At 34.7% G+C, this 144,179-nt stretch overlaps 3 protein-coding genes across 11 annotated transcripts in view; 2 read left to right on the forward strand and 1 right to left on the reverse strand.

Moving 5' to 3' along the window:
- Positions 1-22,114: 22,114 nt before the first annotated feature.
- Positions 22,115-36,699, reverse strand: LOC149791031 (uncharacterized). Of its 7 annotated transcripts, XM_089972934.1 has the most exons (5): positions 36,659-36,689; positions 35,914-35,993; positions 34,285-34,654; positions 23,891-24,045; positions 22,115-22,928 (listed from the first exon to the last, which is right to left on the reverse strand). In XM_089972934.1, exons 4-5 carry the CDS (start codon positions 24,021-24,023, stop codon positions 22,159-22,161), a joined length of 903 nt encoding a protein of 300 aa, XP_089829060.1. In that variant the 5' UTR covers positions 24,024-24,045; positions 34,285-34,654; positions 35,914-35,993; positions 36,659-36,689; the 3' UTR covers positions 22,115-22,158. The 7 variants fall into 7 exon arrangements, with proteins under 7 accessions (XP_089829060.1, XP_089829055.1, XP_089829056.1 ...); XM_089972929.1 differs by lacking the exon at positions 34,285-34,654 and having other exon boundaries at positions 36,659-36,699; XM_089972930.1 differs by lacking the exon at positions 34,285-34,654 and having other exon boundaries at positions 36,655-36,686.
- A 206-nt stretch (positions 36,700-36,905) lies between these two features.
- Positions 36,906-118,236, forward strand: LOC149791032 (glycerol-3-phosphate dehydrogenase, mitochondrial-like). 3 transcript variants are annotated; one of them, XM_089972924.1, is made up of 18 exons: positions 36,906-36,989; positions 38,638-38,716; positions 42,584-42,732; positions 46,064-46,229; positions 47,896-48,020; positions 52,088-52,185; positions 59,935-60,098; positions 60,785-60,946; positions 62,769-62,913; positions 70,148-70,233; positions 76,153-76,260; positions 81,286-81,420; positions 85,694-85,872; positions 89,627-89,758; positions 95,532-95,690; positions 98,388-98,573; positions 103,628-103,726; positions 107,435-118,236. In XM_089972924.1, exons 3-18 carry the CDS (start codon positions 42,622-42,624, stop codon positions 107,549-107,551), a joined length of 2,172 nt encoding a protein of 723 aa, XP_089829050.1. In that variant the 5' UTR covers positions 36,906-36,989; positions 38,638-38,716; positions 42,584-42,621; the 3' UTR covers positions 107,552-118,236. The 3 variants fall into 3 exon arrangements, with proteins under 3 accessions (XP_089829050.1, XP_089829051.1, XP_089829052.1); XM_089972925.1 differs by lacking the exon at positions 38,638-38,716; XM_089972926.1 differs by lacking the exons at positions 36,906-36,989; positions 38,638-38,716 and adding an exon at positions 41,462-41,535.
- An 11,550-nt stretch (positions 118,237-129,786) lies between these two features.
- LOC149791033 (uncharacterized) overlaps positions 129,787-144,179 on the forward strand; it is a 16,982-nt gene continuing 2,589 nt past the window's right edge. The window contains exon 1 of the mRNA XM_089972935.1: positions 129,787-129,996. The gene's annotated coding sequence lies outside the window, so the exon portion shown is untranslated. The remainder of the gene's footprint in view (positions 129,997-144,179) is intronic.

Raw genomic sequence — 144,179 nt, forward strand, 5'->3', positions numbered from 1 at the left:
CTGGATGCTCACAGTTATAAAATCTATGTTACAAATCCACCACACATGGAACATTATACTCGTGTAACTGACCAATTAGAACCCTCTGTGCATAAGTCATAGTGTAACAGAATTGTAACCGAGTGGGTTCTGGACTAAATCAATAACGCAAACACAATGTTATGGACGATGGAAATTTATAAAATGAATTAATAAAAATGTATATATTATAAATACAATGATTATCGCGCTCTCAACATAGGATTGAACCCATCACTCTACATAAACATTCACAAATAAAAACCGAAAATTTGATTCATGTAACCTTACGTATGAAAAGTGGGATTCAAATAACCTCATGACTGCAAATGTTTCAAATAATATTATGCAATGTAAGATTCACATAATCTCATATGGAATACGATTAAGATTCAAACAACCTCATGGAATTCAAATATGTTTCAAATAATATTATGCGCTGTACGTGAGATTCACATAATTTCCTGTAATATGCAATACGAGTGAGATTTCACTTAATCTCCTATATTACAAATAAGACTCACAAATAATCTCATGCAATTGAAAATATACTCAGCTGAAACATCAATTGGACCACACATGCTTCTAGACCCTTGTTCAGTCGTATGATTCATAATCTGATGAACCATACAGTTTCACAGAGTCCTTGGGATGGCCCACACATTTACCGGCCGCTCACACCCTTCACTGATCCACCACATGTACAGACATACGTATACACATACGTACAGACAGCTTACAGCACCCATGTATTGGCTAAGCTTACGTTCGTGGGTCCACCACGTGTACAGACACGTATTCACATACATATACAGCACGCATCACAGCTACCGTCAGCCCTAGACTGCCATGAACTTCAGACAGCTCCACACAGCCCTGAACAGCCCCGAACAGCTACAATAAAACCAAAATGATCATACTAATGTGTACTGAAAAATATTTAGATATGCTAAAAATTAAACTAATAGCAAAATTCAAAGTTCACAACGTTTCAGATCTGCGTATTAGTAAATGCATCATTGCACGATATGACATCAAAACCTGAATAAGCTTCATATATCAAATAATATGAATTTAATACTTACCCCTATGTCTGGAGAACACAATGAAGAACGTTCACTCCTTAATAAAAAAAAAACAACCAGTGTCGCTTAGAAATGGAGTCTACCTTAAATCCATTGGAGAGTGAGTAATAGTCAAAGTAGAATACCCGTGCATATCGTGCTTTTAATGTCTCTCGTCGCGAGTAATTTTCGACGAGATACATGCTAGTACAGTCGCTTAACGGGAAAATCAATTATTCACCCTAGTTAACGTTGTAAGCATGTACAACGAAAATTGGTTAAATCGTTTTAAGGTAAAACCAAGTTTTTTCTTGCCTTATTCTGCGACACATAGTTCCACTGTTACTATCTACAGCCGTCTGCCTCTTTGATATCACTCTGTGTTAAGACCTGACAGTAATCGCTTGTATATATTAAGGTTATTGATAGTTAGAACACGGCGTCTCATCATATGTTTTAACGCAATAACTAACACACACACACACACACACACACACACACGCGCGCGCGCGCGCGCGCGCGTTGTTGTAAAAGCTACAAAACGGGGACATATGATTTTTACCATCAAAACAGGGACATTTTTATTTTAACAAATTAAGAGCGATACAAATTTATTTTAATATGCATTTGATACATACTTGTCCTTTCTAATGATCTGTAGTTGATTTGCAAGAAACAATGTATGAGAATCTTTACCATCAGAACGGGGACACACACACACATATACACAGTACTGGAAATTATACAGTCAAATAGAGGACATTCAATACGTATGTATTTTGATTCAAAATAGAAATCAATTCAATCGAAATACTGCAGTAATCTCACTTGATACACTTTGTTCCCATCCATATTAATAAAATAAATTAAAATTATCATGTCGAATCTTTATATGATGTTTGTTGGATATATAAGTAAAAATGGTGTCCAGAAGTTTGAAGAAGTTGAATTGTCAGAATTGTGTGAAAATACAAAGAATGTGTCCCTTTTTCTAAAATGAAATAATCAAAGATCTGCATGACAATCTTCAGTTAAAATAATTGTATTGGCAAGACTACGGTTTAGAATTTAAAATGTCACACACAATAACACATTTTTAACTTTGTTGTGCAAGCAATTGCCATTTTAGTGAATGATCGAGAAGGGACTGTCCCGTTATCTGAAGACGCCATTTATTCTTACTATGATGGTAAGTATGGTGTAGAGTTACAGGTGAAATGAGGCTTAAAATCATGAATTGACTGACTTAAGGTAGCGTAGGAAAAAAGTTCCCGGTATTTGCTGTTTGAGTTGTGATTTGCATTTAATGGTAGTTAATGCAAAATAAACGATAATGAGACTTAAACTTTCATCGTGTTACTCTAATTTTTATTTTTACTTATCAAATGTAAAGTTCAGGATTGAATTTTAAAAATTACCAGAACGCGCAGCATCTGTTTTTGTTTGTATGAAAATAATGTAAGAAATATGTAGCGCACAGTGAATGAGATCAATGTATCATTTTGCTCTGTGTCATAAATAATTGTTTTAAATATGATCAATTCCCATAAGGTTTACAGATTTTGTAAAGAATTTAAGAAGTAAAAATGTAGTGCAACATATATTAGGTGTATCATGCCAGTCTTTGTCATTAAAAGCACTAATAGGTTTTGTAAATAAAATAAAGTAAAACAAAAATAACATAAATGAAAAATTTATGTTGAGCACTGTGATTCAAACTTTTTAAGCGTACCGCTTTTTGTCATATGCAAAGATTTCATATATTCAGTAAAGAATTTCGTAAATATAAATGTAGCGCCTTCGGTTCTGACTTATTCAGTGTACCTCTCTTTAGCATATTAAAGATTATAAAAGAGCTTTTAAAGAATGTCAGAAATATTAATGACTTATTAAGAGTAAAAAAGTGAAAAGTGGTTTACTTGCAATTTCTGTTTTAATTTTCTAGAATACTTAAGTCATTATCTGCCATGAGAGAGAGAGACAGAGTCCTGCGAAACTTGCATACTGCATCAAGTTATCGTAAATGTTACAGACACGAACAGTAATCGGTTTTCTGTGTGTTTTTCAAAATCAATTATTTGTTTAAATTTCTCCTATTTCTTGCATGGCATGTATTAAGAGAGGGAAATGTCTTTCCCTTGGCGATTCCCGATAAGGGAAAAAACTACACTGATCTTACTCGATAATTATTTTACTAATTTTGTTGACGAAACTAAAACTGATTACTGGTTATTTTTGTTTAGCTTTTATACTATTTTTTTGTATACATGTATTCTAGCAAGCTGAGCGTGTTTTCTGACAGTCTTGTGGTGTTTTGGGGGTAATCTTGGGGTCATTAGACTGACCGGTTAAAGCATATCGTTTTAACAAATGAGTTGTACGGAACATTCATTAAAATAGTTCACTTTCCTTTGCCTGTTCGACAACTCCGGTGGCCTAGCGGTTAGAATGTCCGTCTCGGATACGGGAGGTCGCGGGTTCGAACTCCGGCCGAGTCGTACCAAAGACTTGGAAAAATAGTACTAACAGCTGCCTCGTTAGGCGCTCAGCATTAAGAGGTTAGTGTTATGACTGGTCGGCCTGGTGTCAGGACAATGTGACTGCGTGGAACATAATGCTATATGTCTGCGGCATGATGCCCCAGTGCTAGACATCACTATAAACTGTCACACTGCAGACATGTTAACGATATGACTGAAAAACTGTTAAAGCTACGTTAAAAATCCAAATCACACACACACACTCACACACATTGCCTGTTCAACCTTCTGAGGACAACCTTGTCATCATCTGGCATAATTCAATGTTTTGCATTGTACTTACGACTTAATTGTGAGGCAAATTAAATGAAGTTAAATGCAAATACATCTGGGTCACTACCCGCTTGTATATCCGTGTAGCGACCATATCTGGACATAAAAAACGATGAGAAGACAGGTCAAACTTCAACCAATTATTTAATATTCTACCTCCAACACCACGAAACTTCACGGAAGTGACGTTTGTTAAATTAAATTAACTTTTTATATTCTTTTTTTTTTGCTGCAGCTCATCGTCATTTTGGGTTACTCAGAGAATACTGGATCTATCTGAGATCTCTGTGTCGGGCGGTCGGAGACCAAACTTTCAGGCATTTTAAATTCATTAAGTCTGTAACATAATGTTAAAGAATGAATTCTGAAGTGTGCATAGAGAAACTACGCCGTTACAGCAACTTTAATATGCCTCTGTATACATTTTGAATTATGTTTATATATATATATATATATATATATATATATATATATATATATATATATATATATATATATATATATATATATATATATATATATATATGCCATCTTTATTGGAAGTCACTAAAAGTGGCCTGCATCAGCAAACATGATCACCATCACCTTTCATATTTGCTCAATTAATAACATGGCTACCATTAATAAAAACAGAACAGTTATAATTTATCTCTAAAACAGCTGGATATTTGAAGAAAGTTGTTATTAAGTTTTACCACAAACAACTTTCATATTTGTGTCATTGATGCAAAGCTGCTGTAAAATATGGCCTCAGTTTCTAACAATAGGACAAAGAATTTCTCGAAACCTGTTAGACAACAAGTTTTGGCAACAGTACTTGGATATACAGCCTTTCGTTTTGTATGTGTGCTTCTGTTCTGTCATTAAATAAGGCGAAAGTTGAAAACAAAATCATGTCAAATACTGCTAAAAAGAAGTTGATAAAGTTTGGCAAAATGTATACTTGCATAAAAGACTCTGAACTTTGTATAAATGATACCATTTGACCAGAAAACATGGCTTTCAATACTAAAAGAAGAAAGAACAAAGTGACTTTTCAAAACCACTGGTCAAATTTAAGAGAAAGCATCCCAGTATAATGACCTTTTCATTTTTACGTCAACTATTTTGATATATATTATAATGTGATCACCACTGCTAAAAACAGAAGCACAATTCATATGGCTTCTCACAACCAGCACAAAGAATTTTACAAAATACAGAGCAATCCGGAATAAAAACCTTGCAAATTTGTAAAAGTGATGCTTATTTGCCAACAAATATGGCCATGCTTAGTAAAACTAAAAACAATCTTTATAGCAACTTAAAAAAGAGTGCAAACTGAATATGACCAAATCTGACAGCAATCACAATTGTGGGACTGCCTTTAAGATTGTACAAAGGACGCTGAACTGTCATATGACTGACGTTACTTAAGACAGAAAATCTTTCAATGTAAGCTAACATAACTGAAACCCAGATTTCTAAACAAACATGCCTCACACTTGGCTTTTAGATATCATCCTACAATGATGACTTTCCCACTTGCAGGCCTATTATGGACAAAATAACATGCATAATGCACTTTCCTTTTCATACTTTTCACAAATAAGTTTTCAATGCTTCATGAGAGTAAAATGAATATATATATATATATATATATATATATATATATATATATATATATATATATATATATATATATATATATATATTCATGATGTGAATATGAGTAAGTATACCATCAATGTAAAAACTTTCAAATTAAATTCAATGCATCTAATACAATTTAGCCAAACGTTTTGTTCATTTAATGGATGAAATAATATGTAGAATGCACTTTCCTTTGGAGTAAGAATAATTCATACCTTTCACAAATAAGTTTCCAGTACTTCATGAGGATAAAATGAAAAATGCATATATATATATATATATATATATATATATATATATATATATATTGATTATCGTTACCTAATTTAGTCAGATATTAGTTTACATTTTCATGAGACACCAAAAGAACTTTATGAGACTGATGCAAAGTACTTTATTACATTATGCAACTATAAGTTAAACATACAATAAATGTATAACCTTCAAATCAATCCAATGCATCAAATACAATTTTAGCAAAATATTTTGTTCATCCACTTGTAAATTTAGTTAAAGATAATATAACAACCATATTATCTTAATCAGATGTTAATAACTACAACGGGGCCCCGAGTGGCCAAGTGGTCTAAAGCGCTCTTCGTTACGGATCACTGCCATCTCACCTCTGTCTGCGGCGGTTCGAGTCTCAGATTCAGCCAATGTGAGTATGTGAGAAAGCTTGCCAGTAGCTTCTCGAGGGTCGGTGGTTCTTTCCGGGGTTTTCCCGGGTTCTTCCTCCACCATTAATACTCGCCGCCATGTATAGCCTATCGTGTGCTGAAAAATGGCGTTAAACCCCACAACAACAACAACAACAACAATAACTACAACAGTAAGGTTAGTTCCAACCTATATAAATTACAGATTTTGTTTTTAATATTTGAAACAAAGCTGTAATTGATCCAGCTATAACAGGAGTGTTATGGTAGGACAATATATGGTGCTGATGGTGATGAAGGTGACATCCAAACAGACGAAGTGTTAAATGAAATGACATATTTCCAGGCACAAGAATTTATGAAAGAGATCTGATGAAGATCTTCAGTTGTTTCAGTTCAAGGTGGCAGGTGTGGATGTGGCATGTTCTAATGTACATTACTGTAAATATGGTAAACATGACCACTATTACCTTACAATTAACATGTTGAAGCCACATTGGCTCAGTGGTTAAGGTGTTTGACTCCTGAATAGATGGGTGCAAGTTTGATTCCCGCCATTAAATCAACTAAGAACAGCTAATATGGTGTGTCCTTACGCACTATGTTTGCCTCAGTACACAATAACCTTAACAGCGGTGTAGTGCTGTTAAACAACAAAGCAGACCAACAGAGAGAAAAAAAGATATAGTGCAGAAAACGAAATTAAATAGGTATTGATTACTGTAAGTGTACTGTGATATCCCTGATGGACAAGTTGTTTTTACTTGTGGAGAATGAAAGTTTGAGTCATATAGTTTGTCAGATAATCTGCTTATTATATGTTCTAATTATGTTCATTCACAATGACGATGATGAAAAAATGCATATGTTCAAATAAATATGCTTTCTTTGTGGCATATTAAACAGCAGTCATAATTCCTTCTTTGATGCATGTGAACTTAGCTTGCTATACTGATGATGCCATGTTAAAAGTATTATGCAGGACTGTAAAATCTTTGTTTCCAGTCACTTGTCCAGGACATATGACTCGTCTTGACAAATGTTTACTTGTCCCATTTGTAAAGTTCATATTTATTTTATCATCCACTGCCCATTGTCTATAAGCATAAGTGCAGCATATATAATTATGTGGTATTATTGCTTTTTAGGTCCGCGAGTATCTACTTCCAACTAGATGTCGTATACGTGTTGATGAGCTCTTTTGTGTGTACGTGTGTGTGTGTGTGTGTGTTTGTGTGTGTACACACACGTTAACTGTTCATTTTACTGGTTAATGGTTTGTGAGAATAATAGCTAGTTTGTATTGTTCAAATTATTAAACATAAAATCTGAGTTTCTAAACTTTACTGCCAGTCACGTCAAAAATGGCTATTGGCAAGCAGAAAGAAAATATTGTTATAGTAACTAACAGGCAGTAACTTTAGGTTCAGCATAGTCTAAACTACATTAATTTACATCATTATTTGTTGTAAACATAATACGACTCTAGAATGTAGAAGAGACAAAAATAACAAATATAGTATTTCTGCATGCCAGCGTTATCAACATAATCAATGAACATGGATCTGAGCAGCAGAGAGGGTGAACAGACCTTTTGCTGAAACGTCATTTATGAAAACTAAAACCTCATACGAAACCAATGAAAAAATATAAGGTCACTAACGCTAAACCAAAGAAACTAACTTTACCGAGAGTTTCCCTATTTGGGTTTGTTTATTTCGTTACTTTATCTTTGTCGTTCGTGTTTTACAAAATTTGTATGTGCGTTTTCGTTTACCCACTGAACGTTTCATTGAGGTCGCACCCTCTCTGCTGCTATAATCAGATCATTATTTATATATCAATAATGACACCGGGTACATAATCTTATACAGCTAGATAAGATAGAGAAAGATAGAAAGCAATCAAAACGTTTTTGCCTGTTCGTGATTCTCTTAGACAAAAATTTCAAGAACGTCAAGAATCTCAGGTAGAAATTGCCGAAGATAAAAAACAGGTATTTAAACATATTATGGAAGCAACTGAAAAAGTTGCAGCAGTTACTGAAAGTCTTCGTCCAACGTTAGAACAGACTGCTTAATATATTAAGAAAACAAAAACAAAAAAATCTTTTTAAAAAAACTTTCAACTGAAATAGCTGCTGCTCAACCTCCCCCCGTAGATGGAGAAATACTTGAAGGTATTGGTGGAATAAAAATAAATCGTACACCAAAGCCAAAACTAAAAGAAGAGGATCCAGAACAACAACAGGTTAAGATGCTTGAAATATTTAATGATATGGTAATTAAGGCAATATAAAAAAGGAGATTTACTTAAACTTGCTGGTTTGCGGTTTCAAGTTTTAGTTATAGAGAAAGAGCATAAAATAAACCTGTAAGTAAAGATACCTGGTATAAATGGATACATCGCATACAATTTAAAAAAGATCGAATCTCAAATGATAATATTATATATCAAGCGTATATAAATGAAATAAATAAATATAATTTAGGTGCTAATTTTCTCGACGACAACTTTCCTAACCTCAACCTGAATCACAACCTCCCCAGCAAGAACCTTCTTTTCGATTTCCTCCACCGCAGCAACAAATAGAACAACAACAAAAACAACCACAATCTCCTGGGTCACAAATTCCTCGGTCACAACAAAAAACACAATCTCCTAAACAAAAACCTAAAGACATTTTAACTGACAAAGCTCTTGAGTACTTCGCTGAAAATCAGGATAAATTACTTGACATTGCTGCAAATGAATATGATTATATAAAAAAATATTTAAACTCTGAATATATGGCAAACGTATCACCTTAATATTGGATTTCTGAGTAGATTTTGCTGCAAAAGATTCAGATATTAAATTAAAAGATCCAGAATATATTAAGTTTAAACAGAGTGTAGAAAAGAAACGAGAAGAAGAGGAATTTTATAGCCAAAAACGTTCCACCGGCACTACTGGAAGTGGTTTTTACTCAACTACGCCAGGAGGAAGCGGTCTTATTGCTTGTCCTAACAATATTCTTTCTGACGTAGATAGATTAGAAATTCTGATTGTAGGGAAACGTGTTGGAAATAATTCGCCGGAAATCATGAATGAAATATCTGATATTTGTCGAAGACTATTTACTGGCGGTATTATGGTTATCAATGTTTATCATTCTCTCATTGATGAAATTGCTGATGATTATGACAGTGATTAAATAAATAAGTAATAAATAAAATGATTGTACATCATGTTCAACGTGGACCAGTCATGGTCAGAGTAGTAAATTCGCGAATACCAACCTATAAAGTAACTTACGGAGATGGACTCGGTGATGTTGTTCAGTGTCTTTTTAGAAGGATAGTCCCAAAAGAAATAACAATTGCAAAACAACTAGGAATGAAGGCTATTGAGGGTGGTCGTGAAAACGTTCCTAGCGCAGTTGGTAATCTTGCCCTTAAAGCATTCTCTACAATCAAGGATAGACTAGCACGGTTAATTAGACGAAAACTGCAGCAAGTAAAATTACCCAGCACTGAAGTTATGCCTGCAAATGTCAGCAAAATAATAAATCAAGCCGCAAATCAAAATCTATCAGAGTTGGCTGGTATACCACTGTTAGAAAAAGAAAAAGAAAAAATATAACGGCAAGTTTAATAGCAGGAAGTGGTCTTGGTGTTAGACGATAACAATTATAATAAAATGTTTAAACGTATCTCCTATCCAGCGTTCGATATGGATACACCAATTCTTAAAGATGAATGTGTACGCGATTATCAGTTGTATTCTTACGACGCAAGACAACCAGATCAGCGTGGAAGAATCAAATTCCAAATTCCAGATACAAGTAGATATTTCTTACCCGCCGAAGCATTTAATGAAGTAGAAGGTAGAATTTTGCAAGATGATGGTACATGAGTTGCAGTTGGTTGTATAGTTGGTTTTGTTAACAACAATGGTATTATGGCGTTGTTTGACAGCTCCACATATATGATTGATGGAAGAAATATTTAAACAATTAAAAAAGACGTTGATATTGCTACAACAATACATGGTCTGGCAAGATATTCAGATGATCATACAAGATCAACCGTTCCATCAATGATGTTTGCTAAAGGTACATCTGATCATCCTGAACATGTCAAGGAAGTTGAGGGTAATGTACGAGCCGCTGGAGGAGCACATGTTGTGTCAGCAATTGTATCAATCAATGCCAATTACAACTTAGGTTTTGCTCCACGCAGAACAATGTTAAACGGTCAAGAAGCTTTTTCGTGCACAATTCAACCATCTCATACCTTTGAATTTTGTAGAAATGTTAGAAAAGTTATTTTTGGAGCTAAATATACAGTTGTACTTGTACGAAAAGCCAATGACAATGATGCAATCTGAAAAAATTGCAATCAAAACATGCAAGTAAATGGAGAACAAAAATATCACTGAAAATGATCAAATTTCTAGTGGTGGTCCAAACAAATTATCATAAACGAAGACTCAACTTAAAAACTTTAATAAGGTTTTAGAATCAAAAACCTGAGTTCAACTTCATCTTTCTCCGAGTTCCATTAAAGACTCAATTAAAACAGGTGGTATATTTCCACTTCTTGCAGCTATACCAGCGTTTGTAGCCGCTGCAGCTCCAGCTGTAGCAAAAGCAGCTGCAATGGGTGCTACTGGAACTGCTGCTGGAATGGCATTAAAGAAAGCAACAGGAAACGGATATAAAAATGGGAAGGGGTCTAATATTACCAGGAACCCGTTATCGGTACGGAAAAGGTCTGAGACTTCCAGGAACATTTCGTTAATCCGTCCAATGTCTAACTTTGATTTACTTGATGCGTCTAAACAAATAAATATCGAACATTTTAGATGTTTTATGCGTGATCAGATATCTTTCAAACCAAACAATGTTGAAACAGGCATTATTAATCTCGATAATAGTTCTGGTCCAGGAACTCATTGGGTGGTATACGCAATTCATCCACGTGGAATTGTTTATTTCGATTCGCATGGGTTGGCTCCACCAAAAGAATTTATAAATTATGTGAACACAGTAAAAACTCCAGTCTGGTATTCAACATTACCAGCACAAACACTAAATGATCCGCTAATATGTGGTCGTGAAGTAATTAATGTACTCAATACTATATCTTCATCAACATTACCACCTCATAAAGTAGTTTTAAACAGATCTTAAAGTATAATGGTTGATACTTACGGAACATCTTCTTCTATCAAAGACAAGAAAAAGGATGATATTGATTTGTCAAATTACGCGACTAACGATGAACTTGCCAATATTATAAACCTCTCTTGAGTTGACCGAGATGACGTTGTTATTTTTCAGGATAAATAAGGTGTTTTAAAACGAGTAATATCAAATGGAATGACATAGTTAGTAGAGTTCTCGGTGCTACTACGGAAAATATTCCGGTATTTAGGATGGCGGTAGAATCAGAGACTCAAATACATCATTCGCGACTATTAGAAACGAAATTGCAAAGTGTTGCTAATCGTTTGCGGACCACCGGCGATACAATGACAGGTAAAGTCAGCATAAACGGGAACAAAATAGTTATTTTAAGAGATCCAATATCTGATGAAGATGCTGCAACAAAAAAAAAACAGGTGGATAATAACTATAATACAGTAGATACTAAAATTCGCTACAAGCTGATTATGACGCTCACGTAAGTATGTTTGTAAATTTTCGTAGAAATTTTCAAAAACTCAATAAAATCTCAGATGATTTCTTTGGAAGTCCGTTGACTGTTGACGTAAAACTAGTTGATATTAAAACAAAACTCGGCGATATTAAAACAGCTATATCAGACATTGAAACGATTAGAAAAAAACTAGAATATGTTATAAGTGGAATTCCTGATATCGTAAAAAAAATTGAATATGTTTAAAATTCCCAACAAACAGATTACCAACATATTATACACAGTCTCATCAGGATTATCAGCATGGTCACAGCAAAATAGCACTATAAATCATACCGCAGAAGTCACTGGCGTGTATAGGCTGTCCGTGTTTAGCGCTGCGAAATTTAAGATATTTACTACGTTACCCTGGCGTCATTCAACCGATAATTTTTCTGGAGTTGTGTCTATTATATTAAATAAAGCGAACGAAGAAATATTTATTTTGGAAGCATCTGATCAAAAAAAGTAACCGCAGCGTCTCTTACTTGTGGTGCCTGGAATTTGTGGCTGAAACACCTCAATTATTTACTAAATAAAATATAATGAGCCTTCCGATCAACATTCGACGGTTAATATACAATCAAGCACGTGAGTGCAAACAAAATTAAAAAATATCGTTAACGAGTATATAGTAAGAGTAAAGAAATATCGCAGACGCATAGTTATTGTTGATATAATTGTTTACTCAGCGTCTGCTGTTATTGCTGGAACCAGTGTATTATTATCCACAATAACAATGACATCACCAGCAGTTGTAACAATTTGTGTTTCAGCTGCATCAACAATAGCCGTTATTCTTAATATTATCGCCAAAAAATTATGTACGTGCATAAATGCATAATTGCATGATTATATAATAAAATTACACACAGCGACGTTAGCATACTCCAAATTATTATCAAAAAGTCTTAGTGATGGGAAAATATCAGATGTTGAGTTCACGGAGATGATTAAAATCTATAAAGAAACAATGAGTGTGATTGATTTAGAAAATATGATTTAAATAATAATGTCAACTCCTAACGAGCAGCTTCAACAAATCGTAACGAACACGACTCCGTCAAACACTATGATGATATCGGTAAGCTCAACTAATCCAGAATTTAGTGTTAACTTTCCAAGTGCAATTCCAGTGAAAGAAATCGCAATAGCACAATTACGAGTATGTTACAGTTGGCCAAATATCAGATCAAAATCATTTGGTGGATTACAGGCGAATAATTCGCTTGTATCTGCAAATAAACACAAACCAGATGGAACCACTCACTGGTTAGTTGTCGCTATTCAAACAGGCAGTTCTCAGATTGAACAAATCAGTGATGAATTCCAGCGCAGAATAAGATCTATAACCGAAAGAGAATCAAAAATAGCTATAACAGTTTACGAACCAACATTATCAGCTGCAATAGAGATAAATTCGCAATATTACATTGTAGATATTTATCAATCGTCAATCAGATCTGTTTTAGGTTGGTCTGGAATTCCGCCAGAGTATGAAGGACCACCAGAACCAAAATGAGATGATTTTTCCACTAACGAAATTTTTTTTTTATAACGGAGAAAGAGCATAAAAATGAGCATCGTGGACTATTACCCGTCACATCGTTATATTCATCATATAAATAGATCACAAAAATTATACATATTATATTAATGAAGATATGATTAGATTAATAGCTAATCAAATTAAAGTGAACATCAATCTGTATCCGCAACTCTACGTCAGTTATTCAAAAAATATATTCAAGAGTATCATACTGACGACCTAAGAAAACAAATCATTGAAACAATACAACAATTAAATAAAGCTGTATCAGAACTTGAGATTATAAATCGAGATACTGTTTTTATGGCAAATTAAGGTAGAGCTAGGATTGACGAAAAAATAACTATTTTTAAGCAAATATTTGCTAATTATTATAAAATAGCTGAAAAGATATATTAAACTTTGTAATACCAAACTTTAAAACCGACGAACTAATACTATCACTTAACGATCTTATCAATGAAAACTTTTCTAAAATCATCGAGTCATGGAGAAAATTAAGTCCTACTCCAGGCATTCTTAAACATAATAATAAACTGTATCGTTAAGGTCGTCATATTTCACCAGGAATTGTAAATATAACCTCAACGATTGCAGTCAATCTTGTATCTGACGTAATTGATGGCGGCTTTCAAATAGATCTTGAAAAATCAAAACAAGTTCAGCAAGGATATATTTTATATACATTTCACCGCAAGTACCTCCTGGATATTTGATTGTACCAGAACCTAATAATCATGTTTATCTACGATGTCATACTAATTTATTAACAAGAATAAATTTCAAACTTACTGACCAGTCCGGACACTTAAAATGACTTGCGTGGAGAATTTTTAAATATAAATTTATACGTAAGATCTTAACGAGATATTTTTGCAGAGTTTTTTTTTTACAATTAATTATTTAATCAAGAGGAATATTATATATTGTACCAACATGTGAGAGTTTTCATACACGACAAGGAGGAGGTACTTCAAAACGCCATCAAAACAATAATGAAACAGTCTCCATTCAACACAGAACAATTTGGTGTTAATATAGTTATTGATGAACACGGCAACGAAGACATTTTGTTCACGCAGGAACAATTAGATGAACTGCGGCGAGGACATATTATTATGATCACGTGTGATAGAGATCAAATTATGAATTATGTACATTCCTGCATTAAAATTGATCGGCTTAAAAAATACTAATTCTGAATAAAAGAAAATTGGATTTCATTAAATTGATTTTTAACTGAAAAATAGACTAAAATCGGTGAATAAACGATGATTTTTGACTAAATTTCACCAAAATCTCGGAAAATCACAATCACTAGTCACGACATAACTTTCATTTTCATCACTACCTTCACTTGTACTCTCACTGTCATAAGTGACAGCGTTTTCGTTTTCATGATCTGATATAATCTTTCTCAGTTGTCTTACGCGTGTATTGATAATCTTTTTTCTGTCGTATTCTTCAGATAATTTTGATCTAATGTTTTCAATCACGATTGAACGCGGGACGAATTTCTCCACTTCTGTATCTTTCACTGTTGACAGATTGTAACATAATTTGCTGGATGGATTTAATCAATCAATATTCTGCTGATAATGTATATCCACCTTCAAATTTACGATTTTGTAATGGTTCAAAAAAGCAAATAATTTTTCAGGTTGAAGTTTAATTTTTATGCCGTCATGTTTTAATTTTTTAATTGCAGAAATAATAGCATTAATATTTTCAAAATTTATTTTATTGTATATATAGTATAAAAATATATTTAAATTGTATTCCTCAATCAAGACGATATAATACAATTGTGTAATATAGCGCAAATACAACCTTTAGATTACTAAACAAATGTTTCACTTACCATCGTTTACCAAATGCACTTTCAGTCTGACTGGAGATCCAAAGTATTCTAGAATGACGGGTTTTCCAGACGGGTTTTCCAGAATAACTCAATCACGTGATTCCCTAGAATGTTCTAGAATGATGGGTTTTCCAAGACGGGTTTTCCAGAATAACTCAATCACGTTATTCCCTAGAATATTCTAGAATGATGGGTATTCCCAGACGGGTTTTCCAGAATAACTCAATCACATGATTCTCTAGAATGTTCTAGAATGATGGGGTCCCCAAAATGATTGACTACAAAAGGAAGCCATAATTTCTCTATCCCCAGCCAGACTGGAACTGAATTCGGATAGTGAACAGATGTAAGTGAAATATTTTATTAAATACGTTATATTAATCATCACACAGATGGTAAATTAATTAATTACGATGACAAAATGAATTACGATCTACGGAGAAAGATCTATTACAGAGTTATCTTTCTTCTTTCAGGTCATTGACATCAAAAGGGAGGTAACTACTAAATTACTATGTCAAGGAGACAAGAGTTATCTCTCTTTAATAATACTAAAATTTGATTGAGCTATCAAAAAATAAATCATCATTCTATCTCGCATTTTGCTATTTGCCTGTGTGACAATTCTTAAATTACTCAAATGATTATTTTTTGCATTTTAATCAATATGATGGATCACAAGACCGATCTTCGATTAATCCAATGAAGCATTCAAATATGAACCTATGACAAAGATACGTTTTATTTTTCCTTGTATTGAATATTGTTGTTGTTGTTGTTGTAGGGTTTAACGCCATTTTTCAGCACAGGACAGGCTATACATGGCAGCCAGTATTAATGGTGGAGGAAGAATCCGGAAAAACCCCGGAAAGAGCCACCGACCCACGAGAAGCTACTGGCAAGCTTAGTGACATAACCACATTAGCCGAATCCGAGACTTGAACCGACGCAGACAGAGGTGAGATGGCAGTGATCCGTAACGGTGAGCGCTTTAGACCACTCGGCCACTCGGAACCCCCTGTATTGAATATGAAATAATGAAATAACCAGTATGAATAACATTTCCGACTATCTTTTAGACGACAGTGCTTAATTACACCATCACGAGATGCTTCGTAATTCGTTATAAATGGATGTTTGACAAAGACTTTTTCCATTTTGTATAATACCATTATTTGTTTAATTGATTTTTTGTCTAAATCATTAATTTGAAAATCTTGCTAGATAATCTTCTGCACGTTTTATGATTTTTGTCATTATTGTCGTTATTTTTTTATTATATCTTTTCAGTTCTCTGTATTTTTTACCACTATATGGCACACACAACCGCGTTTCTCCTCTAACTCCAACACCGCATTTCAAACACGGTTTTAATCTTAGATTTCCATTACAAGCACTTTGTAAATGGCATCTGCATAACTTGTTTACGCAGGCTTTGTTACAAGTTGTCGTAGAACCTATCATTAGCCACTTGCATTTGTTCTTTGTCTGAATCATTATATATATATATATATATATATATATATATATATATATATATATATATATATATATATATAGTATTTCAATTTAAATATTTGTCTTAATTATAATATGAACGAATTTGAGAGATTATCTAAGATTAAGCCTTCTAATGATAAATTAAGTCTTGACAGAATCTACCCTGACTTACCAATAAAAGCTCTGGTTGATCCGACGAATAAAACATTGATTAATAAAATTCACAAAACCAAGAAAGAATTTAGCAAAGATGGTGCATCTCATGTGTGGTCAACTTTCAAAATCACATGCAACTCCAAAGGTGTCGATGCTACGATAAACGACAAACGAGCAGCAACGATCATTACTTATCTCGACAATCAAAAGTATCTTTTTAAAGTAGAATTTGTTGCATCAGCAAAAACAAGACAATAATACCTGGATTATCTATGACAAACATGATCTTGTCCTTCATAATGAAAAAATTGCCATACTGAGTAAAACTTTCAAACCAGGAATGTTGACTGGTATTGACAAACTGTATTATGAATGAGCGTATCCTGTAACCATGGTTATATACGTATTATATCCGATAAATGATAAGCCCAGCATTAATAATTTAAGACCAATAAAATTGTCAAGGCTAAATTGCATAACCGAATGAGTAACGGAACATTTTACCTTTTTTGACTCGTGGAAATGGTCTAACGGATACAAGACGTAAAGTAATAAATGAGTGGAGTGAAATAGTTAAGAATACCGGAGCATCTGTCAAAGATGTTGCTGAGCAAGGAAAGAAACTAAAATTTCCAATAGCATTAAAAACAATAACCGGAGAGATTTTGTACGAATCAAAATATAAATCAAAAGGAGCTTCAAATGAAATTATTGATCATAATGTGCATGTGTGGACTAATGCAGTAACAATATTTCCATGAAATCGAACTGTTAAATTTTACCAAAGAGATATATTCATATATTCTATTTTATTAACGAAATAAGTAAAAATGATCCTGTATCCATGTGGCTGTTTCAAAGCTCAGATAATGGAAACTATGATCAGTTTGTACGACCTAATGTCGTTATCACATGGAATCTCCACATTAACAAATGAAAAATCTTGCGTTAAAATATATCGATGTTGCTGAACAATTATTCAGTAATTGTTTTATGATTCCATCAATCATGGCTCATTTTGCTAGAGAGAAAAATTCATAGAAACAAGCTCGGTTTGATTGTCTCAATGATACAATATCAAATTGTGTCGAATATGGACACGGTGGATTGTGGAATTACAAATTGATATCCAAATAACCGCTCAGCAAGTGTTCAATTAAATCATTCAACAATTGCCTGATCACAACGAATTGCAGTATGTCCTCGTCTGATTTTGACATTATGTTTTTTCATCAGAGAATTTTTTTGCCAGGATCAACCTGTAATAGTTGTGGCCATCGAAAGGCTCCTCGTTGATAAATTCATTCAAAAACAGAAGAAACTTTTGTTGCTGTTTTAGTTGATAATAGTTCTGCTTCCTTCTATCTACCTGCAACATCAACGACAGTTAATGCATATTTGTCTGCCAATTTACGTCTTCCAACTTTAATAGTATCATGTGGTAAAAATAAAATATCTGCTTGATGAACTTCATTAGGAATGCTGACATCAACATGTGCATAGTGAATTCGTTTAGGTGGTGGCAGATAAATCTGCCATACTGCCTGTCGTGCTAACCATTTTGCAGCAACATGACATGTAACATTTGCTGCATCAGTGAGTTTACTAATTGCTGCTCTACCTTTCCAATATCCCCTTGGGCTATAATAAATCGATTCCATTATTTCAACAACTGGTTGATTAATTACTGGTTCAGAATAATAATTTACCTTTCATCGCAGATCTTACCAACCAATTAGCTAATGATTCTTTGTAAGATTTATTTTTATTGAATTTAGTGAGTGAATTAATTTTACGTCTGCAATATGTCGTCGTTGCAGATCTTTACTTTTATAAGCTACATCATGACCGTGACATGCTCTTTCAATATTATTTAAAGGATGCTCTCCAGGTCTTGGTTGATCTTGTTTATCAAGTTGAATATCAAGTCTGCATCCAGAACTGCAATAATTATACCCTGTAAGGTGTTTTTCTCCTGGGAACTTAGCCTATGGAGTTCCTGGTAATTTTCCTAATGAAGCAGCGATATCACCACAAATTTTACTGGTAGAAATAAATTTTATATTTTTTTATGCCACATTTTAAGCATTTACCTGAAAGTGCAGATCTTTTATTTTTTGTTATTATTGTTGTCAACATACTTGTAGGAGTATGTGCTCTGCATCGAACGCAATATAAATTCATATTATTTATTATATTTCTACAACATGGATGTCACTGATTTCTCAGTGACACAAAAACAAGAGCCACTAAAACATATTTCAGCATTACCGAGTTCCATCAGAATGATAATAATTGGTCCATCTGGGTCTGGTAAAACGCAATTATTACTTAATTTGATGATGGGATGGTCAAAGTGGGACAAGTTATATTTAGTTGCAGCATCAGTTGATGATTAGAGATGATACAATGTACTTAAAGATTTTAATGAAAATGCAAATTTGTTAAATGAAGATGGTGATGACATTATTAATTTTATAACTTATATTGATGAAGCACTCTCTGTAGATGAATTAGATGGATTTATTAATAATCTTGTAGTATATGACAATGTAATGCTAGACAAACAAATCCAGCTCGGATATTTTCTAGAGGTAGGCATAAAAATACAGATGTGATTTATGTTACTCAATGATACACACAAATACCTAAAGTGATCAGAGATAATTGTAATATTTTAGTTGTGTTTAATGGAGTTGATACACATACTTTGAGAAACATTCATCAAACTTGTGTAGTGGGGATATGGATACGATTAGATTTAAAAACATTGTCTTAAAAACCCAATCTGCTCCACACGGATTTATAACAATAAATTTACATGATCCCAGAACAAGATATCGTATAGGACTTGATAAAATACTTGGTTGATATAATAGTGATCTAATTATAGCAGCAGAGAGGGTGCGACCTCAATGAAATGTCCGGTGGGTCAACGAAAACACACAAATTTTGAAAAATACAAAAAACAAAGATAAAGTTACAAAATAAACTAATCCAATTAAAGACACTCTTGGTAAAGTTAGAGGCTTTGGTTTAGCATAAGTGACCTTATATTTTTTCATTGGTTTTGTATGAGGTTTTAGTTTACATAAATGACATTTCAGCAAAAGGTCTGTTCATCCTCTCTGCTGCTGAGAATTATTCCAGTACATTCTTGAATGATGTCAATATTTTTTATAATGTTATTTTCTGCTAGATTACATGATGCCACTTCTGCATTTTCTTTGTCTGCCACATTTGAAAATATATGTTCCATATTTTAATATTGCCTCAACTCTAGTCTTTGTAAGCACACTATCATGATTTGTAAAGGTTTATGTCACCTTAATTCCTAAAAAATTCAAAATCAGGTATAAGAATTTAACTGAGAATGATTGTGAATATGTTGCAAATAAGAAAATAAAGAAATTAGTGGAGTCTATGCATCAAGAACTTTGGGATTGCATTTCCTGTTAAATGTATTATTCTTACTACTGGTATCTACGACTTGAACCAGACTGTCGCCAAGGGGATTCCAGTACTGTACACTTGTTAGCAATTCAGAGCAAATGGAGGTTTTCAATGTATAAAAGCATAAAGACTGCTCACTGTCTTTTTCTGGTTTCCAGAACAGACCACTGGAGTCCAAACTGGGTTGTCTGCATCCAATATATGCAATCTCATGTTTTAATCTTTGAAAAAAAAACAAAGACTGACTATATAAAAAGAAGAAATTCTTGTGCATATTAAATAAATTATTGAAATTACATGAAAACAAAGACTCGCCATAGCAACCATATTATGAAAGAAATTGCCATATGATTCAAAACATCAACAAGCTGTGTTTGGTGCACCCTGGTGGCAATCAGAATAGAAATTATAAGTTGATGAATTACATGGTTACGTTTATTGCATATCTATTTCATCAACGCTTTTTGCTTTTAAATTTGGTATAGAGTAGGGTACTAAACAAAAGTGTATGCATGCACAGAGGATGGGTAGAAAAAAAGTACACCATGCAACAAGAGTTTTGCAACATATTAAAAAGATGACACATAACACCAGCAATAATGGGTATTTTGTAAGTACCAATTTAAACAAACTTGTAAGCCATTCATGCTAAAATGCTTTTTTGCTAAAGTTGGTCAAATTTTGTCAAGTGCTTTCGCCAAGATGTCATTTAAGATTTTCTTATTTATAATAAAGGCAGTCATTTATGGCAAAGAATTGTAAACGTTTGAACAGATTTGAGAAACTTTCATGCCAGGATGCTCTTACAGAAGTTAAGTCAAATTTTGTTGAGGAGTACTTTAAAAGTCTTTTAAAAGGTTTTCTAATTTTAGTTTTGTTGGCCATTTTGATGGCACATCTGCATCATTTGAACAAGCTTGAAACAGCTTCATGCATGTTATATTTGTCCAAATTCTGCTGAATATTTCTTGAAAAGTCATTTGAAGGTTTTCTATTTTAGTAATGTGACCATATCTGAAGGTAGATCACCTTGATTTCATGACGAGACTTTTTGTTAAATTTGGTCAAATTCTATTAGCTGGCTTCGAGAATTTGTATTCCACAACTGTGATGGATGAAGGACAAAAAAATATGCACACTTAACCTTATGGCCAGCTGACCCAAAATTATGGTAGTAACGATACTTTGCTTTTTTATTCATTCACAAAGGTGACAAAATTATTCCATAAAATTTGACATGCTGAAAACCCAATTCCATACCTTCTTGTACAATGCTGACGGACCCACATACATGTATGTATGAAAATGACTCAGGCTAACCAGGTTCAATTTTGTAATGCTACATATATATTGCTTACCCTAATCACAGATGTTTAGATCAATAATCCTCAAGCATATATTTTTCCATTATCTTACATTGTTCAAGTTTTCAATTCTTTCAACTGCCACATACAAACAGGTTTTACTCTATTTACCAATTATCTTATCGTTTTACTTTTTAAATGCAGATTATCTTTCTAAACCATGAATTAAAATCTGAGTGGTCAGGTTTGCATCAAAGAGACTAATAAACATCTATACAGCTAAGGTTCTTTTTCAAGCACTTTGATACATTGAAATGGGAATAAATAAATTAATGAGAATCGATAACATCATTGATACATGTGTATAAATTAATGGTGTTGAGGAAGACAGAGGCTTGAAAAACTGAGATAAAAACATGGGGAAAATATTTCCTTCGTCTCTTTATTGGTATGAGTTTATTATTATTAAGAGAAATCTAAGGCCAGAAATCTATGCATTTCCTTTGGAAGAGGTAATTTTTCAATTTTTTTTCTCATATGTATCTTCATAGGAGATAAAGAAACGGACTGTCTAATGACAACTCTACACAATCGCTGTAAACTCTGTGCCCGTTTGAATTGTATTTCAAGGAATTCCAACATATCCCTTTCACTTTCTGTTACATCCTTTGGATTTGCCATTAATTTACTCTTCATCAAATTTATCCAACTATCACTGTAGAAGTTGAATCCAGCATAGACCATTTTCTTTACAAAATTTCTACACTCATCTCCAAATCCCAGTAAAAGGAAATTCAATGATTTTTCCACTGGATGTGGAACAACTCCTGCAAGAAGTAACTTTTCTGCTAGGTTAAAGTCATTCTTTGCAAATAACACGTAAGTCAAGAGTGAAATCTCAATCATGAATGAATTGGGTCTAGTGATATTGACATCAGCCCCAGCGTCAATCAAAACATTGGCAGTATCCATGTGATTGTTCTCAACTGCTGTTAATAAAGGGAGATAACCATGTGCAGTCTTGATATTTATGTTGGCCCCTGAATCTATTAGATAAAGTACAAGTTGCAAGTGACCATGTGAAGCAGCCAAATAAACTGGAGAGCAATTGTTTTTGTCACAAAGATTTAAACTGGCTCCACTGTTAAGAAGGATGACAGCAATATCCTTCCACCCAGCCCGACATGCTTCACACAGTGGTGTAGTTCCCTTACTGATGTGGTTTGGATCAGCACCTGTGGAAAATATATACAGTGCAATCATTAAACTTACAAACATTGTAAAATTGGCTCACACCATTGCTTATTATTTGTTTTTAGCAACTATTGGTTGGTTATTGCCTATCTGAAATGTTAAAGGCTAACATAATGATTTACCTTAATTGCTGCTTCTCAGCATCTGTAATGTTCTGCTACTTTTATCAGATAATTATTGAAATAGAATATATATTTTCTTGCTTATATTGTTTAATTATTGCCTAAAAAAATATGTGTGACCATGTGATACAAATGTCAGACACATCACACAAACGTATCATGTAGATTGTATAGAAAAGGGACATACTGTATATATTTGCTTTTAGGTCAAATCCAACTGCAAACTGTGCCAGCAGATCTACCATGCATAATGTGCCAGCAGATCTGGGTCTATTAAGTTTCTTGCAAATAATCAATAGAAATAGCACATAACCTGATCTACCTTCACTTAATGTGCCTGTAGGGTCTGTACTGTCTGCAGTTAGGCTTGACTTACATGTGAGCATACAGTATATAAATATAACTTGCCTATTTCTTCAAGTGTTGCCACATACTGTGTTCTGAATATTCCAAAAATTAATTAGCATCAAATTTTAAGTCTATGTTTGAAAAAATGACATAAACTATCAGTCAGTAAATGAAATCAGGTAACAGTTGTCATATGAGAAACTGTCTTGATCTGCTATCTCCCTTTGATAAATGGTGTGAGAGACACAGGTAATAAGTGTCATTTAAGAAACTGACTGAAGAAATTATGTCTTCATCTACTATAAATGGTGTGAGAGACAAATCATGGGTATAAAATGTGAGAGACACCAGCGGGACATGCAAATCATGGGTATAAAATGTCAGATGCAAAGTGCCTAATATTTCTCTTATTTTTAACTATTTTGTTTTTTCCAACAGTCTTGACTGAAACAGAAGAGAAGAAATCAACAAACCATGCTCTAAAAGCTCCTGAACTTCATTAAACAGCTCAAAAATGTCATCATTCACACCGTTTCTGCTTCTGGATCCTTTCTTGTACTTCTGACTGAGGCAGTTGACAAGGCGCTTATTCATTGCAGAGGTCATCTCATTATTTCATCTGCTGTCTCTGAAAAATATTGATAAACAGTCACTGAATTTTGCCCAGATATGAAACTCAAACATCTGTAATCAGGTAAAAAAATTCTTATTAGTCATTGGTCTTTGTCAGAAATGCGTGATGTATAACATTTTATTATTATTTTCAGGGTGGCAGTTTTCATTATCATGAGGTCAAATGTACAGCAAACAAGCACTGTGCAAATAAGTCCATCTGATTAAACTCCATACCAAAATATAAGTGTATAATTTGATCACAGTTTTGCTTGAAAAAAATGAAGGTGGTCTGGTTTTCCAGCATCAAACAATAAACTGTTGCCATGTTTTACAATATTTATATCGAACAGTGCCACACTGACTTTTTAAATCCCAGGAAATTGGACAAAATTCTAATGCATCATTTACCATTTGTTGGGACTTAATATGAAATATAGTGTGCCAAAAAATATGAACATAAACAAGGCTAAAAACAAACGATACTTATATTAAAGTTAAGACATCTAAGCTGTAAGTCACTAATGCTGTCTATAGTCCTAGTATATCTATAAAGGGAAACTATAAGCATGAGTAGATGTATTGCTATATTGATTGCCTCCCCTTATACAGAGCCTCTTAAACTCAGCCATCTGTCAGTCATTACATATTCTCACTTACATACTATATGCTTATTTCTTAAAATGAAATTATATTTCAATTTCATTCATACATTAAGTAAAGAGAGCTGTCATGTTACCATGATGCTTAATCTTTTACTGGTGGTATTCATGAAAGAAAATACTGGTAGGTCTTGTTTGTATTTCTACGGGTTAAATTGTTGTGGAGAGTGTGGTGTAACAGGAATAACATTCATATAATGGTGCTAAGTTTCATCAGCTTTTAAAAGACAGTTTTACTCATCACTGGGAATGACCATATGTGGACCATAGCTTAGATGACAATTTTACTCATCACTGGGGATGACCATATGTGGACCATAGATTAGATGACAATTTTACTCATCACTGGGGATGACCATATGTGGACCATAGCTTAAATGACAATGTCACTCATGACTGGGGATAGCCATATGTGGACCACAGCTTAGAAGACAATTTTACTCATCACTGGGGATGACCATATGTGGACCATAGCTTAGATGACAATGTCACTCATCACTGGGGATGACCATATGTGGACCATAGCTTAGATGACAATTTTACTCATCACTGGGGATGACCATATGTGGACCATAGCTTAGATGACAATTTCATAACAAAGAAATAGTTTACATTTTATACAAAAAATACATGAATTACTCTAAATTCAGTATTGTGTGCTCTTTGTACTGGTTTTTTTAAAATGAATAATAGGATTTTATGGTGAGAGCAAGCTAAAAATGTGTAATATTAGATAAGGCAGGATTACTTGAATTAACATAATAACCATGTACTATTATCAAGTTTCATGTTATCAACAAGTGTGGAGGAGGAAATTAAAAACATCATGGACAGTTAAAAAGATAAGGTTTGTGGAATTAAGGAAATCAGTGACAATCTTGGAAAAGTGGTCACATTCCGTTTAAATCCTGGGTCAGCATTTAATTACTAGGATGGGACCACTCTGGTGGCAAAAGTGGTTAGAGCATCTGCCTCCAATGCAGGAGATTGCAGGTTCAAAACCTGGATGAATCATACCAAGATTTACAGAAATGTTACTAGCAGCTGCCTCGCTTGGCTCTCAGCATTAAGTGGTAAGTGCTAAAACTGGTTGGCCTTGTTTCAGGATAATGAGCGGATGGGACATGATGCTATATGTCTGCGGCATGATACTCCAGTGCCAGACATCACTATAATCTGCCACAATTGAGACATCATAGTGATATGGCTAATATTGTTAAAACAGCATTAAAAATCCAAATCACACACATTTCTAGGGTTGGTTTATTGAGCTTGCTCTCAAAGAAAAAGGTTAACCAATCATATTCTGTATGTAAGTGAAGTGGGTGTCAGAATGGGTTTTGGTATATTGTCATGATTAATAATAATAATAATAATAATAATAACAATAGTACTTTAATTTCAGATGGCACAACTAATTTAGCTTATCTCACACGAGGCACTCTTGGGCATACTATACTTACAAAAATAAAAAATTATAGGTTAATGACCCAAAACTAATTCATTTAAACCTTGTATAACATACATTCATCCACATCAGTGTAACATGTTGAAACCTGTTAATACATAAACACATTGTAAAAAACAGGATATTTGGTACGGGATAGCATATGCTTATGTAATTAAAAATCCCACTCTAAACACCAAGGTTGTCAGGCTGCTTTAGTTCAGCGGTACCTGGGTCCAGTCCTAAGATCCTTTATGTGTAAATGATGAGGATATGAAATTATTTTGACAAAAGGATGCCTGTTAAGAGATTTAAATGTGAGTAGATGCTATTTTTGTATTGACAAATCTAGCTGCATGCATCTTACTGAGAGAAAAGGTACTTCTTATGGGTCAAAGAAAATAAAATAGCAATTGATGAATTTTCATAAAATGTGATTTGGAAGGATGAGATTTGGTAAAAGTGATGAATAAAGCAAAGATATTTGGGAATATAAGCATTGTGTAAGTACTGGTCTGTTAGTTTTATTTTGATACCGGTTGCCCCATAAACTCTAAACTGAATTACTGAAGTTTTTATTTGTTTATTTTATTTCATGTTGGAAAAAGCTGAAAATATGTGCATGCAAAATAATAACATAAATACAATCATAGCAGTTTATAGTTTATAATAGGTTCTTGACATAGCAAAGGAACAAGAGCTGGTCACTGCTGTGTGCAATATGACGATCTTACCAATTTTGTCAAAACAATTTTTTTAGGTCTGTAAGTGTTGGAACACTGAAAAAGCTAAAAAATTTAAATGCACACAAATCTTACAGTCATTATGGACAGTTTGATTATATGGTTAATATTAATTTGTGTGTATGAACCAGCAGTAGTCCATAATGGGCCTTGTGTACTGTTGAATACAATAATTGACTTGCAGGTATTGGAAGATATTTCTTCAGTCTTGCTGTAGTGTTAGTTCAGAATCTGGAACTGTACATACAAGTTCATGACCTGTGTGATGATTCCAAGTTACTTATCATCAACATATGCTCCCAGGAGTTTACATAATTATGCTCCTAGTTGTTTAGGTCATTCCACATTATATATATATATATATATATATATATATATATATATATATATATATATATATATATATATATATGCACACATACACACATCATCAGCAATCAAAATGAGCTTTCTGTTCCTCATCTAACTGCAGTGAAATCTGTGGTGTACATTCCATTTACTGTTAAGATCCAGCTGCAGATAGATATCAAGGATTGTGTTGCTGTCTTGTGTAAATATTGCACCATCTGCATGCATATCAGATTCAGTGTTCCTGTATACAATGGCAGGTCAATAAATGCAAACTAGCTTGAGCCCCGAGGAAGACCATATTTATTCGACCAGGACTTGATAGTTATGTTTAGCTTGACTTGCTGTCTTCTGTCTTGCTGGCTTCTGTCACAATGATCATGTATCAAGGAAATAGGTTTTTTTTTTTATATTAACCAAATCTTGGAAACTACAGTATCAGCAGTGTATTAATATTGGGTGGTCTACAGGTAAGTCTTTCCATATGCAATTTTTATACAAACAGTAATCATCTACTATGAATTAGTTACCCATTTGTTTATCAGTAAGTTTTGACAAAATTTACAATTTGTCTAGCTCTCAATTTTACTGGAAAATGTAATGATTTTGTTATAAAAAAGAAACCATGATTAACCTGGTATTTTTTAAATGTGATTACATTATTACAGTTATTGGCAATCAAAACACTGCCTGATTGCAACTAATTGTGATTAAGCAGTAATCATTTAAAAATAATTTTAGCTGATTGTGATTCATTATTAATTAATTACAGAAGATTACAATAAATTCTGATGAATTAGTAAGTACAGTAGAATATATTACCTGGTAATTAATTTGCAATTAATTTTTTAATATTGCTATTACTTGAGATTAATTAATATTCATTTACAGAAGAATATAATAACTTTTGATTAATAAGTAATCAATTACTGATAATAATTAGATTTAGTCATGATTGCTACAGCTAATGTGAGGTAGATTTGATTGCAATGAAGTGTATTTAGGTAAATCATCTTAACCTTAAATAATGCATAGTAAGCAGTTTTATGACACTGTGGAGAAGGACATCCAAGAAAATCCTATTTCTTAAAATCAAATTTCAGTGTAATAAAAAAACTTTTTACAGACCTAGAAATGTGTAGTTTTACCAGTAAAATGAATATTTAATGCAAAGGTACCACAGAATGAATGCAAATAGACTGATATGCACAATGAATGCATATGGAATGATATGCATAATGAATCCATATGGAATGATATGCACAATGAATGCATATGGATGATATGCAAAATGAATGCATATGGAATGATACGCAAATTAATCTGAATGGAATGATATGCACAATGAATGCATATGGAATGATATACAAAATAAATGCAAATTGAATGATATGCAAATTAATCTGAATGGAATGATATGCACAATGAATGCATACGGAATGATATACAAAATGAATGCAAATTGAATGATATGCAAATTAATCTGAATGGAATGATATGCACAATGAATGCATATGGAATGATATACAAAATGAATGCAAATTGAATGATATGCAAAATGAATGCATATGGAATGATATGCAAAATGAATGCATATAGAATGATATGCAAAATGAATGCATATGGAATGATATGCAAAATGAATGCATATGGAATGAGATGCACAATGAATCTGAATGGAATGATATGCAAAATGAATGCATATGGAATGATATGCAAAATGAATGCAAACGGACTAATATGCAGAATGAATGCTAATGGAATCAGGGATCGTCCTGGGCTTCGCCATTGTCGCAAATTGCGATTTTCTTTCCTTATTGGCAACAAAATATGCCATTTGGAGATTTTTTGGGTGACAGCCATTTGGACTGTTTAATTTGTACATACAATCATGGATTTGGATTGCAGGATTGAACTGAAGTTTCCCACCCAATCCCATCCTGGGTCTACAGTTCTGATATCAGGTGTAAATTATCCATGGAAGATTCTACTTTCTGTTGCTTCCACAATCAGAATCATTATCAGTCACCACCACAGGACTCATCATTGTTAGTGATTCCTATAGATAATGCCATCTCAGGGCTCAACTCTATTTCCATTGCTGTACAGAGAGGGAAAGACGTAAGCTAACAGCCAAGTACCCTCTTGTACAGTAAATGTATGGACCGGTTATGTTGATCAAGAGTTTTCTATTAAACACTAGACTCTTGCATGCACATAAAAATAATAATTATAGCCTGAACTTAATGTGAAGTCACACAGGCTACCAGTGCAAGTACCTAAATGTGTGACACTGACAAAGTGTTAGAAAGTCGTGAAAACAGAACTTTGCTGTCATTGGAAGAAAGTTTGAAAAATAGATGGAGTATATTTTTCTTAGAAGTGAAACAAAGCTCTGACTTGTAATGGTATATCTTCCAAGTAGATCTAGGCAAGATGTATTTTGCTTCTTGGCATGAGATGAAGTAAATGAGTTATTCTTCTTGTAGGGCTGGATTGCATGGTAGTAGTAGTCCTCCTAAGGTAGCTGCATTATGATTGAGTAATGTATTTAAAGAAAAAAATGTGTTATGAAGTATGCCTGTAACTTCTAGTTCTCTTTTCTTTACTGCCATCATTTTATTCAATTTCATTCATGTAGCTTTTAAGAATAAAACTCTCCCAAATTAAGGCATGCTAAATTAAGTTCGTCGCTAATGAACAGATACAATTTCTCTCAAAAGATTTAAAAACTGAAGAGTCAGCTGACCCTTGACCCCAACATCTCAAGAGTCAAAACGAAAATCTCAGGAGTCAAACCTGAAATCTCGAGAGTCCATTTTTCGGGACAATCATGAGCTCATTAATGTGATTTCTCATTATTGGTGGAAACAAATGATATGTACAATTTCTTGTTCCATTCTCTGTAATGAGAAATACTTGTACAGTATTTTGTAAGAAACATACAATCTGATTTTCGTAAAAGTTTTTCTCTTTCTGACTATATCTTACTGTGTGTATATTTGATACATGAAACAGACAAAGGATTATCTTATATTTTATTATATTTTTTATTTCTCAACATATTTTATTATCAACTGCTCAAATCATTTTATATACAAAACTCTATCCATACAACTATGAAGGCTATATACTAATAAAATATCTAGGATGGACATAACAAAATTGTTCAGTTCATTATTTATTCCTATTTTTACTTTTTACAAATAAAGTAACAGTCCTATCTACTGATGGATCTTCTTCACATATCCCGATGAGTTCTGCCAACTTAACATTGTCAAGTTGGGACTCCATGTGGTCGTGTGGTCTAAAGTGCTCTCCGTTACGGATCATTGCCATTTCACGTCTGTCTGCGTGGGTTCGAGTCTAGGATTCGGCCATTGTGGGTATGTGAGAAAGCTTACCAGTAGCTTCTCATGAGTCAGTGGCTCTTCCTGGGGTTTTCCTGGGTTCTTCTTCCACCATTAATACTGGCCGCCATGCATAGCCTATCAGGTGCTGAAAAACGGCATTAAACCCCACAACAACAACAACAACAACATTGTCAAGTCTAAACCTGCCTGTCTTCAGACATATCTGGCAGGAAAAGCCATGCTTGTAAGTCACTGTTAGGATATACTTGGCCAGTCTACAATAATCTACAAACACATCACTGTATTGGTCAACTAGTTCCTGACACACATATTTCAATTTATTTTCATGGAAGTTCTTAAGCAATACCCTAAGCTCAAAAAAGGTCCTGTTTCATTCTGTCAGTGTCAACAAGTCTGCCAGGGTCTCCCTTTAGCCCAAGCCACGGTCTCCCTTTAGCCCAAGCCATTCATGGATAACATCCATGTCCCGATCTCCATGAGATGATGTACCAAAATGATGATGTTGGTAGATATCTGGGAATATGGATTCAATTTAATGTTTGAGGTTTATCCATGAATGATTCTTCAAATCTAAATTCAGTGTTCTCCTTAAGATTGTTTATGTAGTTGTTTGCAGCATTATGAAACAATATTCTGTTCTGCTGAAAGTCCACCACTTTTTCACCATTGCTCTGCAACAAAACCACACACATTCTGCAGTCTTTCTCACTGTTAATTTTCAGCTGTTCCATTGTCTCAACAGTACTTGTAATCATTACATTCACAACCTTAGTGTCTTACTCATCTTTGTGAACCTGAATCAAAAATACATGAAACAAATGGTTTGCAACTTTGGCCGCTGGAGATTTAGCTGCTGCATGGTTTTCTAGTGTGGCGACTAGAGCTTGATACTACATCATTGACTGCTTTCACTAATGAAAGCCACCCGAAGCTGGCAGGTTCCTTTAGAGAAATGTGTTCCATGCCCACACTTTCTGCAAGAACAGATTCCATTTCCCTCAGCTCACTTTACCAGATGGACGAACTGTGATAATAACAGTACACATTCTTCACAGTGGTGTGATACTCCTTGGATGAATCATGATCTCTGCAAGCTTGGCCTGCACATAAAGCTAAACGATACGCTACACAAAGAATCTGCATGAGTCTGTGATTGTGATTATGCAATTCCCACATTTTAACACAGATACCATTTTTCCTGCCTGTCATCACAAAAGCACCACCACTAGCCATGGCCAGACAATTAATGAAATGAATGACAAATTCAGCTTCCTGTTTTGAAACATTTCATGTACACGTTTATCTTCTTGTAAAAGTTATGTCTGTGTCTCACTGATGATGATGCCAACAAAATCACAGTGGCTGATATCTTTTAAAATGGAACCCTGTATGTCTTCATCTTTGAAAGTCAGCATTTTGTCTTGGATGACTGCATCAGTATGCAATGTTGATTTGTTCAGCAAGGCAGGACAACCATTCTCTTTCTAAAACCAGAAGGAAATAAAATTAGTATGAAAAACCTTACAGTTATTGAGTCATCTTGGTCCAAAAGGTCATGAATTTCTATTAATTTAATATGTCCATTTTTTATAACTTGAATAAGTTATTCCAATGAACTACCTTCAAAAACATCTTAATGGTAAAGCCTACCAAAATTGTTTCTTTTTAGGGACCAAGGAAAATTTAGCCATCACCCAATTATTTTTTTATTCCTCATTATTCATACTGTCAAGAAAATCTGAATAAACATTGGACACATTGCAAACTCTCCTGAAGACAAAGCTTATAAATTGTTTGCCTTGAAACATGATATTTAGAATACCACAAAATTTACCTGCAATTCAGAATGGATTGTACTAAAAATATTTACCTGCAACTCAATCTGAGTGTCTAGTGGCAGACCATTCTTCACCACGAAATCGAGTGTCCTGAACTCTGCACTCTTCAACTTTTTACATACTATAACAGATTTGTCAACCTGCTCTTCTATCACATTAGCTATAGTCTGGTGTATTGTCTTTTCCCTGTGAACTTCAGTGGCAATCAGATGGCAATCAGATGGTCAGAGTTTTTTTTCATGATGACTTAGGGCACTCTTTCGAAGAGTGGAACTGCTTTCAGTGGCAAATGCAACTGATTTTCCAGCATCCTTTCAACAGTCACATATCATCACTTCATTTCCATCTCTAACAATATTTCTGACCGATGGAAATTCACTTTTCCACCCATCCTTAAATTTTCTAACATATATCAGAGATTGGCTCTCCTTCACCTCAGAGCTTACACTATCTTTATGTTTCTTTGGAGTTTGGGGGGTGAGATAATTCATCACTGGCAGGTTGTTCCCAAAATCTGAGCCAGAAAAGAAAATATACTTCCTTGTGCCATTGTGATTTTAGAGTTCAGAAGTATGCACTGTTATTTCTTGTCCATTTTTTCTAAATGATCCATTTGAGATTGAGATTGCTTGAGATTTTAAACATTTTGCCCAGTGAAATAAATTAATCACAAATAAAACATAATCCCACTTAAAATGGGCTTCAGGAGAAACCATATTTTCCCATTCTGTCTGATTATAATTTAAAAAGCACTCAAACACTGATATTTTATCAGAAATGAACCCCGTGAATTCATAAATAATTCAAATTTTTAACATTTCTCCAAAAGAAGCAAATTAATTGCAATAAAACAATGTTAGTCCCCTCACCTTGACAGCTTGGTTATTAAGCTGCAACATGTTTCAGTTTTGACTAATTGATTATAATTTGATGTATAATCAATGGCGATATTTGATCAAAAGGCAGTCCAACCTAATTCAGTTGCACCTAAGTGTGACATCAGTGAAATGTTAGCTCTGCCTAGTTCATATTTATCTTCCAATGGTGCAATATTACTGACTATCAAGGTGTAAACTGTTGTTGAGCAGATGCCAATCAGAAAATTTGTTATGGACTGTGCACTCTTAGAAGAATCAAGGCTAATCAAGATTGATACTCGGGCCCAAAAATACATATGTCAAAAAGACACAGGTCTGAATTTTCGCCCCCCAAAATTGGGTCATATTTAAATTCCATTCATCAAAACCCAAGGGTACGTGTCTATCAAAAACTGTGATACCATTCTGTAGCAAAATGAATCCTTAAATATCATAAGAATACGAACAATATCTATTCCTTTGCATTAACTTTAAATGGCTGAAGCAGGTAAAAATATTCATCCTAGAAATTTATTGCTGTAATTTTCAAGCCATTTTTTTTTATTTACTATGTATATTTTCTTTACTGACCACATATACAACAGTACAGTGCAAATGATGTCTACTTTTGCCACTGATCAAATGTATAATAGTCTGGAGTAAATGGTGTATATATTGCTGTGATACATTCTGGTGTTATAAAATATAATTGCTGTGATAAATTTTGGTTTTATAAAATATAAGTAGTGTGTGGCTCATTTAAAAATAATTTCCACACATCTCGGCATTACATATTAAATTGCAGCAATTCATATGTCTATATCAATGGTCTATATGGGATATATTTTTAATACATACATGAAGATATAAAGGATGTGTAATGTTTCTAGGCACAATAAATACCTGTACAAATGATTTAATATCCCGTATAGTGATATTAGATGATTAATATATTATTCATTTGGGTGATTGTGATTCACACTTACCTCATATGGGTTTGTCACCCATTGTCAATCTTGGTCCAAATTGGTCTTTTTGGTTCTTTTGTTTTGGCCTCTTTTAAGTCCTCTTACCCTATTTAGCATGAACGGCATCTGAGGGAAACAAGTGGGGCGACTGCCCCAGGCTCCACTCTTGAGGGGGCACCGCGCTTCAGGCCTAAGGTCGTCCTTATGAGTTTGTCAAGCTATATTCTCCGGTAAATTGGAAACGCTGATACATAGATAGACATGATCAGTGTTTGCAGTAGCATACCAATCGAGATACTGATACTCTGGCCCTGCACGGTCATGGTCAGCCCTAGGTCCTGCATACTCCTAAAACCGCCTCTGCTATTTGGTATAGTATATTTGTTTTCTGGGATAAAGAGTTAAGTTCTGATGTGAATATCTTAATATCAAGTCTCAAAATATAGAGTAATTCCACTGCCAAGTTACTTCTGTAAGTGCAAATCACAATTCACCCACTATCATACTTTTGAGCATTCTTAAGGTGTTGTTAAGTATCATTTACACTACTCATGCATTTCCTTCACGCACTTCTGACAAAGTTTTTCCCATCAATGAATCTCAAGGGCATAAATACCAGTCGTATGCCTTGTTCTGGCAGACACATTCTGACCAGCAGAGACTGCATATGTGAAATAGGAGAACTAGTAGAACAGTGTATACGTGAAATAAGAGAGCTAATATGACTGCTGTATACTTACAATAGAGATCACATTATAGGATAAGAAAATAAATCATTACAGATGACAAAATATTCCAAATGATATGACATAAATCTACAACATATTCTTCAGTGTTGAAAATTGATGTTCCTGTATAATTAACATTATTATACTGCAGAAGTATTATTAAACTGATTGCATACATCTATTCTGAATCAAGTGACAAAACAATAATCTATTCTACCAATATAATTATATTGCTGCATACAGAAATTCAAAGAAATATATTAAAATGTCAGCACTATTACTATGGTTAATAGCTAGAAGGGACCATTCACTGTAATATTCCTAAAGGGAGTATTCATTATCTGTGTATTACACTGACATGCGCAGCATTTAGTTAGCTATACAAAAGAAACAATTCTAAATTTCTATTTCAAAGTATTGGCGCATTCTGGACCATAACAATACAATACTCATTGGGAAACACATTCGAGTGGTATCATTTTTCATGCATTTTATACTTCAATATGTTTCTGGCTGTATTATTCCCTGAGCAATACATTAATCATTAATCGATTTCAGTGATTATTGTCTTATGTACTTTCTTGACTTTACCCCGAGCCACACAACATATACATTCATGTAAAGAAAGAATTTTAGGCGTCTTCGATTTATTTGAATCTATTTCCGAGTTTTGACTGAAACATTACAATTTCATTCTTGATTCATTCATGCACATTTCACAGTTAATATTTACCATTAACTAATACTAGTATGTGAAATTTAAATAGCTTTCCTCTGAGTAAAATCCCAAGTTGACATCTAGCCGAAGTTGACCTCGTGCTGAGGTAAAGCTCAGGATCTTACAATTGCCAATGACCACATGTACAATAGTCAGGTATAAATGATATAAGAAGATGGCTGAAGTCCATGATCCACTCACCTCAAGGTTTATCAAACCAGGAAGATACTCTGTCAGACAATGATCAGTTCACCTCAAGGTTTTTCAACATGAGGAAGATACTGTGAAGAAAAAAAAAATACCAAGTTCAATATAATGTTTCACAGGGATTTACACCGAAACCCTTACAAGCTATGTTGTTATGCGTTAAAATGGTAGACTTCAGAATTTACAAAATTGAACATTGTTAAAATTGTCTGCTCGTCAGTGAACACAACTGTGAACCAATCCTTGATAAGAATTCTATGCACTAAGGTTGGTTCAGAAAGGTGCAACGTTGTATCATCTGTAGTAAGAAATGTAAAAAAAAATAAAAAATAATGAACGGTTATACGGTTCACAGAAGAAATATAAATGTAACCTGAGGTCGCGTAAAAACACAATACATAAAACCCTTCGTTTTCGAAACAGGATTGATCGGTTGTAACCAAGTCAATACAGGTACAAAATAATATATCATTATATTTATATATGCATTCTTTACTAAATAAACTTCTTTTCTAAATAAAAATATTTTAGCAAGAAACAGATTTTGAAAAGGTGAAGGTAAGAGCTCAATTGCGTCAAAACCTATTATTCCAGTAAAGGAGATTAATGGCGTTTGTCAGAAACACACAAACAATACTGGTTGCGCCATGTCTGCTTTAAAAGCATAGTACATCCAATGTGTGTGAGTGAGTGTGCACGTGTGTGTGAGAGAGAGAGAGAGAAACAGAGACAGACAGACAGAGAGCCATCAAGATTTTTCCTTTCTGGTCACACTAACCTCCCTCTAATATTGTGCTTGTGAAAGTTACCTCTCTTGGTTTCATGTGTCTTCGAATTAAATATAAAAAACATTTATGTTCGTATTCTTACGGTAAGATGAATTACACAATTTGCATTATATAGTTCTCTTTAAGTTATTATATTTATATTTCCAGAAATATCTCAACTAATAATAACTTATAACAAATTATTTAATTTCGTTCCAGTACTCAATCCAATTGGTGAAAGTCAAGGTCATTGTTGTTGCAGAAGACGAGTGCAGACCTTCACGATAAATATCTAATTAACCAGTAGGTAACATTTTAATTAAGAATTTAATAATTGCGAGAAATGTACCAATACTGTTCAGAAATAGTATAGTAATAATTAGTCATCAATAACTTATGACTTCTGTAAATATTGATTTCAAGATTTTGTGAAACCGGTAAGTAACAGGGGCTCGTTACAAAGAAAATTTGGAGTATCCGTCCTTGAATCAAGGGATGGGGGTTCTAAGCTGTGTTATATTGTTACAGGTTAGAACCACCATCCCTTGATTCACGGACGGATACTCCAAATTTTCTTTGTAACAAGCCCCTGTGGGTAAGTGGAGGAGGGGGGTCTTTCACCCTACAAAATAAATGAAGCCATATTATTTAAAATCTGCCAGTGGAAAAAAAGTTTATATAGTACGATGATTAGTATTACATAAACAAAAATATGAGTTGCTTGAAGATAAAAGATAAATTTACCTGTTAATTTGCAAGTCACTTTAATAATACAGTGTAGGCGCATTTGATTCATCTTAAATACAATATTGATTGTTGTACTGAAATTAAATACTAATATAATTTAACCAAAGTCTAATCAGTATTGATATTTGAATGCCCTGCACCTTAAGTGTAGTCAAGAAACTTCCAGACAAACATTTTTCATTGCTATGGATGTTTACATAGTCTGTGTTGAATGCCTACATGACACATGTGACATGTAATATAATCGTCACAATATTAGGTCATGGGAATGTTTTTTCTTTTTCAACATGTGTAGCTTTCATTGTGATATCACAGCACATGACATTCAATCCGATTTGTACTGGATCTCACCTTTATGTTGACAAAAATGTTTGTTTACTTTAACATTGAGTTTTACCGTATGTGTTTGTTGGGGTATGTAAATAATGACCTTCCGATAGAATATGGATGGATGATCATCCAGATAAAATGAAGAATCACTACTTAAAGGTATAATCAAATTCTCAAAAGTGACACCCTTTACTGAAATAGTATTGAACACGTACATGACTTCTATTATAACATGCTGCAGAATACTTCATTCTGATTTAGACTAAGATCTCCAATATCATAGAGATCTGACAGGCACTGATAAAATTCTTGTTCTTGTGACCTTTGGAATTCCAAGTTCACATGTTAACCATCAAATAAAATATTAATTTTGTGTTAGGGATAATTAATGTTAGTAATGATTGGGGGGGGAAACAAATTTGTACCACTGTGTTTCTAGGCATAATAGTGATATATACCACAGTATAACACCATTATTTTAGGAATTCAAACAGAAAACAATTGGTCACCTGAAAATATTAGGATTATTTGCATGTCTTACAAAGAAATAATTGTGCATAACACATTTCGTACACTAGTAAATATGTATATAAAAAAATATTTTGTCATAAAATTTGGATTTGGCATGAATATCTTGAACAAGAACCCATTTGGCATTCATCTTGGCATACGTGACATGTGTCATGTGATTAAAGGATCATGTAATTATACTTAAAAAATTAAAGATGAATTTGTGACATAATACAATGGTTTGGTAAAACAAATTATCATTTTTTAAATATTATTTTGTCTTAGTAAACTCAAACCACACTGTTAATTTCACTAAATTCGCAAGGAGGTTACTCTGGAATCTTTTATTATTTCTTACTAACAGATATTACCAAAGTACCGGTACAGTGAAAACAAAGCACCTTGGTACATACTACAGACCTGCCAACCTTTACAGTTTTGCAGTAAGTCTTATGAAAATAATCCTCGAATATGTACATATGGAATAAAAACAAAAAAATATGGAAAAACGATTGTTGCCAAAAATATGGATAATTGGTTTGTTTGTGTTTGATTTGGATCCAGGTTTCATATTATAATTATTGTAGTTGTCAGGGAACCACACTAACTTTACAGCAGTACATCAGAAGCTTTAAATTGCACATATTATTTTGATGCAACTCATCTGTGTGATTATAGAATTTTTAAAAATGGCATAGATGCTTATTGAAAACAAAATAAAACTAAGCCCTGAAAAATTGTTAATAATGAGCACAGAAGAATAGAGAGGAATATTCAGATTCTTGCAAATAAAAACAGTAAGGGACACAATTACATTTGTTGGACATCACTTGTCAAACTGGGTATGTCTCATGGTGGGAGATTTCCTTCGTTAGATGAAATGGCAAACAATTCCAAGAATTACATCAAGTTGAGAGATAGAAGCAAACCATTGAGCTGCTTAGGTTTTGGAACTGAAGCTTGTGCAACTGTACTAGTTGTAAATAAGGTCTCATTTACTTTGCAAACTTTTCAGTTGAATATAATGTTTACCATCACTGTATGTTTCAACTACAAAACTTTCAAAAATGTTTTCCAGCTTTATAATAGCAGTTTATGATATTTTGTTACACCTTACTGAAAACTGGTCACACTTACTAAAAAACTCAACTGCCTTACTGAGACAGTCTCATCAGGGTTGGCAGGTCTATTAATCCCCCGAAACTCTATGGTACAGTAGTCCCCCTCTTGAACGGCCACCTGCTTCTTACAGCCAGAATCTGTTGGCACCGATGAGTTTCTGTTCAAAAGTACCCCTCATGAAAGGCCACCCAGCTAACGCGACCAGTGGTCAGCATATTAGTGCAATAATAAAAAATTTACCCCTCACAAGCAACCGCATTTTATTTTAATATGTATTCAGAACCAGTGTTTTATTCATAACGTGTGTTAAGTAATCTGATTTCTGTTTCCCGATGTCAGGTTTTCATTACTGAAAGAAGTGTTGACTAAAGTACATGTACCACTAAGGTTAATATTATATCATTTACACCTCAAGAAAGCCACATTTATTCCATAAAGCTGAGAAATTCTCAAATTTTAATCCATACATGTAATCCAATTGGCCTTACTGCTGTGTTATCATGAGATGTTTGGTTTAGTCACTCTGATAATTGAATCAGCTGATGATAATGAAGTTGTCGAAGATTGGAACAAAAGACTAAATGATATATGCAGGGGATATAACAGTAAGGATATTTTGTATTGTGACAACACTGGTTTGTGTTTTAGACTGTTACCAACAAAGTGACAGATGATGTGATCTGTAACATAATTATAAAGACAGTTTTAAAACTATATCAATGGTTATTCATAACATTCTTTTGAAAATGATGAAGCAGTTTGTTTTACGTTTATTTCACAACATGCTTTTGATTTTTAAATGAAAATATTAAATGTTTTAGAATTAAATGTACTTGTGACTTTCTTCATATGTATTTGCTATTCACATTTGTCACCCCCCTCTAGAAAGGCCACCCTCATTATAAGGCCACTTCCCTGCTGTAATAGGGGCGGCCTTCTAAGAGGGGGACTACTGTATATCATTAATACCTTGCACCTTTGATACTAATGTCTTCTGAATTGGCTTTTTTGCATGTCCAGAATTTTGTAAGCTGTGTTTTGATTGGTAAATCATAAGGTCATCTTATAGTGTATCCCCTTGGGGTGGAACATTGAGAGTATAAAATCCCCTTGGTGTCAGAAGTGAAGGTCAGCCTGAGTAAAAGTAACAAACTCTGGTATCAAAACTTGGGGTCATATCAAAAATTTGGCAATCCCTGAAGTTCAAATGAGGTCAAAGGTAAACAGTCTTAACATGAACATGTATTTACATCTACATATTATAAGCAGTGTTGCACACTGAGTGTAGGCTTGTGGGGGTCACTTTAAATTTTTTATCCTGTGTCCCCCAAATCTGAACCCTTTGGGCACACCACCCTTTCCAGTCATGCTTTTTAGTCAGAATTTTTGTATTTAAAGATATGCCTAAAGCCTTTCATTAGATGATGTCCATTCACGTCTCTGTTGATGGTAACAATGGCCATTATAAGTCACAAAAGATGGTAGAAACTGTCAGATGGTAGTGAATATCTTTTTAAAACAATGTATCTGGCAATAAAAATATTCATGGTTTTAGGTAGTCGGCCAAGCTGCACTGTAATGTAGTGTTTGGCAGCCATTGGTGTAAAGTATTTTCCAGGTTAAAGTCACCTACATGGTGAGGAGGCCATAATTTATTTTGGGGTTGAAATATTGACAAAAGAGACTAAATTTATGAAAGTATACAATTTGTCATTTAATTAATGATTTGTTAGTTGGAAGGAAAAGTAAATCAGAAAACAGGTATTCATTATAGTAAATGCTGGTAGATAATAAGCATGAGAGTAAGATCCACAGCAGAAGCTTCTATGTTGCAGCTCATTTCATTTCAACCCAATATTCATATATGTTAACATGTTAATGAGTGATTTGAGCAGTGATAAAACTTCTATTCCATTAATGTAAGTGTCAAAGAAAAATGTGATATCACGCTGCTGACAACAATCAACAATGTTAAGGTGGTAAAATGGTCCAAGCAAATGAAATTATCTCTTGTTATTAGGACTGTTAGTGATTTATGTACAAAATTTTTCTTTGTCAGTCTTAAAAGTGTGTTCTTTATATCTGGAGGGTGGAACGGTGTCCCCTACCATTGTGATCCTGTGAGCAACACTGATTATAGGTACATATTCTGTCCTCATTTTGTTGTTGTTGTGGGGTTTAACGCCATTTTTCAGCACGATAGGCTATACATGGCGGCCAGTATTAATGGTGGAGGAAGAACCCGGAAAACCCCGGAAAGAACCACCGACCCACGAGAAGCTACTGGCAAGCTTTCTCACATGCCCACATTGGCTGAATCTTTGACTCGAACCGCCGCAGACAGAGGTGAGATGGCAGTGATCCGTAACGAAGAGCGCTTTAGACCACTCGGCCACTCGGGGCCCCTCCTCATTTTGTATGATGCTGCACAACTAAACAGATTGATAAACAGTCCCAATAAAATTTTCAAAAAGGTGATTGTTTGAACTCCAGTACATTTATTGAAACAACAAATATTCTGTAAAGTTGAATCTGAGTCCGTTGAACTAGAATTAATCTATAGTGGGAATCAATAATAGTCTGGACCAGTGCAAAACTGAAATAGAACAAAAGGAAATGTGGTATTGATTAAACTCTTTTTATGCAAGTCTCTTTACTTTATGAAAATTGTCTGCTTTCTTCAATCAAAAGCTATAAATATTGTGCAGAAAAGCAGACCACACTACATATAAATGGGGAATAGTACTATTTCTATTCTTCGTATTTCATTGGATACCTGTAATTAGCTCTCACTTGTACTTCATGAACCCCAAACAGCAAAAACAGTCCATTAAAGTACCAAGGTAGTTGTTTATTCCATTAAGGTATCAGGGTAGTAAATGACACTAAAAATAGATACCTTTCTGTAGTATAATAGGTCATGACTCCTTAGCTTTTGACCTTGACATCAGATGAATGACTTAGGCTCTTAGCATCACTGACTGCTAATTTCTGTAGCAATGTAACTATTCATTTTAGAAATCAAGGTAGTTGTTTTGGTATTAAAGTATCAAAGTAGCTATTAGTCAATTAAAGTATCTAGGTAGTTGTTTGGTATTAAAGTATGAAAGAAGTTAAAAATTGTATTTGGTGTGTGCCAACTGTAGTCATTAAAACCATCAGTTTTGTTTATCATTTTTTTCTTCCAGAATTTACATACGTTATGATGTTACGTCACTGGTAGGAAATGAGGAATTTTCGGACTTTTCTAAAACGGCTGACCTACACAGGATTGGCTGTTGGTAGCGGTGCAGTTGTGATTGCCTATGTCTACCCAAAATTTGTGTATGCCACCAAGGTAATACCAAATATAAATACATGCAACATGATTTAATAATCCATATGGCTTGCAATTCCATAATCAGGTGCAACTTGCTGTATATCCTAAATGTTTTGTTACATTTGAAAAGTAAAGTTACATGCTGAAGATTATAAACCAGACTTGTGCACTGTCACAAACTAACACTGTAGCACCCTAGTCATCAATAACTACTTTGATTAACCATTCCACCTTTAAAGAATCAGTAATCATAATTGTGCGTTCATTTAAGTGGTTTGCATTATTTGTGGTGAAAACCTTTTATGATGCTGATTATGTCATATTGAGAGATCTCCGCCTGCTTTCATTGTGTGTGTGTGTGATTTGGATTTTTAACGTAGCTTTAATGATGTTTCAGTCATTTTGCTACGATGTCTGCAGTGTGACAGTTTATAGTTGTTGTTGTTGTTGTGGGTTTAATGCCATTTTTCAGCACATGATAGGCTATACATGGCGGACAGTATTAATGGTGGAGGAAGTACCTGGGAAGAACCACCACCCCACAAGAAGCTACTGGCAAGCTTTCTCACATACCCACATTGGCAGAATCTGAGACTCGAACTGGTGCAGACATAGGAGAGAGGCAGTGACCCGTAACAGAGAGTGCTTTAGGCCACTCGGGACCCTGACACTTTATAGTGATGTCTAGCACTGGGGCATCATATCGCAGACATGTAGCATGATATCCCACCCAGTCACATTATCCAGACACCAGACTGAACAGTCCTAACACTAACCTCATAATGCTGAGCGCCAAGCGAAGCAGCTGTTAGTACCATTTTTGTAAGTCTATGGTATGACTCGGCCAGGGATCGAACCCACAACCTCCCGCATCTGAGATGGATGCTGTAACCAGCAGGCCACCGGAGCGGTCTACTTTCATTGTAAAGTCATGAGCGCTGTCTCAGATCACCTGTCTATGGAGTTACATTATGTAATGCAGCTTTTTTCTCATATTAAGCTATTTGCTTTTTCATATACGTTAATTCTATAGTTTAGGTAAAGGTATGTATTGTTTTTTTGCTTTAACGATGTTGATGTTTTTAAAACTTTCACAGACCGCTCTGGTGGTATAGTGGATAGAGTGTCCGCCTACAAATTCTGAAACAAGGTCATCACCTGGTGTTTATAAACTAAGTCATGGTCAAACTAATTTCTAAAAAAAACGGTATCTGTAGTGAATAAATTTACATTACAATATCATGTAATGAAAAATAAAAAATAAAAAAACTGACAAACAATTAAATTGAAATAAATGTATATTAAATCAGATATAATTAAATCAAATATACGTAACAATTTTATTGGTGTAATTGATATCAACACCAACTATTTGATGGCTTGATGAATACATTTCACAACAAAACACTAGAATTAACCTGGCTAAAGCAAGGGGGTGTCTCAAAAACTACAGTCAGTCAGTGAATATCTTTAAAAAAATCACATGGTGAAGTCATTTCCACTTTTCTAACTGAACAAGGCAAAGTTTACATTTTTTTTTAATGCAACTTATTCACCCACTTCACATGGTAGCATGACCCTTGAGTGGATTCATGGGGAAGTGGACAGTGTTTTATTTTATTGGATTTGCATTTTGTTGAATCATGCTGTATGATGACAGGCTACTTCATCATTAAAAAATCATTGATAGAAAGAACTAATCAATGCAAATATCATTTATCTTTTTGTTGTTTTTAATTACTTGTGTCGGAGATTAGCTTTACCATGGATTTCATGCCAGATTACTTACAATATGTGATTCGCCCTTTATAAGAAATTGAAAGAATCAGTAACATCTACTTTCCACTAATTGTGATATAAAATTGCTGTGCTACATTGTTTAAAGAAATTGCAGATTTATGCACATATAGTTTTGAAATCTGCAAAAGCTGCAAACAGATATGCATTTGCAATAGTTGGCAAGGTTGGTTACCATGCTGTGTCTCAGAGCAAATCACTTGATATTTTGTATTTCTTCAAATATTAAATGGACCACTCTGGTGGCCTAGTCGGTTAGAGCATCTGTCTCAGATGCAGGAAGTTGCCGGTTCAGACCCCAGCCAAAATACCTAAGACATTATAAAACAAATGGTACTAGCAGCTGCCTTGCTTGGCATGCAGCATTAAGAGGTTAGTGTAAGGACTGGTCAGCCTCATGTCAGGATAATGTGACTGGGTGGAACATAATGCCATATGTCTTTGTCATGATGCCTCAGTGCACACAGGCCAATATCACAGCAATATGACCGAAATTTTTTAAATTAATGAGTATAGATTGTAAACCCCACAATGACATACAGCACAGTAACTTTTCTAGCTACACACCATTCCTATACATAAGTAGGCTAAATAATCCACATGTTGACTTAAGACTGAAAAAGTCAGTGAGTTTCATGAACAACATATAGTTCAATACCAAACATGAAGGTACAAGTGAACAAGTTACAACTGATTATGCGAAAAGTTATTTTCTTCACTCGTAGAAACCATCTGAAATTGAAACTCTATTCTGAGAGAGAGAGAAGAGAGAGAGCCATTATTACTTTGAAGGATACTGGAGGTATAGGCCAGAGGTTCTGCATTCCCACCTTATATTACCTGTTCTCCTAATGTTCGTGTGATTGTGAAACATAATTGAAGGAGAAAGCAAATTTTTAAGTAAATTGTGTTTCTCCAAGAAATCACTACTAAAAATCCCTTCCAATCACCCTGCCATGAGAGCATGCTCGCCATATCATTCAACTTAAAAGTTAGCAAGACCTTGTTATGATGAGGGGAGGGAATGGGCAAGGGTTGTTGCCCTCTGTGAGATGCAAAGGAAGGCAAATTTTGGTCTTGCAGCAGCGCTGGATTCATGAGGTAGCAGACTTAATCCCTAACAAAAACTGTGATTGGATAAATATTCTCCGAGAAACATAGTTTACTTTAACATTTGCTTTCCGGCAAAGGTTAAAATCATCTTTATAATATGTGAAAGAAACTTGCACACTAAGCAGCTTTCTGGAATTCGTGAATGGAAGTGTGTCATTATCTGTTATTTATAGTAGCTTAATAAAACAATAATATATGGCTTATTTAGATTTGGGTGGAATAGAATCCTACTAATCCTGAACTAGTGACTTGCACCCGAATTGTCATCAGGCCCTGTGCAAAGACTCATGTTTTGGCAGCTCTTTGTATGAATGACAGCAGATCTGAGCACAGGCAGTTTTTCACATTTGCGTGGACATTATAACTGAAACAATGAGCTAGTCTTATTTTGAGATCATCGGGCAGCAGAAATTATTTAATAATACTGAAATTCTTACAGACATCCAACAACAGTGTGGAAGCTGCCGAGGATCAGAAGTATGCCTATGCTCCACTTCCCACGCGTGAGCAGCAACTTGCTAGTCTCGCCTCGAAGGAGTTTGATGTTCTTGTCATTGGTGGTGGTGCTACTGGGGCAGGAGTGGCTTTGGATTCTATCAGCAGAGGTTTATTTCATTTGTCTTACAAATACAGTGCTTACTCACTCTTTTATAACACTTTTTGTGGGGCCCATAAAAAGTAGCCTGCATTATAAGTGATGGCACCTTATTCTGAGGTACATTCCAAGAAGACAAGCACAGTGGTGCAGAAGGCATAAGCATATGGTATTTAATGATGTACATTATATTTGGTTTATAGTTGCCAACTACTCATTGGTAAATTTAATTAACTAGCAATAATTGAACAACATTTATTATGTGTAATGTGATTAATGGCCACACTTATGTGGAAGGACCACAGCAAATGATTTTCTTCATGTCTGTATTCATTAATTTAATTTATGGCTTGCTGTTTCAGATATTTATATATTCTATGATATACAGTGTGACCCTGTTATAAAGCAAGGTTGGGGTCCATAGAACCCAACCATGTTATGTATCGAACCATGTTATATGGAACCAAATCAGTTAGCTGAAGAAAATGATGCAGGTACCCAAAAAAATGGGGGAGGGGAAAAAAGAAGGTGCAAAAATATGTCCTTTTGATTAAATGAAAACAAATCTAGTCTGAAATACAATTGTATATTGACAAATTACGTTTGTGTAGTACAGTGCATAATGCATTAAGGACATGTATATGAAAAATCCATGAATTCTAGTATAGATCAAATGTCATAAAATTCATGTTCCAGCCACATCTCATTAGAAAACACAAATAACATACAGAAGAAATGGTAGTCCTTGTTTGATCTATATCCCATTGTTAACCAATATGTGTCACTCAACAGTTCAGTAGAGTATTGTTGCCTGTAGCATGTGGTTTTAGCTGTTCATATGCTACTTGTACATGTACTGAAATTGCCCTAGATTAGATCAGCCAGAGACAGCTATTTTGAAGAGGCTACCTAGCAAATTGACTGTTTATTTAGTGGGTATGCTAGTTTCAAGCTTGTGAATTTATCTAAGATGTGATTTATTATATCAGTAGTGACCTTAATGATGTTTTCATATTTTGTTTTATTTTGTTGTGCTTCTATGTTCATCATATTAGAAGGGTTTATCTTCCTATTTGTGCAGATTTTCATCTTTACATTGATTGAACTTTGCCTTTAGTCAGCACCATATAGCCACAGTTATGCTGATGTGCTTAGTTGCTTATTAGCTGTTGGAACTGGAAGATGTGAGTTGTGTTACCTTTGGGTAAAGCATTTAACCTTACTAGCTGCACCAATTAATATCATTTGATTCAGCATCAACAGGATTAATGAGGGAGTTTTAACTTTAAATGGGCTTGCATTCCATTGAGGACATATGTATTCTAAATTGGTATGCATGACAATACACTAATTAAAAAAGAAAAAATATGAAACATTCGCCTCAAAACAACACTTACATAAAACAACCCATAGTCAGTAGTTTTATCTTCCAAACCCACATATCCACTGGCCATATAACAATATTTACATAATACTAGTTTAGTCTTCCAAACCCACATATCGACTGACCAAATAACTAAAAAATTTGTGTTATTAGTTTAGCCTTTCAAACCTACATATTCATTAGACAGATAACAAAAATTACATGTCTTACTCTACTAGGTTAGAGGTTTACTTGGCTTTTGTTTCAGTACAAAAAGATTGGCAATACAGTTTACAGCTGCCAATATTTTCAGGTCTGACAACTGCTATGGTGGAGAAGTATGACTTTGCCTCAGGAACTAGCAGTAGAAGCACCAAGCTTATCCATGGAGGTGTTCGGTATCTCCAAAAAGCTGTCTTTAATCTGGATTTTGCACAGGTGCATATTCTTCCTACCTTTTTAATTAATGATTTTACATGTTATATAGATACCGTATATACATGCTTTAAACTCAGGTCCATCTGCAAACTGTACAGACCCATAATTCACTTTACACACCCATAATGCATTGTATAGACCCATATTGCACTGGCAGTTCTTAATTTGTACAGTCTGTTTGGACAGATCAGTAGAACAAACAACATAGAGCCTGAACTGCCAGCACATGATGGGATATCAGATCAGGGATTATTTTGTTTGCAGTGGGACTTGATTTATAAATTAATATAAATTGATTTATAAATTAATATGAAATCCCCTCTTATGTAAAAATCCTATGAACATGTCTGTATGTACCACGTTGGGGCTACTATTGTCAAGGTCTTAAATCAATATCTATAAACTTATTTTATTTACAATATTTGTATGTTTATTGCAGTAGTGTGTATATTTTTTGTTCATCTTAAATTTAATTCTTTTAAATTGTGTGCATTTTCTGTTCTTGTAATGCAGACTTTAAAAACCATTGATATGAAAGTAATTAATTCTTTTTCATTTAATGCTTTTGCAAATGGAAATATCTTTGGTAAATACATTTCAAATGATGATGATATTGTTGTAGGATTTAATGCCATTTTTCAGCACAATGTAGGCTATGCATGGTGGCCATTAAAAATGGTGGAGTAAGAACCAGGGAAAACCCTGGAGAGAACCACGGACCCGCGAGAAGCTACTGGCAAGCCTTCTCACATACCCACATTGGCCAAACCTGAGACTCAAACCCAGGCAGAGTTGAAATGGCAGTGATCCATAATGGTGAGCACTTTAGACCAATCAGCCACTTGGGGCCCCCAATTTCAAATGAATGAAAACTAAAGAAAATAATGAAAACAGTAAATGCAAAATTATGACACCTTAAAAAAAACATGAAGAACTCAGCTGAAATAATAATAATGAGGACTTTGTTTGGCTCCTAATCTTTAGAAGCTCTAAGCGCTTTACAACATTAAACAACACCTGTAACATAAAAAACATATATAATGATATGATTACAAAACACAAACACCATGAAATTAAAAAACATTTTAAAAAATGTGACGTGAATTTAATTACATCAGGACTGCAAAGGAAATGCAAATGAATGCAATTGAAATGTGAATAAAGTGCATAATGAATGTAGTTGAACTGAAAAGGAAGTGCAATGGAAATAAAGATTTTGTCAGATTACCTGTCTCAGGGTGTGTATATGCTGCATATTTCCAGTAAACTTGACTTTACACTCTATGATTTTAGATTTCCACTCAATGATTTTAGATCCATTTAAAATGAAGGGATGAAACTTGGATTAATTATATATGATCACCAAAAGGTTTTACATTTACTAAATTGGAGTCCTATCTTCACGGTCAAGTTCAGAACTCAGTAATTTATGTTTCATTCATGTTTGCAGTTCTGTTTAATAGCAGCAGAAACTTAGCTATCACTATTGTGTAGCTTTACTTCTTCATCTGTTTGAATACATCCTCCAACAGTGAGAAATATTGGCAACAAGACATAGTCCACTCTTGCAACTCATATGCCCACGCATAGAATAGGCATCATTTTCAAGGACATGTTAATGGGTATGTGTTAAATCTTTGACCATTGAAAATTTCCAATGTTGCTTGTGCTTTAATGCATTGCGGTTGCCCTTCAGCAAATATTTTGGTTTTGGTTTTATTTGAGTCTTCTCCATACAGTTTACATGCTAGTAACCTTCACTCTGAATTTGATTCGCAATGGGACCTATTAGGTTGTCATGTTGTATCTCGCCAATTAAGGGTTAGAGCACAACCCTCTTATTTTCATAACACAAGTGTGATGGGATAAGTCTTGTGTATTAGGTTATAATGCAGCAATGGCTCAGCCTCAGTAAAAAAGAATTTGTAATTCCTTTAAAAAATCAATTGACTAAAGATCAATTTTGTATTTTATTCTATTTCTCCATTGTATTTTAGTATGATTTGCATGGCTTATATGTCAAATTTGCTCCTCAACAATAATAAAGGTGTAACAATTGAACAGCTTCCTTGATAAAGAAAAGACAGGAAATTACTCACACATGAATCGTTGTACAGATACAGAGGGTGTATATAGCATACACTACTTACAAACAGGTGAGTGTCACATGTGAAATAATATGTATTGTCATTATTATTGTTCTGTATATGTTAACTTTGTTTCAGAGAACAATGTCAGAATCTTTTGTGAGAAAGTGTGGCCACAATAAAGACCCTTGGGATTGTCACCCAGACTGCCTCTCATATTCAAGGAACACATTTAAGAATCATTGCACTTTCTGCACTATATGGACTAATGAAATGTAGAAACTGGCTGATTCCAGATATGTGTATAGATGGTAGAGGAAATGTAAATCCCCTCACTGTCTGAGTTTTTGGGTTGTTCTCGTAATATAAAGCTTCAGAAAGCCAACTATAATAAGAATCTACTAGCTGACAATCTGTCAAGTTCAGGCAAAACCGTCCTCACAGAATGGTCTCTGCATTACACTGTAAAAGAATCCCATTTCTCCCTGGGGAAAGCATCTGGTACACTTGCTTATGACCAGGTTTGACAATAGATTTCTCTTTTACATTTCTCCAGTCCCAGTCTGGAGAGCATGGATGGTGAACATATTCAGCTTCCGGTGGGATTATCTGTTTGCTCCTGCCATCCCACCATTTTCTGAACTTTCCTGTAAAGCCTTTTGATACAGGCCAAATAAAATTTGGTTTCCTTCAATGTCTTCAGATGTTTTGCAGCTCTGTCCTCAGATGTTTATTATTTGGATTGGGAAAGTGGTCCTTTTGTTCCACAGAAGAGCTTTTCAGCTCATCGTCGCAGCAACCATGAAATTCACGATTAGATCCCATGATGATGGTTTTAGTATTTACTGAAGGGGAACTTCTGTGCCATCTCTCACAAAGTTAATAGTTACATAGCACAGAATTTTCTTTTATCTCCCTCTTCGTGTGTAACAAGAATACCCAACTCCAACTTTGTTTGCCAGAAACCATTTGTCGATGTGGAATTATGTGGATTGACAAACCTTGCGTCTAGCAAAGATGACATATCTAATGCATAATCACACCACTAGAGTTGATGTGGGTTTATAATGACTTTTTATTGATCATGGTTTGTTTGCAGTGTTCAGAATAAAAACCAATTAGTGTCCATTTACATTGACATCTACGGCTCTTACATAATATGATGATGACCCTGAATAACTACAGCTGCTGTTGGGGGTCCCGAGTGGCCGAGTGGTCTAAAGCACTCTCCGTTGCGGATCACTGCCATCTCACCTCTGTCTGCGTGGGTTCGAGACCCAGATTCAGCCAATGTGGGTATGTGAGAAAGCTTGCCAGTAGTTTCTTGTGGGTCGGTGGTTCTTTCCAGGATTTTCCCGGGTTCTTCCTCCACCATTAATACTGGCCACCATGTATAGCCTATCATGTGCTGAAAAATGGCATTAAACCCTACAACAACAACAACAACAACAGCTGATGTATTGTGCAAACTCACTGTCAAAGTAAAATGGTAATTCTTTGAAAGGTCAAACTATTTAGAAAACTTGCCCATGCTTTGCTTTGTTACAGAGTTTCATGTAGTAGTGTCGAAAGGTCTTACTCTTTTAATCAGAGATTTTATCTATAAATGCAGATTGTGATATAAAGTCACCAGATTTTAGGGCTGGGATGGAGTTGATACAAAGCTTCATGAAAAGTACATTGGGAAAGCTGATGAAGTTACCTGTGTAAACAATTTCAGATCAGTATCACAGGGCTGTGTACATCCATTGATGTAGCAGAAAATAGTCCATTCATAAAAATTGGAATTATAAAAAAAAATATGGTATCCCAGAAAAAAATGAATTCAAAATACAAAGGTGTTTGCTGCATATCTAGCTCTAGTAAATGAGCCATATGTAGTCAGTCAAACTTTGGCCTTCTGTAAGACAAGAATCAGAACCAGCATGGTAACTTTTGAGGTAATAAGTTCACGAACTCTTTCTTTTTTTTACATTTCAGTATAAAATGGTTAAAGAGGCTTTAGCAGAAAGGGCCAACCTGATTAACATAGCACCTCACCTGGCTTATCCATTCCCCATCATGCTGCCTGTGTACAAGTAAGACATGGATCATTTATGCCTTCAAACATTTTTTGATAATTCTTTTCCATCTATCTGTCCTTCCAGAGCTTGTCAATAAGATTGCACACAAAATCTGTTACATTTCTCCAACATATTTGTGTGCATATGTAGAGGACCTTATTATATTTTAAAGTCATCACTGCAGTTATTATATTTAGTGGACATGGATCAGAAGAGCGTATGCAATGGAATTTTACCTGGTATGTGGCATCCTTTAGCACATGTCAGTCAATACTACTTTTTGCTCCTTTAATCCAAAATCCAGATTCAGAAGTCAAAATTGTAAAGTGTAAAATTAATATAAACTTGCCTCAGTAATCTGAAAATCAATCTGTCCAAAAATTCGTAAAATTTAAAGAATTATATTTGAAAATACAGTTGGTCGGATAAACACAGATTCACCTACTCAGATTTGGAGATGTGTCAGTTTGTCAATCTCAGATGTGTCAAATACTTGTGGAACGTTAAAATTATAAATTGAACAGTGTAATCATGTGCCTGGAATAACTTAAGTAGTTTGACCATATTGTAAGCAGCAATTGTATAAACAATGTTTCTGCTGTTTGCCGATATTGGTGTTAATAATGAAATTAAGAAACTGGCATCAAATTATACTCACTTTAGTCATAACATGTGGTTAATAAATTATGTGTTTCATTATAAGTCTCTTTGTTGTTTACCAATTGTCACAGTTTGGTGATGGCTGTGCAAATAAAGTTGATTGATTTAAGCCTTGGATCATATAGGGCTTAATTTCAGAATAAAAAGTAAAGGTAAATTATTGGCTCATTAGTAGTTTTAACAGCTTGATTTGTCAATAATTTGGACATTTAGCCCAAAATTCAGTCAAGCTGTAATAGAATTATCAACAACCACTGGCAAGGGGTCATATAAAATGATTAGTGCTCCCTGAGGACATGAGTGGCCAGATAAAAGTAGTTAAAGTTATTAAACCAAGAAAATACAGACTTGCCCAACTTTAAAAATTAAAAAAGCAGCTGTCCCAGACTAGTGATTTGAAAAAATTTACTTGCCCGACTTTGAAATTGACTAGTCCAGGACGATTTGCTATGGGATTTGATCAGCCCTGATGTAAAGAAGATATATTCTCAATGGTCAGTTTTAAAAATGTTGGAGCAAACCTAGAACATGATGTCACAGTAGCGGCCTGGTTCTCAGCCTATATGCTTGCTGTTACCGCATTCCTTTTGTTGAATTAACCAAAGAATGACATATCCAGTTTATATCACAATGGATGCTACTAAATAAATAATCAAGTTATCAAATATTTCTTCTTGAGTCAAGAAAGGAAATCTTTATTACCTTGGTCATCAATATTTTTAAAACCAAATTAATGGTTACATTGCATTAAGTCTCATGAATGTTGAACTTGCCTCATTTAGATGTTCTCAGATACAAGGAACACTGCAAAAATGACTGAAGTACATCAGTTAGTGACAGCAGTGAACAGGACTATGCCCCGCACAGTTTACACTCTTTCAAATAAGAAAGAAATATATAGTAAAGATCTGATTGGTGTATGATATAGTAGCATCACTTCAACATTGGCCTTGAGTCTTGTGAAGATTTCACACAGGATCACTGAACCTGGCGGAGTCTAATCCAGCATTTCCGCTAGGGTTGACACTATTACCATTATGTCTTACCTGCAAGGACGAAAGAGTCGGTACAAGACCAAATTTTTCCAGTACAGGTGTTAATCAATGAATTGCATCAATATATTGTTTATCACTTGGACAGAGAGGAGAAAATTGTTATGTTGTAAACAATACTCTAGAGTAAGAAAATGAAATAAACACATTTCTGACCTTTACAGGAGCTATGTTCATGACGGACATCTTTACAGGTCAGCACTATGACACAGTGGTTTGTTCCATACAGCATCATCAGATTTGTCCTATCTGTAACTCAGTATATTATCAGGTCAATGTCATTAAAGTGCCTAATTCATTTCATATGAAGTATTTAAACCAAATTAGGCACTTTTAACTACATTTAATGATGCTAACCTGATAATTTATTGAGTTACAGATAGGATAAAATTTGCGATGCTCTGTGGAACAAACTACAGTGAAATCCCATTCTATATTGTCACTGTCAGTCACCTACTTAATCTATTCACAGTTGATAACTTTGGATTAGAGTTTATTCATAAAGTAAACACATAGAGTGCTTCCGTGCACTACATAAAATGTTTAGGTTTAGTGGCTTGGTGTGAATGAAGCCTTCAACTTCAGCAAAACAAGATCATATTGCTTAGTCAACTATAAATATAAACCAGCAAAATGCAAACCAAGCAGGTCCCACAGCAAACAAAAATGTAATTATTAATTTGTTATAAAAAAGAGTAAATAAAAGCACATATGATATACAAAAAATAAGATCCATAATGCCCAGTACTATAGAGAGATAGGAATTAATCAGTCATTCGGCCTTGACTACAGGTTCTTCAAAACAAATGGAACGAAGCAGAAAGTGACTGCTTAGATGGACATCTATGAAACAGAAGAGGAGTGCTTTAATTTATATTTTTTCATATTGAATCAAATATTGAACCCTTGTAGTCCATGAAAAAGATAAGCCGACTTTCCTTTTGGTTCTGTGTTGTTGCTGTCAATCACTGATCAAAGTTGGCAGAGATGTGGAACCACAACTGTATCAGTTATATAAGTCAGTTTCTTAACAGTTAACTTCCAAGACTTAAAACACGTATTACTGTTTGTTAGTACATGAACACGGTCAGCCTCATCTTTTTCCAGTACAGAGACAAATTTTTCGTAAAAACTGGCATATACCAGTGTAATGGAACCTCACTTCATCTATATTGGAGCTACAGATTTTGAAAAAAGGAGAACTGCAAAGGCAGTGCAGAAACTTGAGACAAAAATCTCAGAAAAACAGCATGTCATCTGTCGATCAAGTGAACCCAATCTCCATTAAAGTGTGTCATAGAAAGTTGAAAGCACAAATTGCCCTGATCAGCAACTCACATACAGAAACCAAACCCGGCAGCATTGTCCTGGTCATTATTGAACTGGAAAGACAAACAACAAACAACAGAGAAGATTTTTCCTGAGTGAAGGGTGGAGAAAAAATTATATACACTGCATAAATAATATCATTACGGTGCTTCCTTAGGGATCAGTCATTTAATGGGGTTGGGGGACTGGGTTTTCCTCTCGATCAGTTATATATATATTTTTGTTGTTGTTGTGGGGTTTAACACCATTTTTCAGCACACGATAGGTTATACATGGTGGCCAGTATTAATGATGGAGGAAGAATCCGAGAAAACCCTGGAAAGAACCACCAACGCACGAGGAGCTACTGGCAAGCTTTCTCACATACCCACATTGGCCGAATCCGAGACTCAAACCAACTGAGACAGAGGTGAGATGGCATTGATCCGTAACGGAGAGCACTTTAGACCACTCGGCCACTTGGGGCCCCATTATATATATATATATATATATATATATATATATATATATATATATATATATATATATATATATATATATATATATATAATATGGTACATATGTACACATAACAGATATGAGTTGGAAGTCATTTCTTTTCTGTAAATCACAAGCCACGTACAGCGTAAAATTTAAAATTAAATGACCACATCTTAAAATGGTATGTGCTGAATGGCAAATTTGAGGGCATCCAGAATGGAAGATTTTGCTGTACTTTCTGGAATTTGGTTCCAGTGAGCAACTGTCCAAGGTAGGCGGACATTAATGCGGCAAAAGTATATGTATTGCTTCTATCATTGAGCGTGTTTTGTAGATCTTACTGACTCTTTGGTTGGGTTTTAGATGCCTGGTACAGCTGCTGTCTTGTTGATTCTGGGGATGGGTGGTATATGGTACAGCTACCAAGATACTGTCTTGATGACCTTACATATTATGGTCACATCAGCATAGATGCACCTTGTAAAGATTGCCTTGCAATGTGCTATCATGGCAGATTTGTTGGAGTACATTTTTTATGGCACTTTTAATACACAATGTGCTGCATTCCTCTGGATGTTATTCAGCTTGATATGGGTTTTCTCTTGAAGGTTCCAGATGGTGGATGTATATTCCAGTTTTGGTCTTAATAATCTGAAACAGGTCATTGTTTTTACTTGGGATGCACAGTTCCATAAATTATATTAAAGAGATCTCAGCACATATGAAGGTTTGTTGGCGATGTTAATATTCATGTCATATTTTAAGCTGATACAATGTTTCCTGTTAGGTATGGATGGTGCTATGCAGTGTCAAGAACATGGTTTTCAGTGGCATCTATAAATTGCTTTATGGCTCTTATAGTGCAGACATGCATGACAGAGCATTTCTTGATGTTAAATGTGAATCTATTTTTAACCATTGTATTGACATAATTTGGTATGTTTCAAGCTGGTAAGCCTGTGATTGGATAATTGTATTTCTCTAGTACATTCAGAGTTCATGCTGCCAGGGGAAGTGGGAAACTAAATTGCTCAAAAAAACATGTAAACTGCTTCTTCTTCTGTGTGGTATGGAATGTAAAAATGACTTGCTATTTTTTTTAGATTTTGAGTGAATGACAGTAAGTTTATGGCTAGTGAGATGAATCCTCGACCCAGCAGAGTAGATGAAGGGTTGAATCCCTAGGCTAAATGTAATGCAGCCTTTGCAGGCCTTGATACAGACAAAACAAGCCTCAAAACAGTACTCATTAATGAAAAGTATAACTGTCATCAACAAGAACTGTATGGACACATAAATATATGGCCATGGTAGTTATTTATATGCCCTTGATAATTACACCATGTTTTTCCACACTTGAAGTTTCATAAGGACAGCATCAAATATTCATTGTAAATAATTCTAAATGCTAGGAGTATGTATAAATTCTGAACTACCACTAGAGCAAGTAGTTTTAGTTTAAAAACTTGGCAATGTCCAAACAATTCATATTTTGTCAAAATGTACCCCCAAAACATTAAGTTGTAAAGTTGAGGTTACTACGATGGTTTGTTTAAATGAACACTATGGTGTGAAGATGCCTGTGCTTTTGCTGTCTGGTACATTTGTAAGGGTTGCTTCAAACTAATTAACCCTGGTAGTGTAGTGATGTTTTGCTTGACCTTGAAACTAGTGCTGATTTATTTCTAACTGCCCCATCTACACATGCTGAATTGTTTCTCAAAAATACAGATTTTTTTTGCCAAATCCATGTAAGTTTCACAACTATTATTTATAGACAGATTGCAGTAAAATTGATAAATGATGCATATATGCATGCAGATTGCTAACACTAAAAATGTTGGTGAAATGTATGTGTTCATTGTTACCATAGCAATCAAATAGAGAAAATGGGTGGAAAAGTAATTTTTGACAAAAAATCTAGTTATGTTTTTCCAATAAATATAGTTATTCTGAATGTGTACATGGACAGTTAATGTTTTTCTACATATCACATATCCTATTTCATTACTTTTAATCCTATGCTAGATAATTAAAACTTTACTTTTCAAACATGTCTCTACATTTCAGTATGTTACAATATTTAGATGATGCAATATTTGTGTAGTTATTATTCACAAATTTTCTCCATTTAAAATACAATTCTATTTATGTATAGTGCATTGATAAGAAACCAGTACTAATCATACTGAAAATAATAGATAATTATAAATTTAATTTGGTTGCCATAGCAACCAAAAACTAATGTTTGTGTTTGAAAGGTTTAAAACACTTTTCAAAATAATTTATTTTGCTAATCTGATTATTCCAAATATTCATAACTCCAGAATTGAAAGTTTCAGTTTTTGTGTTTTATGGCAGAAATTAAAGTAGATTATTTAGTGGAAAGGCAGTTGCAGTTAAAAGCCTTTCATATGCACACAGTACAATACTGGTAAACAACTAGGGCAAATCCGATTGTACAGCTCTCTCCCATTATAATGTGCATTGCTATAATGTGTAATGCCATCGACCCCATCAACAAAATTATGAAAATTATATTTATTACAAGAAATATTATGTTCAGCATCTATCAGCAGTGAACATTATATCAAAACTACTGTACTTGATTTGGACATTACCAGAATGTGTTTTTTGTAGTCACAGTGTGACTAATTAGCCACTATAATTGTATTCAGGCAATGTCAGATATTGTATTTCAAAAGGTTACTACACGCCCAGAATCACGCATTTCTTAAACAAGCTATTTTGTATTTGGTCCATGTCAGCTATTTTAATTGGTTACAGTCACCAGCCTTAGCACTAAAGCACACCAGCAGATCATTGACTCTATCTTCTTTATCTCACTGACCATACAAACGCACACATTATTGTTGATCATTATCTATGACACCTGGATAGCAACAGATCATTGAAATGGTTACACCTTTTATGCTTGCTGTTAGTTTCTGTGATCTGTTGCAGTGCAGCCCAGATCTTATTATCCAATTATCCAATCACCAGACAGAATGTGACAGTCACTGACAGATGCTTATTTGTATTATGTAGCTGCAAGCAAGGTCCATTAAAATAGCTCTTATTTTCTTGTGAAATCAGATTTCAAAATGTGTTCAGCATTATATTTACGAGTGAATTAAAAAGCCTTCGCTTAAATAATTTGGATAAATAGTGAATTGAGACATTTAATCTCTCAATGGAGGTTTTCAGGGAGAAGAAAGCTTATTCTTTGAAGGATAATTTGACTCTTTTAAAGAAACTTCAGTCTGGTGAAATGCAAAGTTAAGATATGAAGGAATTAATGGATTTAGGTGTGCCAGAATCAACTTTGAACTGTTGAAAGGTGAGGGAAAAAATAACAATATGCAAACTTGTTTAGACAGATTCTGGACTAAAACAACAAAAACAAAAAGCTAGATTAGCAAATGGGACACACCTGGCAAGTGCTCTGTACACATGGTTCATCCAGATTTTCCAAGGCTCCAAAAGAGAAAGAAAGATCGTCATCAACAGTAAGCAAGCAACATAAAATCATGACCAGATACTAGGAGGAAATACACATCATGTGAGAGAACAGTGATTATTTACTATTTTGATGAGTACTATTTGCAAACAATTGTGTTTGCTTCAGACAACAATGAATTTATACAGATTGCATTCATGTATTACTTAGTACTAAACATGGCATGAAGTCGTTTAGTTGCTCATCATATGTAACTGGTGTTTTGGACTGAAGACCAGGTATTTCATTGATAAACATTACTTGGCATTACTAGACACCTGTTACAGATGTTCATTTTTTTTTAAATTGCAAAATGTATGTAGAAGTGGAAAGTGTGATTTTGAACTCTTAATCAAAATAGAATCAAGCTTTTAATATTTGATGCATTTGCCTCAAGTGGACCTGAATTTAATCATATTTTATGCTAGTTGTGATAAATTTTTTATCAATTTATCACCTTAAGCTTGATGACGATGCAGTATACTCATTAATTTAATTTTTGATCATTTTCACTATATCACTTTTTGGTGCATAACATGATTGGTGGTTTTTGATTTTGATTACTGTTATAATGGGGAAGCACTTTAAGATTTTGAGCCTGCAGACTTTCAGTTTTTAAACCAGGCAAGAGGATGCATGAAGCCTAATATACCACCCCAAGTCCGCAGGGGTTTTGAAAGTATGATGTTTGCTGTAGTTTTTGCTTTTTGCCTCCTTTTAATGATTTCATGTACAATTACACAGGTGGTGGCAGATTCCCTACTACTGGGCTGGAATCAAGATGTATGACTTGGTGTCAGGGAGACAGATACTGAATCCCAGCTATTATTTGTCCAAGAGTAAAGCCCTAGAATTGTTTCCAATGCTGAAGAAGGACGAACTAGTGGGTGCCCTGGTGTACTATGATGGTCAGTATTGAATTAGTTTGCTTATACTACAGACCTAATTAATATGATAACATATTTAGCTTGGACCTATAAATATAGTAAACGTGTAGGTGTCCATTTTAATGTTAGTTTGGTAGCATACCAAATTTATTATGAGCAAACAGTGGCCATGATCCAAAGGATACCTTCCCTAATTTAGAAGACCAACTGTTTTGGGCAGTAATAAGTTGAGTCTTGGCAATTCTGATAATTTTAAAATAGGCCCATTCATTGGTTCAGAAGTTTTGATTTCAGTTTTCAGCTAATTTCACAACAATCGTTGCAAATCTATTAAATAGCATTGATATGATCACATTGTATAGCACACCATTATGTGATTAATTGTGATAACACATTATGACCATAATTTGGGGAAATATCAGCTGAAATCAAAGCCATTCCATTTAAATCTAAGGGAATGTCAAATCAGGTCTTTTCCATTTAAATCAACTGGGGATGGGGTGGGGGACTAGACATACTTTATTTAAGGTCTACCACCAATAAAAGAGAGTTAAATTGTACTGGAGAAATAAGGTTCAAACCCCACCCCCTGCAGAATAAAATGTGAACTCCATCTCCCCCAAGTAAATTGAAATGGAATAACTCTTTGTCTTTTTGTTTTAACATTTGAACTGTGTATCACTTACAGAGTTATTTGTACTTCAAAGGTCAGCATGATGATGCCCGTATGAACCTTTCCATTGCTATATCAGCAGCCAGGATGGGAGCTGCCATTGCAAACTACACTGAAGTAGTGAGCCTGCTCAAAACCACTACTGATGAGGGAAAGGAAGTTATATGTGGAGCAAAAATCAGGGATAGATTAACAGGTAAAGGATTTTATAAATCGTCATGTAATGCTGGTACGGTCTTCTATATAATCTGCTATTAATTAGGTCAGAGTTAAAATCTAATTCAATGCAGAATACTATGACCTTGCAATACTGGTATTTTCGGCTGTAGTTACAGTTTCAATTCTCACTTATCCTGAATTGTTTTCTAATGGGTTTTTTTTGTTGTGGTTTCTTCTTCCACACAAACACGAGAATCACTGTATTGATGTTATTTGGAGCCTAAATTTGAAATACAATAGCAGAATTATTTTATTGATATCTTCATGGATAGTATCATGCAGTTTATATTAGTAAAGAGTCATTCTCTAAAATCTATTGTACACACATTCATGGCGAGGTACTAATGCCATTGTTACAGCTCATTGAAACTTGTTCTTCTTTCCTTGCGCACAAGGGGCCCTGAGTGGCCGAGTGGTTTAAAGTGTTCACAGATCACTGCCATTTCACCTCTGTCTGCGTAGGATTTTTTCTTGGACTCAGCCAATGTGGGTATGTGGGAAATCTTGCCAGTAGCTTCTCATGGGTCAGTGGTTTTTTCCCTGGTTTTCCCGGGCTCTTCCTCCACCATTTATACTGATCGCCATGTATAGCCTATTGTGTGCTGAAAAATGGTGTTAAACCCAACAACAGTAACAACCTTGTTCACAGACCATTTTCCTATAGACTATTGCTTTTTATATGTTGCAAACATATATTGGTTTAACTATCCTAATGCTGGTGACAGAACTGATTATAGTAGATATTGCTACTATGAAATGGTACTGTGCATAGCACTGGTTAATTATTTCAATGGGGTGAACGGTATCCTGAGTCTAATTAATACTGCATATGTTATATGCTTGGTCATGTCCAAGAACTTGTAGAAGTTTGTGAAGAAACCTGTTGTATAGTCAGCATAAGAATGTGTAAAATAAAAATTAAGTTACAGATTGCATTACACTTTGCCCAGTTTTACTTTAGCTTTTGCCATTGTCAGATTCCTGATATGTATGGTTAAAATTAGTTAAGAATGTACAACAGCTAGTCTTTTGCACAACAGTAAGAATTTTTGGACATATTTGCTGATATTACACCTCTCCCTTCATTATATGTGCCTGGATAACTCATGGCCCCTCCCGCCCCCCCCCCCCATAATGTGGGGACATACATGGATCACATTTACTTTCCTCTATAAAATACCAAATAATCCCCACCCCCATTTGTCGAGAATTGATGGAAATCACAATAAAAACTGGTATATGTAACTTTGATGTATTGCTCAGTTTATCATTATTGCCTATACATTTGAATCAAAATCATGAAATTCATTTTATTGAGAAGTCTTATAATTTTGTTAATTTTCTTAAAAAAGAAAAAAATCACAGTAAACTGTAAAATAATAATGTTGGACAAAATTTTGACCCATGAAAATGTCAGTAATGTTTACTAGTGGCATCAGTTAGAGATAAATATCAATTAGGTTTTGTAATGTTAAATTCATGTTTTAGTTTTATCTTTGATTTGTTTTTAATAGAATCTTCATAAATGTAGTATGCCCTTTTGTATTCAAACATAAAAAGTGTCAGTTTACATTAAAAGCTTTGTCTAGGAGCAGTGTACATGTACTATACAACTTCATTTACTTTTTGAACTTATTTAGACATAGTTATTGCCAAACCCAATTACCTTAGTCACACATGGTTATTATCAAACCCACTGACCTTATTCACACATAGTTGTCAAACCCACTTAAGAGCTAGGAACTGTCATGCATTGATTCTTACTGAAATAATCTTATTCTGCTGTTTTTCTTTTTAAGGTAAAGAAATGGATGTCAAGGCTAAATGTGTGATAAATGCTACTGGGCCGTACACAGATTTCATACGAAAGCTGGCAAACTCTGAAATACGGAAGATATGTCAACCCAGTCAAGGAGTTCATATTGTTCTGCCAGATTATTACAGGTAAGAGCACACACCTTACAGTCAATAGTGCAGAGCATGCACCTTATTGTTAGCATACTGTCAACAGTGCAGAGCATGCACCTTATTGTAGCATACTGTCAACAATGCAGTAGCATACTGTCAACAGTGCATAGCATGCACCTTATATTAGCATACTGTCAACAGTGCAGAGTGTGCACCTTATTTTAGCATACTGTCAACAGTGCAGAGCATGCATCTTATTTTAGCATACTGTCAACAGTGCAGAGCATGCACCTTATTGTAGCATACTGTCAACAGTGCAGAGCATGCACCTTATTTTAGCACTGTCAAGAATGCAGAGCATGCACCTTATTTTAGCATACTGTCAGCAATGCAGCACATGCACCTTATTGTAGCATACTGTTAACAGTACAGAGCATGCACCTTATTGTAGCATACTGTTAACAGTACAGAGCATGCACCTTATTCAGACCTGCCAAACCGGTATGATTTTGCCATAGGTCTTACGAAAAATACCCTTAAAATACTGTCTTTACAGCATAAAATCAAAAACTATGGAAAAATGATTGTTGACGAGAAATCCACATAATTGGTTCATTTGTGTTTGATTTTGATCCTGATTTTATATTAGAAATAGTGTAATTGGTCAGGAAACAAGACTGACTTTACAGCATTACCTCAGATGCTTTAAATTGCACATATTTGTTCATGGCAAAGTGTCTGCATGATCAAACTGTTGATTATGGAGTTTTTTTAAAATGGCATCTACCTAGAGATGTATGTTGAAGGTGAAAGGGAAAATAAGTCTCTTAAAAACTGTTAATAATCAACACTGAAGAATAAATAGGAATATTCAGGTTCTTGTAAATAAAAGCAGTAAGGGATACAATTACGTTTATTGGATATTACATGCCAATTTGAGTACGTACTAGTGGTAAATACAGCCTATTTGTACTTAACAAACTTTTCAGGTGAACTTAATGTTTACTGTCGCTGCTTGTTTTGAATACTAAACTTTTAAGTATGTTTTCCAGCTTCACAATAGCAGTTTATGATATTTGGTTACACCTTACTGAAAACTGGTCTAACGTATGGAATAAAATCATTTGCCTTCCTGAGACAGTCTCTTCTGAGGCAGCAGGTCTGCTTATTATAGCATATTGTCAACAGTGCAGAACATGTACCTTATTGTACCATGCTGTCAATAGTGCTCAAAGAAAAACTTTTTGTATACACAGGCCCAGGGCTGGTGACTTCAAAAAGTAACAAACCTGGGCTCAAATTCCACAAGTCTGGACTCCAATTTCCTTATGCCTCTAATTGCCCTTTCTAATATTTATCACTAAACCTTGTGATTGCAAAACTTAAATATGATAAGATAAAAACAAAATCATATTAAATTGACTTGAGTCTTTTTTTGAATCTCAAAACATTTCACGTAAAGCAATGCTTTCCTGCCGGTCCTGAGGTCAGTAATTGTGTAATTTCTCTAACAATGCCTTTCTTACTCAGTGGGTCAACAGTTTTGATGTTCATTAGCATAACTGTTGTATTAAATTAGTGCTGAATTCATATTTCAATTTTTTTTAATTGCTCACTTGGCAATCAAAGATTTGATCAATGCAATTGGTGTGCATCACAGTCAGCCTTTTCTTGCTTCTATTTGTTCGATATAGGTTTGTCAAAACATGAATCTCGTATGCCGAGTGGTTACAGCTCAGACCATCACCTGACCAGTTTTAAGTCAGCAGAGCCTTACTGCAGGCATTGAACAGTACCTATTGAATTTGCTCAGAACAATTAGCTTGCATCATTTTCTCTTTGGCAAATCCTGGCATCACAGCTAATGTGACTGTCACTTGTGCAGGTTAAATATTATGAGTGTGGTTTACCCTCATACAAGAAAGAATCCCTATAACCCACTCCGCATGGTGACCATAGTTGAGGTTGGATGCTCAATATTGCTTCCTTAAATTACTTATTTTCCACATGTTATTGTGATTGGGAAATGTATTCAAAGGACAAAGCAAATCTTTTACCAAATTACGTTTCTCCATGAGTACTTACCCAATTACATAAATATCAAACGATCTCATACCTCTCTGCAAATGCAAGCAAGCTGGTCAAGGTATCACTCAACCTTAAACTAGTAGAAAATTGGAGCAGCCTAGTGGTAGTATCAGGATGTAAAGAAAAAGGTTGTTGAGAGTTTCTTCACTTTGTCTAAATGGAATATAGACAAGTTCCATGATTGATGGATTTAAGAGGTAGTGGAACATCTGCCAAACATTTTCCAGAGAAATGGAGGTCTGTCATTCATTGTGTGAAAAATTCTGAAGGATATTGGTAACAGAATTCCCAAGGAGGCAATAGATGTTGCCACAGCCTTCAATAATCTTGGAATGAGGCCTTTGGCATTTGTGTCAGAATAGCAGGGGAAGAGTTTGGCAAGAAGGAATTTGAAATACTTGATTATGACAAGAAAGCCTGACAGGGATATTTGTTAAATATAATCAAGATAAATGGTAGCAGCTGTCATCTAAAACATTTGCTTGCTAAGAAACTTAAATAAATCCAGGTACAAAGCTGTGGTATTTATTGTATGCTGGTTCCCCAGTAAAGGCACCCCCACCCCACCCCCATCAGCCACGTCTATTTATCTCACCACTGACGAGTTTATGTACAAAAGTACCTATCATGGACAGCCACACCTCGGATGCAGCATGTGGCCAGCATTTTAGGCCAAAATATCAGATTTTCCCCTCACAAGCAGCAACATTTTTATATGCTTCAAGCACATTATTTAATTAACTTAATTCTTATGGTAAGTTAAGTAATCCGATTATCGCTGTAGATGTTTGTTTTTCTATATCAGATATTTATTACTGAAAAAGTGTTGGCTAAAGTGGATTATAACATGTACCACTATAGTTAATAGTATGCCATTACCTATTGATGCAAATGCTTACCAGAACTGTGCTCAGCAGTCTTACAATAGCATTTTGGGCTTCCCACAGCTGTCGAGTTCTTCTCTTTGATAATCATGACCAGTAATAATTGTAGAGATCATAGCATGGTCGGGTTAGGATAAATAAGACTCTGTGGATTTACACACAATGGTTAATCAGCCCTGAACAAAACAGTTAAACAATACAAAGACCAAAAATCACATGACAGTATGTGTGTCAAATGATACATTGATGCCTATACAGAAGTTTCATCAGCATGATTAAATTGCAGTACTGTACAATTAGTGACATAGGAATAGATTATCAAGAAAAAGTAAAGGTTTTTCAACTCGGTGACAATGCAGAGAGTTCAGGAGTTCTACAAATTTAATGCTGGAAAGGCTGAAATAAGCAACATCTTAACTGTTAAGGAGAATATTCTACAGCAGTGGGAAAATTAAGAGAATTATTCTTTATTTTTTAATGGCATGGCAGTGCACATAATAACATTACCCCACTCACATTTCACTCTTAAGAATCCAGGACTGTTAATAAACGTTCACTTGAAATAAGTCTATTTTTAAGATAAATAAGACAGACAAGTATATTAAGAAGACAAGAAGAACCTTTTAATAATTAATGTTATTTTTAAAAGAGCATATTAAATGCTTTGAAGTTGCATGTAGCTTTCCTCATATAAACATATATTTCTTAAAAATTATTTATAGTCCCCCTCTGGAGTGGCCACCCATCTTTTACAACCACTTTAGAAGGGATGACCATTTAAGAGGGGGCCTATTGTGTAGAAACCTCAGAGACATTATGCCAGACCTAATCACATTTGCCAGCTTGTTAATCCCATTACAAACTGGGGGTAGTGGAAAAAATTTATCTTGCCAAAATGGCATCAAAGCCATCAGAAGTAGCTTAAAGAGAAGTCCTTGAATAAACTGATGAGCATACAAAGGAGGACTTGTAAAACATTTGGATTTTTCATTTTTCCAGCTGCGCTGTCATGGAAACAGGAAATATAGAAAAAGATTCAAAGTTGGATGAATTTTGAAAAAAGAGTTGCAAAAATAAAGGAATAAAACTGTTTAAAAAATAACTTCAAGTGGATGATAAGATAGAAAGACAGACAAAAGTGACATGAATTATTTCCAAAGGGTAATATTTGTGCATTAATTCATGTGAGTGTGTCAGTTGACAGTAATTATTACCAGAGGGTAACATTTGTGCATCAGATTTTAAAGACTTGAATGTGAAGATTTCAGAACACATAAATATTCCATTGGTTTCTAACAACTTAATGTCACTTTTGTAGGTAAGAGAGGGACGTATAATAATGTCACCAAGATGGACCTTGAGTAAAGGTATATTTAAATCAACTTTTTGGGCAAAAGTCATGAAACTGATTGACCTGCTGTTTTGTAGATGAGAATTAATATAGCTTATGAGGTAATTATTTTCACTAATGCATGTTATTCACCCAATATTGTCAGCAGAGAGAAGTGTAATTTAATGACTACCATGCTGGCATGAGTGTGATATATGATTAGTACACTTTGTGTATACAGTATATTGATTGCATCTTATCTGCTTATTATTACATAATTAATTGTGTAGATATCTCTGTGTTCAGTAGCGAGGTTACAATATAATGATAGTAAAATTCAGTACACTACTGTATCTGATTTCTTATAGTACAGATTCTTATTCTATTATTACCCCGAGTATCAGTTTGTTCAAGGGGCCCTGAGCGGTCTCAGGCACTCACATTTTCAGGCCACTCACGTCTCAGCTGTCAGCATGGGTTTGTGCCTTGGCTCTGCAAGCGTGGGTATATTAGAAAATTTGCCACTAGCTTTCCATGGGTCATTTGTCCTTCCTGGGTATACTGGTTAAAATGTTTGGCTAATAATGTGGTGAAAAGTGGTGCTAAAGACAAAAAAAACACACAAAGCACTCAGTTATTTAAGCTTGTTGTGGAACCACCTTTTTTGCACAAAATAATAAATGATATTACAAAATAATGCTATAACCTGTCATCCACATGGTTTATTTTCATGGTTTACACTCATTTAATGTCAAATAAACATGAACCATCTCTTACAGTCAACAAGTGTGCAGGGAGTACTGTTTGGACTCCCTTTTGAAGTAAGGACAAAATTGGTTTAAAAAATGAGAATTAGTGAAGTAAATCAAGTCCATGCTAACTGGGTAGTGTTAACATGCAATGAAGTACCAAATAACAAACAGTACATATGTGAATGGTTTAGCATTGCTGTCACTATGGGTGTATTGAGTTAATGAATTGTTTAGATAAGAGTAAACACTTGCAAATGCACATAAGCTATCCCATGCATGATTAACATTTTTACATGTTCACTCTAGAATTTATTTTAGTTGTTTGTTGCATTCATACAGTAAGAACTTTACATTTCAGATTCTATTTTGCAAACAGTGAATTTATAAGAGGTATATGTTGTCAGACTCTTGCATTAATTTGTATGAATTGAACATTTTCAGGATTTAAAAAAAAATCGTCTAATTCTTTATTAAAGCTACTTTTAAACAGTAGTCCTCTTCTTGAATTATTGAATTTCTTTTGTTGCACAAACACTTAATTTAACTTTGTACATCATAATTTGCTCATAACTAGAATATGTATGTTACGGTCTATTGGACCATGGGGGTTGGGTCAAATCAAAATACACTCTGGTCTGTTCTACTAGGATGAGGGGCAAATTAATATGTGCTGTGGTCTATTGGACCAGAGGGTGGCACAAATCAAAACATACTCTGGTCTATTCTGTTGGATGATGGGCAAATGAATATATGCTATGGTCTATTGGACAAGGGTGAGGAGCAGATAAAAAATAGTGCTGGGTTTTTAATTAATGGATTTTGAGAATATAAGAATTTTTTTTAAAAAATCCACTTGTTTTAGTTATGTTTTCTGCCTTGTGCTTGGCCATAAGCAGTCATGCTCTACTGATTTGGAAAGCTTTTAATATCATTAAATTCTTTGGATTAGTTTCAGTTCCCAGTTCATTTCCACTGCTCTTTTATATAAAGTTTTGCTACAATCATCTTACAGATTTTGCAACCAACCCTTTTCAGAATCTCCCAATAGAGGTTCCATCCAAATCTGTAATCACAACTCCTTCATGTGTCCAAACATAAACTCTTTAGTCAAACAAATCATAAAGCAGTCTTTACAAGCAACTTTATGTTCATAAATTATGTTACTGCAATTCTCCTTTGACATGTTTCTATCAACTTCTATTAATAAGGCATGATCATTTGATGTAAGAGCAGTGGGTTGAATTAAAAGAGGACATGGCTTTGTTTTTCAAGGGGGGGTGGGGAATAGGAATTACACAGAAGGCAAGAACAGTGAGTGCTAAATACATGAAGTATATTTGCTTTATAAGAAATCATTTCCCTCATTAAATCTTGAGTTGTGATTTTATACAGGCTTTTGTAATCTTTGATTGCCTAGGTAGATAATATACTTATTTCCACATCAAGAATAAATGAAGTGAATTAATTACCCTTGGCTAATGAAAATAGAGCTAGTCTTCTGGTCTCATGTCAAGAGGCTAATAAAATAAAAAGATTTGGCACATAAAAATAAAAACAGTTGCTGTGTGAATGTAATCTGCTGATTTGACGACAGAAAGAAGAAAATTGGAATTACTGGGATTAAGTGAACATGACACATTAACAGGTGTAAGATTGCCTGCTGTAATAAAATGATCTGTATTTTATAAAGTATATTCCTGTTTAAGCTGAACACTGACTTAATAATAGTGCATATTTTAAAAATGTATACAAGTGACACAATATACTGAAAATAATTTCCATGATTGTACAACACATCCATATTCAAGAATTTTGTAAAGAAGATCAATACACAGTCTTTATCATCATCTGCTTGCATGTTCCGATTTCTCCAGTCTGCATAACTTTACTATTTGTATTCACCTTTGTCAATCCCTGGGATATCCCATTCAGTGTTCATTGTAGATTAAAGGGTCTTAGATGGACAAGTGGTCTACAGTGCTTGCCTTTACAGATCACTCTCAAGTCTCATCGTGAATGAGTTTGAGTCTTGGCTTGATCAACATGGTATTGAGAAAGCTTGCCAATGGTTTCCTGTGAGTTGGTGGTTCCTCCTGGGTTCTTCCTCAGCCATGTTTGACCTGTCATGTGCTGTCAGGTGTCATTTAACCCCAACAGAATCAAACCAAATTTGTGGATTTAGTTCATATACTTAGCTAATTTCTTTTTCTTTCCAGCCCTGCAAAGATGGGCCTTTTGGATCCAGCCACAAGTGATGGCCGTGTCATTTTCTTCTTGCCATGGCAGAAGGTTACCTTAGCAGGTAGTTTTCAAAGGGAATTTTCTTAGAAATAGTTGTCTAAAGATAACATGTAACCTCATTTTTTTCTAGACATAGTTGATAGGTGAGTCTCGATATTACTTTGCAGTGGTGTTTTGATCTTGTTCTGGTTTACCTCATGTGTTTGCAGAAAAGATATCTCAATTTACATCTACACATTTTGCGGGAGCCTATTTAGCCTCTAAATTTCCATTGTCAGTAACCCTTCTGCATGATATTCTGGGATCAGATTCTATATGGATCAAGCATTGGCCTTCCTAATTCTAGAGTCACAGGTTTGATACCTGTCCAAGCTAGCCTAGTTTTAGGTGTCTTATGAGAAAGGCACTCAGTTTCCATTTTGAAATCCTTGTTAAAAGGATTGCACCAAAGCAGCTTACTATAGAAAAAGAGATCCTCCCGTGTCACATAGTCATGTGTTTCACACAGAATTTATACGAATTCATGCACTTGGAAAGCAGTGATGCACGAGAACGCGCAGAAATTAATTTCAGGTTGCACATAAGAAAATGTAATATGTGCTGTATACAATTTTATTCAGCTGTTTGCCCTTAAAGTGCTTGTAGAAATGATAAAAATATATTGTGCTTATTGCAACATGTATTTTTTCGTAACTGTGTGTATGATTTGGATTTTTAACATAGCCTTAACAATTCTTCCATCACAACACTATTATGTCTGAAGTGTGGCAGTTTATAGTGATGCCTAGCACTGGGGGCATCATGCCACAGACGTATAGCATGATATCACACCCAGTCACATTATCCTGACACCAGACCGACCAGTCAGAACACTAGCCTCTTAATGCTGAGTGCCAAGCAAGGTAGCTGTTAGTACCATTTTTGCAAGTCTTTGGTATGATTCGGCCAGGGATCGAACCCACGACCTTCTGCATCAAAGGCAGATGCTCTGACCACTATGCCACCGGAGTGGGTTTTTTTTTTGTAACTGTTTACACATCTGGTTTTTTAGGCTTCGTATTAATGGTCATTAAACTAAATTTGATTGGCACATTTTGCTCTGTAACAAGTATTGTGTTGAAGTTTGAACCTTGCATTGAGGAAGTGTTACAAATGCACATTTTCTCGTGGGTCGTTTGTTCTTTCCGGGGTTTTCCCGGGTTCTTCCTCCACAATTAATACTCGCCGCCATGTATAGCCTATCTTGTGCTGAAAAATGGCGTTAAACACAATAACAACAACAACAACAAATGCATTTTTTATAGTACAGCTATCTAGAAGGCCCAACATGCCTTATTCCCAGTGCTGTTATCTTAAAATGATGATTGAGTTTTGCAAATACTGGCTGATCATAGTAATGAAGGCAATATCTTTTTTAAGTTAAGGAGTATATTAGATTATAGGAGCTGGGAATGTGCTAATGGAGATAACAGTGAGTGATTTTTAACCCAAAAGATGGGGTTAAATATGAATATGATGCACTTGCTGGAACAGATGACATACTGACCATCCCCTCAGTTCAGCAGTATTTCAAAATTAACTGTGGAAATGGCAGACAAATAAGCCAAAATGAAAATACAGACAATTTTTTAAAAAAGTAATATTTTTTTTTCTTCGTCACAATTGAACTCTGCGAGATTATGTGCTACAGAACCATACATAAGGATCCAATAAATCTAATAAATAAGAATCTGAAACTAAAATGAAATAGTAAAAATATTTGTTCTATCAAAATAACTCTGTTTTAACAAGTAGACTATGGCATTAATGGACTTAAACTTCTAATGCAACATTATGGAATAGTAAATCTGGCATATCTGGCATAGTGGTCAGCAGAGTGCTAATTCAAGAAAGTTAAACTTTGGCAAAGCTTATGTTGGTGAAAATCTTATTTTGGAGCAGAAATATCCAAAAGACAATACCTGTGAGCTGTGAGAGTTTGTTCTCAGTACAGAAATATATTTTCATACATGGATACCAAACAGAGTAATCTGAGAAACAATCAGTTGATTAATGCTTATACAACTAGAGGTAACTTCTTTTAAAGAGTTTGATTTCATTAGGGGCTTTACCAAATGAATCAGGAAGAAAGAGATGGATATTGAAGTGTTATGTAAATACTGAACTATGGCCATTTCCTCCTCCCCCACATTTATGTCCACTGTCCCCTTATCTCCTTATTTTTGTGAAGGTTGGAGGGAATGCCCCCTTCTGATAAAATCCTGGGAACATCTCTGGAGAAAAAGGATGACGTGGCTAGATTTTCAGTTAAACCACTCTTTTAAACATGTTTGGATTTGGACTTGATTGGCAACAAAAGGTTCTTATTTGTTGTATGAACACAAAAATTAATACAGTTTTATCAGTGTCTCTGCCACTGTTATATATACATTTATAAAAGTACAAACATATTGCAAATGAAATACAGTTTGGTAATATTGCTAATTTCATAATCTGTTGGACTCAGCCACCAAACTGCATTGTTCTGGTGACAAATATAGCATTCTCCTGCAAATACATTACATGATCACATTACATTAGGATAACTTTTTTGCTAGCTTCCAATCCCAAACCTCTCAGAAAAATGGAAAAAATGTCCTCTCTATCTCTCTCTCTCGCGCTTGTCACTCAGCATTACAAGGTTAGTGTTAGGACTGGTCGGCCTGGTGTCAGGATAATGTGACTGGGTGGGACATCATGCTATGTCTGCGGCATGATGCCCTAGTGCTAGACATCACTATAAACTGCCACATTGCAGACTTCGTAGCGATATGACTGAAATTTTTTTAAAACTATGTTAAAAATTCTAATCTCACACACACACACACACACACACACTCTTTCTCTCTCTCTCTCTCGGTTTAAATCGGTTTTTCACTCTCGCTACTCATGCTAAGATATCCTCCAGACAATCCAGTTTATTCCATCAATTATATATATTCAGCTTAATCATCCACTTTTCTTTTTCAGTGGTACAGTAAGTATAATTGCTGTTTCACATGTACATACAACATTTATGTAAAATCTGGTGAATTTATTGATAACTTTTACAGTTATTGTACCATTTGTTTTCTTCACATTCGTCTTCAAATGGCACAACATATATCTTAACTGGTGAAATTTTGCAGGTGCTTTCTATAGAACTTTACCTAATTATGATTTGTATCTAATGCACTTGCCATTTATTTCATATTTATATGTAAAGAATGTGCAGTGTTCACAGAAAATACATGTTATGATATCATTAGAAAACAGCTCAGGTACTGAGCTTATGTCTCACTTAAGAATCTCTGACAAGTCTCACAGGGATGCCGAGATGCTACCTCCGCCCTCCCCATGAAAATTCAGAAGATATTACCTGATCTTAATACAATTGGAGTGAGAGATGATTCGAACCAAGAGTTGGAACTGCACTTGTTTTCTATAATAAATAAAGCTTTATCGTCAAGATTGTTGATGATGGAACAGAGTTTCAGAATCCCATCAAGATAAACCTTTAGCTCTGCCCACAATGTGTGACAATATCAAAAATATCACCTATGATGGCTGAGGGTGTAGAGTTATCCCTATCTCCACCTGTATGGTATGAATATGCAATAATCCTTATTCCATCTGTGCTTAACATTGTTTTTGCCAGGCATGATGGTGTATTACTGAACTTGTCAACTTGTACGGCTAGAATATAGGAGCTGCAGTTTGACTTATACTGATGGATGGACAGCCGGATGGCCCTACATTCCTTATGTTGTTCTGACTGCTGATATACAGTGTATGACCACAGTAGTCACACTTCTCTTGCACTGGCAAATCAGGCAGCCAGCCACTTATTCTGACAGCTTCGTATCTTATGCAGAAACATAAAATGCAGCGAAACCGATGAGCCAAACAAAATATACTGCTTCAAAGCAAACCAATTTTATTCATAGAACTGTCTGGCTGAGCCAAAGCAGCTGTACCAAGCCACCATTCTAATATACGGTCACTTTTACTGTCATATCTTATGGAAACTGATGCACATGAACAATACAGCATCATCATTGCCATATGGAATGCACTTGCCATGCTGTACAAGATGTGGACAGTCCCTAGCTAGACAAAGGGGATGAAAATGAAATGCCTCAAACAGAGGGAATTCATCTTTAAGGCAGCCATAAAAGAAATCTATTCGAACCAATCAGTGTCTGAATGTCCACCTCCACCTACAGCCATTCCGATCTACACAAGGTCAAAGCCTATGTTAATGAAGACAAAGACTGGGGGCCCCAAGTGGCCGAGTGGTCTAACGCGCTCTCCGTTATGGATTACTGCCATCTCACCGCTGTCTGCGTGGGTTCGAGTCTAGGATTCGGCCAATGTGGATATGTGAGAAAGCTTGCCGGTAGCTTCTTTTGGGTCGGTGGTTCTTCCCGGAGTTTTCCGGGGTTCTTCCTCCACCATTAATACTGGCCGCCATGTATAGCCTATCGTGTGCTGAAAAATGGCGTTAAACCCCACAACAACAACAACAATGACTGAATTGTCCATCATTTAGGACATTGCCTCAATCAGCAAAAGTTGCAGAAATCACAAGACATCTGTCAGAAAAAATTCATGACCCCGGTAATGCCTTTTTTCTGTGAGTCATTTGCCACCTAGCTTCTCATCTCACTCATATAAGTCACGCTCTGATGCATATTGTTCGGAAATATCTAATGTTGGTAAGGATGTTTCAATTTTGGGCATGACTTTATCTCTATAATAAAGTGGATCAGCAAGTCATCATTGCCACCTCCAAGCTAATAAGGAACATTAGAGCAACTTCCTCACCACTTGACTTAGCATCCTTGGTGATATTTTTGCCCATGAGGAAGCCAGAAGCAATTACGTCTGTGATCCTCAATCTTTTCACACACACCATGGCTAATGCCTGAAAGCCTCCTGCAACAGGGACTTAGATGAGATGTTCTCTTGCACTCCTTCTAACTAAAGTCCCATCATGTGGTGGCCCTGTGCACCCTCATGTATGTCTCTCCCCATCTTTTTATGGATTAAATTCAGGAAGTCATAAAGCAGGCAGCAAAAGAGTTGCCACTCCATCCAGTTTTCCCCATCTGAAAGTCATACTCAGGGATCATTCCAAAGAAGAGACAATCACTAGCAAGGACACAGTAGAATTTCCAAAAAATGACAGAATAGCCAGGTCAGTTGTGTCATACATCCCCACTTCTCACCATCAGGTGTGGAGAGGATATAGGCAATGTTTCTCCTACAAACCTCCCGCCACCTGTCAATGACTTAAACTTTGCACCACTTCCGAGCTACCTGTGGGTGCCAGACTCCTTGTCTTCATCAGGCTTGGTTCAGTCTTTTTTCTCCAAATGATTGGGTGAACAAAGTTGTGTCGGAAGGCTTAGAATATTATTTATTCAGCCTCTTCCACCTTTGTAGCTTCCTCATTCTTTATGATGGAAACCCCAATGGATTCCATGAAGGCGGGCTTACTAGAGAAGGAAATTAATCTTGTATTCCTAAAGCAGGCGGTGGAAGTTGTACAAAAGCTGTACACTCAAGGCTTCTATTTTTTACTGTTTCTGGTAATGAATTCCAGTAGAGAATTCAAGATGGTGACTGACTGAATATGACAGTAGCCTTTTTCAGGCAGGTACAATATTAGTTTTTAATAACATGAGGGAATTATGGAAATTATGACACTGACTTAATATGAGAGGTGTCTGTTCAAGGAAGGTAACCATTTTGAAAGGTTTGATTGTAGATGCAAAGTTTAGTTTTGGGTTTTTTAAGCATCTGGTGGGTTTATTAAATGCTAGTAAAGATGGATCAGAATATGGCAATCTTTTATGAATTGTCTCGATCACATAAATCATAAACAGTAGCATCATCTTTAATTCTCAGCTGTATACTTTGACATGTTTTGCATTGTAACTTTTTGTTTGCCGTACAGGAACAACAGATAATGCATGCGAAATCACAGACTACCCTACTCCAACAGAGAAAGAAATACAGTTTATCTTGAATGAAATAAGAAATTATCTCCATTCAGATGTGGAAGGTAAGGAAAATTTCTGTTCTATTAACATAGCTTCTAGTATATATTTTGTCTGCACACAATTAAATTGACTGGAGTGCTTCTCCTGAGTGTACTTTCTTAATTGATTTAACTAAAGCAAGTAGTTTAGCTGGTAGTATTATTGTTTAGGCTGTTAATATACATGTGGTGAAGGCACAGAGTATGTAGAGAGAACACCTGTTACATAAATGACATGGGGCAATAGGTCTGCCTGTAAAATTATTACAGTGTAACATACGTTAAGTTCAACATAAATTGTAACCATTTTACCTTTTTGGGGGTGCATTTTTGTTATTTTAGATAGGTCTGTGATTAAAATCCCATCTTTATGTTTGTATAATTATCTTTTTCACAAAATAGTTTTATATATATGCATTAAGATCATAAGAGTTCATTCACATTCAAGTCATTGAAGCTGTATGATCAACTATATCTAACCTTTCTCAACCTATCAATAAATCATCTGAATTTTTAAATTATCAAAAATTAATGTTTCCTACTTATTAATTTAAAAAAGAAGAATGTGAGAGTGATATAATATTCTCACAGTTAACAGATCATCATGTTCATTGCAGAATGTGTGGATTGACTCCATGATCACTCAGCAAACGCTAGACATGTAGACTAGTTGAAATGAGTGCTGTATGTAAATAATTTGTTACTTTGTTTTGTGTTCGTATTCTGGTACTAATCTGCATGGATTTTATCTGTTTATCACAAGATATTTAAATGCTTTAGATCTAGATTAGTAACAAACATCAATACACATTTTTCATACCATTTCCGGTAATTATGGCATGTAGTGTATAAATTACATTTTTTTAATACAGACTGTGCTTTTTTGCCACTTTTATTAGTAATAATTATGCTTATACCTCTCCTGGGTTTGGCATTTATGAAATCTGCATGATCCATTTTGGAGAGTGGAAAGGCTGACCCTGTTACTTTAAATGGCAGATTGTGACTGTATCTTAAATATCAACCACAAGTTGTGATATAATGGTCATTTACCTGAATGTCTGTACTTTTTAGTAGGGGATTTTTTCCCTGAAGGTGAAGGTGGTGTTAAGAAAACTAACTCAGAATGGCTGATATTTGCTGTAAGCATCATAACATGCAAAGGCATCCAAACCTGCTTGTATGCAGTGGAGGCATCCAAAGCACTTTTATGAGGTAAAGTGTTAAATTAAATTGTCTGGTGCAGTTCTGCTGATAGTACTTAAGTAATGTACTCAATCTGCTGAGTGTATTATAATGATGCACTCTGTCCAGGTAGTGCTGACATGTGCCATTTAAACGTCTTGAACACAGCACTAATGAATGGAGATAGCTAAATTATACTATAAAAAAAATAATAAACTTTGTGCTAAAAGTTTGAATTGTAGATAGGTTCTGAATCTGTTCAACAAATTGCAGACCTGCCAACTTTTATGATTTTGCTTTAAGTCTTAAAAAAAATTACCCTTAAAATACGGACTAAAAGCATACAAGCAAAAACTACGGAAAAATGATAGGTGCCGAAAAATCCGGATAATCAGTTCATCCATGTTTGATATGAATCCAGGTTTCATATTAAGAGTATTGAAATAAGTCAGGGAACAAGACTAACTTTACAGCAGCACCCCAGATGCTTTAAACTGCATGTATTTGTTCATGCAAAGTGTCTGCATGATCAAACTGTTGATTATATAAAAAAAATTAAATGGCGTCGAGAAAACAATGCTTGTTTAACTTCAAGATGAAAGGGAAAATAAGCTTCTAAAATAGTAGTAATAGTCAACACAGAAGAATAAAAAGGAGTAATCATATTCTTGTGAATAATAGCTGGAAAGGAAACAATTACGTTTATTGGACATCACGTGCCAATTTGAGTATGTCTCATGGTGGGAGATATGATTGCCATCATCACATGAATGGTAAAATAATTTCCAAGAATTAAGTCAAGTTGAGAGATAGCAACAGGCCAATGAGTTGCACAGGGTTTGGAACTAAAATTTGTGCAACTCTACTAGTGGTAAATAAAGTCTTTGCATACTTTACAAACTTTTCAGTTGAACATAATGTTTATCATCGCTGCATCAAACTTTTAATTATGTTTTCCACTTTACAATAACAGTTATTGATATTTTGTTACACCTTACTGAAAACTGGTCAATCTTACGGGAAACAATCAACTGCCTTACTGAGACGAACTCCTCAGGGTTGGCAGGTCTGAAATTGTAAAAGATTAGAGCTGTTTACTGCCATCATTTTGCCATTGCTTCTATGGACTATTTCATATAAATATGAAACTAGATTCAATGTATTGATTTGTGGGCATAATCTTTTGTGTGCTGCGTGCCAGTTGTTTTCAATATCTATATCATTAAAGTGCTTGAGAATACTCTACTGCCATTATTTTTTGATCATGAGTTAGTTACAAGCAATTTCCATGAGCATGATAATGCGATGAACAGTTAACAAATACATTAAAGCAATGTGATTTATAATTGCTCAGAGATCAAATGAGATGAAGTCAGGCATTAAGAATTGTTAACTTGCATCATCCAATTTTGCAAACTTCTGTTAGTATAGAATGATGGTAATTGTCAGGATTAGTGATCATAGAAATAGCTGTATTTATGCTCATTGTGTTTCCTCGAAGCTGATAATGTTAGATCAGCTGTCAGCTGTTAGCTTTTGGGATGAGAAAATATGAGCAGGTAGTGAAAATTACAGGTTTTGTTTTGGGGAACCGCATCTCGACATCTGTCTGTATAAACTGATCTGAAAGAAGTACAGTGCAACTCCTCTATAACGCGAATTCGGATATAACGTGGTTGTGGCGTGGCTCCTGAAATATTTGTATATTCATTCGCACAAGAAAAAATACTTTTTGTTCAAAGTACATGAAGTGGTGTATAAAAAAATGTATTATCATTATATGGAAGAGATCGCGTATAAATTCGAATATAATATGATCATGGCTTGTTTCCTGAAATGTTAAATACATGTATGTGTATTTTTCTTGTATCGGGAAAAAATATATTTTTTTAAGTACGAGAAATAGTATGTACAATGTTTATTATCATAATAGGGAAGAGTTCATGTATGAATTTTAATAGAATATGATCGTGGCATAGCTTCTGAAATTTAACAATATCACCATGTTCTTGAAGTGTTGTGCCAAAATAAACATTATCCAAACTGTTACTTATTACTGGTCCATGAGTAAAGCCAATAAGTCATCTTTGTGATTGTCTTCAATTAATTCTATATACAATCGTTGCTCAAACAATAGCCAACACATGTGTCTTCTTTCACTGCATAAACAACCAAGCAGCAGACAATGCGGTGGTTGATAAAAGATTATCACAGCTTAATAAACATCAAAAAACAAAAGCCGCCGACTAGCTGGAAATTGAAAGGATATGAAATTGTACATGTGTTCAGCTTGAAAAAATTTATGAAAGTGTCTCATGACCATTGCAGGCCTACTGCACTTAGTTCTCGGGTTTTACATGTGTGTCGGGTTTGCTTATGAGGTCGTTATTAATTTCCTATTTTTTAATAAAAATATTTTACCATTATGGAAAATGAAGTTCACAAACACAATTCCTTCTTTTCACTTTGAGGAAGAAAAAACATTTATTATCATTTTGGGGAAGAGATTGTGTATGAATTTGAATATAATATGGTATACAATATGATCATGGCGTGGTTCCTGAAATTTTAAATACATGTACATGTTTTTTTCTCATACCTGGAAAAATACTTTTTTTAAAGTACAAGAAATAGTGTGTAAAACATTTATTATCATTATGGGGATGAATTCAATCACAATACGATTGTGGCTTGGCTTCTGAAATTTAACAATTTCACCAGGTTCTTGAAGTTTTTTGCCAAAATAATTCTCTGGTTTTACATGGGTATGATGTTTGTTTATGAATTTGTTATTAATTTCTTATCTTTTATAAAAATATTTTACCATTATGGAAAAGCAAGTTTACAAACGCAAGTCATTCTTGGCACTTTTGCGCATTTAGTATAGTAGTTTTTCAAATGTTTGTTTCGATATTCACAGAATCTTAAGTAAAAGTTATATGCACTTTGAAAGCATGTGTAAATTGTTAATTATTCTTGCTGTAGTCTTGCAAACGAATAGGTGTACAAGTGTTAATTATTGGAAATTTGCAATTGATAAATATACATGGAAATGCATGCAAGAAAATTTTTGCAATATGAAATTTGTGCAGACACCAGTTCATAGACCCTGGAATGTAATGAACTGCTCACGTGCTTTGTCTTTCTTAACCTAATTTTGCTGTTAATTCTTCCCATTGAATTCAGACACATAATGATATGTGACAAAATTACTGAGTAGTTTAAATATGTATGCAGTTTTTTAAATGGAATTACATGTATTATAGATTAATTACAAGCCCCGATGGTACGATATCAGATGACAAGTAAATGGTGTTGATACTCTCTGTTGAAGCTGTATATTAGACATTGAATTGAGACGCACTGTTCTGGGGAAAAAATTATTGAATATTGTAAATCTGTATACAATTTTTCAATGGAATTAATGCATTATAGATGAATTGCATGCCACAATGGCACGATAGTAAAGGGCATTGATACTCTATTCATCATATACATTAGACATGAATACACATATTAATGCCATTGAGTTGTTCTCTGAAAAAAGTAAAATACTGTAAAATCCCGCATTAACGCAACCCTGATATTAACAAGATCCAATTTTTTGGACCCCAGTTATCACATTATAGCGGAGTTCCACTGTATGTGTCTCTAAGATGGATATGTTGGTCTGTTAAATAGTTAAGCAATCAACATCATTCATCCTGTTTAATACAATACAATGGTTTTGTCACTTTAAGGTAAATGTTATTTGTCATTTTATTTCGTCCTTTAAGTTGGTTATAGAGTGAAGTGAAAATTGTATTAAATGAACAAATTTACCTGGCTCTTGTTGAAACACATTATACTTTATTTATATTTCAGTGAGGCGAGGTGACGTTCTCTCAGCATGGTGTGGAATTCGACCCCTTGTAATGGATCCAAACAAGAAGGACACACAGTCTGTAGCCAGAAATCACATCATAGAAGTATTACCAAATAAACTCATAACTATTGCTGGTACATACAATTAACATTTTCTTACATTGTTATAATAAAATTATATCAGTTGCCTAAGGCAGCAAATTGCTGGGAGGGATTATGACATTTTTTAATACCATAAGAGGCTGTAAACATTTGCTGGAGTCTAGAATTTTTTCTCGGATTAAATCAATAGAATTTGATGCCTTTTGATGGATTCTGTCTGTAAGTTAATTCTTTCCAACCATAATGATTGGCAGGGTAGGAAAATTTGTTAATTGAAAAGGAACGACCAGCTTGCCCTTTTTATGTCCCAACTTATCTAGCATAAAGGGGCATACTGTTTTACTATCTGTACATCGGTATTTCCCTACATCTGTGTATCTGTATTTCCTGAAGTCATTTTAGCCTGTTGCCAAAATTACCATTTAAGAGTCATCAAACTTTACATAACATTATCAATTTCCTAAATTGATGTCATAGATTTTCAGGCCATTATGTCAATTTTTAGCTGTTATCCATCTTCCACTTTCTTTTAATCTGTTAACATAAGTTATTGCTGCCTCATGTAAAGTTACTAGAAGGCTGCCATGAAACTTGACACATCCCAAGGCCTAGGTGGTATAAATGCAATGGTACTACTTGTACCTACAGTAATACGGCTGCCACTGTGGCTTTCATAAAAATCTTGTCACTGCTAATCCACCTGATCACTTGATCATATCAAAATGTGGTTTTCACTAAAAGACTGATATTCAACATGGCCAATACAGCAGCTGTTAACGAAAATCTTGACCTTACTTCTTCTTAACAAATGTCATCAATATATGGTGTTACTGGAAGACGTTTTATTTTGACCAGTTAGTCCTAAATGAAAATCTGCCAGTCTGACATCCATTGTAGCCATCATGACAGCCATGTTCAAAATCTTGTTATCACTACTCCTTATCAACATGAGGTTTTCACCAAAAAAGAAATATTAGTCAGGTTGGTCCTAAATGAAAATGGCTGCAATTTATTTTTTCAATATGGCTGCCAACTGCCATTTTGAAAATCTTATTAAAACTTCTTGGTGGTCATATTAAAATCGGATTTTCACCAAATACATATTATTTTGTCTATTTGGTCATAAATAAAAATGGTGCCAGTCTTACAGCTGGCGTGGCTACAACAATCATCAACTTGAAAATCTTGTTATCACTATTTGTCATGAATAGATGGTCATATAAAAATTGGTCTTGTACCAAATAATCTCTTATTATGTATAGTTTATCCTAGAAAAAAGTGATACAAATCTAAACATTCAACATAGCTGCCAAAGTGACCATCTTAAATATCAGAAATGATTTCTTCACTTAGTAGTGATCAAAAGAATTGGTTTTATCTTAGAGTATTGGAAAGTCCTTTTGCCATTGGAGCATCAGTTTTGTACTTAGTTTGTTATGCCCACCCAAAAAGAATGTCCATGCCCATATAGTCCTTCTGTACATCAGTCTGTGGCCTTTAGTCATTTCCATACAATAGCATTAGTTTTACATCATCAGCTTATCAAATTTTGAGGATGGTTTGTACTTGGGGTAAGGAAGATGCCTATTCGAGGATGGTTTGTACTTGGGGTAAGGAAGATGCCTATTCGAGGATGGATTGCACTTGGGGTAAGGAAGATGCCTATTCAAGGATGGTTTGTGCTTGGGATAAGGAAGATGCCTATTTGAGGATGGTTTGTACTTGGGGAAAGGAAGATGCCTGTTCGAGGATGGTTTGTACTTGGGGTAGGGAAGATGCCTATTCATAAATCCATGGTCAAAAGGTTTAAAGGTCAGGGTCAGTGGGAATGAATGATGAAAAACGGCTTTATTACAATAACTTTAATTCTGTTTCACATGATCATGGCCTTGGAAAGAAATTAATGATGCCAATAAACAGAGATGCTCCTAGGACACGTGTTCATGAGATTCTTGCAAAATTTGTTATGATTTTGCACACTTGAAAAACAGTGAAGCATGAGAACTCCCACAAATTAGTGTCAGGTTGTTCATAAGAAAGTGTCCTATTCACAGAATACAGTTTTTTTCAGCCATTCTCTCTTAAATTGCTTGCCACAACAAAAGTCAAGCTAGATAAAATGCGCTAAAGGCTCCAAAATGGCTGATTTCCAGCATTCTTTGTCTTTTGATGACATAATGATGAAGGCAATGTATTTTTCAGCTTAGTACATTGGAGCTGGGAAAGGGGTAATGGAGATAACAGAGTGATTTTAAACCCGAAAATGTTTTTAAATACAAGCTATTTATACTTTTGGATGGAAAAAAACAGATGACATCACCGCTCTGGTGGCTTAGTGGTTATATCATCCACCTCAGATGCAAAAGGTCTAGGGTTCGATCCCCGGCTGAGTCATACCAAAGACTTACAAAAATGGTTCTAACAGCTGCCTTGTTAGGCGCTTAGCATTAAGAGGTTAGTGTTAGGACTGGTCGGCCTACTATAATGTGACTGTGGGACATCATGCTACATGTCAGTGGCATGATGCCCTAGTGCTAGACATCAATATAAACTGCCGCACTGCAGACATTGTAGCGATATGACTGAAAAATTGTTAAAGCTATGTTAAAAATCCAAATCACGCACACAGAGATGACATGACGGTTTAATTTCAGCATTTTGAAATTAAAATGTATAAAAGGCAAACAAGCAAGACAAATTAAAATACAGTCAGTTTAAAAGCAGAGTGCACTTTTTGTTTTCTTACTAGTCACAATTTAGACCTGTGGGATCATATGTTTCAAAACCCTATAGCCCAAGCTGCTCACATAAAAGTTATGTTATATCTAGTAAATAAGAATCTGAAAATTAAATTAAGTAGATATCTATTTGATCAAAATAACTGTTTGGACAAGTAGACTGTGGCATTAATGGACTTAAACTTCTAATGCAACATTATGGAATAGTAAATCTGGCATACCTGGCATAGTAGTCAGCAGAGTGCTAATTCAAGAAAGTTAAACTTTGGCAAAGCTTATGCTGGTGAAAATCTTATTTTGGAGCAGAAATATCCAAAAGACAATACCTGTGAACTGTGAAAATTTTTACTATAGGATTAAATGATCATGGTTGGGTATTTATTGTGGTGTAAATTTTACTTTAATCACTCACAAAGTAAATAAAGTCTGAAGAACTTTGTGTCAAATTTGTGAGTGATTAGGTAAAATTTACACATCGAATAAATACCCAAAATTGATCATTTAATCCTTATAATTCTAATTTCGTCCTTTCTTCCTCATATCAACTTACTCCAGCAACAGTGCATTCCAATTTAAGTAGCGCATACTTTCCTTTCACTCACCGCTTCAGATCACCCCATAATACATAACCTGTACAGAATCACACAAACATATTGACTACTGTCACAGTCATGTTTATTCAGAAACTTGTGCTAACTGATTTCAGAAGTCAGGCACTCAACAAAAGACCATCACATAAGCTCTTCTGATCCATGACCAGCAGAGCTAACTAGGATCTGCCCATTCTGGTCAATAGCATGACCAGCTGAGCTAACTAGGATCTGCCCATTCCGGTCAATAGCATGACCAGCAGAGCTAACTAGGATTTGCCCATTCCGGTCAGTAGCCTGACCAGCAGAGCTAACTAGGATTTGCCCATTCTGGTGCTTATTGAAAATGGTGCTCCACTAAGGCCACTATGCCCTTTGTCTTGAAAATCTTATCATTTCTACACCTTGATGGTCATAATGACATGGGCTTTTCACTAAGGGACTTATTATAATGTCTAGGTGGTCCTGAATAAAAATGGAGATCTGACATCCAATATGACTGACATCCAATATGACTGGTATGGCAGTAATCTTACAAATCTTATTATTTGCTGTTCCACAAAATGAAAAGTCAAATCAACATGGGTTTTCACCCTAAGATTTATTGTGGTGTCTGGTTGGTCCTAAATGTAAATGATCCATTCTGACATACATTAGGGCCATCTTGAACAGCTTATTTCTTCTGATGATGAATAGATGTTCATTTTGGCATAGGATATTCACCAAGTTATTTCTTGTCAAGTTAACTTCGTCCTAAATGAAACTGGTGCTTATTACCACTCATGAATATCAAAGTTGATTTCAACACTCAGAAGTCAATAAAAGAAATGGTCTTATCTCCCCTAAATTCTCCTGAACCAGTTGGGCATCAGATCCTTCAAGGAACTTGGGAGGGGGACAAATTCAAGTTAATCCTGTCTACCAATCCCCCTACCCCTGTTTTGAACCAAAAGCTATTTTAAAAATTATTCTTAACAGGTGGAAAGTGGACAACATACAGACAAATGGCAGAAGAGACTATTGACAGAGCTGTGAAGGAATGTGATCTGAAACCTGCCTCACCCTGCAGAACAAAGGGATTGATGTTGGATGGGGCTCACGGCTGGTCCCCCACCATGTTCATTAGGCTGGTTCAAGATTTTGGGCTGGAAAATGAGGTGAGGAATTAATTATATTTCTTATCTTTATTTCCCACCATGAATGCAAGCACAGCATACAGTGGTAGTCTTGTCAGTCAGTCTATATGTTTTGTTAAGTTGTGCTTTTAGCTGGTGGAGTGTTGGTGTTCCATAAAATACAGTACTTGTATCACAGGTTTCAAATTGTGCACATTGCTCTGTGGTCATGGAAACAGGAAACAGGATATTTAGTAGACTTTTAGTACCCACTGAAGAATATTATTTGACACAATGACCAAAGATGTCTAAGACACCCAGATGTAATAAAGTCAACCATGGCAGGCATAAATTTCCTTTCTGCCTATCCTTTCAAACTACAGTTACATAACTTGCTGTTTGTTAATGACCCTCAAGCTTTCACACATGCAGAGGATGACATTTTGTTCTGTATTTGCACTGACCTTAAGTAAATTTCAAATATCCCATGAAAAGATTATAATACTAGCTTACCATTTTCTCATTATAACAGCTTGACTTTACCAAAATAAATATTGTGTTAAAAATGAGAAAAGCATTCTAATTTTCTTTTTAGTTATTCCTTAAAGAATATATTATTGAATTAAGTTCTTCTGACTCACCATTTCATAATCATTATACTCATCACTTTCAGAACTGCTGCTCACCCAGCATATTTAATGCACTATCAGCTGTAAATCCTACTAGTTTCTCTTAGCTGACTACTCACCCAGCATATTTAATGCACTATCAGCTGTAAATCCTACTAGTTTCTCTTAGCTGACTACTCACCCAGCATATTTAATGCACTATCAGCTGTAAATCCTACTAGTTTCTCTTAGCTGGTTGTATTGTGCTGTTTTCCAGAAAATTTCATGAGACCCAAAATTTGTTTATTTTGAACATCAATTAAAGAGTTAAATTTGTATTATTAAATTTGACAATTACTATATTGAAGTTTATTTATTTTCTAACTCAGTATTATATTAATGATATATAGCCTATTCTCTTGAGGGCCCTGAGAGGCTGTGTGGTCTAAAGCACTTACCATTCCGGATCACTGCCATCTCACGCTGTCTGTGTGAGTTCAAGTCTCAGGCTCGTCTAATGTGGGTACGTGAGAAAGCCTGCCAGTAGCTTCTCATGGGTCGGTGGTTCTTCCTGGGGTTTTCCAGGGTTATTTCTCCTCCAGTTATACTGGCTGCCATGTATGGCCTATCTTGTGCTGAAAAATGGCATTAAACCCTACAACAATAACAACAACCTATTCTCAATGTTTGTGTGTTGGGGGGGCACTTTGTTTATTATAATTTTAATTCAATATGCATGTAGGTGTTTAATTTTACAGAATTCATGTCAGTGAAGAACAAGTCTAATATTCAGATGATAAATCCACTGATGATCAACATGTGAGTGCAGTGCTTACGTATGGGACAGGAAGAAACCAACAAAGTTATGGCACAAAACCACATGATTAAAAACATCATGGCTTGCATATCTTGTTCTCTCTACACATTTGAACTAATCAAATGCAATTTATTCTATTTGATTTGGAAACCATTCAGTGAAACCTCAGATTTTTCAAGGATTTCATCATTGACTGCTGTTTTAATTGTCTCAACTGTATATTTATAAACTATTCATAAAAATTAATTTCTATTCAATCTCAAATGTTGTAGAAACATTTTACAGTATGATGAATTTATTTATGTAGAAGGTGATACATTTTTCTTGAAGATTGTATAATACATCTACCTGCATATATAATAAAATAATTTTTATATGGAAAACGGTGACACTGATAACCAGTTATAATATCATGTTTCCACGAAGAATGACATCCACATCTTTCTCTCTCTACAAAAAAAAAAAAAAGATAAGTACTATAACTGTTTGTCTTGGAACGCAATGACATGCTACCAAGTTATTTTTAATCAAACTTGTTTTGAATCAAATTACTATTAACATGGAAGACTGAATAAAATTGTTCAGTACTGATTAGCCCCACCCCTTTTTTACACTTTGTACATGTAATACCATAGATCATTCACCAACATATCTGCTTTTACCTCCACTTCTGAGTCTAAAGTCTGTGTAGGAGACTTTAACTAGTTTAGTTTCTGTAAGATTCAGCTCCATTTTGGGTATTTATAAACTCTTTGTTTTTTATTATTTGTAGATTATTTTGGAAGTAGACTGAGTTTATGGTTGTTTGTAGACTCCATGCTGTTTCACAGTACTGACTAAATTTTAAGTTCTGTCCAACCACGTTTGTATACATATTTTGTTTTGACATTTTTATTTGTACTCAAGCTAAGTTTTAGATACAAAATATTAAAACACACGGTACACTATTAAAGAACAGCTGATGATATAGCAAAGTTTGCTTGGCATCAGGAAAACCAATTTTGCAGTATGTGTCATATGAAATAATGAAAAAGTTTAACATCTACTGAAGAGATTTAAATAAGTAATTTATTTTCCTATATTTCATCCCTAAATTTAGTACTTTTAATTTAAAAATGATCTCAGGCCCAAACCAGCAGTTATACATGTAATATTTTCACTGTTAATAAAAGACTGCAGTGGGATATGCATGATAACGTTTTTATATCAATGGTAGATTTACATTAAGTCTAAACATGTGTTGAAATCACTGGCTGTTCATTTCTTGGGAAAATTTTGTTGCATACATGTATATTTGGAGCAGAAACGGTACATAGAGACTGTGCTGGAGGACATATATTGGGTATATAGAGTACCATTATCAGAGCACACATCCCTGCTGCTCTGTACCCTACACTGGCTATCCATTCAATCCAGAATCAAACACAAAATTTGTTCTCTGTGCTACGTTTCACTGTTGGACTCTAGTCTAACATCCTATCTGACCTCACCCATGTGTACACACCACAAGATACTTATGCTCCTCTTCTGACAATCGTATGCTCATTATACCCACTACGAAAACAAAGTCATATGGACAACGTTCTTTTGCATGCCAGGGCCCAGCAACATGGAATGAATTGCCCACTGAACTTAGACAAAAAGACACAGTGATCACATTCAAGAGGGCTCTCAAAACTCACTTATTTCGACTGCAAGAACAAACTTAAAGACCTAATAATGTTTCCTTCCTTAAATATTCTCAGCATATTTTTTAATGTTTTCTAATTTCATGGTGTTTGTTTTTGTAATCATAGCATTATATTTTTTTTAACTGGAGGTTCAGGATCATGGCAATCTGGGTATCATCTTTGTGATGTAAAACTGGAGGTTCAGGATCATGGCAATCAGTGTATCATCTTTGTGATGTAAAACTGGAGGTTCAGGATCATGGCAATCTGGGTATCATCTTTGTGATGTAAAACTGGAGGTTCAGGATCATGGCAATCTGGGTATCATCTTTGTGATGTAAAACTGGAGGTTCAGGATCATGGCAATCTGGGTATCATCTTTGTGATGTAAAACTGGAGGTTCAGGATCATGGCAATCTGGGTAGCATCTTTGTGATGTAAAACTGGAGGTTCAGGATCATGGCAATCTGTGTATCGTCTTTGTGGTGTAAAACTGGAGGTTCAGGATCATGGCAATCTGGGTATCATCTTTGTGATGTAAAACTGGAGGTTCAGGATCATGGCAATCTGGGTATCATCTTTGTGATGTAAAACTGGAGGTTCAGGATCATGGCAATCTGACAGACTGACATTCATTTCAGTGTGTCCTTTCAATTCATTTAAAAAGGAACAGTAAAAATTAAGTTTGAACTGTTTTTCAGGTTGCCCAGCATCTGGCCAGCACTTATGGAGACAAAGCTTTCAAAGTGGCCAGAATGGCAGCACTGACTGGGAAGAGATGGCCAGTCATGGGAAAGAGACTTCATCAGGAATATCCATACATAGAAGCAGAGGTATTTGTACTGTCCGATAAATATTTTCCTTAGATTTTGGCAGACATGAGCAAATTTTTGTACACCCACGTTTCATGATGCATGCATGTAGGTATTTGCATTGTGGTGGCATCAATAACATCAGTTATCATGGATCGCAAAATTTGGATGGTTCTTTTCTGAGTATTTTTCCACAAAATTTACATAAAGGGGAGGGATTGACCAATCAGAGAATGTGTTGTCAAAACGAGAGACCATTATACCCGTCTGTGGTATTGAGAGGGAGTTACTGTTCTTTACTGGTCTGCAGTGTTGAAAGGGTTAATTTGAAAAAATTCGGATGAGGTATCATCAGTTGTAACAAATAAGAAAACTTCTGTATGTTTGATTATTAAATATACGAGTAATTTTTGGTCCTGAATCAGCTTGTGCTTCAGTTATAACATCATTCTGCCATACTACTATAGTTTCCAGTACTTATTAAAATGATGTTTCTTTCAGAAAAGCACGCTGAAGACTTTCACCTAGCATCTGTAGTTTTTGCAACTCTACAGTTTTAAAACTTGATTACTTTTGACAAGAAGCCAACTTTATACATCATTCCAATGAAGTTAGTATAAATTTTGTTTACTCAGGTCCTCAGACATGAGGTGAGTGGGGATAATAAGGGTTAGCTGTTGTTAATAATAATTTTTTAATGTTTAATTAGGGCCCAAGCTTGACATTTTGTTAAAATGGCCTAATATGTGCTGACACACTGCCAGATTGATAAAAAGTACTTGGGGTGAGGGACTGAGGGCAAAAGTTCAGTTAAGATGGGGGAGGTCCATTATTTTTTCTCCATTTGCACCACTGATGGTAATCAGCAAACAATTATATATTTACTGAGAAGCCAATCTTTAGAAATTGTATTCAGTTCTTGATCAAGTTGCCCTACTCAACACCTGTTTAACCAGCTTACTGTGACTGTTATAGCCTGAAAGCAGTTGGACTGTAGGAACATTTAGTCAGTGAAAAGTGTATTGGTTTTCTGAAGGCTATTCCATTTAAACATACATGGTACCCAGGGAAGGCAGTTTAAAAAAAAATGTTGACTAGGGTACTTTGATATCATAGAATTCAAATAAAAATGATAAAGAGAATTCTAAATTGAATCTATGCATGAGTACCCTACTTTAAAAGTGCTTTCCCTGTGTCCCATGTATGTTTTAATGGAACAGCCCTGACAAGGAAACAATGTGTTAACCTAATCACCTTTGAATTTTTCTGCACTTTAACCTTTACACTTTCAAGTTTTTTTTATATGTAATTGCTTCAGAATGAGTGAAATACAGTACAAGTCTACATGCTGCTTCTTTAAAGAAAAGAAACCTTTAGAATACCTTATCTTCTGACTTGGTTTCATTTCTTTGCTATATTGATGTAATAGTGCACTGTGTGGCTTTTAGAAATTATTTTGATAAATTTTGTGCTTTGGAATCTCATAAAATAAATATGCATAAACAATTCCTGTACCAGCCAGCCATTATGGCATTTACTGTCTAAAATATGCTGTTCCAGCTATTGTCCAACCAGTCCAACAATCTATTATACCACCAGTCTATATGGCATATCCTATGGGAATAATGGTATGACACCATCATTGCCATATGAAATGCTGGCCCATGGTGTACAAGAGGATGACAATCCCCAGCTCAATGAAGGGGACGAAACAGAAACACCTGAACTATGCAATCTAATAATGTAAGTAGGTTTTAAGGCAGCAGTGGAAGAAATCTATAAAAATCTTGCCCATGTCCGAATGCCCTCCTGCTTACCTGCATCCCTACCTAAAATGTCAAAGCCAATGTACATATAGACAATGATGACAATAGTCAATTATTTAAAACAGTGCCTCAGTCATCAGAAGTGGTAGCTTGGTACCTCAGAAAAAATTTGCAACCCCAGTAATGCAAAAGCCTTTAACATTGGTCAGTTGCCAACTTGCTTCTCATGTAATTGCACACTGATGCATACTGTTTGGAAATACATAGTGTTGACAAGGATATGTCTGCCTTTGGCATGGCTGCCCACTGTTCCACCTCCAAGCTAGAGAGGAATGTTGAATGAGCTTCCTCGCTACTTGACTTAGTGTCTATGGTGATTTTTTTTTTTTGGGCCTCACTGATAAGGTTGGAAACAATTGCACCTGGGATACAGTGAAGAGTATTGCTAATGGTCTGGCAGCATCCTGAAACATAGATATAGTTAAAAGAGATGCACTCCTGATCTCTTCATCTCTAAAACCTTGCTGTGGTCTCATGTACCATTCCATTTAGTTCTATCCTTCTGTTTGAGGGTCAAATTGAGAAGGTTAGAAAACAGGCATCACAAGAGTTGCCCCTCCACCTGTCATCACAACCTTCTATATCAGAAAGTCCTGTTCAGGAATTGTTCCAGAGAATAGACAGCAGCACAGATACAGTAGTAGTTTCCAGCCTTGACAGAGTAAGTGTGGTCAGGCAAATTATATACCAGCAGATAGGGAAGGAAAACAAAAGTTTCTCCTTCTACCAATCTAACTCAATCTGTCAGTGACTTATTGTTTTCCCAGCTGCTGGTGACCCACATGTGACTCCATCATTTTTATCAGGCTTGGATTTGTGTAATCCACGTTTTGTTGGAGGGCCTCAGAGATGATTAACATGAAGAGGAGTTTGAAATTCAGATGTGGTGAGGATTGCAACAGCAAGAATTCCCTCCACTATGAAGGCATTCAAGAGAATATGGCAGTATTTTAATGACTGTTGTCAAATCAATAACATTGCACCACTCTCTACCTCTGTTCCTCAACTGGCCAACATCTTTCTCACTCACTTTGAAGATAAAAAGTTAGCTCTGATCACCATAAAGGGATTCCGGTCCTTGATATCAGACATGTTCCAACATCATGAATGAGATGATATTGGACACAACAAAGCTATTTCTGATTTGCTGTCCAATTTCTATCTATTCAGACCACGTTAATTTATGCTTTCCTCACAATGGAATTTCTCCTGACCATTTACATAGTTTGACTCATCCAAGTACGAGTCACTGATATCCATATCAACAAATGATCCTGCCTTACTCATAGACTAGAACTACATACTGTTCCATCTTGATGGATCAGTCATTTTAAGAACAGAACCCAGTTTTGTTGCTAAACAAAGTTTGCCATTGTTAGGTGGTCAGCACATAACTATTCATCCCCTCTCACCAATTGATATGTCAAGGGAGGCAAATCTTCAGGATCTGGTACATGATCTCAGATATTATCTGAAATATACAGAGAGCATGCACAATGACCAGACCAGGCTTTTCCTGTGTTTGAAGACCAGAATAAAAGACATAACACCACAAGTGCTGGCCACTTGAGTAAAGGGAGTTATAAAATATGCATACATGGAACTCTCTTAGGAGCCGGTATGATTTGTGGCCAATATGAGCAATCTCCAGGAGCCTGGCTTTAGAAAGAGATTTCTCAAGTGGTAAGGCACACCAACATCACTTTCTTAAGCTTCTTTCTTCATGACATGGCATTGCAGAGAAGGGAGCTGAATCTCACTGGTTGCTGCACAGACATGACAACTCCCAGTTCATGACAGCACAGCCTTGGAACCAGGTAGTATTGGCCTGTTTTGCTGTATTCACCCTGGAATACTGATGAAACTATAATCAAGGAATGAATCCCACAGGGTTCTCCTTTGCATTTGAAAAAACAGTCTCCTTTTATGTTAAACTAACCATTAAGAGAAAATAATCTTTTTGCAGAGCAACAATGTTTATACTGGGTGAAACATGTCAAGGTAGGATGCTCAGCACTTCCTCCTCTTACCTGTTCTTCTAATGTGATCAGGTAATTTATTTGAAGGAGAAAGAACTTGTTTTTAGCCAATTATGTTTCTCTGACAATATCTGTTCACGCTGCAAATAATCCCTCCCACCCTTCCCCATAATACGAATGACCGTTAAGGTTCCACTCAAGCAAAAACTGGTTACATTCAAGTATCACATTAGTTACCTGGCAATTAAATGGGGAGTTAACATGTAAGAGTTGATTCCCTTGGTTGACATATATATATATATATATATATATATATATATATATATATATATATATATATATATATATATATATATATACATACATACATACATGCATGCATGCATGCATCCATACATATACATACATACATACATACATATATGTTTTTTGTCTTTCTGGGAAGGCTGAATTAGAAGAGAAAGTTACCCTAATATAACGTGATCATGTATGTATTATCAAAAAAACATAATTTACTTTTAAAATTTGCTTTCTTTTAATATAGTCATGCAGAATGAAGCATATTAGAGATCTTTTTTTTTTCTTAGACTACACTGACAAAGTCTTTCAGGCATCCATTGGTTAAAACTTGAAGGAATTCTGGCTAGATTGTAATAACTGAACCTTCTCAAAAATATGCCGATCTCATGATCAGTAATCAATGAGAGGCATATTTTGTGTTTTCAACTAAATTAGGTTTTTACATTCCCTAGTGCAGGTACCATTTGTTACGGTGAATTGAGTGTTTCATATCACATTGGCACCCATATATTAAGATGTATAGAGATTTGTGGAACAATGATGTACTGTACATCACCTTATATAAACATTACCATAATTTGGAGAATTTCTGATCTTTGAATTTACTTATTGGTTTATTTTCTTTGGTTCATATTCTAACTGAAAAATCCTTGAATTTGAGGGGTTGAATTTGAAAACTCTTTGACTTTTTTTTAAAAAATGGTTTTATCTCTGAAATGTTCTTCAGAAATGCCAGTATCTCCTGTTTCAGTATAGATTCTCTGATTTTTTTGCTGAAGCTTCTTGCTCAGTCCTGTGCATTCATTTCTCCAATTTCATTGGATGTTAATTTCATACAAGTGTTTACTTTTGAGACTAAGTTCACCAGGGAAAAAAATTATGACCAGTTTTTAAAAGTCAACTATTTCTCAATATCTCAGTGCTCATTATTTCACATTGGCTGATTCATAAGAATTTGAAGAGATATGTGTGAAATTATTAAAGAAGGTTATTGTTCACATGCCAGCACATGCAGTCTTGGCCTCACAAAAATGGCTGAAATTCAATTTTTGTACACTCCACTGAGGTATTACCTTCATCCCTACTGAGACCTTAGGTTACCTTAACAGCCCTGACTAACAAGGACTCTGTTTTCATTTGTTTGGAACAATGTTGACATTTGTGATCTTTAATTTTTTTATGAAAAATTTCTTGAATATTTCCAAAACACCTTGAATTTATCAAAGAGAAAACAAAACAATAACACAAAATCATCATTTTTTTTTAAAATTGAAAATGTTTGTTATTTACAGGTTTTCAAAAAATAATTAATTAGTAAAATGAGAATGAAATTGATCATATGACATTCAGTATAGGTAGCTACCATATTAAGTAGCATCCCTTTTGTTGCAGTAGGATGTTTTTTCACAAACTGATTTTTTTTTTCTTCCAGCAAGGTCGACCAAGTTACGACAATTAAAATAACAGCTATGGATTATATTGTTCATCACAATTGGCTATAAGACATGAGAATTTTAATCTACTTCTGTTCGTTGTTTTGTGTTCATGTTTATCTTTTCCTGGATTACTATAGGTGAGATATGCTGTTCGTTGTTTTGTGTTCATGTTTATCTTTTCCTGGATTACTATAGGTGAGATATGCTGTTCGTTGTTTTGTGTTCATGTTTATCTTTTCCTGGATTACTATAGGTGCGATATGCCATACGAGAGTATGCCTGCACAGCAATCGATATTGTAGCAAGACGGACACGGCTGGCATTCTGTAACGTACTTGCTGCTGAAGAGGCCCTTCCAAGAATCATAGAAATTATGGCAGAGGAGTTAAAATGGAATAAATCTAAACAGCAGGTACGAATAAGCCTGAATATTTATCAAATTAATGGTTATATTGTAGTGCAAACAGTATGAAAACAGATTCTAGACATTTTAGTGAGATCTCACTGGGTAGATATTTAGAAGTCAGGTTAGAAGCAAGTCCCAGTCTAACAACTTTTCTACAAATATTTTCTCTTATTCAGATTTTAAAAGTATCTTGTATATGATACCTCTAAACACACAGATTTTTGTTGGGGTAAGGATTTTATAAAAGAAACAAACTTATGGTTTAAAAATAAATTTTTTATACTTAAAAATTCATTCATGCTTGATAGAGTTGAGGGATTGCTTTAAAGATATCATGAGAGATTCACGATTTTTGTGGCTGTTTGTTAATCTTTCATGTGCCCTGACTGCTCCATGAAAAATCAATCATTGTCACCTCATAATGAGACATGATATTAAACAGTCTGAATTTTAGGCAGAGACTTTGAAATACAGTTTGCAAGCTCCTTTATAACATGAATATAACAAGGATATAACATGATGTTGTCTTGGTTCCTGAAATTTCATGTACAAATATTTTTTTCAAACACAAAAATTTCATTTTGCTTTCTTATCAGTAGGAAAAGTTACATGTAAAAAGCTTATTATCATTTTTGGGAAGAGATACTGTATGAATCCTAATATAAAACAATCGTGTCATGGCTCCTGCAATTTCATATACATGTATTTTCCTCTTAAAAGTACAAAAAATATCATGTACAATTTTTGTTCAGGCATCATGCTGGGCTTCACCAATGTTGCAAATTGATTATTTTTTTTTTATTGGTGACAAAATACACCATCTTATTATTTTTGGGTGCCATTGTTGGCAGCTTAAACTTGTATATACATTCTTTTTTTTTGGAGTGAATTATTCCATCCTTGCCAGACGAGGTACCGGTAATAGTGGAAACACTGGATCATTTCTTGTAAAATTTCTCTAAGATGGACATTAAAAGTTGCATTTTGTCAAATTAAGCAGGTCCACTTTGTTACTTTGGACTGAAACTGATGCCTGAGATAACTGGGTTTTTGACTTAATAGGTGTTGAGATAAACAGGGAAAAATTAGCCTTTTTTCAGGAATGGATGAAAATGCGCAACATACACCAGTTCTCAAGATAACCGAGGTTGAGATAAGTGGGTTTGACTATCTCATAATATATCTTTCCGAATAAATAGTGTTGGACTATCAGCCGCTTGCTAGTAATTAATATATTTTGTATGTGGAAGGTCAGTAAAATTTCTCTTCTTTTCGTTCATAAAATTAAATCCTTCAGAACATTCACATTTTCAGTAGTAATCCATGTCAGAAAAAAATATGTGTATTAATCTTCTGTTAGACATTTTATTTAATTTCTGATGCATGTGTGGAAGGCAGCATCACTCTGCTTCCAGAAATATCAGTTTAAAATAAAAACAAGCCTGAGATCTACTTCTTTGTCTATCCAGTAGTCATGCTACTGGGACTCACTAGAATGAACCAACCTTTGAAAGCATGAACAATAATGCTGCAATCAACCACTTGATGGCTGGCTACTTCCTTTTGTTTTTAAAATGTACCCAGAAAAAAATAGTTTTGCTGAAACTTCAAAGAAAACTCATTACTTTTGAAGCACCGATCATTATATAAAAATAGTAAGTAAAGGAAAAAATTTAGTCTTAGTATTTCTGCAATTATTTGATGTTGACATTTGCTTGGTCCTCCAAACTTAGGAGTTGCAACAATTGGTAGATTTCATTGCTGTTATATAAGTCTGGTACCAACTACGTTTGATGAAGGTTGCACATACTGTTGAAGTCACTGCAAAAATACCAACTTCTGAGGATGAAACATAAGCCCATTTTTTAATGTGACAGCATTAATATTTTGCTTGTTTGGCACATCAGCCCATAAATTGGTAGCAGTTGGAAAGATTTTCATGAAATTTTGTCCAAGTATAATTCATGACTATATGGTGCATACGATAGTTGTGACCGTGTGGCCCTGCCTCAAGGTCTAGGTCAAGACAAGGGAAAATGTAATTATGTGGTATGCTACTAATAAACTAGGTCAAGAGAAGGGAAAATGTAATTATGTGGCATGCTGCTAATGAACTAGGTCAAGGCAAGGGAAAATGTAATGATGTGGCATGCTTCTTATAAACTAGGTCAAGGAAAGGGAAAATGTAATGATGTGGCATGCTACTTATGAACTAGCTAAGACATTTAAATGAAACTTTGTCCATGTCCATATAATAACCAGATGATGTATGGCGTTAATTTTTTATTGTCCTGGGCAGTGAATTTTTGTACTCTTTAAGGTCTCCAGGTTATATTATTGGTTGTGATGCAGCTATGCTACAACTGTGCCTCACTTTCAAAACCTCCATATTCCATTCTTGGTTATGACATAACTAGTTTACTCCTGTGACACACCACTAAGATGTCCATAGTCTATTTTTATTCAAGGCACAGCTGTTGTACGAATGTACTTCACCTTTAAACCTCAAGATTCCATTGTTGTTTATGACACTCAGACATTGTAAATGGTGTCCTATTTAAAATTGTGGTTCCTATGAGGTTCTCAGTTTCTTTACCTATCATTTCCTGCTTATGTCAGTATATGAGCCAGTGCATTATGTTGCTTATGTGTTAGAATTTGTGAGAAAAAATGTTTTAATTTACTAATGTGTACATTTTTTAGCAAGAAATGGAAAGAGTCAAAGTATTTCTTCGACGAGAGATGGGTCTTGACCTAGGAAAGGCATCCATGGATGTGAAAATCAACTTTACAAAGGAAGAAATCAACCAGTATGCAAAACGCTTCAGCTCTTTAGATATAGACAACAAAGGCTACATAACTATAAATGACCTAAGAAGATATTTCAAGGTAAGTAAATAATTAAAAAAATTACAATAAAAAACAGGGAACTTCCCAACTAATATTATTTATATTGGTCACTCATATGATCAGTATCAATCCATTTGAGCTTATCTAATACACATCTCAGTGTTCTTTTTTCATAGGTTCCTGACAACAGTTTGGAGTGGGTTTGATTGTACTGAAGGGGCTGACATTTTACATTTTTGTACAGTAGTTTTAAATGTGTGGTTAAGTTTTGCATTTAGCTGAGGATTTTGCATACAATATAAAGACTTGGAATTGTAAAACTTAGTGCAGGGATGTCTGTGGTTGAGTACCATACCCTCATAATAAACATACTTCACTGTTCCCCATCTCTTCAGACTTCCTTGTCTTGAGTTGTTTTGTTGTTTGTTTCTCATGCTCTGATCATGAGGCAAAAAAAAATTGTGTTTCCTGTTGCACAGGTTTTAAAATTAGGGTAGGTAGATGCTTTTTTTAAAAAACATTTGTTTTAAACTGGCTCAGTTACATGCACAAATAATTGTCTGGATTTTTTAAATTTATTTATATTTTTGTTGTTGTCTTTTTTCAAGTTAAATTGTATATGTTAAAATGATTAGTATCTATAATGTAGTAAGTGCTTCTAATACTGGACTAAACCAGCTCAGTTAGATGCACAAATAAATTTCAGGAATTTTTGTTCACCCTGGGGGGGAAAAAGTGCTAGGTTTGGCAACGTAAAACAGGGATGGTCAGCCTGATAAACTCATGAACCAGATGGTATCAAATCCTTACAACAGGAGAAGGTTACTATGACTAGTGTGTGTGTTTATATGTGTATTTTTATACTAAGTTTCATATAATTTGGTAATCAGATACACCTTGATGAGTACTAAACCCTCCTCATAAAAGTAGGTCCCTATGACCACTATTTTTGATTATGTATTTTAATTTAGGGCTGTTCAAGTAAAACATACCTCTAACCCAGGGAAGACATTTTTAATGCCAGGTACTAACCCATAGCTGCAATTTAGAATTTTCTTGTCATTTTAATATGAACTCTACAGTCAAATGCAGTTTAGAATTTTATTAAATTTTGTGTTTTTGCTTTTAGACAGGGATCATTTAACAAGATGACTGTATTCATCTCTCTTAGTTCTACCGCCTTATAGAAAGATCACTGATTACACTCTGCATTTTTGGGTGTTTGCGTTTAGCTCTTGAACATGTTTCCTGCATTTCTCAGAGTTGCCTAACCTTACGATATTGGCAAAAGCCTCACGATTTTCCTTCTTTCCCTTACAAATTTCAGTAAAAATTGTAAATTCCGTTCAGAATTATTTGTTTCATTCAGATCAGGTATTACTATTGGAACATCACTCGGCTACTTCTGTGATGTCGTGAAATAGCCTCAAAAGACATTGTAGGAATACACATAAATTTTATGTATTTGGTAATTTGCCTTTGGCGCAGTGCACCACATGTTACAACATCAAAGACCAAGGTTGTGATTGTGACCTTATACTTCAGATGCCATATTGTACCATGATAAGAATGAAAGTAGCTCAGAATACAATACTCCATGGCGATGAATTACATCTGAAGTTTCATTCTCGACTTGACTTTAGGATGATCCAGCTGCTGATATTAGTATAACCAGATATGGCAGCAAAGGAAGAAACATACAGTGCGTATGAATTCTAATTTAATATGATCGTGGCATGGTTCCTGAAATTTTAAATACATGTATGTGGTTTTTTTTCGGTACCCGGAAAGAACATTTTTTTTTTTAAGTACGAGAAATAGAATGTAAAATGTTTAATATCATTTTGGGGAAGAGTTCGCATATGAAATTTAATATAATACAATGATGGCGTAGCTTCTGAAATTGAACAGTATCACCAGGTTCTTAAAGTGTTACGCCAAAATAAACATTATCAAAAATGTTACTTATTGTTAGTCCATGAGTAACGTCAGTAAGTCGTCTTTGTGATTGTCTTCAATTAATTCTATATACAATCGATGCTCAAACAATAGCCAACGTGTTTCTCCTTTAACTGCGTATACAGCCAAGCAGCAGACAATGCGGTGATTGATAAAAGATTCGCACAATTTAATAAACATTAAAAAAACAAAAGCTCCCAAGATGTTTGCTGGGCTTTTTGGCATTATTAGACGCAAACACTTGACCAGTAAATAATGTCGTCTTTATTAGCTGGAAATTGAAAGGATATGAAATTGTACATGCATTTGCCTTCTAAAAAAATTATAAACGTGACTTGTAACCATCGCGGGCCTACTGCATTTAGTTCTCGGGTTTTACATATGTATGGTGTTTGTTTATGAACTCATTATTAATTTCCTATTTTTTATTTTTAAAAATATTTTACCGTTATGGAAAAGCAAGTTCACAAACGCAATTTGTTCTCTGCACTTTGCGCAGTGATTAGTATAGTAATTATCACACGTTTGGTTTTCGTTATTCACAAAATCTGAAGTAAAAGTTATATGCACGATGAAAGCATGTGTTGATTGTTAATTATTCTTGCTGTAGTCGTTCAAATGAATAGGTGTACAAGCGTTAATTATTGGAAATTTGCAATGGATAAATGTACACGGAAACGCATATGAGAAAATTTTAGCAGTATGAAATTTGTACAGACACTGTTCATAGACCCTGAAATGTAATGAACCATACACTTGCTTTGTCTTTCTTGACCTAATTTTGCTGTTAATTTTTCCTATTGAAATCAGACACTTAAAGATGTGTGACAAGATTATTGAATAGTTTAAATATGTATGCAGTTTTGGCAGTGGAATTACATATATTATGAATTAAATGCAAGCCCTGACGGTATGATATCAGATGGCAAGTAAACAGTGTTGATTCTCTGTTCATGTTGTATATTAGACGTTGAATTCAGACACAAAGATCTGGGATTTTTTAAAATTAAATATTGTAAATATGCGTGCAATTTTTCAATGGAATTACATGCATTATAGATGAACTGCATACCACGACAGTAAACGGTGTTGATACCATATTCATCATACAAATTAGACATGAATACACATATATGTGCCAATGAGTTGTTCTCTGAAAAAAGTAAAGAATGCAGCATTAAACCAAAAAGCAAACATCTTTTCCATTAATAAACAAGGTGTGTCTATATTTTTACTATTTTTAATCACCTTACTATTAAAAGCAGGTACCTCACATCGTTTCTTAACCAACATTACTATTTTTTCATTGTAAAGGGTAGGCAACTCAGATTCCTTATACATATTATCCTTTCTAGAATCCTGATACTTCATCAAGGGATGCATCTTGTTGAGCACTACTCCTTCATTTTAATGGTAGGATATTATATCCTATATTTTACACTTCACTGACTTGGGTAAATTTGCGTTTGATGTTCATTTCTCAGGATCTGATCATACCAGAATCATGAATCATTGGCAGTTTCATTCATCACTGTTAGTATCACACCCTTGCAACAAAAAGAAATTTGTTGTGTCCTACTTGCTATGGTTAAGCTTTTGTGGTAAGCTCAAAGGCACGATTTTTTGGAATGCTATATATTATGCCTGGAATAAAGAAACTTGGTGAGTACATGCATCTTGAAAAGTTCTTAATTATTATTACCACGACAAGCATCTGCCCTATATTTTAGTGTCTTTGTAAAGAGACAACAGTTGCCAAAAGAACTGGAGTTAGAAAAGAGGTCAACATTACATTGTCTTGATCACTGGGCCTGAACTTGCTTGTGGCACAGTTATTAATATTTACAATGGCTATTAGAGACTACAGAGTGTAGAAAGGAGATATGTAATTGCTGAATATGCTTGTTATATTTTTAATGAGGGAGAAAAACATGGATTGCATATTCATGTAATCCTGTCTGAAAGAAAATTGTTCATTTTACTCGACTCATGAAGATTAGTCAATAGAAAACTTATGAAAATGCTGTATTACGTGTGAATTTTTCTTTCTGTTGAAAACTTGATAATGACTATAGCAAGTGTAAATGGATTATTAAATGCACTGTAAACTTGTGATTGTAATTCTCAATTTCCATGTCTTGTCTTTTTTTCCCCCACATTCTACATTTTCAGCAATGATTTGGGGAAAAAATGTGTTTCCTACAAAATTTTTCTCTTTATTATCAAAAATGACAGGGTCTTGCAGCATACTTCACACACAGTATAATGTATGTTTTTATAAAGATCTTGTAACAGTGGATTTGTGTGAAGTATACTTTTGCAATTGTCAGGATGTAGTAGATGACAAATCTGACATTGTAATGAATGTATATGCCAAATTCAAGAACCTTTAGCAGTAACGATTGCTATAGAAGTAAACTGATAGTTAGCATGATATATGCATACCTTTGACAAGTGAAAATTATTTGTAAAAATAGGTATTTAAATCACTAAAACATAAATTAAACACACTTATAAGAAATAAAGTGATTATTTTTTAATTAGAATGACCTTTACGGCCAAATTCCTAAATGAAAATAGATACCCATGGAAGTCACATGTTATAATATTCCTGACGTGTATTACATAAGAGGCAGCTAACAAAGGCTGCCTGCTTGGGATGCATCTTGAGATGTGTGACATTTTTAAAAGAATGTGGGTTATGTAGACAAGTTTTGGCCTTGTAGTTTGACCCTGTTATCCTTTATTTTTATTTTGTATGCCATTGGTTGGGAGGAGGGGGCTGGAAAACCTTTACCCTTAATGTCCATTCTCAAGGTGCATATTTACTTTTGGTGGCAATATAACCACTTTGGCCAGTTAAGTTGTTTCAGGTGTGTGAATTGTGGCCAGAATGTTGCAGGCTTGATTCCCACTATTGGATCATTTAGATCAGAAACAACAGTGTGCTTCTGGGCAAGGTAGTTCTATGTAAAGTATTGCTGTGGTTACATACATATTTCTTCCTGAGGAATTTGGCAAGAAGTTTGCCATTTTTATACCTAGCTTTAGCTTAGCACTGGATAACCCCGACTGAGCTGATATGCTGTTGAACCTCGTACATAAATACATTCTTTTTTGTTTGATTTTGACAGAAAATGGGTGAGCGAGTTTCGGAAGATCAGTTACATGATATACTCAGTGAGGTGGATCTAAACAAGAACGCACAAGTTGATCTGGGAGAATTCTTGCAGGTAAAGATATATAGCCTTGATTTGATAATACTGTAGGTAACCATCATTGCACATGATATGGTAGGACACTAAAAGATCAGTTCTGCAAGCCTGATGGAAGACAGTAATTTTATTGGCTAATTAGTTGTCCAGATAAATTTATACAGAATATGATGTTTTATAGGATACTTCATGTAATCAAAAAGGAATGGAATCCATCAGGGTCTATTCTAGAACTGAAAATGGGAGAGGTCCTTTTCCGTTTGAAAAAAGGGGTGAATTTTCTGAATATAGAAGATATTTAAGAGGGTGTTGAAGATAGGGCTTTATAATACATGATTTTCGTGAATGTGATTTACTTTTTGGTACTTTTTTTTTATGATTCTTGCCATTACACATCCTAATATAGAAAGTAGTCTGTATAATTAACACTTATTGTGGTCGGCTTTCATATTTAATGAGGGCTTGTACTCTTCCTCTCATTCTGGATTAAACTAATTTCTGCAGGCAGCCGACAATTTGTGAAATCTTAGAGTTTGTTTCATTGATTCTGTTTGAGCATAAATGCATTATACAGGTTTGTATAAAAAGCCTATATCAAAGTCACAGTAGCATTTTAGCTCACCTGGTTGTGGTTTTGGTCTTTGTCTGTCAGGCATCATCCATCATCTATCTGCTTGTTCTCAAAAAAGCACCAGATCATTTTCAGTTAGTCTTGGCAGACATCATCCTGGTATGGAGGCCTTTCAATTTTACACAAAATAATCTGCAGTCAAATATGGCTGCCATTACTATAAATTTAAAAATTTTCAAACAGCTTCTTTAAAAGAAACTATTGGGTCAAATTTGACTACTTTTAACAGAAAGCATCCTAGTTTGAAGGTTTTTCGGACATGTATCAATGATGTTGTTATGCCATCAAATGATGCTAAGAATCAGAAAGTATCCTGAAGACCTTTCCTAGTTGTACAAGATGATCTGCTATCAAATGTGACCAGTTTTGCAAAATATAGAAAAACCTTTAAATGACATATTTTTTACACCCATTGAACAGGTATAGACCAGATTTGAAACAATCTTTTTGCCATAAAGGCCTTTAAAATTGTACAAATGATGCTGAGATGCTGTCAGAATATGACCACTATTACTAAATATAGCCAATGTGGCCACTGTTACTAAATATAGACTTTTTTAAAATAGCTTCTCAGGATACTCTGAAGAAAATTTGACAGCAACCCAAAATGAATACTTTTCAAGTTTATGCAAATGCTGATGATAATCGGTCACATCTGGCCACTGTTACTGAAGTAGAAAAACTTTTCAAACAACTTACTTTCAAAAACCATCAGCTAAATTGTGGTCATGAAGAGAATGCAAAACAAGTTTACTAAACTGACAGCAGCCTGGCATGAAATCCCTTCAATGATTTTTTTACAAATTATAATGATCCACCATGAAATAAATCCATTGTTACTGATAATAAATTAATCGAATTCAACAGACTTTTTCTCAAAAACCATTGGCATTGCTGCCAAGGGTTCCATTTTTCCCATATTTGTCCTGTATTTTGGATCTAAATATGGGTGTATGTGTTCCATGTTTAAAAAAATCTGTTTTTTAAATAAAAAATTAAATAAAAACTTTCCTCGCACCTTTCTATTTAAAATGGGCACCCGGTTCCATTTTGAGAGTAACTGTACCACATGTATAGAATTCTGAAATATTATTGGTTCACTCAGAATCAAGGCTGTCATCTCAGTCTTTAACCAACTTATTGGATTACGCAAAGCAGGTGCTTCTATCACTTTATCTCTGGTGGCCTAGTGGTTAGAGCATCCACCTCGGAAGGAGGGGGTCATGGGTTAGAACCCCGGTCGAGTCATACCAAAGACTGACAAAAATGGTACTAACAGCTGCCTCGCTAGACGTTCAGCATTAAGAGGTTAGTGTTAGGACTGGTCGGCCTGGTGTCAGGATAATGTGACTGGGTGGGACATCGTGCTACATGTCTGCAGCATGATGCCCCAGTACTAGACATCACTATAAACTGCCACACTGCATACATCGTAGCAATATGACTGAATAATTGTTAAAGCTACGTTAAAAATCCTAATCACACACACACACTCTATCACTTTATCTTATCCTCATCATATTCAACTTTTAGTCATGTCAAAAAGGAGAGCAGGAGTTTCAGAATTATCTCCAGCAGAGAAGACAGAACTAGAGGGACAATTATGCCATCCTTTTTAGTTTTGTGAAACCATCTAGAAAAAGAGAAAACTTTGCATTTTACAAATTGTATAATTGTGATATTACTATTGGGTATGAAGGCATCCATGACAAAAAACAGCATGAAAAAGTTAATTAATATCAGCTTGCTGCTGCTTCATCAACAAAACAGCCTGAACTCACAATGCCAGAAGAATCTTGATGTAATTCAATTGGAAATTCATTTTACTAAATTTCTTGTGGAAATGAACCTTCCTCTTAAAGTTGCTGAAGTTGTGGGTGATTTATTTCACACACTTTACTCAGACAGTAAAATCACCATAGGTTTCTCATGTGCTAGAAGGAAAACTGTTCAGTAAACAAAATTCACAGAGTTCAGATTATCAATGAAGGATGGTAAATTGGAATTGATAATGATTGAAAAAACAAGGTGGACCACTCCAGTGGCCTACTGGTTAGATTGTCCACCTTGGAAGCAGGAGGTCACAGGTTCGAACCCTAGCCAAGTCATACCAAAGACTTATAAAAATGGTACTAACAGCTGCCTTGCTAGGAGCTCAGCATTAAGAGGTTAGTGTTAGGACTGGTCGGCCTGGTGTTGGGATCATGTGATTAGGTGGGAAATCACGTTATCTGTCTGCAGCATGATGCCCCAGGTGCTAGACATTGCTATAAACTGCCACACTTCAGACATCGTTGTTCTTGTTGTTCTAGGGTTTAACGCCATTTTTCAGCACAAGATAGGCTATACATGGCGGCCAGTATAACTGGTGGAGGAAGAACCCTGGAAATCCCAGGGAAGAATCACTGACCCACGAGAAGCTACTGACAGGCTATCCCACATATACAGACATCATAGCGATATGACTGAAAAATCATTAGAGCTACGTTACAAATCCAAATCACACACAGACACACACAAACAAAGGCTCCTATAAACAGCCTGTGTCTGAGTGTATGTTGCATTCATGCATCTTCTGAATTGTCACCCGGGTGCCCATTTAGAATGTGCAAGAATCCAACACATGCATCTGTGACATTAGATAATTAAGTTAGTGTCTTATTTTGCTGATGCTTGTAGATGTTGTAAGTAGTTACATATGCTTTAAAGTGTTAAAAATCAGTATTGGTTCCTGAAAATTAGTATTTTTGTCATAAGCAGTCAGTATTTTGTACTCTTGGGTTGGCAGCTGTGCATTTAGCAAAAGTTTACTTGTTTGGGTTCATCTTGGCATGATTTCCATGATGGGCAATCAAAATGACTTTGTTCACTGCATTTGATCATAATAACAATAAGTGTTATCTTTTTCATACCCATTTGTATGTCACAAAGCAAATTTGATTTGGAAGCATCCATCTAACGAGTTGTCCATTCATTTATCCATTTTATAAGTTGTATGTTACTCTCAGTTTCTCAGACCTTGTGGTAGAGCATTTGCGACTTTCTAAAAAGACATTTCTTGATTTATCTTTGACTTGTAATTTTTCTTTGTACAGTTAATGTCAGCCTTGAAGAGTGGAACAATGACAAATTCTCGATTTGCAAGAGCGGCAGAGTTGAATGAGGAATTGCAGAAGCAGATCTCTGTGGAAAGAAGCGGTGGCGGGCTTTGATCTGGAGTACACACCTGTTTTATCTCATTAAACCTTGTACAGTGGTATTGCTCGTACAACTTTTTCTAAATGTTGAATGCAGTTCATTCCAATGGTCTTATCAGTGAATTCTTTTCTTAGAAATATAAATATGAGCAAGAGAAGTGCCATCTTTAAGTATTACATCCAAATGGGGAAATGCACAATTTGGAGATATATAATATGAATAAGTAAAAAAAAATAACCTTTTTATTAAATATTTTTGTTTAATTTGTTACTAAATATAAGGAATTTACCTCAGTTTTTACCAATTTTATAGTCATCCATCAGTTCACAATTTCATTTCCACACAGTATCTCTCCACTGTCGGCTGTTACCTTTTAAGTAAATTATTTTTTGCATTCGGGTAAGGAAAAGCCTTTTGATTTTAGACTCAAAAGGTCTACTTTCAAGTTTACTGTGACTGAAAGAAGAAAAGTAGTTTCTGCACAATACCTTAGTCTGTATGACATATGGTTCAAACTTATGGATGGTGTGCACATGGGTTCAGATGAAGCCTATCAGTTTTCGGACATAAAGATCAGTGTTCAAGATCATAGAACCTGAAGAAAAAAATGGTTACTACACTGTAAAATTTGTTTTGCATTACAGACCTGGACCAAACCTTATGGATAGTTTGCACTCAGGAGTAAGAAAGAAGTCTGTTGATTTGGGGGCCAGAAGGTCAAAGGTCAAGTCATTGTGACTGAATGAAAAAATAATGGCTGCTGTACAATAACTGCAGTTTTGCATCCCAGGCCTAGAGTAAACTGTGAATGGCTTGCACTTGAAGCAATGACAGGCCTAATTATTTAGGGGTCTAAAGGACAAAGGATAAAGTAACTTCGGCTGAAAAATTGAAAATGTTTTCTGTGCAGAAATTTCACATCTTCACTATTTACCTTCACTAGCATGCACATTGGTTAAGAAAGAAGTCTATTGATTTTGGTGTCATAGATCAAGGTCACAGCAGCTAAAATAAGATAAAGGATTTTGCATAACTTCATGCCATGACCAGTGTTTATAGAGGGCTTCCTCTTGATTTTTGGTACTAGTATTATGATTTTGATTGAACTGGCCTTTGCATTTAGGAATAGGCAAATGTGGGAGAACTGGGTGGGGGGGATCAGTCAGTACCACATAAATGTACTTGATGACACCAGGTATTACGTGTTTTTAACATTAATATCTGCAATTGTACTTGTATCTTTTAGAAAGGCAAGTTTCATCAGTATAATACAAGTTAGATCTATATAAAAAAAACCTTTTGTGGTAATTAAAAAGATATATGCTTTTTCTAATGACCTAAAGAGCAGTTTTGGAAAATGCACAGTATTAGTTTGGCTTTCTGAAGCTATCATGTTTGCATGACATTGTTTTGTTTTGAGGTACTTTATTGTTTCACTAATTTGTAATCTTGTTTTCAAATTATTTTTTTGTCACTTAAATTTGAAGTAATCCGTTGCATTGTGGCAGAATAGGAAAACCATAACTTCGTAAGGCAGGAACCCAGCAAGGTTTCATTCCAGGCTACAAATTTTGGCCCTCAAATGGAATGTTCAATTCCAGTGTATATGATCAATTCTGGCACCTCACCCACTTAATACAAAATGTTAGATATAGTTTACCTTTTATTTGTAAGTCACAGTAATTTGTTTAGTAGACCATCAGACTCGTAATCAGCAGGTCATAGGTTCAGTACCCACCTAAACCAGCCTAGGTCAGCTGCCTCTGTGTGACCTTGGGAGTGGCACCTAACTCCCATTTCCTTGACATTGAAGGGCTTGTTGGTAAGAATTAATGGTTTTCAGAGCAGATTGTAGATCTGTATTAGTGGAGAGTTGGACCACATATTCCTTATTTATCTTCTTTTTTAGCATTTTTACATTTTCAAAAGCAAACTTGGCAGTTTAAACTCCAAATATATTTAAGATTTGGCTTATTCTTTTTACATGACCTCATCTGGAAACAAATTTGGACATTATCTATTTTTCTACTGTAGGGTAGATTCACTTTATTCATTGATTTATGCCAATTTCACTGATTTTATGGTTATAAAAATACAAAATGTTTTTTAGAAGACAGATCTGTTTATTTACCTGCAGCTTGTTACTTTCCTTGCTCCAGAGCATTGTAATCCTTGATGAAATGGAGATACTATGGTTTAACATTATTCTTTGTGACATAATTTTTAGTTGTTATTTCCTAAAGATTTTCCTCTAATGTTCATTTAAGTTTACATTTTTTGAACAGGGTTCTTTAACTGAAACTTAATGAAAATTGTATTTTCCATTACGATTTTTTGTCAGTTGAAATGAGTTAATTATTTCCACATCTTTTTGGATATGCAGTTATGTTTTTTTGCCTGTGTCAAAGTATGGAGACATAGTCAGGAGGAGTAATTTTATACAAATGTTGTAATTTAAGCCATTGAGGTGCCATATAAACCATTGTGATGAAAAAAACACTTTCCTCTGATTTTCTTAAATTGGAAATTGTCTTCTTTTAATAAATATCCTCAAAAAAGCATGCTGAAATGCCTTAATGCTTTGATACATGTCAAATTTTGCACTGCAGGCATTGAATTCAAAGTTTACAAACATTTTATGAAGTCATAATCTTCCTGGTTTTCTTTATAATCTGTTATGTACTCTTAGACCTTCTCAATGTTTGTTGCTATTTAATTTTGTTAATATGTCTGTACAGAATACTACCATTGTTCTTGAATGTTTGATAGCTTAATTTATTGGCAGTTTGTATACAGGTGGATAAGAGTGCTTACTGCTTGCTCATTTTTAAAAGTTTCCATCTGTGGATGCATTTATTTCCTAATAAAATGTTCTTTGTAGTCAAATAATTTGGCTTTGTCTTTTGCATGTTGAATATTAAAATTGCAGGTACACCCTGCTTAATGTCAGGGATGCGTGCATCAAAAGTACAACATATAGTAAAAATATGTATACTGAAATAATTATTCCCATTATAATTAATGTGTTTGTAGGAAGATGCATGTGCATAGGTGAAAGCAAAATCAACAAGGATTAACAAAACCACAATTAAGTTTTATATAATCTTTTTGCAGTTGAAACCATACTGTACATAACCAAGAAAATACAGTTATGACATTTTTAAATATTTTCCACACCATCGATGGAGGTAGATTAAACAAATGTACAACATCAACAGCTTGTTTGCCTCCATCCATTGAATTAGCTCAATTTTAATGTCCAAGGTCGCATTCTTCTGTGTCTTTCTTGTAATACAGCCACAGAGTGATGGGAAGTTTTGATTAAAGAGATATTCTGATGATACGATCTGAATGCTACAAATGCAGAGCAAAGATTAGGGAGATGCTGTTTCATTGCAGCTAGCAGTGTCAAAGATGCTCAGTCAAGCCATGCACATTTCTTGTGTCTGGCCAGGCATGGGCACAAGTGATAACTTAAAAACCTAATTAGAGACAGCTTATACTTGGAAAAGGTCTATATTATTTTGCAACATGATAACAAAATAACTTTTAGCAAGATGACATATAATGGGGCATACCTTTACTTATATAGGATGATGTCAGTACAGTACCAGGTAAACAGGTCATACTGGTCTAATTTTGAAAATTCTATCATTCATGAAAATAGTGTATTAGTTTCTCTGTTATCTTTGTAAAATTAAAGTGCAAAGAATTGTTTATTTATCCAGGTAATTTTTTAGATCATTCAAGTTGGGTGAAACATTGCTTTTATACTTTGTCACAGTCAGTAAGGTTATGATTTAAACTGAGATCAAAACATTTTAATATGAGGTCCTAAAAGTATTAGAAAAAGCAATTTCTTCTAAAGTTTTGGTTGAAAATTATCTGTAGGTACAACAGAAAGTACAGAAGTTATCAATGCATCACACAAGAGTCTTAACAAGGAAATTACAAAATGTGATGCTTAATGGCATAAAGGTCTGACCTAATATATATATGCTTCCATACAAGTCAGTCCAAGTACAAGCTGAAACTCTTCTTAAATACGCAACAATGGTGATTATTCTGTGACCTTGTTCAAGTCAAGTGAATTTTTCTATCAAATATACTTGCAAATAAGTGACATTACTAATATTATTTAAATACAGTGGATGCTGTCTGTCAAACATGGAGTTTAAGTATTAGGCAGCATATGATCTGGTTCTATGTGGACCCGTCTTGTACATGAGTATATTCTGTATTTTTCTTGTTCACATCTACCATTGGGCACTAAGTTATCTTTTGAAAGTTGACAAAATTGATGCCTGATGATTGACTCATGGCACAGTATAAGTGACAACTAAGTAATTATCACATCAACACATGACATGATACCCACTATAGGCAACATGCTGCTGTAAAAGGAATGATACTTGAGATTTTTCATTGGACTTTAGTCTTTGTTAGATGGAAGCATTGGCTATAATTAAAAACATAAATTCAGCCATATCAGACTGAACTATTATCGCTCACTATTTATGACTGAACATGAAAACATTTTCCTAAAAGAAAGTTGGAAAGAAAACATAGAGAGCTGGAAATGTCAGCTGGTAATGTGTGTTGTAATCCATGCCATTTCCGCGTAGTTTGACAGAAACATCCTGAAAGCAACAATATTTTAAAAAAGCAAACGATTTAATAAGCAGACAAAATTTTTGCAGTGAACATGTGAGTAGTGTGACCAAACATTTCACTGACCTTATTCCTTTGGAAACTTGAAAAAGTACGTCACTAGATTTGTATCTGCTTACCAAAGGCATCACAATGCAGCTTTTTGTGGACAGGGTTGATACATTCTCAAAGATGATAACCATAATCCACGACAACAAGAAGTGAGCATAACATCGTAAGCAGATTTTGACATTGATGATGAAGAGATTTTGCATATTTATGCAGCGGATTGTAAATTTGAGGAAAACAGTATTTTCTGTTATTTTTACGTTTTATGTCAAAATTAAATTGCAAGTGTGATAACAATATATAAATGTGTAAATGTGCTTGTTTATCAAAATTTATTTTACATGATGTTAAAAAAAAACAAAAAACATGAAAAAAAATCTATATATTGTATAGCTTTACTGATGTAATTTATAATATCACTGCTTAATGTTATTTGCAATGTTTTTATTTAAGTAAATGCAAATGAATGGTACAACTAGTGATATTATACCATGTGCATACTTTAAAAGATAAATTTCGTAGAAAAATGAATTATAAAATGTTTCTGTTTATTTTGTAATATTTAACCCTTTTTGGACAGAACTGTGTTTTACTTTTCTTCCAAGCAATTTTACCTTTTCAATAGTTGATTTAGATCCAAATTTGTGTGCATATGTAGCAGTTCAGTCATCCATTTTATTCATCACACATTGATTTATTCACTAAAAAACCGCCCTCTTTTTACACCTTTTGCATATTTGCTTGAGTTTTAGGTTTTTGTCATGTTCACTGCATGGTTTCTGAAGAGATTTCTCCACAACATACATTAAATTAATCTTGGGTTTGTTTTTGATGGTTTTTTGAGGCCAATTCCTATTATTCCAGTTGCTAATGAAGTTGAAAGAGGTTAAATTGTTTTGCCATATAATTGTTCATTTGTTTGTGGATTGCCCTCTGCGTATTCAGTTACTTCCTCAGTAACTTCTTGGACTCTATTTCATCTACAGTTATGAAAGTCGGTATGTGGATGCATCCCAGGGTAAGGTACATCACCATACAAATACTAGGAAACTGTGACCTAATTTGCATGTTATATCAGCTATTTGTCCATTACACTCAGTATCTGTGACCAGATTTTACTTATAAAATTGGTACATTGATAAATCTCAATGATAGTAAATTGGACATACTATAACTAGGTCACATTGACTTAATTTGCCTGCTTAGTGACTTTGTATATTTGAGGCTTTGTTCATGTTCATTCATTATGACATGGTTATCTTGTATGCTATTTCACCTTAAACTGGTATGCAGATACTCAGCTTAATGGAAACTTGGTCAGTTTGACTCACTTTGCATGTTTGAGTAACTTTTGTATTTCCAGCTGTTCATTGCACAATGTATTTGAACCTATCTTGTCTAAGTGTGATAATTAGTACCTGGACATATCTTGATTAAAGTTATTCAACCATACTAAAAGTAGGTCAATTTCATGCTTGAGTGATTTTTATATTTTCAGCTTTAATTTGGTTTCACCTCTTTTCTTGGTCCATATTTGACCATCACTCATGAAAATTGGAATGTGGTTGCAACTTTGAGAAAGTACCTTTTTTTAAATATCAGCAATTTGTTAATTATACCCTCAATATCTTGGAACATGTTTCAACAATAATATTTGAATGTTAGCAATTTGCATGCTTCAGTGACTTTTGTGTTTTAAACTTTCAATATTTGGACCCATTTGACCATAACTCATGAAAATCAGAATTTGATTTCAGGTTCAAAAAAGTATTTAAATATACCAAAACTAAATTTGTGCAAAGTTTCATGCTCAAGTGGCATTTAAAATCTCAGCAATTTGTTTGTTACACCAATATTTTGGAACCTGTTTCATCTACATTCATAAAGTTTGTATGTGGATGTATTTTAATGGAATTCAACCATACCAGCACCATGTCCATGTGGCCATGTATTCTTGCTTAAGAGACTTTTAGTTTAGGCTGACAGTTTTAGTACGTCCTCAGTACTATAAAAGCTGTTTCAAGTACCCTCATTAAAATCACGGTGTGGACACATCTCAAGGTGACCTATCCTACCCATCAAAACAAAGATGTTATTCCCCAATTTTCATGCTTTTTTAACTTTAGAGTTTTGAACCATTCACCCTCAATATCTTGACACTGTTACATCTGTGCTTATTAAGATTGGCATGTAGAGGCCTTCTCAATGAGGACAACTCAAATCATATCAACAGTAGATCACTGTGACCTGATATTCAGGCATGAGTAATTCTGTTGTTTCCTCACTACCAGCCTGTATTGTGTGAGCTACTCCAAATGTGCTCCCATTGGTGAGGATGGTCATATTGATGAGTTAACACTTTGTTATACTTGAGAGTAAAATGAAACAGCATCAAAAGGTTTCCCAATCTTGGAAAATTTGTGAGAAAAATTTTAAAAACTGTTTGACGTAAAATATTAAGAAAAATTTGTAAAATCCTCAAATATCTTTGAAAATTATTTGATCTGATGCAAATGGGAGATGTAAAGATATTGCATCATTAGTCTGCTAAACAGCACAAAGTATTAATTATTATTGCATGAGAAGGAATGGGTGATAATTTTGCTGATTCATCTCATGTTAGTATATTGTTATTTTAAAGACTCTTTACCATAAGCTGTACAGTAGAAATATTGCAACTATATGATGCATTAACACTTGCCAGCTATAACTATGTCAGAACCGAACCTTACACTCCTCCACACTAGGTGTGAACCTCTGTTTTATACTATTTGCTTGTACAACCTGGAATGCACTACTGTCTACAAGATTACAGAGTTCTCACATTTAGATCTGCACTCATTGCAGAATTCTAATTTCTGATTTGTTGTTGATTTAATGCTAGTGAATCAAACATCATATCTTTGAGTTCAGCTCGGAGTTGTGTTTAAGAATTCTTAGCAACCTTGGGGAATATTTTTAATAAATTAGGTGCACAAATAGTCCTTTTCTGTAAGTTCTTGTTCAGACAACTGTACATTGCATCAAAGGAGAAACAGCTAACACTGTTGATTGATGTTTTAATCACAGGCTGTCATATCAGAGTTAAAACTGAAGATTTGAGATGTACAAATGTCGTGTAAATTACTTAGTTATAGACCAAAGCGATATGGCTTTGTCTCATATGCCATGTTCTGAAAATATTTTGTTTATGTATTATAACTTGTGAAGTTTCTGAGACAAAATTAATATGCTGTATTTTTGTTTTTACTTGTTATATATGTTTTGCATTCATTATAATGTGTTGAGTTTTTTGGTTTCTGGTTCACCTTTACTGTAGGACCAATTGAGCTTATGATGCAACTCTGCTTTTATCATGTGTCATCTGTCATCTGTCAACAATTGCTTTTTTTAAACTCTGGAATCCATATTTCTGATCTAGTTTCAATCCAAATTGGAATATGAGCTTATATCAGCAAATTATTGGACAGGTTCAATAATGAGCAAAAGCCAATCATATTGAGATGATCTTGTATCTAATTTTCTGAATTTGTTACCACTCAATCAGACTTTGGAATATATGCAGATATCATTCAGGTCATGGATGGGTTCAGTAAGGAGCAATATATATGTACAATGAGATCTTCTTGCATCTAATTAGCCAAGTTACCACTCTGAAAGTCATATTTAGGGTCAAATTTTTATGAAAACTTGAAATTTGGGCTTTTATCAAGATCTTATGTGGGTTTGATAATGAAAGAGATCGTAATCTTACATCTGATTAGCTGAGTTTGTTACCACTATTAAAGCCATATTTCTCATCTCATTTGGGTTAGTCTTGGAATATATCTTTATATCATCACAACCTAGACCCAGATTGATAATGAGTGAGATATTGTACAAACATAATAATAATCTTATATCTGATTGGTCAAAGTTTGTTACAACTCTGGAAGTCATAATTCAGATCTGATTTTGATTAAACTTGGAATGTGGGCTAGTGTCAAGATCTTGAATGATTTGGATAATGAGCGAGGTCAACTCAAATTAATGAGGTTATCTTGCATCTTTTTGGGATGTGTTTGATACCACTTTGGAAGGCATATTTTTCATTTGATTTTGATAAACTTTTGATGTATTCTTATATCATTAATGGGTTTTGTTATGAGCAAGCTCTATGCATATTCGCTAGGTGATTGTATATGACTGACCAAGCATCTAACTACTGCAGTGACTATTTCTGACCCAATTTTAATCAGTAAACATGCTTACATTATCAAAATGTTGGATGATTTTTATTATGAGCAAATCCAATGCACATGTTCAAGATGATCTAGTTGAATTGTGTACTACTACAGAGACTTCTATTGTCAAGATGTTGTAGGAGTTTGATTTTGGACAGGACTAAATTTCTTATCTGATTTCAGTAAAACTTGGTAAATGAGTTTATATCATCAACATCTTAGCTATGAGCAAGATGCTATGCACATTAATTTAACTTTAATAAGAAATTTTAACTTGAAATAGTAAAATAGGTACAATCAGCGCATATAAAATTTGGGATATATTTTAAATAGGAGTGTTCGTATAATACCACATACATCTGCTTGGTGAAATGGTTAACTGTTAAGTTATTTAAGTTAGGTGAGCAATATCAGGACCACCTTTGCCTCTTGTTCCTGATTGTAGTCTTTTGTAAAAATTATTAAACCTATTAAATATCCTGTCAAAAAATTATATATGGGGTGTTCATATTTTTCTGCACATTGTGTGAAATGAAAAAAAAATGTTTTATATTGGTTTCATTTTTCATTTTATAGCTTTTCGTTGTTAAATGATTTTATATCCCAAGTGTGATTCCTGTGTTGGATCTAGATGGAAAAGTAAAAATAAGGAAAACTAGATATTCTATATGAGATTTATGTTCCATTGTATATGAGGACTTTTTCAAGCATTTAAAATATAAATGCTACTCATGACTTGTTTATTTATTTGTCTATTGTTACATAATTTATTGATGTATTGTGTCAAAATGTGTAAGTATTTTATCTGTGCTTTTCATGCTAAGGCTTGTTAGAATGTCTGAAGCTCATTCTGTGACACTATCACTGTTCGGCTTGCACACCTATTCCATAATTTTCAAACAGATGTTGTGAGATTAGTGTAGATGTTTTTGTAATTGTCCTGCACACAAAGTTTACCTTGCGTATACTGGTAATAGAAAGATGGGAAAACAGTTTAACCAAATTTTGCCAGATTTGACAATGAGCTTCCTTGCATCAAGACTTCTAAAATTTATACTATGTATATCCAAAATAAAATTTGAGATCTCTTAATAGTAGAAGTCCAACATTAAATTGTCTCACCCAATAACCATAGGACCAGATCTGATAGCATCCTGACAAAAAGGCTGTTTTAAGTTGGTACACCTTTTAAGTATAAAAAATTGGAAATAAAAATTATTTATTTGTTTCTAACCAAATTAGATAAATATCAAATGGAATGGCAGTCTTTCAATCCGGACCCTAGTTTCAAATATTTCTACACAAATTTTGAGGTATTACATATTTTGCATATATCACATTTTACCATATTGGGTTTTTTTTTCTGGTTAAAAATAGCAGAAAGGATGAAAAAACTTTAATATTTCTCAAACTCCACTCAATATTTAAAAAATGTAAGAGTTTAAGGAGTGCTTCAGATTTGAGGAAATCCTCCGACTTTTTTTTTCTGATACAGCAAGATTGTTTGAGACAGTTTGATATATTTTTTGTTGATTGATGTTTGCATTTTTGATAAGCAGGCGATAAAGGCTATATATTTGAAAATATCCATTTGTGGATGAAAATGGTGCAAGCTTGCTAAAACTGGGGTCAAATTCATGGAACTTTTCGTCTTGATTCTTTGAAATCTAAAAGAAGTTTGTTGTAATTTATTCATTTGAGAAAATATTATTTAATACATAGAGTAATTGTATTAAAATAAAACAAGTATAAAGTAATCCAAAGACTTTGTCTTCTCCAGTTGAGTAGTTTTATTAATACAATAACAGATCCCGTGTTCCCCAAACTCTCTCTGCTGGAAACTCAAGCTGATCCTAAACATGAAAAATCTCAAAGTTCTGTGATTCAGGATTTATACAGATTGAAACGATAGACTGTCTACGTTTATACAAATTAAACCAATACACTGTCTGGATTTCTACAAATTAAAATGTTGGACTGTTTAAGTTTTGGCGACAAGCTCGAGTTTCTGAATCAAAGATTTTGAGGATGCAAGGCCTGAGACCATATTCTTGAAACATTTTCAGCAAGCTGCTAACATATGAAGGTTGTAAAACTTTACATTGTGTAGATATAATTTTTCAAGAAATCAGAGTTATGCAACTTTTAGAATCTTTTTAACTTTCATTTCTTCATCAGCTAAATTTCAATTACATGTTCGGGCTTCATGTATAACTTAATTATTTAGGATTTGAGCCCGAGTATTGTCCTTAAATTTTAAGCATATGGGGCCAGGCCTTATATATGAGAATTCAGGGACAGAGCTTGTATTTGAAATACTGGACCTGGTCTTCTATATGAAAATACTGGACCTGGTCTTTTCTTTGAAAAGACTGGACCTGACCTTCTATTTGAAAAGACTGGACCTGGTCTTCTATATAAAAATACTGGACCTGGTCTTCTATATGAAAATACTGGACCTGGTCTTCTGTATGAAAATACTGGACCTGGTCTTCTATTTGAAAAGACTGGACCTGGCATTCTATATGAAAAGACTGGACCTGGTCTTCTATTTGAAAATACTGGACCTGGTCTTCTGTATGAAAATACTGGACCTGGTCTTCTGTATGAAAATACTGGACCTGGTCTTCTATTTGAAAAGACTGGACCTGGCATTCTGTATGAAAATACTGGACCTGTCTTCTATATGAAAATACTGGACCTGGTCTTCTGTATGAAAATACTGGACCTGGTCTTCTATTTTAAAAGACTGGACCTGGCATTCTATATGAAAAGACTGGACCTGGTCTTCTATTTGAAAATACTGGACCTGGTCTTCTGTATGAAAATACTGGACCTGGTCTTCTATATGAAAATACCGGACCTGGTCTTCTATTTGAAAATACTGGACCTGGTCTTCTGTATGAAAATACTGGACCTGGTCTTCTGCATAAAAATACTGGACCTGGCCTTCTATTTGAAAATACTGGACCTGGTCTTCTATTTTGAAACACAGGGCCTTGGCGTCTATTTGAAAATACAGGACCAGGGCTTATATTGAGAATACTGAGCAAGGCCACCAGTTTTTCAACAACTCATGTTTTTCCTTTTTCCTACTTTTTTCACTCTATTTTTCTCTATTTTCCAAAATATCCATCTATACCAATTTGTTTATGACTTTATGTTGAAAATTGACTATGTACTGAATGAAAACTATAGCTAAAAAATTCATATATATTATGTGTGTGTGAATGATTCACCAGGTTCCTTTTATGTTTCTCTTATGGTGTACGCTAGGTAAGCATTTACCGGTCTTTTGTTTATAGATCATTCTTTACTGCACTTTTTTCAGTTTTTTTATTTTATCTTTATATTTTTAATTCAGTAAAATTACTTTTATAACAAAATAAAGTAGCGTTTGTCTCCAGGCTTTTCGTGAGAAGTTTTAAAGAGTAGCCATGACTCTATCGGTTTGCCTGTCTGACCGTCCATCCGTCTGTTGGCAATTTGTATTTTTATCATAGCGCGGGCTAAATACTAATTTGTGATTTTATTATTCAGCCTAGCTCGAAACAACAACATTAAAATGAGGTTTATTGACCACCTCCCCATAGAGACTATTCTCCCACCCCTCCCCTCCGAAATGTAGTGTTTTTACATATTAACCAGCTAACTGCTCGACGCAACCAGCGAGTTTTTGGGTCCCGTGGATCCTCGTGTACCGCGCATAGCGATCATGATGTGTGTAACAAAAAATATCACCAGTCATTGATTGCGTATTGAATGAGCACTTAAAATATGATGGAAAATATTTAACCAGACATTTAACTGCCCTTTTTAATTACATGACCCAGTATGAGTATTTACCTAATGTATATAGATGTGGAATGATTATACCGATATACAAACAAACTGGTAAAGATAAAAAGGATCCGGTGAATTATCGTGGTATAACATTGACATCTTGTCTGGGAAAATTGTTTAAAAAAATATTGATGACCAGAATTCAAAAGTATTTAGACAAAATAAGCTATCCACATCCTTATCAATTTGGATTTCGTAAGGAGGCTGGAGCCATCTCCGCTGCATTTACTCTTCAAGAATGTTTGATGTACTTTAATAATCATAACTCTAATGTATATGCTGTTTTTCTGGATAACGAAAAGGCATTCGATAGACTGTGGCATTGTAGACTACTAAAAAATCTAAAAATATTAGGAATTAATGCGAAAATATGGAGAATAATCGCCCATTCCTACACACAGTCAAGTGCCTGTGTAGCGTGTAAAGGATGTATATCGAACACATTTCCATTACGGAGAGGCGTTGGTCAAGGGCGTGTAATGTCGGCTTTTTTATTTCTTGTGTACATAAATGACCTATTGAATGAACTAGAAATGACTAATTGCGGGATAACAGTGAATCAGATGAACATACCTGGCATGCTTTTGGCAGACGACACTACTCTACTAAGCTCTACGCTGAATGGATTGCAAATACTCGTGAATACAGCTTATCAGTATGCACAGAAGTGGAAATTGAAATATAACTCTAACAAGAGTAATTGGATGATATTTAGTAAAAAAAAAATGAAGTGTACTCATCAAATGGAATTAGTCTGGGATCACAGAATATTCCTAGAGCAAAAAAAGTGAAATATGCAGGAGTTACCTTTTCACAATCAATGAAAACTAATGATCGTATAGTCTATTCCTACGATAAAGCTAAACGTGTAACAAACTCACTATACTCAATTGGATTAAATGCAAATGGGATGAATCCTATAGTTTCTGTGAAAGTCTGGGGAAGAGTTATATTGCCGTCTGCTTTGTATGGCTCAGAACTCTGGTTTAATATGTCATATCAGGGCATTGAATCATTGAAGAAAATACAATGATATTTCGCCCGGAGAGTACAAGGTTTCCCTCAAAGATCGCCTATTGGATCTACCACATCATGCTTAGGGATGATATCAATGGAAGCTCGCATAGATAAGCAAAAACTCGTATTCCTTGGTCGCATGTGTACAACATCAGCAAACTTAACTGCTATAAAGGTTTTTCTCTGGGCTGTTGGAAATTTGATTTTTGACCCACAACATAGCTACAACTCTTTTATATATGATATAAATACTGTACTCAAAAAGTATGATTTAGAAAACTATCTCAACGACTTTGTTTTCACTGGAAAATTTCCAAACAAAATAACATGGAAAAATTTAATTGGGACAAGAATACAGATATTTGAGGAGAGAAAACATGAAATGAGTATCAGAAATCCATTAGAGGGATTCGGTAGATTTTTAAAAATTAATCCAGGACTAAAAATGCATCATCTATGGAAAATAGCTTACACTGATTCAAGCAGAAAAATGGAATATGGGACATTAATTCGTATTGGAGGAATCCAAGCAAGACCTGGACTGTGTCCCCTATGTGGCAAAATGAGTCATGACCGTATTTTGCACATTTCGATGAATTGTGCCTTAACCTCAGACGACAGAAACGACTTGATGGAAAGTCTATTTTCGTATACCGTGATTTCTGTGATCAGATCGATGATGTTATACTGATTATACTACTTGGTGGTTTAAATGATATATCAGAACTTTTAGAATTTGAGGCATGGATAAATATGATCAGACTATCTACCAAGTATTTCATTAAGATAAAGGATATTATATATTCGATTCAATAGAGAACTCAATCAGAATATAAGGAAAGAAATACTTGTACTGGATTGCAAAGCGATTAGGAAACTAACTATTTTTGTTGTGAGGATACATTTTCAACTGTTCTATCGTATATATATATATATATATATATATATATATATATATATATATATATATATATATATATATATATATATATATATATATATCTAGTTTTAGTAATGATTTTAATTTATTTATTCGTTTGCTATTGGAAATAATTTAATAAGTAACGAATCCACTATTTTTGTGTTTCTATGTATTTAAATGCATTTCTTTTTTGTCTTAAAATCTTCAGAAAATGGAGGAATAAAAGAATATCATCATCATCATCATCATCATTTCTCTCTCTCTCTCTCTCTCTCTCTCTCTCTCTCTCTCTCTCATCACCGACATGTCACCTCTATCTGCGTTGGTTAGATTCTCACACTAGGCCACCGTAGGTGTGTGCGAGAGAGAGATTGTCAGTAGCTTACCGTGGGTCGGTGGTTCTTCCTTCACCAGATATACTGGCCGCCATGTATCGCCTAACATACGCTGAAAATGGTGTTACGCCCAAAGCAACAACAACAATACATATATTGTATAAAGCTATTTATTAAGACCGCTAATCTACAAAGACCATTTTCTTGTGCGCCCATGAGCGGTTGTTTTCCACATGTTTGACTGTGTATCACATTCAACCGATTACGGTACACGCGGTGCATTATTCAACCGAGTGCACGAAAAGGTATATGCCATATACGACCAGGCATGGAATGCTGCTTGGTGCATACCGCCGTTAGTCGAACGCGTCGCACAGCGTGTACTGTGATTGATCGAATACGATAGAGCATTTCTGTCTTGATCAAATGTTTTAGTCACAGACTGGTAATTCACCCCGTAGTAAAGGAAACTTGGAAATGCTGTGGTATGTCACTAAAATTAAAATCGATCATTATCTCAATTTCAGTAAAACGAGTCATGAACTCGTTTACATAATTTCTTGCCTGGCTAGCGTAAATTTATACAGAACAAATTAATGAATCCAGAAGACACTCCGTTAATCCATATTAATGAAAAATCGTGAAAAGTAGCATTTGTATTTTGCCATTTTACTTTATTTTGGTATCACCATAAAAAGTACGTGTCTACGCTTCTGGCTTGTGTGCATAAATTTGTACGTGTCCCCTCTTTTAGCTTGAGTACATACTTTGTGTTTGTCCATTCTTATTGCTTGAGTACATAATTTGTACGTGTCCACTCGTCTAAAGCTATTTTAGACGGTTTTATGAAATTCTGAATATAACCTAATTTTTCTGGTCTTATTAGCGTGTTTTGCTGTTGTTGGCTTAATATTCATATAATAATAATAATAATAATAATAATAATGACCTTATTTAAAGAGGGTAACACAATTAGCTAAAAACTAATCTACCTTGAGGCCCTCATACAAAGGAATTTATTTATTTAAGCTGCATCTCTGAAGCCACTGAATATATTGGGTTTGGAAGAAGGAAATAGAGTGGGCATTTCTAATCTCAGCTGGAATACTATTCCAGAGCAGAGTTCCAGAGTATTGGAAACTTTTTTTAAATAACTCCTTATTTGGTTTGGGAATTTTATACTGTTTGGTAGACATGGATCGCAGGTGGGGAGTATTACCAGGTAGCCTATACTGGAATAGTGATTGTAAATATTCAGGAGCACTATTCTGAGATATCCTGTACATTAATTTGGCTTTTCTCAAACAGATTCGGTCTTTAATAGGTAATATTTTTAACCTACCAGCTAAACTTTCCTTGCTTTCTTTCTGGATTGATATTAGACCAAATGCTCTTTTTTGAAGATGTGCCAGCTTTGCTATGTTTTTATCATTTGAATTACCCCATACTGTACTACAGTAGTCCAAATAGGGTTGTATGTAACTGTTATAAAATAGTTTCCTGTGCCTTTCAGGGAGAAAATGTCTTATCCTACTGAGAAGCCATAAACTTGAATTGACTTTTTTACTGGTATGTTTGATATGTTCAGTCCATGATAGGTTATTATCTACCAGAACACCAAGTAGCCTATCATGACAGACTATTTGCAGATTTGTATCCTTCCATGTCAGACATAGTTCATCACTATCAAGATTTGTCCTTCTTTGCCGTGTTGAGATAAGTAATATTTTAGTTTTACCAGTATTTACCACCATGCCATTACATGTGCACCAGTTTTCCAGTTTGTTTAGTGCATTCTGTAAAGAAATTTCGAGCTCATGCTTTGTGTTTTGGATGTCTGACAATGTTGTGTCATCTGCATAGAGATCTGTAGATGATATTGAGTCTCTTAGTAAAAGTGGTAGGTCATTAATAAATAAAATGAATAGTAGTGGACCTAGAATTGAGCCTTGTGGTACTCCATATCTAATTGTTTCAGGTTCAGACGGAACATTATTTATGTAAACATGTTGTGTTCTCTCATTTAAGTATGAAGTAAACCATCTAATTGTTCTTTCATCACACTGGTAGATTTTCAGTTTCTTCAAAAGGATTTCATGATCCACCATGTCAAAAGCTTTCCTGAAATCTACAAATACAGTTCCTATTATTCTACCTTGGTCAAGTGCTTGAAGCCATTTATCAGTTAGGGAGATCAAGGCAGTCTCACAGGAATGGTTCTGTCTAAAGCCTGATTGATTAGGGTGTAACAGCAAGTGTTTGGTTAAATATGACATGAATGAGTCATGGACATGTTTTTCAATCAATTTTGACAAGTTTGGTAGTATTGAAATTGGTCGGTAGTTATCAGCATCATCCTTAGAACCAGATTTGTGAATAGGAGTTACTTTTGCAGTTTTCCATATTTTGGGGACAGATGAGGTTGCAATACTTAAATTAATTATGAATGTTATGCTATCTACAATAGCAAAGGCAGAAGATTTAATGAGTCGTGGACCAATCTGATCAAGTCCTGTAGCTTTCTTGGTATCAAATTCACTGAGACATTTTTTAACAAAGTTTTTTGACACTGGTGGGATAGAGAAACATACCTCCTTTGAGATTTTACTGCTGCAGAACTTTTTCAGTTCATTAAAGTTGTTTTCTATCACTGGCTCTTTTAACTTTGTGGTAATGTTGATGAAAAAATCATTGAAAACATTTGCAATGTCAGTTTCATCAGTGACTATGGTGTCATTTACCAGAAGTGAATGAATTTTATTTGTCTGTTTTTTGTGCGTTCCTCCAGTGAGTTCATTGAAGACTTTCCAAATGGAGTTTGTGTTGCTCTTTTTGTTTTCAAGTAATGATTGATAATAAGTTTTTTTAGCTTTTTTGATCATACTTGTTATTTTATTTCTCCATACTTTATATTGTGCATGGTTTTCCATAGCCTTGAATTTGTCTCGTGTTTTCATAGCATCTAGGATTTCAGTAGTAAGCCAATTAGGTTGAAAATCAGTCTTTACTCGATGTACTTTCAGTGGTGCATGCTTAGATACTACATCCATAAATAAGTCAGTCCACACCCTCATGGCTTCATCTATGTCATCCAAATTTTGGATCATACTCCATGGAACTTTATATAGGTCATTGAGAAATTGTTCTTCATTAAAAGTTTTGAACGATCTGTAAGTGATCGTTTTATGTGTATTTTTCTTATTTTTCTTGCATTTAACCTTTCTTGTCAAAAAAGTAGGATAGTGGTCACTAAGACCAACATTTGGTACATTAACACAAGCCACATTGTCTGGTAGGTTAGTATAAATGTGATCAATAAGAGTGCTTGATTTTTCTGTTACCCTTGTAGGCTCATTTACCAGCTGGTCTAGGCCTAATGATTCAATAAATTCCATCCAGTTGTTCCTTATTTGAGTATTGAGAAGGTCCTTATTTATATCTCCGAGTATATATGTTTCTTTCTCCTGTGCTAGAACACTTTCTATTTGTTTCAAAAAGTTATCATTCCAAAATGCTTTGGAGGAAGGTGGTCTATAAATGAAACCAGCTAGGAAAGATTTTGCATTATTTTGAAAAATTTCCACCCAGATACTCTCAATTTCATGTGACTCCAAGTCAAGTCGCCTTTTTACATTTACATCTTCCCTAATGTATACAACAAGACCCCCCCCTGCTGTCTCTCTGTCCCTACGAAATGGTTTATTATAGCCTTGACAGTGAAATAGATCATCATTGTGGTTAGCATTTAATTTGGTTTCAGTGAGTCCTAAAACATGTATATTATTTTCCATGGAAGACAACATTAACTTAATCTGGTCTATCTTTCCCACTATACCTTGTACATTTAAGTGACCTATGTTAAAACCTTTTGTATTTAGTTTCATATCAATTACATGTATGTCATCATGCAATGGGGTACTCACTGAGATTGTCTCCATACTGCTTTTATCATTCTGACATCCTATTTCTATATTTAAATGTTCATATATATTAGCATCTTCAAAGTCACATACAAACCCTGAAAATCCATTTACATTTGCATCTACAATAGTGTCCATTGAATAGTTAGAGTCAAGAGTCCCACTGGGTACATTTAGTTTTTTTGTAAATGAAGCGTTGGCATTCTCCTCTTTGCCAGCTTCCTAATATGTATACATTGATGGACAAAGTCTTTGTTTGTGTCCATATTTATGGCACCTAAAACACTCGATCTGTTTGCCATGATGGCATACCTGTGTCAAGTGCCCAGTTTCTCCACAGTTAAGACAACACTCTTCATTAAAGTGCTTGAAAATAGGGGCATACATGTTAATATTTCTCAGTAGCTGAGAGGTTCCTTTTCTGCTTAGATGAATTTTGTCTCTGTGGTAGAGACTAAGGTTGACATCCTGATTCTGAATGAAGAAAGATTTGTATTGTGGAATGTACTGTAGGTTGAAATCTTCACATAAGTCAATTATCAGATCATTTATTTCTTTGGCCTTGGTGTCCACACGAGGAGGTAGTCCCGATATCATTAATTTACATGTATTTGGGCTGCAATATCTAGCAGCATACAATAAACTTTCAAAATCTGTTTTGAGTTGATTTAGTGACCTTCCCTCACAGGCATCATTTCCACCTACTAAAATAATAATTTGTTTGTATTTGGTTAGGTCACTGTTCATTATTCTGTCAGTGATGTTGTTGATTTTTGCACCTCTTAAAGTCTGTACATCTGTTTTAAAAAGTCTCCTTGGTATTATACTTTTCAAAATTGAGGAGCCAATTATTAGAGTCCTATCTTTTCTGGCTTGTGATGTCGTGTGTTGGACTCTGGATTGTATTTCAGACACATATCTTGGAGGAAGGGGTGCTGAAATTGGTGTTTCAGTTGTGTGAACTACTGTTGTTGATTCTGACACATTTGTCTGAGCACTGGGAAATGCAGTTGTTGGTGAAGGTAACAGACTTGTTTGAACTGCGGGCCATGGATGTACACTTATTGCTGTTGCAGGTGTGTCACATGACTGAGAGGGGGATACTGTTGTCTGCAATGCAGGATTACTTTGGGCATCAGTTTTTATTTGCATGGTCATTTTACATTTTCTTTTGGCTGGTACTGGGATTGTCTGTGTCTGAGCATCTGATACTGTTGATATTTGGGAGTCTGTCTGAATTGCTATTTCACATGAGGTTACTTGCTCATTAACCCTTCCCTGTGCTGATTTAATAGCATGTAACTGTAGTTTTAATTCTTCGATTTGGGTCTCCAATTTCCTAATTGTTTTTTGATGTACACACATGGAGAAATCATTAAGGCTTAAGCCATCACTGCTGTGGTCATGATTTATGGAGCGTGTAATTGCCTGACACTCTGGTGGGGTGTTAATTTTATTGCCTGAGTCATTTAGGTCAAAGACTTTAGGAACTGTTTCATGTTTGGTACTACATCTAGTTACTGGTGTAGATGTCAGCATATAAATGCCTTTAGCATGGGTATTCTCATCCTGTTTACATTTACAGATAATATGATCTAACCATGTGAGACTGTTCAGCCCCTGTATATGTAAGACACATGTTGTTTTATACAATGTAGCTGTCACAGTGTTTTTCTCTTTTGTTCTGTAGATAATACCATTTTGTACACTTGAACTGCATGAAGTCATGCAAGGTTCTGAATCCAATATCTGTTTTACAAACTCAAACTTTTGTGGATCTATATTCACAGTGATACTGTATTTATTATGTTTGACCCTCAAGAATTCTGGAGTGTCAGCCATAATGGATAATTCCAAATCATCATCTGCACCATTGTTTTCATTTTTATTCTGAACATGACTTTCCTGCATGGGATTATCTGTGTGGCTCTGATCTTCAGGTATATCAGACATACTAAAGCCAGAGAATGATGCAGAAAAGGTTGAGCTGAGTGTGTTGAGTAAGGAACCTACAAGGCTGGTATTTAAATATGTTTCCATGATTCTGATATTTTCAGCTTGTTCATAGCAGTGATAGCAAAAGTATATCAGATCCTTATTTATGACTAGCACATATCCATAAACTTTTGAATGAAACTTGCATAATGTGTTTGAGTTGGTATCAACTGAAGTTCAGATATGGTAGGTGTAGTTCAATTTCAAGTATATCCACTTCGGTAGCCATCTTGGATAGCCAAAAATCCTTTGTTCTGAACAGGTTTCCAAATTCACTTGAATACATGAACATGTGCACATAAAATTTCACTTACACTAACTTAATATTGTCATAAATCCACAGTATAAATGATGGCTACAGGTATTAGCATATTTAACACCAGTTTTTACATCAAGTTCATGGAGCTGAGTGGAGCTGTGTTAAGACCACATATACATGGCAGCCATCTTTTTTCATGGTTTTCAAAATCCAGGATGGTCATCTAAATCCAGGATGGTCATCACGGCAGCCATCTTGAAAATCTTCTTGCTGCTCTACTTGAATGGCATGTCATCTTCTCTTGGAGTTTTTCACCCGAAGACCTAGTGATGCTATGTTGATCTAGAATGAAAATAGTGCTGATCTTGCATCAAATATGACTGCTAGTCAGTTTCTATATTGAAATTCTTCACATTCATATTCATATCACGTTACTTGAGAAATGAGACACCAGTTACAAACTCAACGGTGCTACCGAAATAAACATTAGCAATACTGTGAAACCATCTCCCATAACATACTGAACAGTTTCAAAAAATTAAAACGATCGGACTAGAAAACTTGCGATTATGAAGTTTGTATGAGCGGTTGTGACCTGATTTTACTTCCGGGTACAGCGATATGTTGATGTTAAAGACTGACAGCCGTCACATCATATATCTTAACGTACACTGGAATTTCCTTCTCCAGTTGTATGCTTCCACTCATTTCACGTGGTGCATCTTGATCATTTGGTCTTGTCCGTCCGTCCGTCAGCGCATCCGTTAATTGAAGATTTTTATCATTGCTTCCTAACTGGATAGTGAGAGAGAAATACAGTAATATGCTAACTGTTGTGGGTTTTTTTTAAAAATACCTTTTTGCGTTTCTCCAAATGCTCGCCTAAATTTCACCCACAATATATTCCTTTATTGTAATAGTACACGGGTTTTACACCTGCTTTTATTGATTTAATTTACCCACCTGTACAGAGCCCACTGAACTGAAAAGGACGGGCCTCATAGCAAGATTGGCAAGATAATGTACGTACCTTGACAGCGAGAGCGACAAATCAATGTCGATTATAACAACAATACGAGAAGATCCCCTGTCGCAGATTTTTTTTACCCCCGTCACACAAAACATCGAAGTAACGCTGATAAGAGTGGGAGCCAGTTCTAGATTAGAGAGAAAATAGGAAATATATGTGTTTGAAAGGCGTTTTTGTTTCTGAAGAGATTATATAGGTAAGTGGTATACTTTCGTCCTGAAATGGTTCATTACTTTCATTTATGTTTCTCTTACCTGTCAATCTAAAATATGCCAGGTAGCAGCTGTATATTTGATAAACAGTAAGTATCCATGCAATTATACAAGGATGTCTAATGTTACCAACATTTAAAGGCCAATGTTTCCTCCGTCTTACCAGAAGCATCAGCTAGATATCTCAGTATTTATTATTTGATTTCAAGCATATTTATAACTATGCTTAGAAAACGATGACTCAAACATGCAGACGGATATGGCATACTTAACGTTGACATGACAACACAATGACAGCTCGCATCATGTATGAGGCCAAAAATTACTATTGCTGGATGAATATGTCACTATGTGTGTGTGTGTGTGTGTGTGTGTGTGTGTCTGTGTGTGTGTGTGTGTGTGTGTGTATGTGTGTGTGGCTTTAAAACTGAAGTTATATTACTACGATATATGCAGTGTGTATATCGATGTCTAGCACTGGGGCATCATGCCTCAGACATGTAGCATGATGTCCCAGCCAGTCACATTATCCTGACACCAGGCCGACCAGTCCTAAAACTAGCATCTTAATGTTGAGCGCCAAGCGAGGCAGCTGCTAGTACCATTTTTGTAAGTCTTTGGTATGACGGCTGGAGTTCGAACGAGCGGCCGCCCTCATCGGAGGCGGACGTCTAACCACTTAGGCCATGGAGCGGTATCTAGTCAGTTTGAAAACGTGTTTTAGAATGAATAGACAATACTATTGAAAATACTCTCTCTCTCTGTCCCCGCCCTCTCTCTCTGTCTCTGTCTCTCTCTGTCTCTCTCTCTCTCTCTCTCTCTCTTAGTTTATCAGGATGTCTAAAAATAATACAATAAATAAATGTCATGATTTAAATTTAGCTATATATGTCGCAAGGGCTCTGCACAAAGTACAAGTTGGTAAACGAACCTTTTGGCATGAAATAATACCCCCCACCCCCAAGCTTAAATATTAACTGTGCAAAGCGTTAGGAATCAATGCATTGAATATTGGTTTGTGTACAGCAGTCAGCTGCAGTTGATCAACATTGTTTAATAAAATAAAGTACAATTTTGCTATTATCACCACGGTTCAGCTACTAATTCTAGTACTATCGTTGATGTAACTAATACAGCTAATGCGACTAATACTTCTTCCTGTCAGAGGAACAATTATAGCATGTTGCAAGAAACAAGGCATAGAATACACTATATTACATATTAAAGTCGTAGAAGCATTAGTATTCTTTATAAAACAGATGAATTTGGGTAACTCTCTCTCTCTCTCTCTCCGTATATGGAAAATAATCAATCACAACTATGAGGGCCTCGCTTTGAACTTTGGGCTAATGGTGGATAAGAAATACACTAAATACATGAGAGGGAGATTTATTTAATTGAAGAAAACTCGTATATTGTACTTTTTCTCATGCCGTCCAATATACACACGTGTGCCAAAAGACATAATAGAATTATGTCGCTCAAATATCTTTCGTGGCTTTTTTTCACATTACGGCGAATTAAATTTTTCAACTTCTTCACAACCTACAACCACCTCAATCATACTTTATGTCCTGTACACAGAGTATGAACCACTTCTTCCATTACTGCAATAAAAGAAAGGTTGAACTGTGTTTTATACACATTAATTCGATCGCACCAATAACATAATACTACATTATTGACAATCAATACAAGTGTTTACTTTAGAGCGCATCCTCCATTACCCGTTTAGTAGTAATAGTCTCGCTTTTAGATCTACCTACGAATGGTCAAAATGTACTTGCACATGTATAGGACACAAAGTTCTCCACAATCAAAATAGTGCTATCATCCTTAAATAGTTTTACTGCTAATGTGATTTATATACATACAATGTATGTAGAATATCGATATTATCTTTGTGAGCCAACAGAAAACGATATATCTTGCAGATATAAAACCCCTAAATGTTCCTTCCTCCCTTTCTTCCTTCTCTCTCTCTCTCTCTCTCTCTCTCTCTCTCTCTCTCTCTCAAATTAAAATCTAGACCGGATATAGGTTTATGTTCTGCCGATACAACGATAAGTCCCAAATTACGTTTTTCAGTTTCATAAGGAGTTACTTCATGTGTGGTTCGAATGGCCACTTATCGGTGTCCATCAGTTGTCCGACATCTCGGACAAAAGACGTTGTTACAGGTTACATGCATTCGGTATACATGATGTTAGGTAGAGCACAAATTGACAGTACGTCAACACTAAATGTCAGATATGTTTATTGTTGTTGGTTGTTTGGTGTTATTTTGTTTTGTTTTCTTCTCAATTGACACCCTTACCAACACACTTAGGGAAATAAGTTATTGCAGTAAGCTATATTGAAATCATGGCTGGTACAAACCAAGCACCTGTGTATGCGAAAGAAAACCTTTTAAACATATTCGTGTGTTCGCGCTTTCCAAGTTGGAGGGTTGTTGTGTGATCGGTCTGATTGTCTGTAGTAGTGGGTCAGGGGGCGGTATAGGGACAAACTTCTCGGTATTAGGACAAGGGTAAAATTTAATGTTAAAAAGTCCCCTGAATTAACATGGAGGAGTATGGGACGAGGTGAATTTAACATTGTGAGACGGTATGGAGAGAAATGGAAATGTAACTGTTGGGAGGTTTGGTGGAAATTTGAATTGAACAGTTGGTGGACACTGGACACTTGCCTTTAACATTGTGTGGAAATATGTGTATCTGTAAAAATGTAACACTGGTGGTCATTATGAGTTCAGTGAAATTTAACATCGAATGGAACTGAGTTGTTGGAAATGATGTAATGAAAACAGCAGCGCCATAATTCAAGACGTCTACTGGATGCATATAACCTATACTAAAAGTCCTACTTAATTTTGATATTGAAACGGCATTTAGCAGACCCTACAAAAAAAAAAAAAAAAAACATTGCTTTATTTAATGTTCGAAATTAAAAGTTATAATAAAATTTAGAAAATAGCACGGAATGCAGTAATAATAACAAACAATCTATAATTTGTTTTTTGTTTTTAATTTAAAATTAATGATTGAAACAAATATGCAGACAAATTTATCAATCGCAAATTGTTTAACTGTAAAAGTAGACATTTAAAGTTTAATTTTAATTGCTCTTTCGTTTTTATGCATGTTACCCTTGCGGTTGTTTAAATAATCAAGAAACACTTAATATTACCAAGTTGCCTACCAAAACCAACCTAATCCATTAAGTTTGAAATATTGTATATACAGATCGGAATTGACTTGTGTGTGAATTACTTCAGATAATGGTGAAGGGCAGCTACCAAACACTGGACGAGATAAATATAACTGCATGAGATTATAATCCCGTGCAATATACAAAGCAGAACACCCACCCACCCATTGAGTGGCGTCATTAAACTTAATGAGTAGCGCTTTAATATCATAATAGCTTAAGAAATACAAGAGGACAAATGTACCTTCGACCTGAGACCCCGAATAATCAGTTGTAGACAAACGCGTTTACACATTGAGAGTTACACAGACAGACGGAAAAACAACATGCATGATCTATGAACCTTGCCCTGGGCATTGAATGTCGATATAAAGAACTGTCACTAAAGGTAATTATATCACGGGAATATATCTATATTTACATCAAGGATTTCTTTTCAATATTTTTTTATTATGCGCCCCGTTTGTTCAATACTCAGTTCAAGAACGAAGCTAAAATAGACTCACAGTAAAAGCGTAATCAAGAAAACCCCATGAATATTAGGATAATGGAATACGGAATTTAATGTTATTTTATTACACTCAAGACGTAAGCACACTATTAATAAAATAGTGTGGAACTCGTACAAATAGAGCTAGGATTTATATTAGTGCAATAAATCACTTGTTTTGCTATCTGATCAGAGTTTTGTCAACGGTGCGGGTAAGAGAGGAGTACATGTTTGCAAAAAGCAGATATTCTCCTACCCTTATTTGTAAATGACTGTTACCAGTATTCTTGATGATTATTACACATTTGATCATGTTTTGAGGTCCTCTTTTTGATTCTTTATAATGAATTGGTACGATGAAGAGGTCGTCATTTTTATTCATTACAATTAATCAATGCAAATAGGAGGTCCTCGTTTTAATTTTCTTCAGTGAATCGATACAAATAGACGTATATCCAGGCTTTGATCTAACGTGATGTTTGATGAATAATTAAAATCTACAGCATTTGCTGTCGTAAATTGACTCAACTCAAAGTTGTTTCATTTTAACTTTTTTTTCGCAAGTTTGGAAATTGTAAGGTTGTTTCTGAGAATGTGTTCCCACACCAAAGTGTGGTCATTGTACGATCCTTTTGCGGTAAATCATCAGAGCGATCGTCATCAAAATCGTCGTCTTCCTTATCATACTTCTCCCTTTTTCCTCCGTAGCAGCTTGTGTTCCTCTACCTCTTCTTCTTGTTCGTCTTCGATTCGCAAATGGTTATCTACAGCAAATGGTTATCTACAGCAGGCAATAAATATTTCTTACTTTGATATCTGTTTGCATGTGTGTATAAAGTAGATACTTAGAGCATGCTCCAAACATAAAAAGTGCTGTAGAGAAAGCTCTATCGTTTCATTAAGGTTTTGTACTGTATATATGATTGTAAATAACGGCATGCTCGGTCTTACAATGGTAGACACGCAATGTTGGTTGATCTAACACTATTGAGCACTTATAATGGGTCTTTTTGTATGGGAATAATTCGTATTCCGTGTTTCGTATGTTTGGAGCCCTCTTTTAATTTCAGTACATTCAATTACATGTACATTACGATTGGAACGATGAGCATCTTGCGTGCGTGACTAATATTTAAATGCAGGACACGTGATTAGGTTATAACGCTTGCCAAGGTAGCAAAATATAGCAGTTTATAAGCAGTGTTTTGCCAGGTATGAACTAAAGAATCACAGTCATGTAAAATTATTCTTTTAACTTAAAATAAATATACAATGAATATCATAAATGTTTTGAACAAAATGGATCAGTGTTGTATGCCCAATTTTGTCTTGTCTCAAGCCAAATTTACGTAACTTCCGGCTTATACGCACCCAAAACAAGGGCTCTTACACTGTGAGAAAAGATATAGTAATACTATATTTACGCTTCGGTCAAAAACAGCAACCGATACAGTTATTTTGCGACTTTCAAAAGATTAGGACTTAAGATTAGAATTGCTTACAGTGAAGCTAAAGCCTCTATAGTAATGTTATTCCAAAAGATTAGAATTGCTTACAGTGAAGCTAAAGCCTGTATAATAATGTTATTCCAAAAGATTCATTTTAATAAAGCAACTGATATATAAGTTTTCAAACTCTCAAAACGTCTTTACATAACACCATTAGTGACCTGCTTTTTAATTTTCTGAGGGTGGGACGGAGTAGGAGGCCTTGGGATATTTTGGCAAAGAATTCTGGCACCCAAACAGCTTTAAAGAATTCTGTTGTTCTGATTTGAAAAAAAAAACAATTCTTCTTTTAGGAAAAAAAAATATAGACATTCTTCTGATAAAAGAAAACAAAATATCAAAGTGGCGAAAAATATTCCATCCCCGTCTCCCACCACAACTCCACCCTCACCCTAAACCCCAAATATTCCATCCCCGTCTCCCACCACAACTCCACCCTCACCCCAAACCCACAATATTCCATCCCCGTCTCCCACCACAACTCCACCCTCACCCCAAACCCAAAGACGGAAGTGTTCGGTCCATAACATTATTGATAGAATTGTTCCGTTACCTAGAATTATCCTTATACCAGCCAGGCGAGAATACTTGCATATAATAATATTGTCCCACAGTTTTAGCTCTGTGCTTACACAAGGAAGGTACTGACTAATAAATTATATTCTAATTCAGTCTGACAAATGTATTACAAGTTTAAGTTAACATACTTCTTTTCGCAACATCATATCTTATTAATTTAGGCCCTATTTATGACTGCAGCGAAACCAGTCAGAAAAGGACACCTGTCTGGGTGATTGCAATTCAGCCATCATTTGTCAGAATCGGTACAAATTTATATCATGTTATATCCAGTTTGTTATGCCATATATATGTGTTATCATGAAATGTGGGGTCCTTTTTGCAGGTTGACCTCTATTCTAAAGATCAAAATATTTTGATCTGGTGTCTTTGGTCCGGTTTGTGTCAAAGGCAATTTTAATAAATTATTGACTTTACTGTCTTGAAGAAATTGGAATTACGTGCTTTTCCTCGAACACTCCGAGGCAAACGACCTAGTTTGGCAAGGGAAGTGTTGTTGGCCAGGGCAGTGATGAAATCGCGATCATTGTATTACACGCCCGACGCTTTTCCATCTGAGTTACAGCGTGAAATATTAATCATAATCGTTGTATTTGATATTATCGACATCATTGTCATTATCTTTTGTCGTTGTTGTCATCCTCATCGTCGTCATCCTTATCAACATTACCAGGAATTTGAGCAGCAAAACATTCATTCCTATTATTAATACTACTACGGTTGTTGCTTCCACTGTACTGCTTGTCTTATTAATTTGTGCTTTATTGTCATTATTTTAAATGCTAGTTTTCATATCAATGTAATAGCCCCTACAATTATTTCTGTCCATGCTTACCAAGATGCGAGCTCCATAACTGAGTTGTTAACGACAATTACTCATTTATACATAAAAACAGAATTTTAACTGGTGACGTATCTTTATTCAGCAATCTTTTTATGGGTCACAGGCAAAGAAGTCATATTTTGCCACAGATTAAGAGCACTACACATTCAATAATGTTTACCTTTGACATTGGGCACAAATTAATTGAAAAGACTACAATTATGCTATGGTAGACTATATTCAACTTTAATTGTGAAAGATTATTGGGACGTGTAAATCATTCCATCCATGAGAAAATATGAATTGAATTAGTTCATAATACAATTTTTGTATTATATATAGCCTGAGTCAGAAGCAGCTTTAGAGAATTTAATTAATATTGTATACCTTTGCATGATAGACATTTTACTAAAGCACAGCTAGAGGCATGATACGTATTCTGTGCTTTGGTGTAACTTGCACACTTGTGATGACAAACATAGGATTAATATTTAGGGCATTTATTTTATAAGTCTTTAAGTCTGTATCTTAGTAACACTTTTTTCTTGAATCACCTTGGACTTTGTGTCCAGTCTAAAATTTAACATTGACATATAAAACGTCACAAATTACCGGTATTTGTTTTTCCTCTGAAAGAGTGTCCTTGTATAGATGAGGAATATGTCTTAGTTTTATATACAGACAGTTTAGAAACATCATCTCTGTTTGTGAAAATTCAATTCTAACACAATTACCTGAAGACAAATAATTCCAAAGCCCGTTTCCTGCCTTCTGAGCTTTGAAGACGAGTTCATTTTCACGTTCAAACAGATTTGTATTATATCAACTGGCATATGTCACTCAGGGACAATTCCGTCCCTTGCCTTTGATTGTCAGGCCTTCCAGGACTTTTAAGTAAAGATTTGTTAAGACAAACTCTGGTTTTAGATGTGATTTAAAACCAAGTTTGAAAACTACACCATGTGGAAATGATTATACTCAATAGAAACACGTTTAATGCGTGAATCCATAGGAACGAACACATGGGTACCGGCATGCGTGCGCGCATGCAAAACTATGTAACAGTTATAAGAGAGAATAAGAGTAACTGTGATATGTTCCTTTTAAACTTCATCGTAAAGAGACTGTAACATTGATAGAAAATGAACGATTGATTTAAGTTGCATAAAAATATGTAATACCTTCTAGAAACCGTACCGACACAAGAGTTGGAGAGATATAAAGGTAGCGGGCCGAGAACTTATAAAAAGGTAGGAGATACCAACGAACAAATGATATAGTTCGGATCATTTGAAAAGTTGCGAATTGTGGATCGTGAGTGGGTGAACGGCTGTATGTATACCTTGAAAGATCATGATATATCCCAAATATGAACAGACCGTCACATGATCCTAAAATCATATTCTGAGATTCAGTGTACACTGCATTGAACCAGTCAGCAAATGTATATTGCTAAACCGAGCATGGTCCGTTTATATTATTGTATTCTGCTATTTCCATTAGTACGCACCCAATTAGGTTATTAATAGATTTAAATTATTAAATGTAATGTAATCCATTATACAGGTGAAAGCATAAATGGAGACCGAAATATCGTGTACATTTTATTTAACTCATAGCTAAACTAGATAGATAATAGATACATGCTTACCTTGAGAAATAATAGGTATATGGGACTAAAGTGGCGGAAAAAAGTTTGTCTTTTAAACATGCCACTGCGCTGTCTTTGCATTAACAGTGTGTGCAAATAGATTACTAGTGTATAATAGGAAATATAGAACAGTGTGTGCTAATGGACTAATATTATACAAGAAAATATGGAATTGTATGTACTAATGGATGAATTTATCGGAAAGCATGGAGTAGTGTATGCTAATGGCCTAATAGTGCACGAGGGATTACGAAATAGTGTCTGCTAATGGATTACTAATGCATTAGAACGTATGGAATAGTGTGTGCTAATTGGTAATGCATTAGGAAGTATGGAATAGTGTGTGCTAATTGGTAATGCATTAGAAAGTATTGTGTGCTAATTGGTAATACATTAAAAAGTATGGAATAGTGTGTGCTAATTGGTAATGCATTAGAAAGTATAGAATAGTGTGTGCTAATTGGTAATGCATTAGGACGTACGGAATAGTGTGTGCTATTTGGCAATGCATTAGGAAGTATGGAATAGTATGTGCTAATTGGTAATGCATTATAAAGTATGGAATAATGTGTGCTAATTGGTAATGCATTTGGAAGTATGGAATAGTGTGTGTTAATTGGTAATGCATTAGAAAGTATGAAATAGTGTGTGATAATTCGTAATGCATTAGGAAATATCGGATAGTGTGTGCTAATTGGTAATACATTATGAAGTATGGAATAATGTGTGCCAATTGGTAATGCATTTGGAAGTATGGAATAGTGTGTGTTAATTGGTAATGCATTAGAAAGTATGGAATAGTGTGTGTTAATTGGTAATGCATTAGAAAGTATTGAATATTGTGTTCTAATTGGGAATACACTATACAGTATGGAATAGTGTGTGCTAATTGGTAATACATTAGGAAATATCGGATAGCGTGTGCTACTGTATTAACAGTGCAATAGGAAATATAGAACATTAAGTGCTAAAAGACTAATATCACATTAGGAAGTAAGGAATAGTGTATTTCAATTCATTCGTTAATTATTGTGGCAGTTATACATCAATATATGCAGTGATAACCAAACTAAGACAACAGCAGCAACAAAGAACACTATTTTTACAACAAGCATAATATTGCTTAAGCCTTTAAGTCATACATTGTTAAATTACATGTATTAATTGACAAAATATAATTGTATGTGTAATTTATATATTTTCAAATTCTATTGTTATAGTTTTTTCTTTCACCATTTCAAACAAATAAAACAAAATAAAACCAAAATAAATAAAATACACAATGCCACAAAACAGCACCGAGGAGAGTACTGCTCACATGTTTGTAAGCATTGATTCAGTTGTTTGTATACATTGAGTAAATTACCTTCATTATAACGCAAGATAAACTAGGTATGTAATATATAACACGATACCTTTTTAATATAAATAAATAAACTTTTTTTTACAGTTGTAACATAATTCGCTTGCTGCTCAGATAAATATAGCGTTTTCTTCTAAACTGTAGTCTCGTTCCCCATTTTTCTTGTTTTTGAAGGAATTGATTATCACATGCAATTCTCGGTATATCTTTCCTGGTGTTTATGCCGGTTTTACTTTTATTGCCATGATTCATTTTTTTTTTTTTGCAGTTACTTCTACATAAAGCTCCGACATTTTTAAAATCTCATGTTTGTATTCTGAAGTAAAATGAGCCATATTTTATTATTACAGATACTGAAATAAAGATTTTATATGCTCTTTCCATTTAAGTCTGTGTGCTAATATTACCTTGTGATTAAAATAATTTATTTTAACTTAGATACACCGTATATAATCAATAGAACATTTGACTTCAAAGTGGAAATGGTCTATGTAGGTAAGGACCATTGGTTATCATAGCATTACACGTAGTGATGAAATACCAGTATGAAATCTCATTGTTATTGAGGAATTAGAAAGCGCAATGCAAAACCACTCGTTTTGGAAGTCGGCCTTCACTTTACATTCGTTATATAAGGAGAGATATGTGATGACATTTTGGTACTTGTTCTTCAAGGGTATTTGTCTTTAAGAACAGCACACACGTATATTTATGATATCACGAGTTTCAGTATTTTGTCATAAACGAATCAGCGTACTCATCACTTCCGTTCGTTGCAAAAGAAATGCAAGAACTGGACTGTGCTCGCTGATATGCACAAATATATGAACAGCAATGCTATTATTCTCTGGAAATCGATTTTTTTTTATCCACACGTATTAACCCAGAGATGGGTAAACTTTCCAGTACAAGTGCCGCAGACACAAATTCACACCTTGTCGCGGGCCGCATAGATCATTAAGTAAAATAATTAATATTTGAAGTAGCAAAAACAAAAGGTTTTTCTAAATAATATCATAATTAATTTTCACTTGTTAATATGTTGTTAATATTTGAAAACTTAAACTTCAAAAGAAGCACATTGATTTGATAAACAGAGTAACATAAACAGAGTCAGTGAGAATGATGACTTGTTCTTTGGCCGCATGAAAACCCTTGACGGGCCGCATGAAATCCCTTGGCGGGCCGCACCCGCATGAAATCCCCTGATACAAATGCAAGTGAAAGTAAATGTTTCTAGACATACAGAATGCTATCATACTGGATTATCATGCCTGTATTCGTGTTTTTAATTTGTCTTTGCCACTGGCAAAGGCACGTGTCGGACATAAATGAGCTAAGGCAAATTATTACAAAGACCTAGTTTAAATTGTATATACTTCAAATGAAATATCAAATTACCAAGTGAGTCTTGGGGTCTGATTGATCATAATAAGAAGCGGTGAATAGGCTAAACAACATTAGACGTCATGTTTGGACAACGATATTAAATCTAACTAGGTAACCAAACGATATGCTGAGGGTTATTCCAGGTCGCTTTGCAATAATTACTAAGAAATATCTACACGATTAACTGCTTTATACAGTAGTGATGGACGATTGATTTGAAATCCGACGTCTCAAGTATTACGTGAAGTAGCGCTTGGAAGTACTTAATTTTTTCAAAGGCTTGCTATTATGCTTGCGTATCGAAAGTCAATTTAAACAGGTGACATGATCAATTATTTGTTTAGGAAACAAGCAATTTCCATTACTGGGTAAACACTACCGTTTTTAACCTTCTTCTCTGACTGCTCAAGAAAGTGTTCTGTTTGTGAATAAGTAAATGTTTTCCCATTAAATTCACACTGAGTTTATTCGTTTGTATTGTTGTCAGAATCAATAATTATTATTCCGTATACAATCGAATTAGCAAAACTACGTTTTCTCAAGCATTTTAGGCAGGGAATTCAAATTCAACACCAGTTCAAAGCTACTGACCTATCGTTTTTAATCAAAATTAAGTCAGAACTGTCTTGCTTTGAGATCTTTACAATTTCGGTTTTTTCTACTAGGATGACACATTTCAACCATGATGGTGTTATGAAATATTAGTATATGTGTTACAGCCCTGTTCCAGACACCATGGTGACTAATTGTATGCATAGATACGACAGGGGACCAGTCTCTGTCGTTTGGGACATGGATCTTGATATTTAATTTCACACATAAAATTCCATCAAAGAGTACTCATTTCAAATTGCGATTTATGAAACTCGTAGAACACTTGCGAGCTTTTGCGATCCTTCGTTTGAAATGAGCACGAATTTAAAGTTCTATCACTGATTTCGTTTGACCAAAACCCAGAATAGTATTTTGAAATGACGGTTAGATAGTTTCGGATGCCTGAGTATTTACAAATTTCTTTACAGTGATGTTATAATGTTATTGTTGACGTCATGATGAGTTATTAACATTGTTATAGGTATAAAAGATCTCTGTAAGGGTAATGACTTAATAATGAATTCAACGATTTTCATAAATTTAATATTAAATCATTACCCATATGAGATCCAGTTTGTCACATAGTTTTGATTTTATTGGAAATAAGAGTTAAAAAAGAGGAAATAATTTGATTCATTCTAATTAAGACGCTTCACTTTTCTCAGGCTGCACGTAAAAAGTTCATGGAATTGTTTTTACTGTTCTATAACTAGCAAAATGAATTTAGTTTTATTTTGGTGTAACCGTCCTTCCGAGTAAATAGAATATTAGACTCAAACAACATAATTGTTTAACATAAAATGTATACGCAAGTTCAGTATATGTCACATAGTTTTAGTTCGGTTGGAGAAACATTTGACAGTGAGAGTCGAGGTAAATGGACCATATTCAGACAGAGGTGAACTCTTTTCCACAATTGTTTTTGGCAGTCGCTTCGAAAAATGGATTACCAAAACGTTAGTAGTAGTCTCCAATAGGCGGGGTAATGAATATTTCCCACGATTGCAGCCAATCAGTAAAGAAAATACTGAGTAAGAATTTCATCAGCTTATTTGGACCAATCAGAATCGCATAAAGTGGTATCTAACAAATTATCATATCTAAAATATAAAATTGCACATACTACATGTAAAGTGTATCGGCTATGTGATAAAAAGTAAATTATGGTATGGATATATTAATGTCAAGAACAGTGTAGTCAAGTGATAAATTAAGTTTATCACATTCATCTACACTTAATATAGACTGCTTGCGGGTTATCACTTTTGACATGTCAACTCCTCCACGTGTGCCGATCTAATTGGTCCAAATAAGCCCACGAAATTCTTGCGCAGTAATATGGCTTAGTTGCGACTTTGGAAATTTTTCTCCTACCGCCTTCTGGAACCACTTTTTGTCCACTATAGCTGTTAGCAATTTTGCTGCCGTCTTTCCACTCGGTAACCAAATGAAATTTGTGGAAAACGAAGAAAGGGCGACAATCGCAAACAACGTATATTATTAGTTACGTAGTTTAAGTACAACTCATTTATTCTACATAGAATTTTCCACATGACAGACTAAAAGTTAAAAACGAGTAAACGTTTGCATAGGTAAATCGAAAATGTCGAACAACAGAGAAAATCCATTACACTCTACAATACGAACATACTTTGTCTATACCGATCACAAATCATATATATTTTAATGCAGAAAGTATTGTTTACATTGCTGTTACCACTCGGTATGGATCTTGTACATCACGACCAGGACAAGCATGGCTTCAATGTCAGTCTATTAGAGTGCCAAGAAATGCTGGTCTCCCAAATGAGAAAAAGTTATCCAGTCACTTCATTCGTCCAAACATCAAATAATGTAAATAGTCGGTCGCACAATTTTAATTTTAATCACCAGTCACATGAAAACATCTATCCGTCATCTCCAGTAACACTTTCAGATTTAGTACATTACTACATCCAGCATGAATTCCTTCAGACAAATGTAATGTTATTTTTTCTGCCATGTCCAACACTGCATAGGTGGTAAGTGTCCATGGTAGAATTGATACGCATTTTCAGCTGAACCGTTGCAAACAGTCTCATCGAAATTCAACTTTTTCAGCTGACCGAACCGAGTGAATTATACGATATCACGCAGGAATTTCTGTCGTAAATCCATTGTTGCAAAATGAAGTCCCTGGCGTTCTATTCATTTAGAAAGATGGTGATATTTAAATTATACTTTGTAAACATAATCTATTTCTAAATGTTACTGGCTACGAATTGTGCAATGTTGCTTTAGCTCGCGTCAAGGATTTTTATTTCACGCACAAGAATTGAAGGACGCTGCGTCTTAACCAGAATGAAATAACATGCCAAGAACAAAATATACTGGTTCTTCTTTCCATCTCGACTTTTTCATTAAAATAAAAACTATGGAAACAAAATGATAACATAATCTCAAATGGGCAACTGTCTTATATGGAATTTATACAAATCCTTGAATAATTTCCATGGCTCGCAAAAGCTGAAAATTATTTAACTCGTCTCGTAAAATCAATACTAGATCAATACTCATTTAA

This window comes from Sinohyriopsis cumingii, chromosome 10 (genome assembly GCF_028554795.1).
Source record: "Sinohyriopsis cumingii isolate HCF-2022 chromosome 10, ASM2855479v2, whole genome shotgun sequence".
NCBI lineage: Eukaryota > Metazoa > Mollusca > Bivalvia > Unionida > Unionidae > Sinohyriopsis > Sinohyriopsis cumingii.

What these genes read in the sequence shown, in the direction of transcription:
- LOC149791032 (XM_089972924.1), top strand. Translation starts at nt 42,622, where the DNA reads ATGAGGAATTTTCGGACTTTTCTAAAACGGCTGACCTACACAGGATTG. An exon ending in ATCATGCTGCCTGTGTACAA is followed by an intron (nt 52,186 to 59,934) that starts GTAAGACATGGA and finishes ACAATTACACAG; the next exon opens with GTGGTGGCAGATTCCCTACT. An exon ending in ATCTGGGAGAATTCTTGCAG is followed by an intron (nt 103,727 to 107,434) that starts GTAAAGATATAT and finishes TTCTTTGTACAG; the next exon opens with TTAATGTCAGCCTTGAAGAG.
- LOC149791031 (XM_089972929.1), bottom strand. Translation starts at nt 24,023, where the DNA reads ATGACCTCTGCAATGAATAAGCGCCTTGTCAACTGCCTCAGTCAGAAG. An exon ending in TCAGGAGCTTTTAGAGCATG is followed by an intron (nt 22,929 to 23,890) that starts GTTTGTTGATTT and finishes TATTTTCCACAG; the next exon opens with GTGCTGATCCAAACCACATC.